At 65.9% G+C, this 127636-nt stretch overlaps 3 protein-coding genes across 5 annotated transcripts; 2 read left to right on the top strand and 1 right to left on the bottom strand.

Moving 5' to 3' along the window:
- Positions 1 to 720: 720 nt before the first annotated feature.
- On the top strand, positions 721 to 5412 carry EIF4E1B (eukaryotic translation initiation factor 4E family member 1B). 2 transcript variants are annotated; one of them, XM_039485409.1, is made up of 7 exons: positions 721 to 779; positions 1670 to 1767; positions 3379 to 3474; positions 3899 to 3962; positions 4214 to 4327; positions 4734 to 4873; positions 5147 to 5412. In XM_039485409.1, exons 1-7 carry the CDS (start codon positions 762 to 764, stop codon positions 5259 to 5261), a joined length of 645 nt encoding a protein of 214 aa, XP_039341343.1. In that variant the 5' UTR covers positions 721 to 761; the 3' UTR covers positions 5262 to 5412. The 2 variants fall into 2 exon arrangements, with proteins under 2 accessions (XP_039341343.1, XP_039341341.1); XM_039485407.1 differs by having other exon boundaries at positions 750 to 779; positions 1619 to 1767.
- Positions 5413 to 65462: 60050 nt separating this feature from the next.
- Positions 65463 to 102707, top strand: UNC5A (unc-5 netrin receptor A). 2 transcript variants are annotated; one of them, XM_039484890.1, is made up of 16 exons: positions 65463 to 65470; positions 73360 to 73581; positions 78812 to 78955; positions 79254 to 79357; positions 82612 to 82792; positions 83111 to 83278; positions 84140 to 84304; positions 90988 to 91176; positions 91379 to 91678; positions 91922 to 92009; positions 92137 to 92305; positions 92902 to 93135; positions 98365 to 98514; positions 98843 to 99007; positions 101084 to 101262; positions 102542 to 102707. In XM_039484890.1, exons 2-16 carry the CDS (start codon positions 73392 to 73394, stop codon positions 102705 to 102707), a joined length of 2592 nt encoding a protein of 863 aa, XP_039340824.1. In that variant the 5' UTR covers positions 65463 to 65470; positions 73360 to 73391. The 2 variants fall into 2 exon arrangements, with proteins under 2 accessions (XP_039340824.1, XP_039340823.1); XM_039484889.1 differs by lacking the exon at positions 65463 to 65470 and adding an exon at positions 72360 to 72768.
- A 750-nt stretch (positions 102708 to 103457) lies between these two features.
- HK3 (hexokinase 3) lies at positions 103458 to 124350 on the bottom strand. Its single transcript, XM_039484888.1, has 19 exons — positions 124252 to 124350; positions 114103 to 114247; positions 113858 to 114020; positions 113166 to 113314; positions 112793 to 112912; positions 112319 to 112414; positions 111665 to 111764; positions 111383 to 111566; positions 109967 to 110104; positions 109087 to 109320; positions 108374 to 108675; positions 107921 to 108069; positions 107609 to 107728; positions 106961 to 107056; positions 106390 to 106489; positions 105940 to 106123; positions 104714 to 104869; positions 104321 to 104554; positions 103458 to 103793 (listed from the first exon to the last, which is right to left on the bottom strand). The coding sequence occupies exons 2-19, from the start codon at positions 114238 to 114240 to the stop codon at positions 103649 to 103651; spliced, it is 2808 nt and encodes a 935-aa protein (XP_039340822.1). The 5' UTR covers positions 114241 to 114247; positions 124252 to 124350; the 3' UTR covers positions 103458 to 103648.
- Positions 124351 to 127636: the final 3286 nt, after the last annotated feature.

The following is a 127636-nucleotide window of genomic DNA, read 5'->3' as shown; positions in this document are numbered from 1 at the left end:
GAGCGCAGTGGGGCAGGGCTGGGGAGATGCAGGGAGTGCAGTGGGGCAGGGAGTGCAGTGGGGCAGGGCTGGGGAGATGCAGGGCGCGCAGTGGGGCAGGGCGGGGGAGATGCAGGGAGTGCAGTGGGGCAGGGAGTGCAGTGGGGCAGGGCTGGGGAGATGCAGGGAGTGCAGTGGGGCAGGGCTGGGGGAATGCAGGGAGCGCAGTGGGGCAGGTGTGCAGTGGGGCAGGGCTGGGGGGATGCAGGGAGTGCAGTGGGGCAGGGCTGGGGGAATGCAGGGAGTGCAGTGGGGCAGGGAGTGCAGTGGGGCAGGGCTGGGGAGATGCAGGGAGTGCAGTGGGACAGTGCTGGGGGAATGCAGGGAGCGCAGTGGGGCAGGGATAACCCACAGGCTTGGCTCTTGTGCAGCCCCCCGCGGCCCCAGGGTGTGACTCAGATGGGGAGCCAGGGGCCCCTGGTGCCCGCAGCCCCAGATGGAGGCAGGGCCAGGGCAGCATGTCCCTCTGCCCCCCACGTCCATTCTGCTTGGGGCTGTGGGGCTGCTCGGGAAATCAGAGCCCGGGTCCCACAATGCACAGCCCTGGGGCAGGAGAGACCCCACTGCCCCCTCGTGAGTGCCCATGAACTGCGGCCAGGGCTCTGGGACCTCCAGCGGCTGGGGTCAGAGGTCAGCGTCGCAAGGTGATTACAGCTGGGCCTTTAAGAGTCTGGGTTCCAGATAAAAGGAGCTGTGCAGGGGGTGGGCCCCACTCAGGGAAGATGGCTGCAGCTGAGATGGTGAGTTGCACCATGGGTACCTGCCTGCTCCCACTGGGAGCTCCTCCTCCAGCCTGAGGTGCCAGGCCCTGGGCATGTGTGTGGAGCCAGGGCCTGGCTCTGCAGTGTTCATGGGAGACCCCCAGCAGCCAGTTTAAAGTGCCCTGCTGTGGGGGTGGCAGGGAGGGGGCAGGATCTGGGGTGGGCTGGTGTTCCCCTGCCACTAACCCACACGTTCCTGCCCTGTGCTGGGAGGGTCCCAGCTGCTGCAGTGGCTCCTGGGGCCTGGGCAGGATGCTCCCTGCCGTGTGCTCTGCCCAGGGCTGTGCCAGCCCCTGGGTTAAATGGGCTCAGGTGGCTGCAGGCAGGTCCATGGCACCAGTGTGGCTGGGCAGGCTTGGCCCTACATGGCTTGACACAGCAGCCCTGGGGCAGGCTCTGCCTGGGGGCATGTCCCAGCCCTGCAGCGGCAGTGCTGGGGGGGCAGCGGAGGGAGGTGGGGGGCTGAGGGTGTGGAGGAGACAGCAAGCAGCAACCTTGGCAGCACTGCCAAAGTGACAGTCCCTGTGCCCCCCCGGCATGCCAGTGTGTGGGGCAGGCTGGGTCCCGGGGCGGCTGCTGAACAGCTCTGGAGCCTGGTTCCTGCCCTGGGGCCTCTGTGGGCAGGTCCTGAGCCAGGGAGTCCCTGTCTCGGGGCATGTGGGGCTCCGGCAGCCATGTTGTTAGTCTCTGGCCATGGGGCTGGAGCGCTCTGCACCCAGTGCTTGTGGGGCTGGAGCTGGGGTGAGGCTGGCTTGGTTACTCAGGGGCTCTGCTCGCCCACCCTCTGGGGTCCCCTTGAAGCCCTCCCTGCCCTGCAGAGTCTGCAGGGCCGAGTGTCCCGCCACGCGCCTTACGCCGGTGTGTGGCAGGGGGGCGCTCTGCACAGGCGAGAGGAGCAGAGGCGGCGAAAGGCACGAAGGGAGGCACTCGCTGCCGAGATCTTGGACAAGCATCCCCTGCAGAACAGGTACCGGCTGGGCCGGGGGGGGAGGGGGGGGGCTGCAGCTTGTGGGGGGGGAGGGCCTCTGGCACCCCCTGTTTATTCCTGCCTGTCGCTCCCCACCCCGCATGGGTCCCTCCTCCAGCGCTCTGTGCTGCTCGCCCGGGTGCTGCCGTGAAACACCCACCCTGGGGCTAGGCTGGTGAGGTGCCCTGGGGGTACCCTGCCCCCCAGAGGTGCTGTGGGCCTGTGGTGCTTGGCCGTAGCCGCAGGGCAGAGCAGGAGGTAGAGGTGGCTCTGATTGCCAGATGGGAGCCCCCCTTGGAGACCCCCAGCTTTGGGGAAAGGCCACGTGGGGTCCTGGACTTCAGAGGGGTCACAGAGTCTGATCATCCAGTCTGACCCCATGTGTCACCGGCCCCCAGTGTCTCTTCCCACCCCCCCCCCCCGCCCTCAACAATTGACAGGAGACCAGAATCTCCCAGCCCACAGCAGGCTGGACAGGGACAGATGGGGGGCATGGATGGACAAGGGGCACCGGGGGCTGAGCCCTGCAGTGGCAGGGAGAGGGTTAAGTGAAACACCCCCAGATAATCCTGGTGAGTGACCCGCACCCTGTGCTGCAGAGGGAGGTGACCCCCCCCCCCCCCAAGGGCACTGCCAGTCTGATCTGGGGAAACTCCTTCCTAACCCCACCCCAGTGACCAGTCAGAGCCTGGGCGTGTCAGTGCAGCCAGCCAAGCAGAGCCCTTGTGATGGGGGGTGGGGGGGACGCAGACCTGTCAGTGCAGGGGGGGGATTTGGGTTTGGTTATATTGGCTAGGGGAGCTGGTAGAGTGGGGGTGGGGTGGGGTGGCAGAGGCCTGCCTCGCTGGGTCGCCACACATGGTGTGTGGCCGGGGGCTGGGGGGGGGTGTGGCTGGGCTGGGAGGGCACAGGGTGTGTGGGGTGAGGGGGTGGCAGCTGGCGGGCTGATTGGGAGCTGGATGGCCAGAGGGGGTGTTGTGGCTGGGTGGGCACAAGGGCCTGTGTGGGGGTGTTTGGTCACCCAGCCCCTATTGGCCCATGCAGCTGAGAGGGTGCGTGGCAGGGGCTGGGTGGCCGGCGGGGGAATATCTGCTCTCGGCTGTGTGGGCCCGGAGGCTGGGTGAGCGTGGCAGGGGCGGGGGTGATGTCTGCTCTTGGCTGTGTGGGGCTGGGTGGCCGACGGGGCGGGGGTGATGTCTGCTCGGCTGTGTGGGGCTGGGTGAGCGTGGCAGGGGCTGGGGGTGATGTCTGCTCTCGGCTGTGTGGGGCTGGGTGAGCATGACAGGGGCTGGGTGGCCAGCGGGGGAATATCTGCTCTCGGCTGTGTGGGCCCGGAGGGGCTGGGTGAGCGTGGCAGGGGCGGGGGGGGGTGATGTCTGCTCTCGGCTGTGTGGGGCTGGGTGGCTGGCGGAGAGGGGGGGTGATGTCTGCTCTCACTGTGTGGGGCTGGGTGAGCGTGGCAGGGGCTGGGTGGGGGGGTGATGTCTGCTCTCGGCTGTGTGGGCCCGGAGGGGCTGGGTGAGCGTGGCAGGGGCTGGGTGGCTGGCGGAGAGGGGGGGATGATGTCTGCTCTCACTGTGTGGCTCTAACCTGCCCTGCCCCTCCCTCCAGGTGGGCTCTTTGGTTCTTCAAAAATGACAAGAGCAAGACGTGGCAGGCGAACCTGCGCCTGGTGACCAAGTTCAGCACCGCGGAGGATTTCTGGGCGTGAGTTCCCCTCGGGTCCCTGCTGCCGGGGGCGGGGTCGCTTCAACTTGTGCAGAGGGATCTTGGGGGCTCCCCTGTCCGAGGGGGGCGACGTCCCTCGTAGGCAGGAGGGACTGGCTGCAGGCCCGGTGGTGGGGCAGCTGGCGCGTGCCCCTTGGGGGGCTAGCCCGGGAGTCGGGGCTGGCCTCGCCCCTGGTGTCTGCATGGGGACTGTGCCCAGGCCCCGGGGCTTGGCAGAGGGGAGTTGGGGTTCAGTGTCTGACCCACAGGGGAGGGTGTTCACCCTGCTGGGCCCCAGGTGGTGGTGTGGGGGGGGCAGGTGGGCCCCAGGTGGTGGTGGGGGGGGGCAGGGGCTTTGGGGGGCTGCTGCACCAGATTCTTCTGTCAGCCACTAACCCGCTCTCTCCGTGCCGGCGCCGGGCAGGCTGTACAGCCATATCCAGCTGGCCAGCAAGCTGACGTCGGGCTGCGACTACTCCCTCTTCAAGGTAGGGTCCCCCCGCCCCTGGCAGTGCCCGTCCTCGGGGGCACCCAGGGGTGCCGAGGAGCTTGCTGGCCCCAGGGGGTGGGAGCTCGCTGGGTCCGTCTGTGTGCCAGGGCCTGGCCTGAGGGATCCCGCCCACGGCGTGTGAGACGAGCCGAGGGGCAGCGCGACGCTGGGGGAAGGAGAGGCTGGGGGTGACTTTGGGGGAGGCTGGCTGCTGCCTGCGCCCCTTGACTCGCCACCTCCCTGGCCCAGGACGGGATCGAGCCCATGTGGGAAGACAACCGGAACAAGCGGGGCGGGCGCTGGCTCATCACACTGGCCAAGCAGCAGAGGCACACGGAGCTGGACCGCTTCTGGCTGGAGACGGTGAGTGAGAGTTGCACCCCTGCGCCCCGAGCTCCCCTTGTGCCCCGTCCCGCAGCCGGGCTGGGCGGGTTCTACGCCCCCAGGCTCTGTCATGCCCCCGGCCCCGCTGCCCCTCTGAAAGGTCCCAGCGAGGACCCCTCTGCGCAAGGCGGGCTGGATACCAGACACAGCTTCCCCGGTGGGGCAGGAATCCTCGGCAGCTCCTCACCATCAACCCTTCAGGGCCTCTCGGGTCCGGCGCGCCCGGCTTCTCCCAGGGGGCCTAGGGGGCTGCTGGGTTGAGCCAGCAGCTCCCTCCTTGCCGTGGGGCAGAGTAGCGGTTCCTCAAGGGCACCGCGCTGCCCCCCTGGGGGATGGGTGCTGGCCTGGCCGCCTGGGTGACCCAGGGACCTTCCCCCCAATGCAGCTGCTGTGTCTGATTGGCGAGACGTTCGGCCCGTACAGCGAGGACGTCTGCGGGGCCGTCATCAACATCCGGGCCAAGGGAGACAAGATCGCCGTCTGGACCCGAGAGGCGGAGAACCGGGACGGGGTCACCCACATTGGGTAACGTGGCTCCGATGGCTCTGCCTGGGGGGGGCGGGTCTGGGCCGGGCACGGGACTCTGCAGGCCTGGCGCCGAGCTGGGCTCGGGCCCTGTTGCAGTGACTGCCGGGAGCTCCCCACTGGTGCTGGGCAGGTGCTGTTCTGCATCGGTGCCTCTGGCTCCCCGCAGCAGGGCCCATGGCTGGTAGGTCTCCCGAGGCTGAGGGGGAGTGCCGGGGGCTGTGGGGGTGGGGAGGGCAGAACCCAAGAACGCTCTCTCTCTCTCTCCCCCAGGCGGGTGTATAAGGAGCGCCTGGGGCTGTCCCACAAGGTGGTGATCGGGTACCAGGCCCACGCGGACACGGCCACCAAGAGCGGCTCCCTCACCAAGAACAAGTTTGTGGTGTGAGCGCCGGGCTGGACTCCTGGGACTGTGACGGCAGCGCCCTGCCGGGGTGTGGGGGCTGGGGCCTTCCCCTGACTGGGCTGGGCTGGGGGAGGACTCTGCCTGCTGTGGCAAGCAAGATGTAAATTCCCACAATGCAAGTGCTGCATCCAAACACTGACTCTGTGTCTGCCTGCAGGGGGAGGGGGCTGGGCCTCGCGCCCCCGCCTGCCAGCTCCAGCAGAGGAGGCTCTGGGAACGCGGGGCGGGAGGGTGCATGTGGGCTCCAGCACTGAAGACGCCTGGGCAGATGCCCGCTGGTGCAGGTGCACAGAGGGGAGGCTGGGCCCACCTGACATGGAGAGTGATGTGCCCCCCAGCTCTGTCTGTGGGACTGCGGTCCAGCCCCCCTGCTGTTACCAGCTAGGTACCCCTTGCTGCAGCCCTGCCCTGGGGACCGCAGTGCCCACCCCTGCTCCTGAGCAGCCTGGCGCAGGGGGAGCTGCCCCATAGGGCTCCCCTCTCTCGGTTTCCCCTGCAGCAGGAGCATGTGTGGGGTAGGGGGCCCTACTCTGCATGGCCGGGACTGGAATCACGCCAGGCTCCTGCTCCTTCAGGCCGCGGGAGGGGACAGAGCGACAGGGCCACGTTCCCGGTGCCTGGCCCCAGCCTAGCCTGGTGGTTCCTGTGGGGTGCCTGCTGCTGGGCTTCCCTGGGTGGGACGGGGGGGTTCGCAGAGCACCCAGCTCCACTCACACTCTGCTACGGGGGCACCTTGCTTGGCTCTGGACGGGCCCAGCCCGGCAGCCTGTCCCAAGCCGCCTCTGGGCAGTGCTGACCCAGCAGCGGAGTGGGCTGCCGGGGGGGGCATGTGACACAGAGCTGCTGCCCTCCCCCATTCCCCAGAACGAGGCCTTGATGCCTGGCAGGGGTCGAGTGTGCACAGGCATTCTCAAGGAGCCCAGCAGGCAAAGGCGCGAGCCCCCCGCTGGACCCCTGCCCCAGGCTCTGGAGCCCTGGCTGCCTGGTGCAGCTCCTCGGCGTGGGCTGTGGGGAGCAGTGTCAGGAGCTCCCTGCCCCAGGGGCTGCTGTGGGGCCCAACCAGGGCGTGGCCCCACAGAGGAGGTGAGATGCTGCTCGGGGTTCTTGTGATCATGGAGCTGGCCAGGCTCTGGCTCCCTGTGCCGGGGCTCTGGGTGCTGATGGGCCAGTGCACAGGGGGGGGGCTGTTGTTCTGCAGGCAGCTGCCCGGGGAACAGCGGGGCTGAGCCGTCCAGGCGGCGCTTTCCCAGGTCCGAGAGACCTGCCCCCAGCTGCCCTTCGGGCCGGGCCAGGCCAGGCTCAGCAGCCTGGAGCCAGCCCGCAGCAGGGGCAGCGCTGACCTGCCTTGCGGCTTCTGGCTTCATTAAAACCGTCCGTGAAGGGGACGTCCCAGCCTAAGGCCTGCTCGGGTCTTTGCTCCTGGCCCTGCTGCAGCTCGTTGGCTGGTGCCACTGGGCCTAGGCAGCTCCGGCAGCAGCCACGGTGCAGCGCTGTTTAAGGACCTTTCCCGAGGGCTTTTCACAGCCCGTGCTGGGAGGGACGGATCCATACGGAGCCACACGAGCTCCCCGTATCTACTGGGCAGCAGGGCCAGAGTCCCTGCACTGCTCAGCTGCCAGAGCGGCCTCCGGCAAAGGCAGCCGAGGGGTTGTGGGTGAGGAGCAGCAGCAAAGGGGGGAGAAGCTTCGGCTGGGCTAAAAGGGGCTGTGGGTCAGGATGGGGGAGGAGAAAAGCAGCCGAGGCTGGTCTAGAAAGGGGGGCTGGGGGGTGGGAGACCTCGGGGGGGGGGCAGATTATCCCCCTCTGCCCCTCACAGGGTTCATACATCTTCCTCTGCAGCGTCTGCTTCACCGGGAGATGGGACGAGCTGCGCCTTGGCTCTAAACCCAGCTGGCAATGCCTCCGTCCCTTCCCGTCCACCTCAAACCCTCCCAAGCCCCGTTCCCTGAGGGGCAGGGGAGGATGGGGAAACTGAGGCCCTGAGCAGGTAACCTCGCCCGGCAGTGGGGCTGACTGGCCTCTCGTGCACTAATGAAAGTGAGATTGGTAGAGTTGTCACGGATCCCAGGAGCGGTGCTACGCCCCAGTGTGTGAACATACTCCTGGCCGAGCCCCTGCAGGGAGCCAACCCCCAGGGGTCCCACTCCTGCCTTGGGGTCCCCATGGCCTCACTGCCTCCTGCTTCCCCCAGCAGCTCTGCTCAGTGCATCTAGCTGAGACAGACCCTGGGACAGCCGTGTCCCCTCCACAGGGGCTTGTGTCCCTGGCCCCCTCCCCCAGCGCTGGCACAGAACAGGGTTTAGCAGGCAGCTGGCTGCAGCACCAGCTCTGATGTTAGCCCAGAGCCATGACCCAGCTGGTCAAACTGCAATTCACCAGCCCACCTGGAGCAAGCCAGTTCTGGGCTCTTGCTTCTTCCAGAGCCTCCCCCTTCTCCTCCCAGCCTAGGCCTTTGTTCTGGAGCTGGGGTCTCCACTCAGCGGCTGCAGTTGTCTCTCCAGGTGACTTGTTGACCTGGGTCAGTTGCAGCCAGTTCTTTAATGACTCTATTCATTCCACCCAGCCGAGGGGGTGACATAAACACACCCTGTCTTTCAGGCTGCCCTGACAGCAGCCTTAATCCTCCTGCCCCCCAGTCATGCACAGTAGTGGGGAAACTGAGGCATGTGCCAGATTCATAAACATATTACAAAAAATTCCTGCTTTGTCACACCAGGTAACCTGTAGATGTAACTGCTGTCTGACTTAGCTGCCTGTGTAGCAGAGCACTGGCCTGTGGCCTGGGACGCACTCCCAGGGGGAGGCTGGGTGATCCTTGGATGAGTAATAGGGGCGCAGGGTCAGAAAGCCTTTTTCCCCCTCTGTACGTGGCCTGACTGAGAGCGATGCTGGACGCTGCGTCCAGCTCTGGTGGCCCTGATCTCAAAAGGCTGTTGAAAGATTGGAGAGGGAGCAGAGAAGAGCCACAAAAATTGTTAGGGCTGGAAACTGCCTGGGGAGTGAGTTACAGAGCGTGGGCTGGCAGGGACCAGCGCAGGGAGAAATGGCCGGGTGCTAAAGGGCTCTGACCGAGCGGAGGACGGCAGAACAGGCCCCAGTGGCTGGAAGAAGCAGCCAGCCAAATTCCAATGACGAAGTTTTTCACATGTGGGTGATCAACCATTGGGCCAAAGTCCCCGGGAAGTGTGTGTGTGTGGGGGGGGGTGTCTCCATCTCGCTGGCTTCGGGTCCAGACTGGCTGCCCTGCTGGAGTGGGCACCTCAGCCGAAGCACGAGGGACTGGGTCATAGCTGGGGGGCCTGAGCTATACTGTGCTGACCACAGCCAGGAGTTCCCTCTGGTCCCAAATCCATAAAGCTACGAAAAAACCCAACCCCCCTTCTGCTCTGCCCGCGGCAGAGTTCCCAGGGCTTTGCAAGCAGGGGTTAAGCTCTGTCATTAGCTTCCCTCCCTTCCTGAGGGGCAGGGGCTGGGCTCTCCTGGGCCATGTGACCCCTTGGGCAGGGGGGCAGGCCCTGGCGAGTGGAGGTCAGGCCAGATGCTGCTTGGAAGGGAATTTCCTCTGGGTTGTGGGCAGGTTTAAGATTGACCCTCTGGTGATCAGCCCAGGAAATGCACCCGCCTGGCAGCACTTTGGGACCTGGAGGGCCCTGCTCAGCTCTGTATTGTCCCTGAGCCACGTGCCCTGCCCTGGGGAGCTTGCGGGGGGACACCTGGCCAGCCGCAGACTGAGCAAACGTCTCTGGGCAGGGGGCTGGAAAGGGCCTGGCCTGAAATCCCCTCTCTGGGCTGAAGGGAGGGCTGGGGCAGCCTGGACCTGGGGCTTGAAGGGCAAAAGCGCAGCCTCTGCGGGACACCGCGGGTCGGGCGTTTAAGTAACTTCCCGGGAGAGCCCCCTCGGCCCAGCCATTCGGCACGTGGCCATGGGTGCACTGCCCGCCGGGGGCAGGCTGGGATACAGGGGCAGCTCTGCCAGGCACTGCCCAGGAAATCGAGATGCTGCTGGTGGCTCATGCAATGTCCAAACATGAGCATGCAGCTCCCTAGGCTGCTGTCCTGGGGCCCGTCTGGGCTCCGGGAGCTGCACACCCCCCCCCCCCCCCCCGTGAGACTCATATTCCTCCTGCTGGGCTCCTGGGCCTCAGATCCTTTCTTACACCCTGGGATGAGCGGGGAAGAGCCGATACTTTCCAGCTCAGCCTCCTTCTCACAGGGATCAGTGTAGGGGGAGGGGTAGATACGCTGGAGGGGAGGGACAGGGTCCAGAGGGACCTAGACAAATTAGAGGATTGGGCCAAAAGAAACCTGATGAGGTTCAACAAGGACAAGTGCAGAGTCCTGCCCTTCGGACAGAAGAATCCCATGCACTGCTACAGACTAGGGACCGAATGGCTAGGAAGCAGTTCTGCAGAAAAGGACCTGGGGATTAGAGTGGACGAGAAGCTGGATATGAGTCGGCAGTGTGCCCTTGGTGCCAAGAAGGCCAATGGCATATTGGGCTGCATTAGTAGGAGGATTGCCAGCAGATCGAGGGATGTGATTATTCCCCTCTATTCGGCACTGGTGAGGCTTCATCTGGAGTATTACGTTCAGTTTTGGGCCCCACACTACAAGGAGGATGTGGACAAATTGGAAAGAATCCAGCGGAGGGCAATGAAAATGATTAGGGGGCTGGAGCACATGACTTATGAGGAGAGGCTGAGGGAACTGGGATTATTTAGTCTGCAGAAGAGAAGAATGAGGGGGGATTTGATAGCTGCTTTCAACTACCTGAAGGGGGGATTCCAAAGAGGATGGAGCTCGGCAGTTCTCGGTGGTAGCAGATGACAGAACAAGGAGTAACGGGCTCAAGTTGCAGTGGGGGAGGCTTAGGTTGGACATTAGAAAAAACTTTTTCCCTAGTAGGGTGGTGAAGCACTGGGATGGGTTCCCTAGGGAGGTGGTGGAATCTCCTTCCTTAGAGGTTTTTAAGGCCCGGCTTGACAAAGCCCTGGCTGGGATGATTTAGTTGGGTCTGGTCCTGCTTTGAGCAGGGGGTGGGACTAGAACCTCCTGAGGTCCCTTCCAGCCTTGAGATTCGATGATTCTCTGACCTCAGCTGGGAGCTGTCCTGGTGCATCAGACACAGACCTCGCTGCACTGGTTCCCTGCAGCTCCCGGCTCCCTGCTAGAGCCTCCCTGCTAGAGCCTGGCTCCTTTTCATGCAGGGCTGGGGCTCTGGCACCCATGAAGGGGGGCTGGGGCAGGGAACTGCCACGTACCCGCCGAGCGGGGGCCTACTGCCCACACACGATGCGCTGAGCCCTGCTCTGGCCTGCGAAGCACAATGGTTGTGCTCTGCCCGGCAGCGCTTGCGTCTCGGTGTCCAGGATGGGGCGCAGCCGGGTGCCTGAGGCCTGCTCTGCGTGTGGGTGGGAGGGGACCCAGTGACTGGCTCTAGCAATGGTCTCTCCAGGGAGCTGGCCCAGGCGGCAGTGCCCAGGGGAGTGGAGGGGGCTAATGGGCACAGAACTTCGGGCATCCTGCAGTGCAGCCTGCGCCCTCTCCCCGGGCCTGGCTCGCTCTGGGAAGGAGCCAGGGAGAACTAGGAGGGCCTGATCCTGCTGGGCACGCAGGGCTGAGCATGGGGCGGCTCCCGCCAGGGAGGGGGGTGCGAAGCGCTGCCCCGAGCCAGTGGAGGGAGGTGGGCAGCAGTGGTCAGGCCCCGCCATGCCTGGCAAGGAGCCGCCCTTGCCAGGGCCCCAGGTCAGCTGCTGCACCAAGTACCTGCTCTTCGGCTCCAACGTCCTCTGCTGGGTTGTCATGGAGTGTGGGGGTGTCAGGGCCCGGCACCCCCCTTCCTGCGATTCACCGGGACTCTCAGCCAGGGTGTCACGGAGTGTGGGGGAGTCAGGGCCCGGCACCCCCCTTCCTGCGATTCACTGGGACTCTCAGCCAGGGTGTCACGGAGTGTGGGGGTGTCAGGGCCCGGCACCCCTCTTCCTGCGATTCACCGGGACTCTCAGCCAGGGTGTCACGGAGTGTGGGGGTGTCAGGGCCCGGCACCCCTCTTCCTGCAAGTCACCGGGACTCTCAGCCAGCCAGTGACACAGGAGGTTTATTAGCCGACAGGACACAGTCCCAAGCAGGGCTTGTGGGTACAGCCAGGACCCCTCAGCCAGGTCCCTCTGGGGGGCAAGGAGCTTAGACCCCAGACTTGGGGTTCCTGCCTCTTCCCAGCCAGCCCAGAACTGAAACCAAAACCCTCCAGCCGGCTCTGCCCCCTCCTCCTCTCCCCCTCTCCCTTTGTCCAGCTTCCCGGCCCCCCACCCGGCTCAGGTTACAGGCTCAGGTCCTGTCCCTCCCCTAAAGTCACCCCCTGCTGTCCCCTCCCCCATGCAGACAGCCCCAGTAAAACTGAAGGACATTCCCAGGTCAATCCACCCCGCTCCCTATTGCATCACAGGGGTGAGCCAGGCCGGGGGCTTGTGCGCACCGCGATCCCGCCGGCTGCAGCCTCCGGCTGGCCTGGCTGTGCTCCGGGCCGGGGGCAGCCGCTGGCACCACGCTGGGCAGGGGCAGGCCGGACCCTGGCACTGGGCTGGGCTGGGGCAGGCCGGACCCTGGCACCGGGCTGGGCTGGGCTGGGGGGGTCGAACTCTAGCACTGGGCTGGGCTGGGGCTGGCCGGACCCGGGCACCGGGCTGGGCTCGGGGGGTCAAACCCTGGCATAGGGCTGGGCTGGGGCAGGCCGGACCCTGGCACCGGGCTGGGCTGGGGGGGTCGAACCCTGGCACAGGGCTGGGGTGGGGTGGGCTGGGGGTCGAACCCTGGCACAGGGCTGGGGTGGGGTGGGGCAGGCCGGACCCTGGCACCGGGCTGGGCTGGGCTGGGGGGGGTCGAACCCTGGCACAGGGCTGGGGTGGGGTGGGGCAGGCAGGACCCTGGCACCGGGCTGGGCTGGGCTGTGGGGGTCGAACCCTGGCACTGGGCTGGGCTGGGGGGGTCGAACCCTAGCACAGGGCTGGGGTGGGGTGGGGCAGGCCGGACCCTGGCACCGGGCTGGGCTGGGGGGGTCGAACCCTGGCACAGGGGTGGGGTGGGGCAGGCTGGACCCTGGCACCGAGCTGGGCTGGGGCAGGCTGGACCCTGGCACAGGGCTGGGGTGGGGTGGGGCAGGCCGGACCCTGGCGCCGGGCTGGACCTGGGAGGGGGGTCGGTCTGAGTGGGGCTTAGGAGGGAGCTGTCCTGTGGGCGGAGGCAGGATACCGGGCTAGATGGGCCCCTGGGCTGAGCTGCTCGGGCCAGTCTCAGAGCTTGCTCTGTGCTGCAGCCTTGTCAGGGAGCTGCTGGCGCCTGGGAGCAAGTCCCTCAGATCCATTGCTGCCCCCCACTCCTCCAGTGGGGCCCCTCTCCCCTCTGAGCTGGGGGCTGCTGCTGCCTGCTCTCAGCCCTGCACCACCTGGCACTGGGGCGCTCGTACCAAGTGGGTTTTGCTGCCGCTTACTGGGATCCTTCTGTCCCAATTGCTGGGCCAGGGGGCACCAAGGGGGATAAGTGGGGTATCTGGGACCTTGGTACCCCTTTGGCAAGGGAGCCCTAGACCTGTTCTCCGGGCCCTGATCCCAGATCTCAGTGCCGAGAAGGTGAAGGCAGCTGCTCGGGTGGGCAGGGAGGTCTGGACCTGGCTCCTGGGGGGAGGGGACGGGACGTCCAGCAGGAGCTGGCGATCCTGGGTCAGGCCTCAGCTCCGAGCCAGGAGCCTGGGCCCCAGTGAGACCCTGCCTGGCTCTGACGGGCGGGGAGCTGCCGTTGCCCCCTCCCCAGGTCTGTCTGGAGTGCAGAGCAGGGGGACCCTGGCCCCCATGGGGCTGGCTGGGGTCTGAGCTGTGGGGGCTTGGGCCCCCTGGCCCCCTAGTTCTGTGTCCGTCACTGAGCTGGATTCCCCCCCCCCCCCCAGCACGTCCTGGCCAGCGGGGGCTGTGCCCAGGGCTAGGGGCGATGCTGGGGAAAGGGCCAGCGAGCCTTGCTGGGGCGTAGGAGCCGGGTGGTGCCGTTATCTCCCTGCTGAGAGCGCGGCAGGATCGCTGCGCCCAGCTCTGGGGCCGCACTTCAGGGAGGAGGTGAAGGCCTGGAGAGCCAGACGGGACTGGAGGTGGAGACAGGCTGCCAGCGAAGGGCCCGAGCGGGTTAGCTAGGCCAGGAGAGGGCTCTGCAGCCCTGTGGGCAGCTGCTCCTGCCTCCGTGCTCACGTCCCGCCCCCCCCCCCCGGCAGTTCTCGGTGTCCCTGGGGCTCATCTTCTCCCCGGAGCTGGCGGCTGGGTCCGGGCCTTCGTCTTCAAGGACTGGCTCCAGCTCTGCAGCCGCAGCAGCACTGGGCAGGCTGCCGGGACGACATCGACCTGCAGAGCCTCATTGACTTCGCTCAGGGATACGTGAGTTGGGGGGGCCGGCCCGCTGCTCCCCCGCCCGGCAGCCAGGACTCGGGGGGGGGGGCACTGTCCTGCGCCGAGCTCTGAATGAGTCTGGGGGCATCTGGCTTCCCCTCTTGTGGGCCCTGGTGGGTGGCCCCAGCTTGATGGGCAGCAGCGCCCCTCGCTGCCCCCGTCTATCACAGCCCTGGCACCTGGCTCCAGCTGCTGCCTGCAGGGGGCGCCCCGGAGCCTCCTGAGCCCTGCGACTGGCCTGGGATCACACGGGGCCGTCACCCGTTTCTCCCGCCTCTTCCCTGACCCAGCCAGCTCAGGGTCCTGGCCTCAGCCCCCTGGGGTCCCTGCCCAGTGTGAGCAATGGAGCAATGCCCAGTCCTCTGCACCCCTCCCCGGTGCTGGCAGCCGGCTGCAATTCCCTGGGCTGGGGGCCGTGTCCAGAGGAGGGGAGGGCAAACGTGCAGGGGGGGAAGCCGGGGAATTACAGACCCGTCAGCTTCCCCTCGGTACCGGGAAAGACCATGGAGCAGATAGTGAAGCAATGACACCTGGGCAGAGCCTGGTGAGCGAGGTCAGGCCGTGAAGGCGAATTGGTGACGCTGGCGCCGAGGAGCAGTCGGGGCCGTGATGCCACCTGCGCCATCCCCACCCCGGTGCCCCTCGCAGGGCTGTGACTGCCTGGCCTCGAGGGTGAGGGCGTGATTCCAGCCACGGCCACCAGGTGTCCCTGTGGGCCTGCGGCCGGCTCCCTAGGGTGCTACCCAGGCTGGGTCTGGGGGTCCCGGGCATGGGGCAGGAGAAGCCGCGTGAGAGGAGTGCATGGGGCTGGTTCGGGGCCTCGTGGGCTCAGCACGGTTGGGGGGCGAGGGCACGTGCTTCGGGGCCAGCTCACGGACGCAGAGCGGGTGCCCCCCGCTCCCCCACAGCTTGGCTGCAGCGACGGAGCCCAGCCAGGCCTGCATGGGGCCACTCCTCTGGCTGGAGATCCAGGCCCAGGCCCAGCCCCGGCCCCACATGTAACTGACTGTGGGGTGCCCCTGCTGCTCCTGCCCCTGGGCAGCCACCTCCCCACCCCGGAGCATTTCCCTGATGATGCAAAGCTGAGGTCTGGGATGGGGCAGGGAACCACCTCCCCCCACCATTAGCCCTAAGCTCTTAGTGTACAGGAGACCCCCTCCCCCATTCCCCGGGGCCCCCTCTTCTTACCTGCTGTGGAGGGGGGCTGGGGCCTGTCTCATATACTCAGGTCTCCCCTTCGGGTGGCGGAGCAGTGGGGCCTCCAATCTAGGGCATCCCCCCTCCCCCCACCCCCGATCACCAGGACTTCTGCACAATGGGACGGTGCAGCCCCAGCTCTGGCATTGCCCCAGGGCATGGCACTGCAGGCGCCAGGAACCAGCCTCCTGGGGCGCTGGAGGGGCAGGCGGGGGGTGGGCTGGGGGCCCTGAGCTCCCTGAGCCAGGCAGGACACTGCTCGTTTGCCTCTGCCCCCAGTGCCCTGGTGCGAGGATCATTCTGGAAAGGGGGCTCCATGGGCTGAGAGCCCCCCCCCCCCACCGACAGCTGTTACCATAGTAACCTTCCTCGCTTGGAGGGCAGGCTCCCTTTCTCTTGGGCTGGGGGGTCTCAGAGTCTGTGCCCCCCGCCCCCCGAGCTCCAGCCCCACCATGGCCCTGCTGCTCTGTGGGGTGGGGGCATGTCACCCCACGCAGGGCCTGGGGCCAGGAGTGCTGGGAAGCAGCCGGGTTGCAGCAGGGCTGGCAGGCGAACGGCTGGGGCCAGGACACGGCCCTGGGAGCAGGCGGGTCTCAGGGGGTCGCTCTGGTCTCAAGTAATGGCTCTGCTTTGCCTAGGCAGCCTGCTGGGCACTGCCCCCTCCTCGGGCTGTGGGCGGCGGATGGAGCCCGGGAGAGACCCGGTGCCTGGCGATGGGGCCGCCCAGGCAGGAGCGGTGCCAGGGTTTCTGGCGCCCTAGGCAGAATTCGGGGGGCGGCATTTTGTGCGCTCCCCACGGGGCGCGCGGGAGCTTCCGGTTCCGCTCCCATCGCGCCGCCGAAGAAGGACCCTCCGCTGAAATGCCGCAGGCGACAGCGGCCGTCATTGAGCTGCTCAATTGCCTGCTGCTGTTTTCCGCGGCACGTCGGCAGAAGTTCCTTCTTCAGCGGCACGATGGGAGCGGAACCGGAAGCTCCCGTGCGCCCCGTGGGGAGCGCACAAAATGCCACCCCCTGAATCCTGGCGCCCTAGCGACCGCCTAGAGTCACCTAATGGAAGCGCCCAGGCCTCTGTCCAGCCCACTGTAAGACAGTGACTGGCTGTGCCCGGGGGTCGCCGTGCCCATCCCCTACTGCGCTCTGCTCGCAATAAGCTAGTGAGCGGCCGCCAGGGATTTCCTGAGCCAGGGCGGCTACTCCCCCCCCCGCCACCAGGGCTCGCTGGGCTGGGCCAGGCTAGGGGCAGGGCTGGCTAGGCTGGGAGAGCCAAACTGGGCTGGCCCAGGCCAGGCTGGGCTGGGCTCAGCGGGGGGAGGCCGGGCTGGGCTGGGCTGAGCGGGGGGAGGGCTGGGCTGGGCTGAGTGCGGGGGGAGGCCGGGCTGGGGGGAGGGTTGGGCTGAGCGGGGTGGGGGGGAGGCCGGGCTGTGCTGGGTGTGGGGAGGGCTGGGCTGAGTGGGGTGGCCGGGCTGGGCTGGGTGGGGAGGGGAGGCTGGGATGGGATCGGGGGAGGCCTGGGCTGGGGGGGGGAGGCCGGGCTGGGCCGAGATGGGCCAGGGAGAGGGAGGGTTCCCAGCGGATGGTGCATCCTGCCCAGAGGAAAAATCAAATGCAATTGTAGGTTGCATGACAGAGCATGCAAGTCACGGGAGGTGACAGTACCGCTCTCCTCCGTGCTGGTTAGGCCTCAGCTGGAGAACTGGGTCCAGTTGTGGTCACCACTGTATAGAAAGGCTGTAGAGAAACTGGAAAGGCTCCAGAGGGGAGCGATGATCAAAGGGCTGGAATGCAGCCGTCTGAGCAAAGGCTGAAGGGCCTGGTCCGTGTCGTTTGGAACAGAGGCGCTAAGGGGGATATGACAGCAGGCTGCAGATACTGGAACGGCTGCAGCAGAAAAGCTGGAGAAGAATTGTCCCCTGTTGCCACCGAGGGCAGGACAAGGGGCAATGGGGTCAAACTCCAGCAGAGCAGAGTTAGAGTCAATCCCAGGAATAATTTCCTCACTGTAAGCCCAGCAGGCCACTGGAACAGACGCCGAGGAGGTCGTAGAAGCTCCTTCACTGGAGGTTTCCGAGAGGAGGCTGGAGCTGGGTCAGACCCAACAAATCCTGCCCTGTGGTGGGGGGACCCTTACGGTCCCTTCTGACCCCGTGGGGCTGCTGGATGCACACTGCTGCAGTGACGGCTTCGCCCCACACGAGGGCGCCCCTGACCAGCTTTTGGCCGTGCCCGGCTGCCTTGGTGCCAGGCCCAGGGTCCCCTCCATCCCGGGTGCCCCTGGCAGCTGCCCCCAGAGGCGCAGAGCAGGGAGGGAGCTGGTGGCAGAGCAGGGCTCCTGCTGCACCCCTGCCTGGGGACAGACCCCGCCAGCCCTCTCCAGCGGTGCCGATCCCTCTGCCCACCAGCCCTGGGCACTGCCCTGGCAGGCTGCAGCCCGGCCCCTCCTGCTACAGCTCCCCTGAGCCAGGCTCGGCACAGGCGCCCCCAGCACTGGGCCGGCTGGGGATGGGGGCACTGGTGGGGGCTGGGCTCAGGGGAGGCCTGGAAAGAGAGAAGCCCCCTTTGCAAAGAGGTAACCTGCCCTGCCACACCCATGCCCTGTAGCCTGCAGCTCCTGGCTCCCCACTCCCTCCCCACTGTCCCTGCCATGCAGGACCTCTGCCCAGCCTGGGGGGCACAGGGAACGTGGGGCTCTCCCACTCCCCAGCTGGCCCAGGCAAGGACCCACCCCAGAGCCTGGAGACTGGCCAGTGCCTATGGGGGTCCCAGAACACTGGGCAGAAGATGGGGGGCTCGATCTCCCCTCTCCCCCAGGCCTGGCAGGACCCGCCAGCTCCAGCCCTCGTGGTGCTGCCTGAGATCCAGGAGCTGACCCGCCGTGGGGAGCGGAGCCAGGGGGCTGAGCAGGGGAGACGTTCTCCTCTCTACCCCTAGCACTTCGTGCCTCCGTGATCCCCAGCAGCCCGGAGCAACCTCTGCCCCCCACCCGCGGTAACCAGCTGGGCGGGAGAGGAGATGCTGGGCAATGACCCAGGCTCCCCTGGGGACCTGCTCTGGGCCATCCCGGCACAGTCTGGCCAGCTGGACCCAGGCTGGGCCTGACCGGCCCTGGGCTGTCCGAGGGGCCCTGCCAGTCCCATCCAGGCACCAGCAGCCTCGTGACGCTGCCAGCTCCTCTGAATGGGAGCGTATTGGGCTGCGCTGGCAGCTCGGCAGGGTGGAGCACCAGGCCCATCCTCGCACTGTCTTCACGGCCCAGTCAGTCCTGGGTGCCTCTGGTTGTGGGCGGTAACCCACCCCCGGCCTGGCCTTGGCCCCCTTCCCGGCAGCAGCTCAGCACTAACGCTGAAGAGGGAGCGGCAGACGGCACCGTGTGTGGAGCGGAGCCGAGGCAGCACGTGCAGCCGGCTCTGGATGGCAGGCACGGCCCGGTGCCAGCTGCACGGCTAACGAGTCCAGAGCACACGGGGACTGGCACCTCGCACGCTCACGTGTGTCCCCGCACACTCAGCAATGGGGACAGAGCACCCTGGAGGAAAGAGCCGGTCTCCTGGAGATGAGCAGGGATGGGCGCGGAGTGAGCGGGCGGGGGGAGGCCAGGAGCCTGGGTTCTACTAGTGACGGCCACTAACCCCCCCGGTGCCCCATCCCCCTTTTCCGAGCGAGGAGTCGGGCTGCCCGTGGGGCAGGCCGCTGGCCAGGGCTGGGCGTGACGAGGTGGGTGAAGGCTCTGGACGGGACGGGCGCTGCTGGCCGGCGGGTCGCGCTGCCCTCTCCGGCTCTGCAGCAGCTCACGCTGGGCTGGCTCTGGGGAAGTGCCCGGCCCCGAGAGGGCCTGATTCCGGCTCTCCCTGCAACGCCAAGCCCGGCCCTGGGGCCCCCGCCTGCCTGTGGGCTCCCCGCCTGCCCATGGGCCCCCGCCTGCCCGTGGGGCTCCTGGACACCTTCTCTCAGCTGCAGCCTGTGCCGCCGTCTGTCCCTCGCCACTGAGCAGCCGTCCGCTCCGCCAGGGTCACCTTGGCCGCCGCGCTGGCAGTGCTGGAGCCAGCCAAGGCTGGGAGCTCCCCGTCCCCTCCCCCAGCCCCGCTGCCCCCCACACTGCGCTGGCTGGCTGCCTGCCAGCCCCCCGCAGCCGTCACATGCTGTTTGTTCTCCCTCTGCCGCTGTGATTGATGGGTTGAGGATTAGAATAAAGGACAGCTCCCCCCACGCGCCTTGCTGCCACGCTCGGCACGCGCCACCAGCCAGACGCAGCCTCCCTCGGCTTGGCCGTGGGGACGACGGGCAGCACCGTGCCCGCAGAACCCGCATGGGCAGGGGGTGCAGCGCAGACCCCGGCGAGGCGCCAGGGGGTTGTGCCGCTGGGGGTCTGTGGTTGAGATGAGAACAGACCCAGGTGCTCGGTGACAGGACTCCGGCCCGTTCCACAGGGTGCTCAGCTCAGCACCTGGGATGGGGACCTGCCGCTCAAATCCTGCCCTGCAGGGGGCTCAACTGGGGCTTGGCCTGGTGCAGGGCCGCTGTGCTGGGACGTGGCTGCTACGCTCCGCCCCAGAGGTGGCTGCAGCGCTGCAAAAAGCAACACTGCATCCGGCAGGGTGAGCCGGGTGCTCTAGAAATGGAAGAGACGAGGGGGTCCCCCCGCCCCAGGGGCTGGGAGTGCCAATGGCTGGTTGCTGTGCCCAGAGCAATCAATGTAGCAGCTCTGGCACCTGGTGAACAGCCCCCCCGCTTTGAATCCCCCCCCAAAGGCCAGAGCCACAGTCAGACCCAGCGCTCAGCACCCTGCCTGCGTTCAGCCACTCCCAGCCCGGCTCACTAGCCGCGTGGCTGCTAGCCCAGGGCACCCTGCATGGCACCCTGCCCCTGCCCCAGCCACGCACTAACTGGGCTCACCTCAAATGCCAGTAGCTCACCACACGGGCCCAGCGCGTCCCCTCACCCCCAGCCCCCTGCACAGACCCCTCCAGCCTACTGAGCTCTCTGCATTTGCAGTTAAAGCAACGAGCCCCCCCCACGCACAGCTCGGCCCCAGCCTCCACTTGCCTCCCTGCCGCCAAACTGCTGCAGAGCCCAGGGGGATCCTGCCAGGCCAGTCCCCTGCTCCTAGAGACGCCCCTTTCCTTGCCAACTAGCCACCTGGCAGGTCCCTCTGCCCCTCGGCCGTGCCCCACGGCCTGCGAGCTCCAAGGGCCTGAGGAGAGTGCACCTCAGGAGCTGGGCTGGCTCTGGGGGTCATCCGGTCCCAGTCCCTCTGCCCAGTGCGGGCAGATCTGCAAACAGTGCCCCTGAATTGCTGGGAAGTGGGACCCTGAGTTCTGGGACCCAGCCACCAGCTCCCCAAGGTGTGTGGGGTTTGCCCCGCACACGCTGGGGAGGGGGTAACGTGGGCCTGGGAACCTGCTAACTGCCGGGGATTCTGGGGCAGGCCGTGCCTGGGGAGAAATCCAGCCCCCCTGGGCCAGGAAAGAGCTGAGTGGGCAGCTGGAGCAGCTCTGGAGCATGGTGGGCTGGAGAGCCAGAGGAGCAGCCAGCCCGCCCAGAAGGGAGCCAGGCAGGAGCCGCTGGAGGATGATGGTGTCATAGACCGTTGGGGAGTCAGGGCCCTGCACCCCACTTCCCGGGACTCACCGGGACTCTCAGCCAGCCAGTAACACAGGTGGTTTATTGGACAATAGGAACGCAGGCTACAGCAGAGCGTGTAGGTACAACCAGGACCTCTCAATCGAGTCCTTCTGGGGGTTCAGGGAGCTTAGACCCCAGCTTGGGGTTCCCTGCGCTGCACCCCCCAGCCCAAACTGAAACTAAAAATCCCTCCTGCAGCTCTCTGCCCCCGCCCCTTTGTTCCGGCTCCCAGCAGGTGTGAATTCTCCCACCCCCCTTCTGGCTCAGGTTACAGCTCAGGTAGATTTACTCTCATCTCCACTGTGACCTCCCTGCAACATTCCCAGGTCAAATGCGCCCTGCTCCCTGCTCTGTCACAGATGGCTGCCCGGAGAGGAGGCAGGACAGGGCCAGCCCTGGCAGTGCCCCACAGGTCGGTGGGTGGGTGTGAAGGGGGTGTGGGAGCCGGGAGCAGGGGAATTTGTTAACGGACCCTGTGGCCCCAGCAGGGCCCGACCGGAAGTTGTCCTGGCTGCAGGATCAGGTCACTTGTGGCTGAAACAGGCCAAGCAGGTGGGGAAGGGTCCTGGGGGAACTTGGCTAGGACAGAGAAGAGCTGCTAATGGGTGTGTGCCCATCCCGTCTATCCGCCTCTGGGCCGGGGCTGCAGGGGAGCTCATGTGACGGCTCCAGAGGTGATCCCGGCAGTTACAGGCCGGTGCGCTGAACCCGGCACACTGCGGGAAACGCTGGTGAAGAACAGAATGTCAGGCACAGGATTCCCCGTGTGTTGGGGAAGAGTCAACAGGGCTTTTGTAAAGGGAAATCAGGCCTCACCAGTCTACTAGGATTCTTTGAGGGGCCAACCAGCATGTGGACAAGGGGGATCCAGTGGATCTAGCGCACTTAGATTTTCAGAAAGTCTCTGACAAGGTCCCTCACCAAAGGCTCTTAGGCAAAGTGAGCTGCCCTGGGCTAGGAGGGAAGCTGCTCTCATGGCTCAGTAACTGGTTAAAAGACAGGAAACAAAGGGGGGGGGGCGGAATAAATGGTCAGTTTCCCAATGCCGAGGGGGCGCTGCACCCCCCCTCTGCTGCGTGAGCTCCGGCCCCCTGGCAGGGGCCCTGCTTCTCTGAAGCTCCACGTATGGTTTTTGGGCCCCCTCTAACCCCCCGGGCAGCAGCGGCTCACTACCAGCTCCAGCCTCCAGAGCCGCCTGCAGTGCCAGGCATGGGCCTCGGCCTGGGCGCTGGTGTGTTCTCTGGCTGTCCCCTGCCCGCACCTGTCTGCAGCCACCTCCTGCTCTGCACCTGCGCCCACCCCCAGGCATCTCAGCCACTGAGCACCAGCAACAGGGGCGGCTCTAGGGATTTTGCCGCCCCAAGCACGGCAGGCAGGCTGCCTTCGGCGGTGCCTGCGGGAGGTCCCCGGTCCCACGGATTCGGCGGCGCCTGCGGGAGGTCCCCGGTCCCGCGGATTCGTCGGCGCGTGCGGGAGGTCCCCAGTCCCGCGGATTCGGCGGCAGCCTGCGGGAGGTCCCCGGTCCCGCGGATTCGTCGGCGCCTGCGGGAGGTCCCCGGTCCCGCGGATTCGTCGGCGCCTGCGGGAGGTCCCCGGTCCCGCGGATTCGGCGGCGCCTGTGGGAGGTCCCCGGTCCCGCGGATTCGGCGGCGCCTGTGGGAGGTCCCCGGTCCCGCGGATTCGGCGGCGCCTGCGGGAGGTCCCCGGTCCCGCGGATTTGGCGGCGCCTGCGGGAGGTCCATCGAAGCCGCGGGACCAGTGGACCTTCCGCAGGCTGCCGCCCTTGCGGCGACCGGCAGAGCGCCCCCCTCGGCTTGCCGCCCCAGGCATGTGCTTAGCGTGCTGGTGCCTGGAGCCACCCCTGACCAGCAAGACATGGAAAATGCCTCCTTGGTGTGGCCCCCACAGCCCTGCGTGCAACACCCTCACCCCACATGAGGCCAAACCCCCGGCCCTCAGCACCAGCTACAGGGGGGCACTATGCACATCCCCCCAGCGGGGTCAGGTGCACAGAGCCCTGGGCAGTGGGGCTGGCACTGGCTGCTCTGCAGATGGGGGGACGGGGCAGTGGGCTGTGCCACTCTCAGCCCCATGTGTGCAGTGTCAGCGCAGGGCACTGATGGGGCGATGGCTGTGTCCCCCCCCATGTGGGAGCACAGAGTGCCAGCCAGGATCAGAGTGACGGAGCTGCCATCACACCCCCGCCCCCGGCAGGTCCCCGCCCGCGGCCCCAGCCTGCCCACAGAGAGCTGCCAACATCTGCCACACCCAGGGCCTGGCAGGCCAGATGGTGCCAATGCACAAAGCACTGAGTGGTCACCCCCCCCCCCGCCCCCGGGGGCCAGGGCAGAGCCAGAGAGTTTCGTGAGGGTGGGGATGGGTTCAGGCTGCCCCGGGACTCAGGCAGGGCTGAACCGGTGCCCGAGCGAGCAGGGCCGGCTCCAGGCCCCAGCGCGCCAAGCGCGTGCTTGGGGCGGCATGCCGCGGGGGGGCGCTCTGCCGGTCGCCGGGAGGGCGGCAGGCAGCTCCGGTGGACCTCCCGCAGATGCTCCACCAGAGCCGTGGGACCAGCGGACCCTCCGCAGGCACGTCTGCAGGAGATCCACCGGAGCCGTGGGACCGGCGACCGCCAGAGCGCCTCCCGCGGTGTGCCGCTGTGCTTGGGGCGGCGAAATTGCTAGAGCCGCCCCTGCGAGCGAGAAGGCTCCGGCCCCAGGCAGGACCAGGCATGCGGCACTAAGGGAGGGTCCCTGGGGCCGCCAGTGGCTGTTCTGCCATCCGGCCCCGCTGCAGGGAGCGTCTCAGCCGTGCTGGCTCTGCTCTGCTGCTCTCGGGGTCACCAGTGAGGGGTTGGGTGGGCTCAGCTTGGTCCGTGCCGGGGCCTTGGCTGCATCACCGAATGCTGAGCTGTTCTGGCAGCGCGGTGCCTGTGCTGGATACCGGGGGGGGCTCTGTGGGGCAGGAGGCAGTGGCTCCCCGGGGGCTGGGGTGACTCTTGCAGGTGACTCAGCCGATGACTCCTGATCGCTCAGTGGCCCGGGAACCCACGTGCTCATTACCGGAGCAGCAGGGAGAGTCACCCGGCGTCAGTCATGCCCCGTCGGTCTGTGCCGGGAGGCTGCGGATGCCTAGTGCTGCCTGGAGGACCCGAGTGCTCTGCTCATAGTGGGGGGTCCTGTGCCCCCAGTGCACAGGCCTGGCACCTCTGCTCGGCGGGTGAAGGCACCGGGCTGGCGCGGGCGGCGCAGGCGCTGGCGTGGCCTCGTTACTGTCGGCGGGTGGTGCAGGGAGGGGCCAGGCAGAGTCTGGTGCCCAAGCCCCGGGACGTGGCAGAGACACCGTGTGCCCTGGACAGCGGCACTGACCGCTCGCCGCTCCCCTCTGCCTGTCCATCCTGCAGCGCCAGGCTCTGTGCCTGCCTGGGGGCTCCTGGCGGGCAGCAGGTGCCCTGGAGCCAGTGCCCAGGTCAGGGGGTCAGCCAGGCCTGTGCTGACCTGTTCTACCCAGCCTGGTGCTCAGCCCTGCCCCTCCATGGGGCTAGAGAGCATTAGCAGCCCCCTGCCCCTCCCGCCCCATAGCGTGTGCAGCACTGGTGCACAGAAGGGGAGGCTGGGTTGCTCCGTGGGGCCACGCTGGGGGCTCCGTCGGTGACCAGCTAACGCTGTGCGGGGAGCAGGGGAGGGAGCAGGGCCACTCGGCTCCTCTGCGGCTGTAGGTCCCCCAGCCACGGTGCCACGGACATGGCCCTGCGGCGTTCATGCAGGCGGCTGGTTCAGTAACGAGACCTCGCCGTGAAGTGCCAGGGCCGGCTCAGTGGGAGGGGGCAGCTGGAGAAAGGGGAAGATTGTTATGACCCCGATGCGTGCCTCAGTTTCCCCGCGATGGTGCACTGCTATGAGGGAGGGGGGCTGAGTTCCCCCCGGTCTAGGCTTTGACAGGCTCACTAAGGAACTGGCTGAAACTGACCCAGCTCAGCAAGGGCCCGAGCGACAAGGCCGGCTCCAGGGAGAGCTGGAGCGAGGCCCCCAGCCTGGGAGGTGCGGGGCTCCGGGCTGGCTCGGCAGGGCCGGCAAAGGGACGGACTCTCGCCAGCTCGGCTTGGGGGCTGGCCAGGCTGGGCCAGGCTTTGACCTTCCTTTTCGGGGCTCTCCTCAGGAGTCCTGCTCTGGGCCCTGCCCGCGCTGCCGGCAGGGCCGACTTTCCTTTGCCGTCGTGCCGCGGGTCGGTGTTTACTCCAGCCGGGCAGGCCCTGCCGGCGCGGGCACTGGCGGTGCAGCGCCATGCACAGGCCGATGTGGCGCCTCCTGCCGCGCTGCGGGACGGGGTGCGGGGCAGGGGCAGGCAGGCAGCCCAGCCGGCGCCTAGCGAGGCTCCAGCCCGCGGTGCGGTTAATCCCGCCTGCAGGGAGTGTTTCCGCAGCTCTTTTCAGTGCCACGTGTCAGCACGGCTGCACGGGCACCGGCCCCAGGACTCGCCCTGCCCCAGGCTCCCCTGATACGGAGCCCCCTTGGCCAGGGCCCAGGGCCCTCCCCACCCAGGGCCATTCTAGGCTAAGCGGCCCCTGGAGAGAGCCCCCGGGCTGCTGCTCCAGGGACAGGCCCAGCGACGTGGTCGGAGTCCAGCTGGGGGCTGCAAAGTGCCTTGCGGTGGCTGGTCGGGGGGTTAAGGAGACGTTGCGATAACCCCCCTGGCTGGCAGCGCAGCGTTCCTGCCTGCCGGAGCCACCGGGCGGCTCTCACGGGGCTCTGCTTGGGGTGCTGGCATGGCAGGGCGGGCATGGGCACTCGCTGGGCTCCTCTCGTCACCTGCCCACCAGCCCCGTGGAGCTGCCGTCCAGGAGCAAGGGGTCCCCAGCTCTGGGCACTGCCCTGGTGGGTGACTCCCACTGGGCCTGTCTCGCCTGCAGCCCCTGGCTCTGGGGCTGGGCACTGGACCCCGGGGGGAGCTGGAACAGGGTGAGCTCGGTCCCCCAGGACTGAGCACCGGGGCCTGGCTGCCCCCTCGTGCTGGGCTTAAGATAGGTGAGCCCCCAGCCCAGCCCCACTCAGCCCAGCAGGGCCCCGTCCAGTGTGGGGAGCAGGGCTGCCCCACGCCCCGTCCCTGGGGAGCAGACGGAGCCAGTGCAGGGCACCCAGCGAGACAGCAGCAGGGCTGGCCAGAGAGCATGGGGTCCTGCCCCCTGGCCTGGCCCTTCCCTGCCCGCCAGTGATGTGCTGGCGGTGGGTGAGCCGTGGCAGAGCCGGCTCTGGGCCGTGGCAGTGCCGGAGAGTGCCGCAGCTGAGAACCCTGCGCAGGCTGCGATGCAGCGGGCACCGAGCCACAGGCTGCCTGTGGGACTCGGCACTGCTCCCCCCAGCTGCTGGCTGCCCAGCGCCCTCCCCACGCTGCCACGCCCCTCCTGTGAGAGCGGGAGGGCTCTGCCTGCCCCCACGGCCTTCCCCAGCCTGGCACAGCCACGTCTCAGCACATCCCCTGGCCTGGAGCCTGCATGGCAGGGGGGAGGGGCTGGGGAATCCCGCCTGGCATGCAGGGGTTAGTGGGCTGCGGCCCCTGCCCCATGGGGTCTGGCTCCCTGAGCTGGAGATGGCTGAAGGGAGCCCAGGGGAGGGGTTATTCGCTGCTGCCAGAGCCCAACGAGGCACCTTGTCGCTGTAGGGCCAGAGACACCACCAGGGCCTGGTGCCCTCGGCCAGTGATGCCTACGTGCAGCCCGGAGTGATGCCCACACACACAAGCCCTAAGGCCACATTTCCTCTTCCTCTAATTGTTGCTCCTGGATGTGGGTTGGCGCCGGATGCTGCGTCAGGGAGAGCGGGCGCCTGGGGAGGGGCGGGCGTGGTGCCCGGGCCAGGGTGGGCAGTGGAGCCGTGTGTGCGGACGTGAAGGGGGCACGCAGAGCGCGGGCTCAAGGGAGGGGTGGGAGGCCTGTGGCTGTCCCCGCGCCTCCTCCCCCATGGCCGTGCTGGGGAAGGGAGGGACGTGCTGGGGTGGGCTCTGTCCCAGGGGCAATGTGCCATCTAGGAGTCCTCCTGTGCCCAGCCTGTCCCTGCTGCAGAGGTAAGCGGGTGTCACGTACTCCTGCCCCAGGGCTGCTTTACACACGAGCTGCGTTCACCACGAGGCCCCAGGTCTGGCCGAGGGACGTTACGCACCCTGGGTATGGTACAGCTCGGCGTCCCAGTCCCTCGCCCCTTTCCGCTCTGCATTCCTGCCAGGGGCAGGATTTACACTCACGCCGGCTTGGACACTCCCTGCGGATCAATCTGGTCAGTGTCTCTGAATCACGCTGGGTCTCTGGGTATGCGACCCAGATGCGTAACGTGGGCATCGGGCTGGGGCCGGTCTAGGACCCTGGAGTCTTCTTCTGCACCTGTAGAGCTTGCTCCAGTGATTGACAAAGTCCTGCTGAACTCTCCACTGTCGGTGTCCATCACAGCTGATCTGGGCGCTGGATTCTTTGTACAACAGCCGGCGTCTCTGTCCAATTGGATAGGAACATGGTCACCAGGCCCTGAGTGATGTTTGGCAGCTCCTCTCGCCTTTTGATCCGATTGGGCTGCTCTCGTCACGTCTGGCCATGCTGGAGATTGTTCCAACCTGTCGCTCTGAGTTGTCTTCCCATCAGGAGCTCTGTGGGCCTGTCTCCCGGAGCTGCTATTGGTGTTGATCTATATCTCGGAAGAGCAAGGAATGGATCTTCCTCCTGCAGGATTTTCTTGGCTGCCTGTCCAGCTCTCTCAGCCTCTCCATTTGCTTGGGAGTAATGTGGGCTGCTAGTAATAAGATCAAAGTCATATTTCCTACAGAATGACTCAAATTCTGCTGCCGTGAGATGGGGTCCGTCATCCGTCACTAGTTGTTCTGGAATACGGAAATGAGCAAAGTGCACTGCGATTGCTCTGTCTCTCAAGCACATGCCTTCTATATACCCAGAACCAGTCCGCAATGGCCAGGTAATGCTGGCCCCTGAATTCACATCAATCTGCAGCTCGTTTCTCCCAATGTCTGTCCCGTGGGGGTTTGGGCAACGTCTGCTTCAGCAGGGTCTAGTCCGATATCATCAAATCCTCGGCCGAGTTCTTCCACCGTTCCCACGAGGCCCATCCTGGCAGCCACGCTGCGGCTGAGACGGTTCTTGGGCCTTGCTCCTTCAATCACATGGACTATGAATGAAAAGCTTTTGCCTTTGTGAAGTGTTTCTGCAGAGAACTGGCCCTTGTAGTTCAGAGTAACTCCAGGGCTAGTCAGAGCTTTGCCAGGTGACTTCTGTTCTGGGAGGGGCTCCAGGGGATTGTAAATCCCTCGAGCTGACTCCGACCTCAGCTCCCCCTCCCCCCCCCCCAATAGTCTAGCTATGAATATTCAGCTTTGCTGGCCTGGCAGGCTCTGTGTCATCACAAGTGAGACATTCCACAGACAATGGCTCTTGATTGTCTGTGAGGAGTCCACCCCTGAGCGCTTTGGGGTGGCAAACAGCTGCAAAAGTCCCTATTTTGTGCATTTATTACACTGTGTGTCTCTGGCTGGACAAGCATCATCTCTTGGGATAGGGCTTTTTCCACCCCTTGTCACTCAGCCTGGGCGGTCTCTGGCCTTGCCTCAGGGGTTTTCTGACAAGGACTTTTAACTCTCAAGTATCTGTTTATAGCTTCAAGCTAGTTTCAGGTTTTTGAGGTTGCTCCTGCCTTTTGTTCTGGAATGTGACTAATTCTGGGTGCTTTGCTAGCTGGGGTTAAATCTCTCTTCAACTGTAGCTGCTGTGAGAGGTTTTTATCTGTTAACCCAATAACCCACATGTCTATTTTTGTGTTTTGCATCCCCAAACTCATAGTTTTCAGCCAATGCATGCAGAGCTCTTATAAAACATCCAACGTTCCCCTGGTTCTTGGACTCTCTGCTGAAAACCTGCTCTTTGGGAAACCACATTTCTCTGGGGTATAATGTAGGCATCAAACATAACCAGAACCCTTTCCTAGTCCTCTTTGTGACTGTCTTCAGAACAGTCAAAGGTGCTGAAGATACCCCACGCTCCGCCTGCTTCCCCATAGCATCGGTTACGGACGATACCTGTATATCTCCAGTGTCTCTGTGGAGTTTGTTTGCAATTGGAAATCCTGGGAGGGCTGGTCAGTGCTGAAGTTCTCTGGGGCATTGACGAGACCCTGCAGCCTCTCGTGCTTTGTTCTTTCTGTCTCCCGACTCCATGTCATGTTCTGGTCTGGCCTGGTCACAGAGCTCACCCGCACCCACCGTGTTCATCACAAGGGCCTGCCATGCTCCCCCAGGGTGGTCTAAAGAAGGTATTTCTCACAGTGCCCCCTAGGGGTGGAGCAGGATGAAACAGCTTAGCACTGCATTATGGGGTGTCCCGGGGTTCCCTGTCCTCCCCCACACCACAGACAGGCCCCCGGCCTTGTTCTTCTCCCTGGTTAATTCCACCTGCTAAAAGGAATCAACCTGCTTTCTCCCCTTGATGTAGACTAGTCTGAAGGGCGGGGGCAGGGGTGGGCAGGGGAGCCAGGAGCACTCGCACTCGGCTCTCTCTCCCAGGGCGCGGGCTGCAGGTGGCCCCCTGAGCTGGCAGTGAGCCAGAGGGGCAGAGCGGGCCGTGCGGTGGGGAGGGTGGGAGTAGGTGCATGGGCAGCACTGTCTGGCATGGCTGGGGCAGGAGGGGAGCCCCCCTGCGGTGAGTACGCTGTGTCCGGAGCTGCACCAGCACTGTCACCAGGCCAAGGCCTGGGGGGCTCTGTCCTCTGCCGGCTCCCGCACAGCCCGAGGGCCTGGCCCTGCAGACGGAGCCAGCTCCCGGGGAGGGCTGCAAGCTGGGTCTGGTGTCTGACCGAGGGCCCAAAGCATCGTGGCATCCTGCCGCCTCTCGAGGTGCCAACCCTGTCCCTTTAGCATCGTTAGACGGTAATTAGCCAGCAGCAAATCCCAGCCCTGGCAGTTCTGAGCTGATTGTGCTTCCCCATGAGGCAACTTGGGGCTGGCGCCAGTGGCAGAACCTGACGCTCGCTGGCGCCTAACGTCTGCACTGGGCCAGGACGAACGTGCAGCCGCCTCCCCCTGGTCAGGGGAGCGCCAGGCCCAGGACGAACGCGCAGCCATCCCCCCCCCCCCCCAGGTCAGGGGAGCGCCAGGCCCAGGACGAACGCGCAGCCATCCCCCCCCCCCCAGGTCAGGGGAGCGCCAGGCCCAGGACGAACACCCAGCCATCGCCCCAGGTCAGGGGAGCGCCAGGCCCAGGACGAACGTGCAGCCGCCTCCCCCCCTGGTCAGGGGAGCGCCAGGCCCAGGATGAACGCGCAGCCGCCTCCCCCTGGTCAGGGGAGCGCCAGGCCCAGGACGAACGCGCAGCCGCCTCCCCCTGGTCAGGGGAGCGCCAGGCCCAGGACGAACGCGCAGCCATCCCCAGGTCAGGGAGCGCCAGGCCCAGGACGAACGCGCAGCCATCCCCCCCCCCCCAGTTCTGGGGTGCGCCAGGCCCAGTACTAACACCCAGCCATCGCCCCCCCCCCCCCAGGTCAGGGGAGCGCCAGGCCCAGGACGAACGTGCAGCCGCCTCCCCCCCTGGTCAGGGGAGCGCCAGGCCCAGGATGAACGCGCAGCCGCCTCCCCCCCAGGTCAGGGGAGCGCCAGGCCCAGGACGAACGTGCAGCCGCCTCCCCTGGTCAGGAGCGCCAGGCCCAGGACGAACGCGCAGCCATCCCCAGGTCAGGGAGCGCCAGGCCCAGGACGAACGCGCAGCCATCCCCAGGTCAGGGAGCGCCAGGCCCAGGACGAACGCCCAGCCATCGCCCCAGGTCAGGGGAGCGCCAGGCCCAGGACGTGCAGCCGCCTCCCCCCCAGGTCAGGGGAGCGCCAGGCCCAGGATGAACGTGCAGCCGTCTCCCCCCCCAGGTCAGGGGAGCGCCAGGCCCAGGACGAACGTGCAGCCATCTCCCCCTGGTCAGGGGAGCGCCAGGCCCAGGACGAACGCGCAGCCGCCTCCCCCCCAGGTCAGGGGAGCGCCAGGCCCAGGATGAACGTGCAGCCGTCTCCCCCGCAGGTCAGGAGAGCGCCAGGCCCAGGACGAACGTGCAGCCGTCTCCCCCCCAAGTCAGGGGAGCGCCAGGCCCAGGACGAACGCCCAGCTGTTCCCCCCCCCCCCCAGGTCAGGGGAGCGCCAGGCCCAGGACGAACGCCCAGCTGGCTCCCCGCACCCCTAGGGGCTGGAATCCGGGTGCCAGGACCATGGGGTGTGAATTCTGCAGCACTTGCAGGCTGGGACCCTGGTAGCTCTGTACCCAATGAGCCACAGCAGGCTCTGGCTGATTAGAACAGTGCATGGGGGGGGGGGCATGAGGCGGGGGGGGGGCGGAAGGGGTGTGTGTGCGGTGGTTGCATGGGGGGGACATGCCTGGAGTCCATGGGGGCCACTGCTACACAGTCTCCCCCCACCCTCAAACCCCCGCCCCACAGTGCTACCTCCTGCGGTGTCAAAGCCGGACCTCCCCTGCGACGCTCTCCCCCCCCGCGGCACCGTGCCCAGCCCGCCATGGCTCCCAGCATGTGGTGGGGCTGCCCCCTCCCAGGCTGCTCTGCCTCTCCCAGCTCCCCCCTCACTGGAGGCTCCTGGGGCCGTGGGCTCCCCCACATGCTGCTCCCCCTCTGCAGCAAGCTCCATGGCCCCCCCAGCAAGGACCCTCTGGAAAGAGCCCCTCCCCACTTTGTCCTGGGCCTGCAGCAGTCCCCAGCTCTGCCCCACATTCCCTGGAGACCCTGGGCTGGTCCCCTGGCCTCCCTGGGCCCTAGCTCCACCATGTGCAGTGGGGCTGAGAGCCAGGGCTCCTTCGCACTCGGCTCCCCCGCTGCGGGGCCGGGGCGGGACTGTGCATAGAAACTCATCGGGATTGCAAGGGCAGCACTGCACCGGGGCAGCACGGCCGAGCGGTTCCCCCCGGGCCCGAGCGGTTCCCCCCGGGCCCGAGCGGTTCTCCCCGGGCCCGAGCGGTTCTCCCTGGGCCCGAGCGGTTCCCCCGGGCCCGAGCGGTTCTCCCAGGCCCGAGCGGTTCTCCCAGGCCCGAGCGGTTCCCCCCGGGCCCGAGCGGTTCCCCGGCCCGAGCAGCCTCCCGGCCCGCGCGGTTCCCCCCGGGGCCGAGCGGGTCCCCCCGGGCCCGAGCGGTGCCCCCCGGGCCCGAGCGGTTCTCCCCGGGCCCGAGCGGTTCTCCCCGGGCCCGAGCGGTTCTCCCAGGGCCCGAGCGGTACCCCCGGGCCCGAGCGGTTCTCCCCGGCCCGAGCGGTTCTCCCAGGGCCCGAGCGGTTCCCCCCGGGCCCGAGCGGTTCCCCCCGGGCCCGAGCGGTTCTCCCAGGGCCCGAGCGGTTCTCCCCGGGCCCGAGCGGTTCCCCCCGGGCCCGAGCGGTTCCCCCCGGGCCCGAGCGGTTCTCCCCGGGCCCGAGCGGTTCTCCCAGGCCCGAGCGGTTCTCCCCGGGCCCAAGCGGTTCTCCCCGGGCCCGAGCGGTTCCCCCTGGGCCCGAGCGGTTCTCCCCGGGCCCGAGCGGTTCCCCCGGGCCCGAGCGGTTCTCCCAGGCCCGAGCGGTTCTCCCCGGGCCCGAGCGGTTCTCCCCGGGCCCGAGCGGTTCTCCCCGGACTCGGGGGCCCTCGTCCCTGGCTCCTTTACGCGCTGGGTGGCTGCTTATGCCCCTGAACTCCTCCCCTGCCACTCTCCACCTGCACCAGCCCCTCCCTCCCTCCTACCAGCCCTGCGCTCCGGGGACCAGCCTTTGTGCTCAGCTGTAATGAGATTTCTGCTTGGCTGGCCGGGGAGAAAATCCAAGGCAGAAGCTCGAAAAGACTCAGAGACCTTGTGACGGAGCTGTTCTGGCGGGACCCAACTGAGAGTGCCAAATCAGGACCAATTGCTTAAACAGGGCAGTTACAGCCCTAGGCTGGGGTTTTTCCACCTCTAAGGCAAACCAAACCAGCCAGACAAAAGGGACTTTGGTCTCACCCCACTGGCTAACCACAAGTCACACAAGCAATTTCCTTAGACACTCCAGTCTCCCAGTATCACCACCAGTGCACTCGTCCTGGGGATAAATGGTTATGAAAACCAACACCCCAATAAAAGAAAAAGGTTCCCTCGATCCCAAAGGACCAAGCCCCAGACCCAGGTCAATATACACATCAGATCTTACCCACAAATCACGCTGTTGCCAATCCTTTAGAATCTAAAATCTAAAGGTTTATTTACAAAGGGAAAAAGGTAGAGAAGAGAGGTAGAATTGGTTAAATGCAATCAATTACATACAGTAATGGCAAAGTTCTTAGTTCAGGCTTGCAGCAGTGCTGAAGTAAACTGCAGGTTTAGATTAAGTCTCTGGAGAGCATCCCCCACTGGGATGGGTCCTTCAGTCCCTTGTGTAAAGCTTCAGTTTGTAGCAAAGTCCCTCCAGAGGTCAGAAGCAGGATTGAAGACAAGATGGAGATGAGGCATTAGGCTTATATAGACTTTTCCAGGTGTAAGAATCCCTTTGTCTTCACTGTGGAATTTTACAGCAAAATGGAGCCTTGAGTCACATGAGCCAGTCCCTGCATACTTTGCTGAGTCACAAGGCGTGTCTGCCTTCTCTCCATGGGTCCATTGTGTCCTTAATGGTCCTTAATGGGCCATCAAACAGGCTAGGCAGAGCTAACACCAGCTTGTCTGGGAGGCTTCCCCCAGAAGCACAGCACAAACTTGAAATATTGACAGCATAGAGCCAACATTCATAACTTCAACTAAAAATGATACAGACATACAGACAGCATAATTATAACCAGCAACCCGGAACCTGGTCTTAGACACCTTATATGACCCCCTTTACTTAGGATTTGGTGCCACTACAGGACCTTGGTTGCAACCCATGTTCTATATGGTCCCCATTTATATCAATAACGTCACAGACCTCATGGCTGGGGCCCCTTCCTGCTCCTGCCACGTGTTCCCAGCCAGCGTGTTGGGCCCCCACCACGCCCCCAGCACCTGCAAGTCCGGCCCCCCAGCCCCTGTCACACGCCCAGCCCCCAGCCTCTACCATGAACCTGGCCCCTGCCCTGCGCCTGGCTCCTGCCACACCCTCGGCCCCTGCCACGCATCCCAGCTCCAAAGGGGCCAGCGTGGCACAGCTGAGCTGGGGGGTTAGGGGCTGGCAAAGACCTGGGCTGCAGGCCCAAGTGGCACCGGTTTAGCTTCAGCTGTCTAAGTGGCTGGCGCTGCCCACGTGGACGTGCCAGTCGGTGTCAGCGGGGGGAGGGGGGAGGCTGTGGTTGTTGTCTGGCTGGTGGCAGTGCCCAGTAGCCCCGGGGCCAATGGGGAGAGTCCTGCCCACTCCGGGCTTAGCTCCTGGGCGTGCCCCGCACCCTATGGTGGCAGGAGGACCCGGCCTGCGCCCTGCCCTGCCCTGCGCTGCATGCCTGGTGCCAGCCCGGCTCTGGGCTCACCGTGTGCAGCGGGGCAGGGGGAGATGCCGATCTGATGGAAGGCTGCCAAGGCCCGTGCTGCAAAGCATTCTGGGACACAGCCCTGCCACGCAGCATCCAGATGGCTGGGACGTGTCAGCAGGAACGAGCGAGAGACGACGCCAACGCACTGCTCGCTGCTCTCGCTCTGGGGCTGGCGTCCTCCCCGGCCCCATGGCACTGACCCCTCCCTGCCGCTGCCTGGCTTGGGGGAGGAGCCCTGGGGACTCTCCCAACCACATCCCATCCCGGGTGCAGCCCGTTGGAGCCTCTCCCCAGCACAGAGGAGAATTAAATCCAAAATTGCAGCCCGTCTTCTTGGAGCCCCTGGTGCAGCATGCGCCAGGTCTGAGCAGCTGGCCTGGGTGCATGGGGGTTTCACCTCCCCTTGAAGCACCCGGGCCAGCCCCTGGCGGGGGGCAGGACACGGCGTGGGGGGCTCACAGTCTGAACTGCTGCTGCCAAGGCAGGGGGGACATGGGAGCTGGCGATCCTCTCTAGAGTGTCCGGATGCTCCCTGCCTCCTGCCTCCGGGGCACAGGCTGATGGTACTGGGGAGAGCACAGGCAGCTGGCGAGGGGCTGCAGGGGGCACATGGTGAGGGGCTGGAGGGGCGAGGGGCTGGGCTGGTTCAGCGAGGCAGCTGTGCGAGACTGGGGGTGTGCCCCTGTCTCTGCTGGCGTCCATCATCGCAGGTCTGCATGTCCATCTCCCTCTGCCACACCCGGACGAGCCAGGCCCCACCCTCCTCCCGCCTGCCTGCAGTGTGGGCAGAGGCAGCTCAGTGTGTGCCAGGGCAGCTGCGGTAGCAGCCCAGTGGCTGGACAGAGCCCTGCCAAGGATTGCTAATGCCACAGGGAGAACATGTCCTCTGTGCCCGCTCAAGCGCCCTGAGCGGGTCCCCCTGGCCCCCGGGCCCTGGGAGGGAGGAAGAATCCGAGCTGGATTCCTGCTCCCTCCTGAAGGGTCTAGTCCTGGAGCAGGGGGGCTGCAAATGCGCCAGGCCGAGACCCTCGCACGTTGAACAAGGATGGGCCCCGTCAAAGCGAGACATCTCAGTCCCTGCTCATTCCTCCTGCCCGGCGCTTCACAGCCCGTTAATCCGCCTCCCCCTCCGTCCCAATCCAATTTAATTCACACAAAGGCTGCAACATGCGGCTTAGCCCTGCGCTGCAATCGCTCTGGAGAAAAGAATTAATTTTTAATTCCATCTTAATTACTCCCAGCAATAATCCCTGGACAGCCCGCCGCGGTCAGCCGCACTTGTGACATCACCACGGCGGGGCTGCTGCCGCGGTCACATGATGAACGCCCTTGTCAGCTGACTAGCTGGGTGATCAATCACAGGGGCTGATTGTGCCGAGGGTCCTCGGAGGGCACTGAGCCCATCGATCAGTGCACTGGGCCGTGCATGCGCTTCCCACTTTCCCCATTTAGTCCGTCGTCCTTTCAGCACAAAGAACTGCGCGAGTGAAACGCCAGCGGCCCTGCCGCCCCGGCCCGGGGCCTCTTTGGAGGGCGTGGGGATTGGGGCCAATATGGAGCAGCCCCCGGGATCCAAGCCCTGGATCCCCATTACACACAGCTCTGGGTGCCCAAGGTCCTGACCTACACCGCCTTGCTATCCCAGCCTTGAGCAGACCTTGCCATGCAGCCCAGTGCCTTGGGTGGTGACCTACTATTTCTAGCTATCACATCATAAAGGCACTTAATTGCTCCTTCCATTCACCCTGACTGAAGGCGGCTCAGCACAGCCAGCAGCTTTAGCCAGGTCTGTGACTGGCTTGTTGGCAGCCATTAGCCCCTTACAGATTAACCACCGCACCCCACCCCCTCCCCCCCCCCCCCTGCCTGGTGCAGACAGAGCGTCTGCAGTGGGACAAGGCTGGTCACTCATTACCAGGGGTGGGAATCAGCAGGGAGGCACTACACTTGCCCAGCAATCTGACCTATGCCCTTTAACCATCAGCGGCCAGGGGTCCTTCCAGCCTCTCCCAAGTGAGCCCCCCACGCCGGCCCAGCTGCTCCCAGGGACACTGTCCTGGGGCTGACCTATGTGTGCAGCCCCAGGTCATGTGGGGGAGCCAGTGCCCCTAGTTCCAGGCCCCAGCGATTCACCCACCTGCAGCCCAGCAGCTCCAGGACTGCGTGTGCCCATCAGCTTCCCACCGTCCCAGCCAGCGGGCTGCAGCCTAGGGAGGCTGTGCTGAAGTGGAGGTGGGGGTGGTTCAATGGTTTGCATGCAGAGGGGGTGGGACTCAGTTTCCCTGGGTGTTACTGGTTTCAGGAGGTGGTGAGAGGGCCGGCCACAGCCTGGAGAATGGACACTCCAGCGACTGGTGACCCAGAGACCCAGCTCAGGAGCCGCAGCCGGTTCTGGCCAGTGGGAGGACAACGGGCTGCGGGGAGAGGACCCTGTGACCTGAGCAGCCGGTTCCAGCCGGAGGGAGGAGAGGCTGAGAAGAGAGGAGGCCCAGGCAGCTTGTTTACCTGGAACACAAGACAAAGGACAGAGGTGGGACTTGGGGGCTGGTGATATCAGATGCCCAGCTGCATTAGGGTCTATAGACTATGTAGTGCCCAGCATGATGGGGGCCCGATCTGTGTCGGGGTCTGGGCAGCGTCTGGCACGACAGGGCTGTGATCTGCATTGGGGTCTGGGCGGCGCCCGGCCCGACGGGGCCCTGATCTCGGCCGGGGTCTGGGCAGCGCCAGATGCGACGGGGCCCTGATCTCGGCCGGGGTCTGGGCAGCGCCAGATGCGACGGGGCCCTGATCTCGGCCGGGGTCTGGGCAGCGCCCGGCGCGACGGGGCCCTGATCTCGGCCAGGGTCTGGGCAGCGCCCGGCGCGACGGGGCCCTGATCTCGGCCAGGGTCTGGGCAGCGCCCGCGCCGGCGGGCCCTGATCTCGCCGGGTCTGGGCAGCGCCGCGCCGGCGGGCCCTGATCTCGGCCGGGTCTGGGCGGCGCCGCCCGACGGAGCCCTGATCTCGGCCGGGTCTGGGCAGCGCCAGATGCGACGGGCCCTGATCTCGGCCGGGTCTGGGCGGCGCCGCATGACGGGCCCTGATCTTGGCCGGGTCTGGGCGGCGCCGCCCGACGGGCCCTGATCTCGCCGGGTCTGGGCGGCTCCCGCCCGACGGGCCCTGATCTCGCCGGGTCTGGGCGGCGCCTGGCACGACGGGCCCTGATCTCGGCCGGGATCTGGGTGGCGCCCGGCGCGACAGGGCCCTGATCTCGGCCGGGGTCTGGGCAGCGCCCGGCGCGACAGGGCCCTGATCTCGGCCGGGGTCTGGGTGGCGCCCGGCCCGACGGGGCCCTGATCTCGGCTGGGGTCTGGGCGGCGCCCGGCCCGACGGGGCCCTGATCTCGGCCTGGGTCTGGCCGGTGCCCGGCACGACGGGGCTGTGATCCGGTTGGGGCTCGGGCGCTGCCAGGATCCACTAGCTAAGCACTAACACCAGCTCGCAGCGTGTGGCGCTTGGCAGGACTCAGGGGGGATCAGGCGGCTCTTGGTGCTGGGTGGTGAGAACATCCAGGCTGACACAGCGAGCGGATCAGACTAATCCGGCCTGTAAGCCTGCTGCTGCGCGGCGCGCCTGGCGCTGCCTGGGGCCTCCCTCTGCCGGCCCCGTTCGGAGACAGCCCCAGGCCGACCCCTTCTTCCTCTGCACAGGATCAGCCATGGCGAGGCTCAGGGTCTTGTTCAGCCCAGGCCCTGGGGTCCCCTGGGCCGGTGGGGTGCAAGGGGGCAAAGAGCCCAGGCGGGGCGCCAGTGCCGGCTTGCTAAGCCCTGGGAGCAGCCTGGGCACCTAGAAAGGGGCAGGGCAGGCGGCCGGGCGAGGGCCCGCAGGGAGGCACCAAGCCCTGCGACATGAGGGCCGGTGCCAGGCCTGGGGGCTGCTCTGGGCCCAGGGACATTTGTGGGTATTGAGGGCCCATGGCTGGTGCCCCTGGGAGGGGCAGGAGCCGCCACGCCGTCCCGCCTAGAGGGAATGCTACACGGGCCCTTCCCCCCCAGCCCATGGGCAGGCCAGGAGCGGGCCCTGCCCTGGGGAGGGACCTGGCATCACTGAGCTGCTCTCCGGTCCCCGGCCGGGTGTGCCTAGTGCTGGCGGGAGCCTGGCAGTGCCCGTGGAGCCATGCGCCAGCTGCTGCAGGAGTGGAGCCAGCTCCCCCTCCCCCGCGGCTCCGCAGCAAGAGGGAGAGGGAGCGAAATGGAAAGTGATCTCCCCAATCTGTATTAATTAGGCTCCATTAACTCGTCGGCGCGCGGCTGTGCCAGGGGCCAGCGCGGGGCTGCAGGGCACAGCGAGCGGGGTGGGCACGCTGCTGCGCTGGCTGGGGGATGCGGCCCCTCGGAAAGCGCCCCCGGCCCCGCCTGGGCCTGGCATCGCGGCATGCAGGGCTTGGCAGCTCCCCTCAGGGACACAGAGCTGGGGGCCGTGAGGGGGAGCAGCAGTGAGCCTGGCACAGAGGTTGGGGGGCAGAAGCTGCTCCTTGGGGCTGCGGGTCAGAGCCTGGGCTGGGGGCTGTGCAGACCAGAGAGCAGGAGGGGCCGCTTGGCCCTTTCTGCCCAAGTGGTGCTGGCGCTTGGCAGGGGCCTGCCCAGACAGCTGCCCTGACAGTGGGGCACGGCCCTGCTCCCGCTGACTGGGCTCCCCCCTTCCCTCCCAGCAGCTGCACTTGGACCCCGTGTGCCCAGGCTGAGCTGGACACGGGCACCACCCACCCCTGTGCCCTCTGTTCTCGGGGAGCCGGGGGCCCGGCTGCTCCCCATCCCCTCCCCCAGCCCGGTGCCGCCCGCTGCCTGGCAAATAGCAAACGCTCCCAAGGCGCCAGCTCCGTCCTCTGCAGCACTGAGCGCCTGGTGGGGTCTGGGCAGTGCCACCGAGTGGGGGTAGTGCCATGGGGAATCAGCCAGCCCCCTAGAGAGGAAAGGCCCCATGGCCCATTCCCTGCCCCCTGAGCCAGCCAGCACCTGCCTTGGGGCCAGTTCAGAGCCAGGGTACCCTGGAAGGGAAAAGCCCTGTCCCATTCCCCACCCCCATGCCCCCCTCAGAGCCAGCCAGCCCCCCATGCAGGGGCTGGATCGAAGGCTCGTTCCCCAGCCCGAGCCAGCCAGTCCCCGCCCTGGTGGTCCTGGTACCAAGGCCGGGCTGAGGGCGGCCTGGCCTCCCTGTGACTCCTGCTTGGCTGGGCTGCTCAGGGGGCAGGGTCTGTGGGCAGAGGGCAGGGCGGGGGCCTGGCTCAGAGGGACAGGAAGGTCCTAGGGGCCCTGTGGGGGGCATTGAGGGACCCGGTGCCAGTGCCTGGTGCCAGCCCAGCGGCTGGGGTGTCTCGGGGGGGGGCACTATTCCGGGGGCCAGCAGCATCCCAGCTCCCCTGCCCGGCACCAGGCCAGCGGGTGGGTTTTTGCTGGTATTGGAATCACAGCAGCAGAAGCTGGCGCTGGAATCCGTCCCTGGAGAAGAGAAAATAACAACAGCGCAGGGAGCAGATGGAGTGTGCAAAGCACCGGCCCCTCGTGCCAGCGTCGCTCTGCAGGGCACGTGTGCGTGCAGGGCTGAGTGTGCGCTGGGCCGCGTGCTCTCCCCAGCAGGGCTGGGGCCACGGGGGAGGCTGGGACCACCTCCCACCGGGCTCTTTGGCTGGGAGGAGACGGGATGTGGATTCTAAGAGGCTTCACTCCACCCCACCCCTGGCTTTGCCGTATGAGCCAGGCGGGCCCCCCAAGGGGCAGAGCCCTGAGCAGGAATGGGATGTCTGGGCACTGGGACCCAGTGGAGAGTGAGTGGGCTGGGGGAGCAGGACCGTCCCGCCCCCCCCCCCAGTGCCCCCATTCTCCCACTAGGGCGGCTCCGTGGGCAGGGAGTGGGAGGGGAAGGGGGCACGGGCCAGGTCCCCCTTTGTCACTAAGCCAAGCAGGAGGGAAGCAAGCATGGGGGGGTGCCTGAGAGAGCAGGAGCAGAGCAGGCTCGGTGGGGCAGCAAGGTCCCCAGAACGCTCCTGCAGAGGAGTGAGGGTACGTGTGTGAGCCCCTGGTGCAACCCGGCCCCCACGTGCACTGCTTGTGGGCCTGGCCATGGGGGGGTGCACAGGCATGCCCGCCTGTGCTCACGTCTGCCTGCACCGGCCCTGCCAGGCTCGCCCGCCCCCCAGGGCTGTCCTGGCCTCTCCAGGCACCACAGATCATGTCGTGTGATGAAACCTCCAGGAATACGGCCAGCCCAAACTGGCAGCTGTCTCCCTGGCACCCCGGCTCCTGAATCCCAGCCCCGCACGCCCGGCGTGCTGCCCACAGGGACCAGGCAGCCACCAGACTCCCCCCCCCCCCCCCGGGCCTGAGGGCCCTGTGCAGCTTTTCTCTGCCTGCGCATCCCCGGGGGCGGGCGAGGGGGCACCACAGGGCCAGGGCAGAGGCGAACTCTGCTGGGGGGAGGCTGGGGAGGGTAGAGCCCCCCTGCCCCACGGCGCAGGGGGCTCTGGGTCATTTCCCCTGAGGGAAGGTGGGTCTGCCCGTCCTGGCCTGGTCTCCAGCCCCTTGGCTGGCCCTCTCCAGCCAGGCTAGATGCAGAGGGAGCAGGCCCGGGGCTAGGGCCAGGCTGCAGCTGTTGGCTCCTGGGCCGGGAGAGGCTGGTGAATGATGCATGGGCTGGGGAGCTGGGTGGCTGGGAGCAGCTTTGTCTTGTGGCAGCCTGTGCAAACGCTGCACGGCTGGGCACCCCAGCCGCCGTGCCAGGCTCCCCTGGCTGCCAGGGACAGGCCTGGACACAGGCTCTCGGTGGCTCCGCCATGAGGTCAGACTCCTCACCAGTGAGCTCACCGGTGTCTCCACGGCAACCCCGGTGAGCTCATGCACGGCGCTGGTGACTTCAGCAGGAGCAGATGGAGCCGAGAGAAGCAAAAACATCCTGTTTTTGTGCGAATGCTGATACGGAAGGCTGGGAACCCGCAGGGGGACATGGGGGTGCCAGCCTGGTGGCACTGGGTGCTGCTGCCCATGCAGGGACTGGAGACTGAACTGCTCCCCATGCTCAGCGATGTCCTGACCTCCAGCGCAGGGCCAGGGCTTTGCGCCCGGAGTGGCTGTGATCCCGGGGCTCCTGGTGGTGTGGGGCAGCGGGAGGGCACTGCCCAGGGCACAGGGGTCGCAGCTCCAGGCCAGGGTCCAGTGCCCGGCTCCGCCACGCACCCGGCGCCTCATTTGCTTTTGAAGGCTCGCGGCAGCTGAGACGCTGGCTGGTTCCGTGAGATTTCAGTCAGATCCCGATTTTATTCCAGTCAGATGCAAAGAGCCTCATCGGTTGCAGCCTGCCCGGCTCCCACAGCACCCGCAGGCCCCGGCAGCATCCCAGCGGCTCCAGCGAGTGCCAGCGGGCAAAGGGGACGTAACCCCCTGCCCAGGCTGCCCCGGCGATGCTGCTGCTTTCAGCGCGGCTGGAGCAGAGCCAGCGCGTCTCTCCACTGGCGCTGGGAAGCATGGGCCCAGCCGCCGGGCAGACGTACCCTGGCGGGGGCGGGGAAGGTCCCGCTGCAGCTGGGGGTTTCCCTGCTCTCCTGGGAGCTGGGCTGGGCCATGCCGTGCCTCCCTGCCCGGTGCCATATTGCCAGCCCTGGCAGCTGTCTCCCAGGCAGGTGTTGGGAGCAGAGCTGGGAGCAGGCCTCGCGCTCAGGCTGCACCTGCCCCGGCTGGCAGCCTGGGCCCAGGCCACGTCTGGCCTTGGCTGGGAGGGGACCCGAGGGTGGTGGGCCAGGCTCCATCTCCCGGGCCCGTCACCAGGATCAGAGCCAGGCCAGTAGCCAAAGGCTGGTGCTGCCTGAGCCCCGGGCCCGGCTGGGCCTGGAGGGGGCTGCGCAGGGCATCTCTGGGGCCCGGCTGGGGACAGGGAGGGGGGCAGCTGGCAGCGCCCCAAGCAGCAGAGTTTACTTCTCCCACTTAAGCTCTTCAAGGCATCAGAGCAGCTCGTTAATTGTTCATCCCTCAGCGCCACTAATGAAATTAACTCTGCCCAGCGCACAGCGGGCTCTGCTGGGAGCACGCCACAGCCCCGCCCCTCCGCCACGGTGCCCCCCCTCGTGCCCCCTCCCCTGCCCCACGGTGCCCCTCCCACTCCCACCTCGTCCACCCCTCCCACCCACAGTGCCCCTCCCACTCCCACCTCGTCCACCCCTCCCCCCACAGTGCCCTCCCACTCCCACCTCGTCCACCCCTCCCCACAGTGCCCTCCCACTCCCACCTCGTCCACCCCTCCCCACAGTGCCCCTCCCGCTCCCACCTCGTCCACCCTCCCCACAGTGCCCCTCCCACTCCCACCTCGTCCACCCCTCCCCACAGTGCCCCTCCCACTCCCACTCATCCACTCCTCCCCTGTGCCCCCTTCCCGCCCCCCTCGTCCACCCCGCCCACCACAGTGCCCTCCCACTCCCACCTCGTCCCCCTCACCCCACAGTGCCCCTCCCACTCCCACCTCGTCCCCTCCCCACAGTGCCCCCTCCCGCTCCCACCTCTTCCCCTCAGTGCCCCTCCCACTCCCACCTCGTCCACCCCTCCCCCAGTGCCCGCTCCCATCTCGTCCCCCTCCCCTCACAGTGCCCTCCCACTCCCACCTCGTCCACCCCTCCCACCCACAGTGCCCTCCCACTCCCAACTCGTCCACCCCTCCCCGCACAGTGCCACCTCCCGCTCCCCCCTCGTCCACTCCTCCCGCCACAGTGCCCCTCCCGCTCCCCCCTCGTCCACTCCTCCCCACAGTGCCCCTCCCGCTCCCTCGTCCACTCCTCCCCCACAGTGCCCCTCCCGCCCCCTCGTCCACTCCTCCCCACAGTGCCCCTCCCGCTCCCCCTCGTCCACTCCTCCCCCACAGTGCCCCTCCCGCTCCCCCTCGTCCACTCCTCCCCCACAGTGCCCCTTCCGCTCCCCTCGTCCACTCCTCCCCACAGTGCCCCTCCCGCTCCCCTCATCCACTCCTCCCCACAGTGCCCTCCCGCTCCCCCTCGTCCACCCCTCCCCCACAGTGCCCCTCCCGCTCCCACCTGATCCACCCCTCCCCCGCAGCGCCCCTCCCACCTCGTCCACCCTCCCCTCCCCCAGAGTGCCCCCACGCGCCCCCTCCCCTCCCCCGGCAGAGTTGGGGCACAGGGCGAGGGGCCCTTTGCTGACTCTGGCTGTTTACGGTCTTTGCCCTCCTGATTGCCACCCTCCCGCTCCTCTTGCTGGGCCCTGGGGAGCTGCTGGAGGGGCCCAAGATCGGGGGGCTGGCAGGGCGTTTGTGGGTGGTGTTTCCATAGGGGCCGGGGCAGGAACTGCACCACTGCCCAGCCCCCCACCTGCTGCTGGGCCCGCAGCACAGAGCCCAACGGGGGCGGGGGGGACAAGGCTGCAGCTTGCTGGGGCCCCTTGGCTGCACGGCGCCTGCCTCTGCCGTGGGGCCCACAGGGGCAGCTCGGGTAGCCGCGGGGCTGGGCCAGGGAGGGGCCGCGCCAGGTGTGGGGAGCGGAGGGGGCCGTTCCTCAGCTCCACGCTCGGTGGCTGCGGCAGAACCGCTGGGGGGCCCCTTGTTCCTGCTGCCCAGGGCCAGCGCCAGTGATGAGCTCGGGGGGGCTGCCCGCCCGCCCGCCCGCCTGCCCCCCCTCCTGGGGTTGGGAGATGCTCCTCCCCGTGGCCAATGGGATCCCTGGACGGAGCCGCCCCCTCGGCCTGCCCCTGCACTGGCCACCACAGCTGAGTGTGGGGGGCGGAGAGGGGAGCCTGGCTCAGCGCTGGCAGGTGCCCAGGGAGGTCCCGACCTTCTCCTGTGTCAGATGCTGGGGGGGGGTGGCCCTTGGTCTGGGACCCCAGCAGAGAACGTACTTCAGCCCAGCGCTGCCCACATGCTCAGCCCAGCCGGGGGCTGCAGGGCTCTGTGCCTGCCCCGGCCATTGTCCATCTCACAGCGCAGGCTGGAGCTCCCCGCGAGCCAGTGCCAGGTCGCGGGGGTCCCATCCCAGCAGGCACTAGCACCGCACAAGGCACAGCCGGGGGGCACCCCGCTGCTGCTGGGCTGCCCCTGCTCCAGCGCCCACCCCAGCGAGTCGCGAGCTGAGATGGTGCCCACCTGCCTACGGGGCATAGTCGGCCTTGGCCGCACTGTCCCAGTTCTGGTGCATCCCTTCCTGCTTGGGGGGGGGGAGGGGCCCTCCCCCCCGTCAGGTGACCCGTGCAAGCAGCTCAGGTCAGCGTGCTTTGGAACACGCGGGCCAGAAAATGGGGGTTTCTATGGAAACCCCGACTCAGCCTGGCGTCAGCGCTGCCCGACGGCGTGCTGTCAGCCGGGAGAGGCAGCCTGTGGGGGGCAGGAGACGGGCTGGAGGGGAGTGCGGGTCCCTTCCACACAACGGCCCAGTTTCCATGACATTTGAAGTGCAACACGCTGCAACGTTTGCTCTTTAACGCTGCTCCAGTAGGGCAGCGAGGCGCCCGCCGGAGGCCGGCTCCCTGCCCAGCTGCCTGGCTCACAGGAGAGCTGCAGCAGGGCGACATCCTGGCCACGCTGCAGGTGTCCCCAGCCCTGGGGACTGTGCGCTCAGCCACCACTGCCCAGTGTGGCCTGGCCCGGGGCCACGAGGTGTGTCCTGGGGGGCTCCCCGAGCAGCAGTGCCTGCAGCCCAAAGGCCAGAGTCCAGAGAGAGCAGGGCCCCCAGGCCAGGGGAGGGGCATACTTGGGTGGGTCTGTGTGTGTGGCCTCTGGGGGGGGGCTCTACAGGCGACATGGGGGGCTCTGCACCCATCTGTGAGCGCCCCCCGCTGGAGCCCCTCATCGCCTGTGCCGTTAGCCATGGAGAGCAGCCCTTGGGTGCCCGGTGGGTTTATTATCAAGCTCCCCCCCAGCGTGTGTCTGGGGTGCCCCGGCTGCTCCTTTGCAGAGGAGATTGGCAGCCTCTGCTCCAGAAAAGCCCAGCCCTGGAGCCGAGACCCCATGGCCGGGACGGGGGGATGGCCGGGCGGGAAGCTCCAGCTCTGTCACTCCCAGGCCGGAGAACTCAGCTCCATGGCCCCATGCTCCCTCCCCGCCCGGACTGGCTGGCACTGCGCCCGTAGCCGATCCCAGTGCAAATCCCCATGGCGGGTCTCCGCTGTCCCTCTGGCCCCGGGCTCTGGGCACAGGCCGGGAGCCAGGCACCCAGATCAGACCTTGCTCTGACATCCCCTTGCACTATGGCCCTGGGATCATTGCCTCGCTTTCCCCATCTCCACAATGGGTGCAAGGGGCGTGACAGCCCGCGGGGCGGCGGGGCAGGGCAGCCTGTGAAACAGGAGAGAGGAGCAAAGGGCTATTGGCTCCTCGGTGTTGCTGGGAACGAGTCTGGATGGGCCCAGTGCCCGATCCGGGCGGTACGGGGGGGCGGTACCGGGGGGACGGGCCGGTTGCCCCGATCCGGGCGGTACGGGGCGGTTACCCGATCCGGGCGGTACGGGGCGGTACCGGGGATGGGCCGGTTGCCCTGATCCGGGGATGGGCCAGTTACCCGATCCGGGGGCGGGGATGGGCCTGTTTCCCGTGGGGCTCGCCCCGCACCAGCTGTTGCTCGCTCCGCTCCGCGGCGGATCCAGTCCGCGTTTTGCAGCCCTGCCGGGCTCGCCCGCTCCGCAGCGCCGGCACCGGGCTGGGCCAGTCGCTCCCCGGCAGCTGCGGGCTCGGGACCCGCCGCCCGCTCCCCGCGAGCCCGGCCATGCGCGCCTGCCGCGCGCCGCGAGCCCCGGGGCGCTGAGCCGGGCGGGGATGGCCGCGGCCGCGGCGCTGTGGCGGGTCCTGCTGGCCGGATCCCTGCTCGCCGCCCGCCCGCCCGCCGGTGAGTGGGGCCGGGGGCGGGGACCCGAACCCGAACGGTGCAGCCCCCCCCGCGCAGCCCGCGCACCGGAGTGCGCAGCCCCCCCCCGCGCAGCCCCCACACCGGAGTGCGCAGCCCCCCCGTGCAGCCCCCGGCCAGGTCCCTCCCGCGCAGCCCCGCACCGGAGTGCGCAGCCCCCGCGCAGCCCCGGCCAGATCTGCGCTCCCGCCCCGCGCAGCCCCCACACCGGAGTGTGCAGCCCCCGCGCAGCCTCCGGCCAGGTCCCCGCACCGGAGAGCGCAGCCCTCCGCGCATCCCCGGCCAGGTCTCCTCCGCGCAGCCCGCACCGGAGAGCGCAGCCCCGCGCAGCCCCGGCCAGCTCTGCGCGCCCGCCTCCCCTCCGCGCAGCCCCGGCCAGGTCCCCGCGCAGTCCCGGCCAGCGCTGCGCGCCCTCCACCCGCGCAGCCCCCGGCCAGGTCCCCTCTGGCGCCCCCGCCCAGGTCTGCGCTCCCACTCCAGGCAGCCTCGCGCAGACCCCCCCCTCCCAGTGCAGCCCCCGGCCACATCTGCTCCCCCTCACTGCAGCCCCCAGCCAGCTCCTCCTGTGGCCCCCCCAGCCGTGCAGGGGCTCTGGACTCTCCCTGGGCCGCGCAGGCTGGCAGTTGTACTGGGGTTTGGGGGCAGTTGTGCCCGGTTCTGGGTCGGGCACAGGCTGTGTCCTTGGGTGCTGCACCCTGTAGCTCTGCCCATGGCTGGCGTAGGCAGCAGGACCCTGTACCCTGAGAACCCGGAGCCACGTGCCTGGCAGGGGCCGCAGCCCCTGTGGCGCTGGGTCTGTGGAGCAGCGAGGTCTGCGGGTGGCCGCTGGGTGCAGACGGCTCGTGCCAGGCCCTGGGATAGGATCCTGCTGGTGCCGCTGCTGGTCTGGGGGTGCAGGGCCTTGGCTGGGGTGTGTCTGTCCTGGGGTCCCAGGTCTGGGGGCGCTAGTGGGTAGCTGAACCCAGGGGCTGGGTGTTGGCTCCTGGCCCCGCACCTGACACTGGCTCCGGCTGGGCACAGAGCTGGGCAGCGCTGAGGCTGTTTGACTTGCAGGCTTTGCCCTGGGCCCCCCGGCGGGTCCCTCGTGGGGCAGGGCAGGCTCAGCTCCTGGGGGGTCACGGGGCCCGTGCCACGGCAGTATTAACCCCCATCCCTGGAGCCCCAGAGCCCCATACAGGGCTCCACACGGTGAGATTCCCGCGGCAGAGCCCTCGGGGACCCCAGCTCCTCCGGCACACGGCCCAGCCCCTCGCCTGCCTGGCACCATCGCTGGCACGAGGGAGGCCCCGGCTCGCAGCCCCATAGCCTGCCCTGGAGCCCAGCGCTGGCAGGACCCTGGGGGCTGAGCCCCATCCAGCCGCCTCCCTGCTCCCCACCCGCCGCAGCTCACTCAGGCTCCTGGGATCTTTGGGAGGGAGGGAGACGGAGACACTGTTGGCAGCAGGGGCGGCTCCAGGCCCCAGCGTGCCAAGCGCGTGCTTGGGGCGACTGCCGCGGGGGGCACTCTGCCGGTCGCCGGGAGGGTGGCAGGCGGCTCTGGTGGACCTCCCGCAGGCGTCCCTGCGGAGAGTCCGCTGGTCCCGTGGCTTCAGTGGAGCATCTGCAGGCACGTCTGCGAGAGGTCCACCGGAGCCGCGGGACCGGCGACCGGCAGAGCGCCCCCCGCGGCGTGCCACCGTGCTTGGGGCGGCGAAATGGCTAGAGCCGCCCCTGGTTGGCAGCAAAGCCCAGCGCGGGCAGAGCCTGGGCAAGCTTCCCCCAAAGAGCTCTGCCAGTGCCCCTCGCTCCCGACCCACAGCCCCCTGCTAGCCCAGCCCTGGGCTCCCCCCACTGCTCTGCCGGTGCCCCTCACTCCTGACCCGCAGCCCCCTGCTAGCCCAGCCCTGGGCTCCCCCCCACTGCTCTGCCAGTGCCCCTCACTCCCGACCCGCAGCCCCCTGCTAGCCCAGCCCTGGGCTCCCCCCCACTGCTCTGCCGGTGCCCCTCACTCCCAACCCGCAGCCCCCTGCTAGCCCAGCCCTGGGCTCCCCACACTGCTCTGCCGGTGCCCCTCACTCCCGACCCGCAGCCCCCTGCTAGCCCAGCCTTGGGCTCCCCCCCACTGCTCTGCCGGTGCCCCTCACTCCCAACCCGCAGCCCCCCTGCTAGCCCAGCCCTGGGCTCCTCCCACTGCTCTGCTGGTGCCCCTCACTTCCGACCCACAGCCCCTGCTGGCCCAGCGCTGGTCCGGCCACGCCCCCATACATGCACAGGTGCCCAGAGCTTTGCTGGTGGTCCCATGGAGCAGGGGGTCATTGGGCCGGGGTCCGTGTCACTGGCGGGTGCTGGGCGCCTCTTGCAGTGCAGAGCTGGGTGATCTGGGCAGGGCTGGGCTGGGGAGGGGGCCCCGGGTGGGTCCTGGTGGCTGCAGACAAAGGACTGAGGTGCCTGTGCCTGGCGGGGGAAGGGAGGCGCTGCGTGTTCATTCCCATTGCGAGCTCCGGGTCGTGTCCCTGCTGCCTGCATCCCCCACGTGCCCCACGGGCAGGGGGCGTTCTCCCTCTGCCTGTCCACTGGCAGCCAGGCTGGGTGAGGGGACAGGGTTGCCCCAGGACCCTAAGTGGCTGCTGCCCTGAGCCTGGGGGGAAGGGATCTGACGCAGGGCCCTGCTGAACCCCGCAGGTGCCCCATCCTCCCTAGGTTCACCGCTGGGCGGGAGCCCTGCCCGTGGCTCCCTGGACACCCAGAGGGGGTGCTGCAGAGCGGGGCCTTTTCCCTTCTTTCTGGAGCCCATGGCCAGGGCGATCCCCAAGTTCCTCTTCTGCAGCTGGCACCAGTGGGCATTGCTGGGGCACCCTGGAGTGCCCAGTGTGGGGTGATGGCAGCAGGGCACCCTGGGGGCATTGGGCAAGGGGCCGGGGAGAGCATTGGTGCTTTGGTGAGATGGGGCTTGCACCCAGAGGTGAGGGGAGTGGCCCGCAGCCTAGAGCGTGGGGCCTCCTGAATCCCCCTTGCTCATCCTTGGGGGGCGCGGCTGGCCCTGGGAATGGAGGCTGCAGGTGCCTTTGCTTGGTCTGATCCGGTTCTGCCGGGTCTGTGTGTGGTGAGCGGGTCCCTGGCTGCGACTGATCCGTTCACAGACACGGAGCTGGAGGCTGCGGCTCCGCTCCGGCTCCGCAGCCCCTGCCCTGGTGGGCCGCAGCGATGGAGGTGCCCGAGGGGGGAGCTGGGTGTAAGGATTCCTCCGCCGTGCGGCTGCACCGCAAGTGGGCTCGGCACAGGGGCGCGCTCGGGTCGAGTTCCCCCACCCTGGGCACCACAGTGACGTCGACCTAAGTGAAGTGTCGTCCGGGCCATAGGCAGGGCCCTGTGCCCAGCACCTGGCACACAGCCCTCAGTTCTCCCAGCCTGACTGCAGCCCCTCGGCCGGAGGGGAAACTGAGGCACTGACCAGCCTTGCCAAGGCCACCCAGCTGGTCAATGGGACCAGAATCCAGGAGTCCTGGCTCCCAGAGCCCTCCGCAGCCTTTCCAGCCGAAGCTCCTTGGTGGCTCAGGCTGGCCTAGCTGGCACGGCCCCAGGAGCGCTCAGACCAGCAGCCAGCCTGGGTCAGTCCTGCCTGCCGACAGCGGGCGGTGCCAGGTGCTTCCAAGGGAGTGAGCAGAGCAGGCAGATGCGAGTGATCCGTCCTCGGTGCCCAGCCCCGGCCGCCGGCTGTCGGAGGTTCAGGGCCACCCGGAGCGTGGGGCGCCAGGTTGGACGGGCCGCTCGGAGCAGGCTCTGATCTTGGCACTGCTGCAGGGCTCTGGGCAGAGCTGGGGCAGGCAGGGGCTGGTTACAGGCTTGGAGGGAGGGATCCTGCCCCGTGGGCAGCAGCTGGGGCACAGGGCAGGGATCGGATCTGGAGGCAGAGGCAGAGTCTGGCTCCCCATGGCAGCTCCTGTGTCGGGGGGGCCTGTGGGCACGTCCAGGTTGGTTGCTGGGGAGGGGGCCAGGGAATAGGCTGGGAACAAAGCAGCAGCCCCCCAGCCCCTCCTGCCCGTCCCCAGCGCTCTGCCCGTCTGCACCGGCCGGGACTGCAGAGCCCGGGCACTGCCCACTGACCCTTCTGCTCCCTGGGCCTCCGTGGCTCCATGGGCCAGGCCTGCCCGGCACGCAGGGCTCAGCCCCGGGTCTGTGTTACTCTGCCCTGGCGGGATGCGAGCCCAGCACCCATGTGCCACCTCCTCCAGCTGCTGGTGCCACTTGACTGGCTGAAGGTGCCTTGCCTGGGTGGCCTCTTGCAGGGGGGTCTCCATGCCCCCCTGGGTGTGGTCCTGGGGCAGACACAACCCTGCAGAGGCTGAGCTGTCCTGGAAGTGCCAGGGGGGCTCAGATCCCAGGAGATCTGCCAGTTACTCCCAGTCTGGGTGCTCTGCAGGGTGCAGGCTGGGCAGGCACTGGAGCCTGTCCGGGAGCCAGGGCGCAGCTATTCCAGGAGGTGGTGCTAGAGCAGCTGCAGGCAGCGGGCAGGGGGGCAGGCAGCGGCGGGCAGGGGGCCAGGCAGCTGCGGGCAGGCAGCGGGCACAGGGCCGGCAGCAGCGGGCAGGGGGGCAGGCAGCGGTGGGTACAGGGCAGGCAGCAGCGGGCAGGGGGCAGGCAGCGGCGGGCAGGGGGCAGGCAGCAGCGGGCAGGGGGCAGGCAGCAGGTACAGGGCAGGCAGCGGCGGGCAGGGGGGCAGGCAGCGGGCACGGGGCAGGCAGCGGGTACAGGGCAGGCAGCAGGGGGCACGGGGCAGGCAGCGGCGGGCATGGGTGCAGGCAGCGGCGGGCACGGGGGCAGGCAGCGGCGGCACGGGGGCAGGCAGTGGGTACAGGGCCGGCAGCGGCCGGCACGGGGGCAGGCAGCGGGCACAGGGCAGGCAGCAGCGGGCAGGGGGGCAGGCAGCGGGCACGGGGGCAGGCAGCAGCGGGCAGGGGGGCAGGCAGCGGGCACGGGGCAGGCAGCAGCGTGCAGGGGGCAGGCAGCGCGGCAGGGGGCAGGCTGCGGCGGGCACGGGGGCAGGCAGCGGGTACAGGGCAGGCAGCAGGGGGCACGGGGGCAGGCAGCGGCGGGCAGGGGGGCAGGCAGCGGGCATGGGGGCATGGTCTCTGCCTGGGGGCGGCCGGCTCCCACGGCCGGTCTCCCGCTGACTCGCAGAGCAGGCCTGGCGGCTGCGTGCAGGGGGGCAGGCAGCGGGCACGGGGGCAGGCAGCAGCGGGCGGGGGGCAGGCAGCGGGTACAGGGCAGGCAGCAGGGGGCACGGGGGCAGGCAGCGGCGGGCACGGGGCAGGCAGCGGCGGGCACGGGGCCGGCAGCAGTGGGCAGGGGGGCTGGCAGCAGCGGGCACAGGGGCAGGCAGCGGGCACCGGGCAGGCAGCAGCGGGCACGGGGGCAGGCAGCGGGCAGGGGGGCATGGGGGCATGGGCTCTGCCTGTGGGCGGCCGGCTCCCACGGCCGGTCTCCCGCTGACTCGCAGAGCAGGGCCTGGCGGCTGCGTGGGGGGGCTCAGCCGGGCGCCGTGGCAGGTGATTGCTGCTGCCCGGGCAGCGTGGCTCTGCCAGGCAGGGAAGCTGCTGCGCCAGGGCTGTCGGCGCGTGGTAGACACAGGCTGCCCAGGGGCTGTTTGTTCTGGCTCCGGGCCACGTGGGGCTGGCTCTGAATCAAACGTCCCTGAGCCTGGCAGGTGTTTGTGGGGGCGGGGGGAGCTGGACTCTGGTAACTGCCTCAGCCACTCCCAGGGCCGGGCTGCTCTGGGCACAGCCACGCCCGCCCCGTGCCCAGTCCGGTGGCTCCTTGGCGCTGCTGTCCCAGGAGCGGGCTTGGTCCATCTGACACCCCCTTACTCAGCCCCCAGCCGCTGGGGTTGGGCCATGCCTGGCCCTTCGCTCCGGGGGGATCTGTGCCCGGCCCCCTGGCTGCACCTCAGCCACCCAGAGTGGAGCCGCCCGCCCGTCTCTGGGCTCAGCGCTGGGGGCCCCGTTGGCTGTGGGGCGAGAGCTCCCCTGGCCCCGCTGCGCTGAGCTGCAGATCCAGCCTGGAGTCTTCGAAGTGCTAAGTCCTGTCTCTGTCTGAGCTTTACCTTCAGCCCCCCCCGCGCCCCCCGGGTCCCCGGCTGGCAGCGCCTGGGCCGGGCACAGCGGGAGGGGGGCATTGGGCCGTCCTACGGGCACGGTGCTGCCGGGGGTCCCTGCCACTCTCTGCGGGGGTTGCCGAGGGGGCGGTGCTGGGGCTGGAATGGGGGTGAAGGGGAGGGGGTGGTTGGGGGGAGAGGCCCTGAGCTCTCCCCTCCCCTCTTCTCCCTGAGCCCTGCGGGGCCCTTGTGTAAGGGGACCATTCCCCCTTACCAACATTGGGGGGGGGGGGTTGCTAGCTCCCAGTGCCAAAAGGGGAGGGGTCGAGGGGAAATCAGGACCCTGAGACTGACAGTCCCCAGGAACAATGGGGAGAAGCCAACGCTCCAGGTCAGCCTGATTGACAGGGCAGGCCGGCTAATGAGGGAGACTGGAGGCCAGGGTGGTCCCCTCCTCCGTGTGAGCTGGAATTGCCTGGGTCAGACAGAGTGGGGCTGAGCTGGGGAGCAGGGGCCCAAGCTGAGCTGGGAGCAGAGCCGGGCCGGCCAGAGGGGCCAGAGCTGCAGCCACAGAGCCAGAGACACGGCCCAGGGGGAGCAGATCCTGTGCTGGGAGCTGGGCTGGGAGCAGAGCCAAAGACACGGCCCAGGGGGAGCAGATCCTGTGCAGGGACCAGAGCTGGGCCAGCCAGAGACACGGCCCCATTTTCCTTATTCTTTTTAAAAATTAATTGTTAATTAAACAACTTGTATTTGCTTTAAACTGTATGGAGTGATCAGTGGGTCAGGGGTCAGGGAGGTGCCCAGTGCAGAGCGAGCACCCCGGAGTGGGGACACCCTAGCCCCTGTCCTGGGTGAGCACAGCAGGATGGGGGGTCGAGCCCCCCAGGAATCCTGGGCCCAGCCTTGTCGGGGTTTCGAGGACCCTGCCAGACAGGAGAGTGCAAGGGGAGTCCTTGGGGGCAGGGAGGCCTCTGGGTAAAGGAAGTGGGAGCGAGGACTCAGATCCTTTCGCTAGCCCACTTCACCGGGGTAGCGCAGAAGCCAGGAAAGTTCCCCACAATAGCGGGACCATCCCCCGCTTACACTTGCAAAGGAGGCTGTTAACAGGTGCTTCCCCCTCCCCAGAGGTGGCTGCATTTTGGTGGCAGGGCGCTGGTGCTGCTCGGGTGGCACCATGGGTCTATGTGAGCGCGGCTCCCGCTCCCCAGAGCTACGCTGGGGGGGCCCAGCCCCTGCACCATCACATCTGCCCCCTCTGGGTTTCAGCAGCGAAGCCTCCGGCTTGGCGCTGCCCCCACTGCCACTGCCGGGCTCCCAGCTTATTGGGGGCCCCATCCAAGGTAGCTGTGCGGGGGAAGGGCAGTTTTGTTTCTCCCTTTTGTCCGTTAAAGTAGAACTCCAGGAAATCCTCCCCAGGGCTTTGGGGGCCTGGCCCGGCCCGGCTGGGTTCCGGCAGCCTCCCTGGTGCCGTTCTCTGGGTGACGGAGGGGGCAGCGGCCCGGCCCGGCCCGGCTGGGTTCCGGCAGCCTCCCTGGTGCCGTTCTCTGGGTGGCTGAGGGGGCAGCGGCCTGGCCCGGCCCGGCTGGGTTCCGGCAGCCTCCCTGGTGCCGTTCTCTGGGTGGCTGAGGGGGCAGCGGCCTGGCACGGCCCGGCTGGGTTCCGGCAGCCTCCCTGGTGCCGTTCTCTGGGTGGCTGAGGGGGCAGCGGCCTGGCCCGGCCCGGCTGGGTTCCGGCAGGCTCCCTGGTGCCGTTCTCTGGGTGACGGAGGAGGCAGCGGCCCGGCCTGGTTGGGTTCTGGCAGGCTCCCTGGTGCCGTTCTCTGGGTGGCCGAGGGGGCAGCGGCCTGGTCCGGCATGGCTGGGTTCCGGCAGGCTCCCCGGTGCCATTCTCTGGGTGGCCGAGGGGGCAGCGGCCCGGCCCGGCTGGGTTCTGGCAGGCTCCCTGGTGCTGTTCTCTGGGTGGCCGAGGGGTCAGCGGCCTGGCCCGGCCCGGCTGGGTTCTGGCAGGCTCCCTGGTGCCGTTCTCTGGGTGACGGAGGGGGCAGCGGCCTGGCCCGGCCCGGCTGGGTTCCGGCAGGCTCCCCGGTGCTGTTCTCTGGGTGACGGAGGGGGCAGCGGCCTGGCCCGGCCTGGCTGGGTTCCGGCAGGCTCCCCGGTGCCGTTCTCTGGGTGACGGAGGGGGCAGCGGCCTGGCCCGGCTGGGTTCCAGCAGGCTCCCTGGTGCCGTTCTCTGGGTGGCTGAGGGGGCAGCGGCCTGGCCTGGCCCGTTTCCAGCAGGCTCCCCGGTGCCGTTCTCTGGGTGACGGAGGGGGCAGCGGCCTGGCCCGGCTGGGTTCCAGCAGGCTCCCTGGTGCCGTTCTCTGGGTGGCCGAGGGGGCAGCGGCCTGGCCTGGCCCGTTTCCGGCAGGCTCCCTGGTGCCGTTCTCTGGGTGGCCGAGGGGGCAGCGGCCCGGCCTGGCTGGGTTCCAGCAGGCTCCCTGGTGCCGTTCTCTGGGTGGCCGAGGGGGCAGTGGCCTGGCCCGGCCCGGCTGGGTTCTGGCAGGCTCCCTGGTGCTGTTCTCTGGGTGGCTGAGGGGGCAGCGGCCTGGCCCGGCCTGGCTGGGTTCCAGCAGGCTCCCTGGTGCCGTTCTCTGGGTGGCCGAGGGGGCAGCGGCCTGGCCCGGCCCGGCTGGGTTCCGGCAGGCTCCCTGGTGCCGTTCTCTGGGTGGCCGAGGGGGCAGCGGCCTGGCCCGGCCTGGCTGGGTTCCAGCAGGCTCCCTGGTGCCGTTCTCTGGGTGGCTGAGGGGGCAGCGGCCTGGCCCGGCCCGGCTGGGTTCCAGCAGGCTCCCTGGTGCCGTTCTCTGGGTGGCCGAGGGGGCAGCGGCCTGGCCTGGCCCGTTTCCGGCAGGCTCCCTGGTGCTGTTCTCTGGGTGGCCGAGGGGGCAGCGGCCTGGCCCGGCCCGGCCCGTTTCCGGCAGGCTCCCTGGTGCCGTTCTCTGGGTGGCCGAGGGGGCAGCAGCCTGGCCCGGCCTGGCTGGGTTCCGGCAGGCTCCCTGGTGCCGTTCTCTGGGTGACGGAGGGGGCAGCGGCCTGGCCCGGCCCGGCTGGGTTCCAGCAGGCTCCCTGGTGCCGTTCTCTGGGTGGCCGAGGGGGCAGCGGCCTGGCCCGGCCTGGCTGGGTTCCAGCAGGGTCCCCGGTGCCATTCTCTGGGTGGCCGAGGGGGCAGCGGCCTGGCCCGGCCCGGCTGGGTTCCAGCAGGCTCCCTGGTGCCGTTCTCTGGGTGGCCAAGGGGGGGGCAGCGGCCTGGCCCGGCCCGTTTCCGGCAGGCTCCCTGGTGCCGTTCTCTGGGTGGCCGAGGGGGCAGTGGCCTGGCCCGGCCCGGCTGGGTTCTGGCAGGCTCCCTGGTGCCGTTCTCTGGGTGGCCGAGGGGGCAGCGGCCTGGCCCGGCCTGGCTGGGTTCCGGCAGGCTCCCTGGTGCCGTTCTCTGGGTGGCCAAGGGGGCAGCGGCCTGGCCCGGCCCGGCTGGGTTCCCGCAGGCTCCCTGGTGCCGTTCTCTGGGTGGCCAAGGGGGGCAGCGCCCGGACACAGGCCAGGGAGAGCCACAGGCACGTCTGCCAGGCCAGGTCTGGGGCCGGCTGTGCCCAGCGGAGTCGGGCGCTGACAGCTGCAGGCTGGAGGGGATGGGCCTGGCCCAGGGACCGGAGCCCCCCACCCCTGGCACGAAGGAGTCACCCCCAGTGTGGCCAGCCCCAGGACGGAGGGGCAGAGGGGGTCCCCAGCTGGGCTGCCTGCCTGCCCCACGGGTCTCCTTGCAGCAGCTCCCACCGGCTCCCCTGCCCCACGGCTCCTCCCCGCTCCGCAGCCAAACCCCTGGGGCTCAGGGTGACCTTGAGGCTCCTGGCAGGAGCGGAGCCGACGTGAGAGCTCGATCTTTGCTGTCAGTTACAGGAGCCAGAGAATTTGCTCTGCTTCCCAAAGAGCCACAGCCAAGTGCTGGGCCTGGGATCGCAGGGGCTGCGGGTCAGGACTGAGGGACACCGGCTGCATGGGGGGGGGGTGACCTGCGCTGGGATCACAGGGGCTGCGGGTCAGGACTGAGGGGCACCGGCTGCGTGTGGGGGGGGGTGCCCTGTGCTGGGATCGCAGGGGCTGCGGGTCGGGACTGAGGGGCACCAGCTGTGTGAGGGGGCTGCCCTGCGCTGGGATCGCAGGGGCTGCGGGTCGGGACTGAGGGGCACCGGTTGTGTGTGGGGGGTGCCCTGCGCTGGGATCGCAGGGGCTGCGGGTCGGGACTGAGGGGCACCGGTTGTGTGTGGGGGGTGCCCTGCGCTGGGATCGCAGGGGCTGCGGGTCGGGACTGAGGGGCACCGGCTGTGTGTGTGGGGGCGAGGGGGTGCCCTGGTCGGGACTGAGGGGCACCGGTTGTGTGTGTTGGGAGGGGTGCCCTGCGCTGGGATCGCAGGGGCTGCGGGTCGGGACTGAGGGGCACCGGTTGTGGGTGGTGGGGGGGTGCTCTGCGCTGGGATTGCAGGGGCTGCGGGTCGGGACTGAGGGGCACCGGTTGTGTGTGGTGGGGGGGTGCTCTGCGCTGGGATTGCAGGGGCTGCGGGTCGGGACTGAGGGGCACCGGTTGTGTGTGGTGGGGGGGGTGCCCTGCGCTGGGATCGCAGGGGCTGTGGGTCGGGACGGAGGGGCACCGGTGGGAGGTGGCACCTGCCCACGTTCTCTGTGGCTTTGGTCTCTCTGCTCCCTGTGGGGGGAGGGGTTAGCTGGCTCCACGCCAGGCGATGGGGGGAGCCCCATGTGGCCAGGCCCAGGGGATGCCGGGGCCAGCCGGGCGGGCCAGGACGGTGCAGCTGGCGGGCCGAGCTCTGGGGGGTGCGCGGCTGGTTGGCGCGTGGGGGCAGTGGTTGGCAATTAGCAGGTGCAGCCTCCCGCTAACGAACCCAAGTCTATTAAGGAGGCCTGGGCGGAGGTGGCTTGTGGGGGGCACAGTGGGGCTGGCAGCGAGTCCCCTGCCCCATAGGGAACGTGGTTCACAGTGCGCTGCCAGCTCAGGGGCCCGGGTGCAGTGCCGATGCTCTGGCCTGGCGCTGCCCGGCTGGGGGAGCCCCGTGTCTGCCCCCCCCCCCCCGGTTCTCCCCTCAGAGCCTGCTCTGCCCCTCGACGCCCCCATTGTCGCCGTTCTCAGGTTGTGGGGCCCGGGGCCCCTCGGCAGCCGCCCCTGGGAGCCCAGACGCGCTGGGGGCTTGGGACCAGCCTGGCCCAGCGCCCTGCAGGGGGGGCTGCTCCGGCCCCCCATGGAGAGGGAGCCCTGCCAGCACATGCTAATTGGGTGTAATGCGGAAGTGTTATCAGCTGAAATACTTAATTAGAGCCGCTCCATTGTGATGCAAAACCACCGGGGACTAATTCATTCATCGCAGTCCCTGACTCAATCAGCACCCAGGCTGCGGCTGCCCCTCCCGCCTCGGCCAGCAGGGGGCGCTGTGGGGAGAGAGGGGAGCTGGGGGGACTGGGGGGTGCTGGCTGTCAGGGAGCTGTCGGGGGTGCTGGCTGTGTGGGGAGGGGTGCTGGCTGTGGGGGTAGTGGGGTGCTGGCTGTGGGGAGGGGGTGCTGGCTGCGTCGTGGAGCTGTGGGGAGTGGGGGTGCTGGCTGTGTGGGGGAGGGGGGTGCTGGCTGTCAGGGAGCTGTGGGGGGTTCTGGCTGTGTGGGGGAGGGGGGTGCTGGCTGTGTGGGGGTAGTGGGGGGTGCTGGCTGTGGGGGGGAGGGGGGTGCTGTGTCAGGGAGCTGTGGGGACCGGGGGGTGCTGGCTCTGGGGGGGAAGTGGGAGGTGCTGGCTGTGTGGGGGAGGGGGGTGCTGGCTGTGGGGATTGTTTGCGGGTTCATTGCAGTGCCAGGGTACGGTGCCATGGGGCACGAGAGAGGAGCCCATCCCCCAGCCTCACATCCTTACGTGGGACTGGTATGGCCCCCGTGTTTCCTTGGCCCGACGCTGCCCCTTGGCCCAGCCTCCCCCTGCCCCCCGGCTCATGAATCCAGCCTGTGCCCCCTGCCGTGCATATTCCCTGCTGAGCAGCCCTCTTCTGCGCTTCTGTAGGGGAGGGGGCAGGGGGGCTGGGAGCCAGGCTCCTGGGTTCTCTCCCCAGCTTGGGAGGGGAGCGGGGGCTGGTGGTTAGAGCAGGGGGGCTGGGAGCCAGGACTCCTGGGTTCTATCCCCAGCTCTGGGAGGGGAGTGGGGTCTGGTGGTTAGAGCGGGGGGGCTGGGAGCAAGGACTCCTGGGTTCTCTCCCTGGCTTGGGAGGGGAGTGGGGTCGAGTGGTTAGAGCGGGGGGGGGGGGGCGGGGAGCCAGGACTCCGGGGTTCTCTCCCCAGCTCTGGGGGGGGAGTGGGGTCCAATGGTTCGAGCAGAGGGGCGGGGGCTGGGAGCCAGGACTCCTGGGTTCTCTCCCTGGCTCTGGGAGGGGAGTGGGGGCTGGTGGTTAGAGCAGGGGGGGCTGGGAGCCAGGACTCCTGGGTTCTCTCCCCAGCTCTGGGAGGGGAGTGGGGTCGAGTGGTTAGAGCAGGGGGGACTGGGAGACAGGACTCCTGGGTTCTCTCCCTGGCTTGGGAGTGGAGTGGGGTCGAGTGGTTAGAGCAGGGCGGGCTGGGAGCCAGGACTCCTGGGTTCTATCCCCGGCTTGGGAGGGGAGTGGGGTCGAGTGGTTAGAGCAGGGGGGGGAGGGAGCCAGGACTCCTGGGTTCTGGATGGGGTGATCTTGTGCGCCTGGCCTGTGCTAATGTCCGGTCCCCGCTGGGCCGCCGCTCTGTGATGTGCAGCCCCCTGGAGAGCTGCCCTCCCGCCCCGTGTGTGGGGCCCATGCTCCTGCCGGCGCCCTGCCCCCATTTGCTGCCAGCCCCTGAGCAGCGCAGCCGGGCAGCTCGCAGAGCCAGGTGGGGGCAGTGCGGTTGGGGAGCTGCCTTGGCACAAGCCCTGTTGGAGCTGGGCCAGCTGGCCAGGGGAGCTCCCTGCTCCCTGCTCCCCTGGCCCTGCGAGACGCCCACCTGCCAAGCCCTGGCTCGCCTGGGCCCACGACGTGCCCACCTCGGCCTGGCAGCCCCCTCACAAGGCTGCCCCTGGCGGCTGCCTGTCTTGGAGCTCTGCCTGGCTGGGATTGGCACTGGGCAGCTCAGCCTGGCATGTCCCAGCCCTGTCGTGTGGCACCCGAGTGCCAAGCTGAGTGCCAGCCTCCCTGGCCTGCTGCTTGCGTGCCGAGTGCCCGCACCTGGAGCACAGAACGGGCCCTGTCGCGGCCTGGCAGATGCTGCCTGAGATGCCGGGGGGCGCAGGGTGTGTGGGGGGGTGTGGGCTGCACCATGTGGCTGTTTCCAAGGGTTGCCTCTGATCCGTCTGCGGGGGGACATTGGGGGCACCGTGGTGCCCCTGGGCTGCAGCAGGTCACTGCCCGGCCCTCGCCCCCAGCCTGCCCTGTGCCCAGCTGGCTCCAGGCGGCCCCCCGCACGTGCCCGGCAGGCTGCTGGGCGCAGGTGCTGGGAGGCGGCAGGAGCAGTGTAGCTCCGTGCGCCAGAGGGAGGCGCTGTGGGGCGGGAAGGAGGCGGCAGGGCGAGAGCTGGGAGGTGCCAGGCAGCAGTGCCCTGAGCGGGCTGGCCCAGGAGGGCGGGTGGGGCCCTGCAGAGATGGGCAGGACGGGGAGGTGGAGACGCACCTCAGGCGAGGGCAGAGGAGGGGCCTCTGTGGTACCCGCTTGCTGGGAAGAGGGGAGGGTCCACATGTGCCCACCAGGCGGCTTGGCCTTGGCGGGTGGATCCTGGAGCAGGGGCACTGGGAGGGTGGGGGGCAAAGGCGCTGGCTATGGGGGAGGGGCCTCCCTGCCCGCGGCGGGTGCTGTGCCCCATCTGGACAGTGTCTGTGCCCGGCGGGTGCCAGCCAGGGGGTGGCAACTGGGAGGAGGCAGTGGTGGCACGAGGTGAGGCTCCTGGACCTGGAGATGGAGACCCCCGGGGTTACTGGGATGTCAGGGGGCCCGTGGCAGCTGCTGGGTGGGGCTGGAGGGGCCCCCTGTGCTGTGGCTGGCACTGGCTGCTCTGTGCTCTCCTGGGGGGTGGGAACCAGGGCACAGCCCCCCCCCCCGGTTAGAATGGTGCCGTCAGCAGTAATTAGTGCTTTAATGTCCGGCTGGCGGGGCACGGGCCGCATGCTGGTAAAGTGTCACCCCGTCGGTCCTTGTAATGCAGTGCCAGGCGGGCGCTGCCCGATGCTTCCTTCGCCCGCTGGAAAACCCGCTGGGTCTGTGGGGAGCTGGCTGCGTCCCTCCCCGTGGCCCCAGTGCCCTCTGGCTCCCAGCTCTGCATCCCGCCCACAGCTGGGCCGGAGCTCAGGGAGCCCCTCCTGGGCGGGTCCCTGTCCCTGTGACGGGGGGGCAGGGGCAGAGTGCCAGGCCGTGCCCCGACCCCGGGACAGAGTTGTTCAGAGGTTGGTGCTGGAGGGGCCCCATGCTGGGGTCAGACCCAGCTCAGCCTGGCATTGGCCCGATTGCTCCCGGGGGCCCATGAGCCAGGCCCCTCTCTGCTCCCAGGCGTGTGCTGCAGCAAAGGGAGCCTTGTTTGCCGAGGGGATTCTCCGCTTCCTGCCCCAAGGTGCTCGGTGGCACGCAGGGCTGGACAGCTGCTACTCTGCGGCCCAGAGGTGGCTGCCCTGCTCGGCGAGGGGGGGAGGCACTGAGCCATGGGAGGGGCCAGTTCTTGTTGGTTACTAGTATGAGAGTGTCTGGCTGGATCAGCAGGTTGGCGCTAGACTTTGCTGTCTGCACTCCCCTCCCTGCACAGCTCACGCGCCGTCTGTGCAACCCTGTACGTGCTGTGTAATGCTCACGCACCGGCTGTGCAACCCAGCACACACACGCTGTGTAACGCACATGCGCCGTCTGTGCAACCCTGCACGCGCTGTGCAACCCTGTACACGCTGTGTAATGCTCACGCACCGGCCGTGCAACCCAGCACACATGCTGTGTAACGCACATGCGCCGTCTGTGCAACCCTGTACGTGCTGTGTAATGCTCACGCACCGGCCGTGCAACTCTGTACACACACGCTGTGTAACGCACATGCGCCGTCTGTGCAACCCTGCACACGCTGTGTAATGCTCACGCACCGGCCGTGCAACTCTGTACACACACGCTGTGTAATGCACATGTGCCGTCTGTGCAACCCTGTACACGCTGTGTAATGCTCACGCACCGGCCGTGCAACTCTGTACACACAGTGTAACGCACGTGTCATCTGTGCAACCCTGCGTACGCTGTGTAATGCATACGCCGTCTGTGCAACCCAGCACACACACACGCTGTGTAACGCACACGCGCCGTCTGTGCAAGCCTGCGTATGCTGTGTAATGCATACGCTGTATGTGCAACCCGGCGCACACACACGCTGTGTAACACTCACGTGCCATCTGTGCAACCCTGTACATGCTGTGTAATGGTCACGCACCGTCCATGCAACTCTGTACACACGCTGTGTAATGCACACGCACCATCTGTGCAACCCGGCACACACATGCGCTGTGTAATGCACACGCATCATCTGTGCAACCCTGTGCACACTGTGTAATGCACACGTGTAATCTATGCAACCCTGCGTACATGGTGTAATGCACACACACCATCTGTGCAACCCGGCACACACACACACTGCGTAACGTGCTGCGCTCTGTGCAGCTCTGTGTCACGGTGCCAGGCTGGGTGCTCTGGAACCGCTAGTCAGGCGGGACTCTGGTGCAGGGTCTCCTGGGTCTGACCTCGGAGCGGTCAGCGCCCTGTTCACCCCGTGAGCCCCCTGGCTGGGACCCCTGGGGGAGCCTCACGCTGCCCCTCACTCCACAGCCAGCGTGCGACAGAGCCGGGCTGTTACCGTGCACAGCACAGCACTGAAATCAGGAACTTTCAGCAAAGTCCACTTGCGGGGAGGAATCCAGACCCCAGGCCCCTGCCCCTGCCCCTCCCCCTCCCCCCCAAACCAGGAGAGTGACTCCCGCCCAGGGGCCTGGCCTGCCCCTCCTCTGTCCTTTGTCTCTTTGCTGGGCAAACAGGTCACCTGGTCCCTTTGTTCTCCAACACCTTCCCCGGCTCCATGCAGAGGATGGGCCTGGCTTCAGTTGCCAGGATACAGAGTGTCGGCCATTGTCTGGGCCCAGGCGGCCCCTCGGCATCACACCTGCCCTCTGGGGTCTCTGCAGCGATCACACACTCTTGTCCCACACCGAGATACTTGTGCGACACATGGGGGAAATTGAGGCACACACACAGTATTCAGAGAAAACATTCAGAACATTCCCACTGTGTCACACCCTGCACACACGCTCTGTGCAACTCCGGGTACACGGTTTGTAATGCACACATGCCGTCTGTGCAACCCTGCACTCACACTGTGTAACACACACACTCTGCATAATGCACCAGCATGCACACACACATGCATGGACACACACACGGACTCTCTGTATAAGCCTGTGTGCATGAGGAGACACCCCCCCTCCCTGTGGCAACACCCCCCCCCCCCGCTGTGCATTGTGCAGCGCTGCATGTGCGTCACAGTCCCTGCCCTGGGGAGCTAATCACCCCGTCCGGGCTCCCCGGGTGCCCGCTGTGCGCCTGGCGCTGACCCCCTGTGTCTGCCCCCCCCCCACTCCTGCCCCTCGGGCTAGCTTGTTTTCTACAGGAAGTGGCCTTGTGAGCCAGGGTGGGGGCTGCCCCCACACATAGCCCCTCCCCTGTCTGTCTGTCTGTCTGTCTGACTACGTGCATCTGTCTGCTCTGGCCACGTCCTTCCCTGACCCCTCTGCACACCCCCACCCGTCTCTGCTCTCCGTCCCGAGAGCCCTGCTGAGCTGGGCGGGGGGTGAAGCTGGCCCGGCCCGCGCACAGCCACGCCCTTGGCCACGGCTGGTAGGGATGCTGGGGGAGCCTGGGAAGGGCTGGGCTGGGGGCTGGGCTCTCTGCCCTGCCTGTGGCCCCCGGGGTTCCCTCTGGGCTGGGGTGCCCCCCCCCCCAGCCTGGATCCCACAAGGAGCAGCTCCCACCGGTGCTGCCCTCTCCCACGGCCCTGGCCTGAGTCCAGCTGTCGAGCGGTGCCTCACCCAGGGCCTGCTCCCCCAGCCCCTCCCTACCTGCTGCCCCGCCGGCCTCTGCCTGTCCCCGGGGCTTGCGCAGGGAGCGTGTGGGGACCCTGCCCCACCGGGGGTTCGGAGATGAGCGGCAGAGCCGGGGAGACCCTGGGCCAGAGCCCGGGGCAGCCCCATTGTGCCAGCCCCGCTGTCTGCCACTCGGCCCTGGAGCCCCGGCGTGTGGGAGCCTGGGGGCTGCGTGGTGCCAGCAGCCAGGCAGAGGAGACGCGCTCGCCGCCCGGCACGGCTGCCTCCAACGGGCCCCGGGGGCCTGCAGCTGGCGCTGCTCCAGCCCCAGCCCGGCTCTCCCCTTGGCTCTGGGCGTGTGCCCACCTCCAGCTGGCTGGAACGGGCCGGGTCTGGCAGCTCCCAGGGCTCCTTCCCCCCAGCCTCAGCACCATGGACAGCGCCCGGCCCTCGCTGCCATCCCGCAGAGCCATGCTGGGCTGAGTCCTGCCGCCCAGAGCTCGGCACTCGCTGTCCGGGCACCACGCAGAACCCAGGCTGGGGGGCAGGTGGGAGCAGCGCCCTGGCCAGCTCTGGCACCAGGAGCTACGTGGGCTCCCAGAAGTGACCTGCCCCCGTGGGCATCCCCTTCCCTTGGCGCCGTGTGTAGCTGTCCCTCCTCCTGGGGGGTGGGGGGCACTGGCCGTGGCTCCCGTGTCAGCCAGCAGGGGGCCTCCTCCCCCGCCCATGCTGCCTGCCCCATGGCGCAGCCTGGCCGTGCGTGACGCTGACCCCCGCAGCACTAGCCTGTCACCCGTCTGCTTTGCTGCCGGCACGTCTCCCGCAGCCCCGTTCCCAGGGGCAGGAGGGGCAGGGTGGGGCCAGCGGCGGCCAGCCCCGCAAAGGGAAATGGCAGAGCCGAGCTCCGGGGCCTGTCTGTGCAGGGGGGCGTGGGGAGATCCCCTCGCCGGGGCCCAGGCAGGCAGCGCTGCTCTCTCTGCTCCAGGTCCTGGCCGAGGCGTGCGGGGGAGGCCATGGGGGTTGCAGGCAGCGCTGTGCCAGCTCCGTGACAGCTGCTCACCAGGGAGGTGGCCAAGACCTTGCATCTGCTGAAAACACGCAGCCAGCAGCCACGTGCACGCCGGCGCTAGCCACTAGGCAGCCTGGCGGGAGCACGAGTGGCTGAACGATGCGCCGGCGGGGGCCAGCCTGCCACGGCCACACGCTGGGGGCAGAGGGACGGGCTGGGGGGCAGGAGCAGGCCGGGACTGGGGCAGCCTGGCGGGAGCACGAGTGGCTGAACGATGCGCCGGCGGGGGGCCAGCCTGCCATGGCCACACGCTGGGGGCAGAGGGACGGGCTGGGGGGCAGGAGCAGGCCGGGACTGGGGCAGGCTGGTCTGGGATCTCCCAGCGTGTGAGCCAGGGGGTGATGCAGGCTGGAGCGAGACGCAGACGCGAGAGCGCGGCACTGGACGGGGTGGCTGGAGCTGGCCCTGTGCTGCCGGCTTCAGGCCCTGCTGGGGGCTGACTGTCTCCCCCACGGGGCTGCAGCCCCAGGCTCCTCCCCTCACAGTGGGACCCTGGCCACCAGACGGCCTCTGCCTGGCCCCTACTGCGGGCGCAAAGGAGGGCAGAGCGGCAGGGGCAGGGGAGGGGAGGGGGCAGTGCCTTGGCAGGGGGAGCAGGGTCTGGTTTCCCATCCCCCTCCTGCCCTCAGGCTGCCTGGCCCCTGGAGAGGGTAGTGGAGCTGGGCCGGCTCTAGGCTGGCAGGTGCCCGGTCCCAGGCCAAGGGAGAAGTAGGTTCCTGTGCAATGTGGTGCACAGGGGAGCCCCCCTCCCGGTGAGCCGCTGGCGCTGTGTGTGGCTGGGCGCTCACCACAGGCCGGGGCAGGGCGTGGCGGGAAACGGGAGCTGGTGGCTCCAGTCCAGCACCACGGGCCCTGCCTTGTGCCTCTGGGCAGCAGTGCCAGCTCGGTGCAGCAGTTCCGGGTGGGGGCGCATGGAGAGCCTGGGGGGCAGCAAGGGGGCAGGGCTGGGGGAGCGACCAGGGCAAGCTTGGGAGGGGTCTTTCCCTGTACTGGGGAGGGCAGATCCTCACAGACTGGCATGCACTGGTCCCTCCCGCCCCATCTGGCTCCCACGCCCAGTGGGTAGGGAGCTGGGCTCTGGGGGTGCTGTCGTCCCCTCGCTTCGTCAAGCTGGAGCTGCCTTCGTTAGCCCTGGCAGGGGCTGAGAGTGGCTCCCGCCCCCAGTTACCCATCTAGCTGCCGGTGCCAGGCTGCTCTGCCAGCCTGGGCCTGGCACGGATGCCCTGCGGCCCAACAGAAGTGAGCAGCGCTGGAGCCAGCCCCGCCGCCCGCTCCAGCCCCACGCTCGGCCGGCGGGAACCTGGCTCAGATCTATTGCCAAGGTGACATCATGAGCATCTAGCCAGTTCCCATGGCAACTCAGAGGCAGGTGAGCTGGGAGCACGAGCCAATCAGAGCTGGGGCCCAACGCCAGGGGGAGCGCGGCCCCGTGAGGGCAGTGCCCAGCATGGGGCGCCCTCCCTGCCCCCCACAGCAGGGGCAGCGGCGTTACCTCGCGGGGCCCTGGAGTTTGGCGTTAGCCGCCCTGGTTAGGGCCACCTGCGCTGGGCAGCCTCCGCTCTGGGGGCAGGTGCCGCCGGGATGTGGCCTGTGCACCAGGCAGGGCCAGCTGAGACCCACCCGCCGAGGACGCTGTGTGGCTAGCAGGAGTTTAGCCCTGGTGGGGTTGTTGTATGTTCTGGTCATGTCTGGTATGCCAGCAGCTGGAGACCCCCCCGAGACTGGGCGTGGCACAGACCCCGACCGAGTCAGGGCCCCGTCGGGCCGGGCGCGGCACAGACCCCGACCGAGTCAGGGCCCCGTCGGGCCGGGCGCGGCACAGACCCCGACCGAGTCAGGGCCCTGTCGGGCCGGGCGCGGCGCAGACCCCGACCGAGTCAGGGCCCCGTCGGGCCGGGCGCGGCGCAGACCCCGACCGAGTCAGGGCCCCGTCGGGCCGGGCGCGGCGCAGACCCCGACCGAGTCAGGGCCCCGTCGGGCCGGGCGCGGCGCAGACCCCGACCGAGTCAGGGCCCCGTCGGGCCGGGCGCGGCACAGACCCCAACCGAACAGACCCCGACCGAGTCAGGGCCCCGCTGGCCGGCGCGCGCAGACCCCGACCGAGTCAGGGCCCCCTCGGGCCGGGCGCGGCACAGACCCCAACCGAACAGACCCCGACCGAGTCAGGGCCCCGTCGGGCCGGGCGCGGCACAGACCCCAACCGAACAGACCCCGACCGAGTCAGGGCCCCGTCGGGCCGGGCGCGGCACAGACCCCAACCGAACAGACCCCGACCGAGTCAGGGCCCGCTGGCCGGGCGCGCACAGACCCCAACCGAACAGACCCGACCGAGTCAGGGCCCCGCTGGCCGGGCGCGGCACAGACCCCAACCGACCAGACCCCGACCGAGACAGGGCCCCGTCGGGCCGGGAGCGGCGCAGACCCCGACCGAGTCAGGGCCCCGTCGGGCCGGGCGCGGCGCAGACCCCGACCGAGTCAGGGCCCCGTCGGGCCGGGCGCGGCGCAGACCCCGACCGAGTCAGGGCCCCGTCGGGCCGGGCGCGGCACAGACCCCCACCCAACAGACCCCGACCGAGTCAGGGCCCCGCTGGCCAGGCGCGCACAGACCCGACCCAACAGACCCGACCGAGTCAGGCCCCGCCGGGCCGGGCGCGGCACAGACCCCGACCGAGTCAGGGCCCCGTCGGGCCGGGCGCGGCGCAGACCCCGACCGAGTCAGGGCCCCGTCGGGCCGGGCGCGGCACAGACCCCGACCGAGTCAGGGCCCCGTCGGGCCGGGCGCGGCACAGACCCCGACCGAGTCAGGGCCCCGTCGGGCCGGGCGTGGCACAGACCCCGACCGAGTCAGGGCCCCGTCGGGCCGAGCGCGGCGCAGATTCCAACCGAACAGACCCCGACCGAGTCAGGGCCCCGTCGGGCCGGGCGCGGCTGGAGGTTTCTTGCAGTGAATAGACTTGTTTGCAGGGTGGTCCCAGGGCGGAAGGGCAGGTGAGGGACTATCCGTTCCACCTGGCCACTAGCTGGCACGCAGGGAGTACCTGGCCCAGTCCTGAGGAGAGCTCTGTGGCCCCAAAGCTTGGCTGTCCCCAGCAGAAGTTGGTCTCTGGACCGGAATGGGGGGCCGGGGGTGGGGAGCCGGAGCGCTGCTGGAGAATGGCACAGGATGTTGCAGGGATCTTGCAGCGCGCCTGGGATTTGGGCTTGTTCTGCAGCAAGGTGCCACTGGCTGCCACCAGATGTGTTGGCTCCAGAGACAATCCCAGGCCTCAGCCCCCTCCTGCAGGCTCAGGGAAGGCACGATCGAGCTCCTTTCTGTAGTAAGAACAGCTCGGGGAGGGGTTCCCTGGGTGCCAGGGCAGGCGCCAGGAGCTGGGCTGCAGCTGGGCGGGGTGCGAGTGAGCAGCTCTTTGGGCACAGAGCCTGCCGGAGGGGCAGGTGTGGGTTAGTGAGGGGCGGCTGTTTGGTCCCAGGGAACGGGGACTGAGTGCCTGTTCCTCGTGGCTCCACGGCTGACTCCTCGCCCTGCCGTGTTCCTTCGGGAACAGCCCCGCCAGCCTGGCACTCTGGCTAAGCGCGAGGGCCGCAGGGGCAGTGTGGGAGGGTTGTTACTGGAGGGTCTCTTGGGAGCACTGGGCCGCTGGTGCAGCCATTCATCTCCCCTGCAGGGGCCAGCCGCCCGTGAGCCCGGAACCCCGCGCGGGGGATGGCGGCTCTGGCCTGCTGCACATCCTGAGACTGGAGCCTCCCCCGCTGGGCGCGTGTCCCACCTGAGTCCATCCCCCGGGCAGCAACCAGGTGCCCCCAGCGCCCCTCCCCCCACATGGGGCTGCTGCCGGCAGCCGTGTCTCCCGGGAGCAGCAAGGACAGAGCCGGGGAGATGCCGGCAAGCTGGTCTGGGAGCCATGGGGCTCCCCGGAGTGGCACTTCCCACAGGAGTGGGTGTGGGCCCGGGAGCCCTGCGTGGGTGGGGGCACAGCTGCCCTGGCACGGGTAGCTGAGCCCAGGCCCCCGGCAGCTCCTGGCCGTGAGAAGGCAGCTGTGGAAGCCCAGCACCAGCCAGCGAGAGACACCCATTACTGGCTTATCGCCATGGGAGCCTCCATCGCTGGCAATCTGCACATCCAACCCGGAGGTTTTCTGGCAGGTTGGCTCTGGGAGGGATTTGGGGCAATTCCCCGGCTTGGGCCCTGCCCCGCCCCCCCCGCCCCAGCTCCACCGGTGCCCCTCAGTCCTGACCTGCAGCCCCCTGCCAGCCCAGCCTGGGTTTCTCCTGAGCTCCATTGGGGGACTGGTCTATGTGATGTGGCTGGATGCCCAGTGTGGACTTAGAGCAGAGACCGTTAAACTCATTTCACATGTGAGCAGAGCCCAGGGCCCTAGAGAGCCAGGTGCAGAGCCCGGCAGGGCTGCGGTTCTTTACTGCTGTGCTGAATGAAACCTTGGGCGACTGGGTTTGCACCTGGCTGTAACTTCCCAGCTGCTTGGCCTGAGCAGGAGCACGTCTGGGGTTCGTGCTGGGCGCATGGGTGTGCACGCGTGTTTGATGTGTAGCGTGTGCTTTGCAACAGGTGGCTGCAGGGTGCGTGTTTTCTGGTGACTTGATGTGCACTGCGGCCTGGGCACAGTGTGCATGGGTGAGACCACAGTGTGTGTGCACATGGGTGAGACTGCAGTGTGCGTACATTCGTGCAGGTAAGACCACAGTGTGTGTGAGACCATAGCGTGTGCACGTGGGTGAGACCGCAGTGCGGTTGCATATGTATGAGACTGCAACATGCATACGTGTAAGACAGCAGTGTGCGTGCATATGGGTGAGACCGCAGTGTGTGTGCATTCGTGCAGGTGATATTGCAGTGCATGTGCGTGTGAGACCACAGTGTGTGTCCGCGTGTGAGACCACAGTGTGTGCGTATGAGACCACAGTGTGTGTGTGTGCGTGCGTGTGAGACCGCAGTGTGTGTGTGTGCGTACGTGGGTGGGTGAGACCGCAGTGTGTGTACATTTGTGCGTGTGTGAGACCGCAGTGTTTGTGCGTGCACGTGAGACTGCAGTGTGTGTGCGTGTGTGCGTGCGCGCGTGAGACCGCAGTGTGTGTGTGCGTGTGAGATCGCAGTGTGTGCGTGTGCGTGTGCGTGTGAGACCGCAGCGTGTGTGTGCGTGTGAGACCGCAGCGTGTGTGTGCGTGTGAGATCGCAGTGTGTGTGTGTGCGTGTGAGACCGCAGCGTGTGTGCGTGTGTGCGGGTGAGACCGCAGCGTGTGTGCGTGTGTGCGTGTGAGACCGCAGCGTGTGTGCGTGTGAGATCGCAGTGCGTTTGCGTGTGAGACCGCAGTGTGTGTGCGTGTGAGATCGCAGTGCGTGTGCGTGTGAGACTGCAGTGTGTGTGTGCGTGAGATCACAGTGTGTGTGTGTGCGTGTGAGACCGCAGCGTGTGCGTGTGAGACCGCAGTGTGTGTGTGCGTGTGAGATCGCAGTGTGTGCGTGTGCGTGTGCGTGTGAGACCGCAGCGTGTGTGTGTGCGTGTGAGATCGCAGTGTGTGTGTGTGCGTGTGCGTGTGAGACCGCAGCGTGTGTGCGTGTGTGCATGCGGGTGAGTCTGCGGCTGGACCAAGCAGCCGCTGGGGGTCGTTAAATCTGTGAAACAGGAAATGCCTTTCTCCCCAGGACAGGGGGTTAATTGAATTAATTGCCAGCGAGGCTGTAAAAGTGCTGATGGGGGATTAACGGCGCGTTATGGCTGCTGTTTATCTTCCCCATGGAAATTAGCTGCAGCACCTTGCCTCAGCTGGTGGCAGACGTGAGCGGGAGGCTGCGGCGGGCGCAGCTGGGCCGGGTGGCAGGGCCGACGCTCGCAGCTGGGAGCGGGGAGCTGCTGGCTATGCTCCAGCAGCGTCCCCTCCCCGGTGGGCAGGCAGGCAGGCAGCCCCGTCGGTGCCTGGCAGAGCGGGCAGGGCAGCGGGCAGCAGGCTCAGCACAGGCCTCCCCCGGCTGGTTCGGGAGCAGCACGGCAGGCTCTGAGGAGAGCTCGCCTGCAGGGCCGGATGCCCGGCTCACCCAGCTCCCCACCCGCCCGCCTGCCCAGGCTGCTGCAGCCACGCCCATTCCAGAGGGAAGAGAAATCCCAGTGCGCTGGGTGTCCCTGTGGGGCTTGGGGATGTCCCCTGGCTGCCCCTGCTGGGCCTGGCTGCGGGAGCCACCCCCTCGGCCCGAACTGGAGCAGGGTCCTTGGGCCACAGGACTCATCTGGACTCGCCTCTGCCCCTGATGGGCCGACCCCTCGGGCCGGGCCGCTGTTGGCTCAGGCTTAGCCTGGGAGCTGAGTGTTCCCACCACGCACAGCTGGCCCTGGCACTGCCCGTGCTGCCTCCCCCCCCCCCAGCCAGCACAGACTGTTCTGGGGGCCAGGGGCTCCAGGCGGCATCAGCATGGATAACAGGCTTGCCCTTCCCAGAGAGGTGCTGCCCCCAGCCAAGGCACCCTGCCCCACCCTGGCTCTCTGTGCACCCTCCTGCGGTCCAGAATCTAGGCCCCCGTCGTCTGTGTGCGCAGCCCCCAGGCCTCTCTGAGCCCCATGGGACTGCACGTGATTTGGGAAAACTGGGGACGCCGGATCCGGAAAACGCAGGATCGGGGGACTGTGCGAGGAGACACTTAATTACTGCCCTGCACTCCATGTAATTGCTGATTAAATCCTTACCAGCCAATTAGCAGCAGCAATTACAGCTCGGAGAGCCACAATTGCTAGTTTATCTTTTGTTAATCAACCACTTAGTTAGGGCCATTTTAGTAACTCTTTTTGGTGGGGGCGCTGGAGGGGAAGCAGCCAGACGGGGGGGGGGGGGTCCTGGCTACTGGATTCCACCACCCCCGTCACCCATTGAACCCCGTGGTGGAGCCCAGCTCCGCTCTCCCTGCAGGGATCCCCGGCCCAGGCATTGCTTTCAGGGTGAGGCAAATCGCTTCCCCTCACGAGGGACAGACGGCGCTGTCTGCCCCACAGGCACCCGCCGTCCTCTGTGCCCAGCCTGCCCCCTGCCCATGCCCCAGGCTGCTGAGAGCCCCTCCCCGGACGGGAGCCCGCGGGGTGGCAGTGCCCGGCTCCAGGCAGGTGGCTGTGTGGGTCCCTGTGCCCCCCGCACCACCCACGCTGGCTATGCTGGCTGGGGCATTTTCTCCTGCCCCTGGCACCGGAGGGAAGGGCTCTGTCCCCATGGCACCCGGCTCCCCGCAGGCCTGCCCGCAGCGGGGCTGTTTCCAGGGAGTCTGAGTCGGGGCCTGGCGCTGCCGGTCAGCGGGAACAGCCATGGGCCCTGGCTGGGGCCAGGCCGGTGCAGGGCGGGCTGGGCTGCAGGGACAGATGGACGGATGCCTGGCTGGCTGGGGCAGCAGCGGACCCCTGTTCCTGGGGGTCAGGCCAAGGGGGGCAGGTCGTGTGCTGTGCAGAGAGGGGTGGGAGGGGTCCAGGTGCAGGCGTGGGCTGACTGGGGGGTCCAGGAACAGATGTTTGCTGTCTGAGGGTCGGGGGAGGGGCCAGGTGCAGGTCTCCTAGCAATGGGCACCCCGTGCCCCGCTCCAGCCCCGTCATCCACCCGGGGTCTCTCAGACATTCCTGCCCCCTGCCCAGGCTGGTGGGGCCAGGGTGCTGCAGGGGAGGGGGCTGGAAGGGGCTGCCCAGTGAAGGAATAGCTCCTCCCATGTGAGGGTCCCAGATGCTGCTCCAGGCTCCCCCCTGGCTCCAGAGCCCCAGCGCCCAGGGGTGGGCATTGCCCCCTCCCTGCGGTGGTGCCAGCGGGTGGCTGCCCAGCCCAGGCTGCGGGCGCCGGAGAAGTGACTCGCGGCCCTGGCAGCTCACACATTTCTTTTTCATTAGCCGTTAAGTGCGGCCTGGGGGGTCGCGCCAGGTTCAGTGGGCTTAGCGCTGGGCTTAGCGCTGACGAATTAGCCAGGGTGGGGGCGGCTGGTGGAGCCGGGTGACCCCCCCACGCCGGCTGGGGCAGCAGGTTGGGTGGGATTGGCACTGGCAGAGACTCTCGGGGCAGGGCAGATGGCATTCCACGGGAGGGGCTGGTGGAGTGAGGGAACGTAATGAATGCAAATCAGCAGGCGGTTAGGGAAACCAGACCCTGCCAAACTCCCTTCGTGTCTTTTCTCAGGCGATTACAGGGGTGGGTGCTGGGGGGGGGGTCGTGTTGACATCACAGACTTGGTGCCACATGACGTCCTGATTGGAAAACAACAACGATAGAAAATGAACGTGGCCCATGTTAGGTGGCTTAAAACCTGGCTGAGGGATGGGTCTCCGAATGTAACCGAGCGGGGGATTGTCACGGCGCGGGTGCGTGCTAGTGGGGTCCTGCGGGATCGGTTCTTGGCCCTGCCCGTTGCACGTCTTTATCAGTGACCTGGGCGAAAACATAAAACCACCCCTGAAAGAGCTGGCAGCTGGCGTCAGACCTGGGCGTGGGAAGCAGTGAAGAGCCTAGGTCAGTGATAGAGCCCTGGATCACTGGTGACCAGGGTGCAGGCAAACCCTGCACGTCAGATGGTGGAACGTAACTGCACCAGAGGCCAGGCATGGCGGCCATACATGCGAGGGGCCATGGTGGAGAATCACCTGAACGTGAGCGCCCAGAACGACGCTGGGGACGGGATTGCGAGTGGCACAGAGGTGATTTTCCCGCTGTATTTGGCACTGGTGCGACCGCGGCTGGAATCCGGTGCCCACAGTTCAAGAAGGACGTTGGTAAAGTGGGGAGGGGTCAGAGATGAGCCCCGGGAATGATGAAGGGGTTAGCGGGACAGACTCCAGGGGCTCCCTCGGTCGAGTTGACCAAAGAGAGAATTAGGGGGTGAGTTGGTCCCAGTCTGTCAGTACCTACACGGGGAACAGAGACTCGCTAACGGGCCCTTGCGTCCCACAGGAAAGGTCTGAGCCCACCCAGGGGCTGGAAGCTGGAGGCAGATGAATTCAGACTGGGAGTAGGGGCCCCTTTTTAACAGGGGATTTACCGGGGGTCCTGGTGGATTCCCTGTCACTGGCCATTTGAGGAGGTTTTCTAGGGGTGAGTCTGGGCTTTCCCTGGAGTCAGACGGGGTGAGCCCAGGGTCCCTGCTGGCTCTGGACAAGGTGACTCCAAAGGCTGGAGCTGGCTGGGTGCTCCCTAGGCTGTTCTCCTTGGGGCTACCCCAGGGCACAGCCTGGCTCCCTACCCCACCTCCATGGCCCTGGGGGCTCTGAGCCTCTCCCCTTTCCTGCCAGGTGCCCAGCAGAGCGCCACAGTGGCCAACCCCATGCCAGGGGCCTCTTCGGACCTGCTGCCCCACTTCCTGCTGGAGCCCCAGGATGTCTACATCGTCAAGAACAAGCCCGTGAGCCTGGCCTGCAGGGCGACGCCCGCCACCCAGATCTACTTCAAGTGCAACGGGGAGTGGGTGCACCAGGGCGAGCACGTCACGCAGCGCAGCACGGACCAGGGCACCGGTAAGGGCAGCGCCGGCCGGGCTGGGCCTGGGCATCAGGGCAGGGGCAGCAAAACCCCTTGGGCTGCTGGTGCCCATGGCCGGAAGCAGGGAGAGCTGGTGCCCTGCACACCTTGTGCCCAGCTGGAGACCTCGCGAGCCGGCCAGGCCTGGGCTGCTCTGACACTGGCTCCAGGCACCCCCAGGCCTGGGGCGAATCTGGACACCAGTGAGGCGGGTTTGCTGGTCCCTGCGGGACGTGTGCCCTCAGCACAGGGTGGCCAGGCTGCAACATGGGGACCTGCCTCAGGTCATGCGGGAGGGGCAGTGGGGGGCGGGTGAGAGATTGGGGGTGACTGAGCTGGGGTTGGAAGGAGGAGCCTGGGGGAGAGGCCTGCTCCCTACCACCCCCACTCCCGCTCTCCTGGTGACCCCGTGGCCAGGTCCTGCTGTCCCAGTGTCACGGACTCACAGATCGTGCCCACTCGTGGCCCCGTTTGGTCCGTGGGGGGTGCCCCTTCCAGTGCGACAGCCCCTCTCGGGGGTTGTCACGGGGCCCCCGGGCGCTGCTCTGGAGCTGCTCCCCACCAAGCCAGGCAGGACTCTGGGGAGCCTCCTCTCCCTCGGAGCAGCCTGTCTGCAGGGCAAGGAGCTCCCACGGCTTCACCTCCTGGGTCTCTCCTTGGAGCATTCAGCATCCTCTGCCCCTCCGTGCGCTTCCCACAGCGAGTCCACCCAGCAGGGTCCTGGGGAAGCCACAGGGTCCTGCCCCCCCACTGCGCAGTCAGACGTGACTCTCAGCCAGCCAGTAACACAGAAGGTTTATTAGCCGACAGGAACACAGTCCAAGACAGGTCTTGCCAGTACAGACAACAGGACCTCCCTTTAGTTAGGTTCATCTGGGGCCCCAGGGAGGCCACAGCCCCGTTGAGAGGCCTGAGCCCCGTCGGGTGCCCATATGAGGAAAGATTAAGAGGGTCCCATATGAGGAAAGATTAAAGAGGCTAGGACTCTTCAGTTTGGAAAAGAGAAGACTAAGGGGGGACATGATAGAGGTATATAAAATCATGAGTGATGTTGAGAAAGTGGATAAGGAAAAGTTATTTACTTATTCCCATAATACAAGAACTAGGGGTCACCAAATGAAATTAATAGGCAGCAGGTTTAAAACAAATAAAAGGAAGTTCTTCTTCACGCAGCGCACAGTCAACTTGTGGAACTCCTTACCTGAGGAGGTTGTGAAGGCTAGGACTATAACAATGTTTAAAAGGGGACTGGATAAATTCATGGTGGCTAAGTCCATAAATGGCTATTAGCCAGGATGGGTAAGAATGGTGTCCCTAGCCTCTGTTCGTCAGAGGATGGAGATGGATGGCAGGAGAGAGATCACTTGATCATTGCCTGTTAGGTTCACTCCCTCAGGGGCACCTGGCATTGGCCACTGTCGGTAGACAGATGCTGGGCTGGATGGACCTTTGGTCTGACCCGGTACGGCCTTTCTTATGTTCTTATGTTCTTCTCCATTTCCCAGCCAGCTCCAAACTGAAAAACTCCCCCCAGCCTTTATTCAGCTTCCTGGGCAGAGGTGTCCCCTGGCCTCTAACCCCTTCCTGGGTTCTCCCGTTACACACTCAGGTATCCTCCCTCCGGCCAGTCTCCCATCCCCCAGTGCAGACCGTCCTCCCAGGCCCACACCCCCCATTCAGCATTCACAGAGCACAGTAAGAACAGCCCCAGTTCGTCACAGGGGGCCACTCTCTCTCGGGGTCAGGCCCCTCCACCTCCTGGAGCCGCACCTCTCTGAGCCTCAGCGCGTCTGTCTGTGCCATGGGCCCCCCCAGGGAGTCCCCTCGCTCTGCCCCCCCCCCGGGCCTCCACCCCCAAAGGGGTTGATGCCCCCTGTTCTCTAGCCCGGAGCGACTCTCAGCCAGCGTAACACAGGAGGTTTATTGAGAGTTGAACCCAGCACAGGAAACTCTCAGGGCCTCAGGCCTGGCCTCCCTCAGCCCAGCACATCCCAGTCCCCCTGCAGCCAGGGGGGCTCTGCCTGCTCCCCCCCTCCAGCCCAGAGCCCCCCTGCTCCCATCTGGGCCTCCGATACCCCCGGCCCCAAGCCCCCTCTGTCCATTGGCTTCTCTCCAGGGAAACAGGGTCACTGGGTCTCCTCTCCTCTCAGCCCCCCTCTGGCCCCTCTGGCTGGAACCGGCTGGTCAGGTCACCGGGGTCCTCTCCCCGCAGCCCATTGTCCTCCCACTGGCCAGAACCGGCTGCGACTCCTGAGCTGGGTCTCTGGGTCACCAGGTCACCAGTCGCTGGGGTCTCCATCCTCAGGGCCATCGGCCGGGGTCCCGGGTCCCTCTCCGGTCCTGTGTCCCGACAAACTCCCTCTCCCCTCCCCTCGTTAAACCAGTAACACGCAGGGACACTGAGCCCCACCCCCTGTGCATGCAGCCCCCTGGGAAACACAGAAACCCCCCAAAACCCCCACTTCGTCACACCCAGGAGTTGCTGTGCCAGAGCCGTGTGCCCACCATGTCGTGAGGGGGCTGGGCTGGGAGCACGGCATGCGTGGGTGTCTGGGCCCATCCCAGGCCATGGCTACATGGGGAAGGCAGCAGGTGGAGCCCATGCTCCTGCTCTGGGCCCGACACGGCCGGACCCCACGTTCGCTGGCAGAGCCCTGGCCAGAGACGAGGCCCATCCCGTGGCACAGGCCCCGCAGCCAGGCCAGGCCCCAGCTCCTCAGAGCACTGGGAGGCGTCACACCCTGGCCCAGAGCCTGCCGTCGGCTCATTGGCCTGACGCTGCCCGGGCCTGGAGGATGGCACAGATGGGAGGGCTTGGTCCCCCCGCCCCTATCACTGCACTGCCAGGCCAGCAGAGAGCCCTGGGGGGCGCTGTGTCCTGGCATGCAGGGCTGGGCTGGTGGGAGGGGGGATTGGAGCTGGCGAGTGCCCAGGAGTGGGGCAGCCCCACGGGGCAGCGAGTCAGAGGGTCTCCTTGAATTGCAGCCCGTGCTTCTCCCCGCCGCACCGGGCCGTGGCAGCCCGGCTGGTCCCACTCAGAGCTGCCTTGGGGAAAAGGCCCCTCCCCAGCCACGGCATCTCTCAGTGCCCACGATCCCCTGCCCAACGGGCTGGGCCTGGGAACCGGGAAATCAGCCTTTCCGCACCAAAGTGCCGCGCTGCCCCCTGCTGGCGCCGGGCTGCCTGGGGAGCACGGGGGTCCCTGGAGTGGTAGGGCTGGTTGTCACGGAGTGTGGGGGAGACACGGCCCTGCACCCCCGGCTCCCTGCGATTCACCAGGGCTCTCAGCCAGCCAGTAACAGAAGGTTTGTTAGACGACAGGAACACAGTCCAGGACAGGCCTGGCCAGTACAGACAACAGGACTCCTCAGTCAGGTCCATCTGGGGGGGCCAGGGGAGGCCCCTCCATTTTCCCAGCCAGCCCATAGTGAAACTCTCCAGCCCCTCCGCACCCCCCCCCACTTTGTCCCTTTCCCAGGCCAGGTGGTCACCTGATCTCTTTGTTCTCCAACACCTTCAGCCCGCACCTTTGCAGAGGAAGGGCCCAGGCCGTCAGTTGCCAGGAGACAGAGTGTCGGCCATTCTCTGTCCAGACAGCATCACACTGGCCCCCTAGGGCTCTGCAACAATCCCACCCCCTCGACACTCGAGAAAGGCAGAGGGGAAACTGAGGCACCCACACAGCACTCAGGAAAAACATTAAGAACATTCCCACTTCGTCACATGTGTGTGTGCAGAGCTGTGCCATGCACGGTCCCTCACATGCAAACCACTGGGCTCCCATCTGCACCCCCCCCCCCCGCTCCCTCTTCCAGGTCCGTGGGGGTGGCCAGACTGTGCCCACTCCAGGGGGTGGATGGCTTGTTCGGGAGCCCCCTGCTCAGGGGTGTCCTTGTGCCGCCCTCCCGCACAGTCTCCTGGGGGGCCGTGCCCAGTCCAGGCCGTGCAGGGCAGCTGGGGGCGCGCCCTGCCCCACGTGTCCTTGCACCGACCTCCAGTGCTCGTCCCTCCTCCCCGCTGGAGGCTCCTTCTGCTCCTGCAGCTGCTGGCTCTCCTGGGGCAGAGGGCAGGTGTCTCCGCAGCCTGGCGGGGACAGCAGCTGTCAGCGAGGCCGTGCGTGACGGGAGGGGTCCCGGGGGGGCTGCAGCCCCAGCCAGCCTGTGTCAGAGGGAGCCGGGGAGTGGGCTGTGTGTGCAGAGCTCTGCGAGGGGGGAGCGCTCTGAGCGTCGCTCAGTGTGCCCGGGGCTGGGGTAGCAGGGGCTGCAGGCCGGGCCTGAGGGGCACTGACAGAGCTGGGGGGGGGGGTGTCAGGGCTGCACGGGCTGGGTGCTACGCCCCAGCTTTGGAACAGCCTCTGGAGGACCCCTCCAGTGGGCCAGACCCCCGAGGGGGCCCCGCAGCCTCACCGCCTCCTCGGACTGAACCTCTGGGCTCCAGCCCCCCGTCCCACCGTGAGCTCTGCCAGCGAGTCCAGCTGAGCCAGACGCCGCCGTGCCCCCTCCGCAGGGGGCGATGCCCCTCGCCCAGCGTTCGCAGCGACACTTGGGCACAGCACAGGGAGTCCTTAGGGGAGCCCAGAGAGAGGCAGCCCAGCCCCCAGGGAACCCCAGTGTCAGGGGCTGTGTCTCTCCGTGAGAGCCCCGGCTCCTCCCAGCAGCCAGCTCTTATCCCCCTGCCCCGGCCTTTGTTCCCCAGCTGGGGTCTGTGCCCAGCTTCCCTGCTGGGGCGGCCCACCTCCCTCTGGGCCGCGGGGCGCGAGGGGTCAGTGTCCTGGAGATTGGAGCTGCCATTGGCCTCTCAGATTCTCCGCTGAGATGGAGTCAGACTCAGCCAGGTTTTTTTCAGTGCCCCACCCTGGCTCAGACAGCGGGCGACATGTCCGCCTGTGTCTCTTAGCCTCCCTGAGAGCAAACTGTCCTTTCCCCCCACCCCCGGAGCCATGCATAATATAGGGGAAACTGAGGCACACACAGGACTCATAAAACATTACAGACAGCTCTCCTTGGTCTTGGGGGCCCAGCTTGGAGAGGGGATGGCAGCTCTTCACCCACCCCCCCCGCCATGAGCGCCGCAGATCTGGGGAGCCCCTGGGCCGAGCTGTCTTGGGACCTGAGGGGCCCGTCTGGGCATGCGCTCTGCAATGGGCTGCCCCTGCGAGGCCTGGGGGCAGGGGCAGTCCCACCCCAGCGTGTCACCCTCCTGCCCTGACGCACTGCTCTCTCCCAGGGCTGCCCCTCATGGACGTCCGGATCGATATCTCCCGGCAGCAGGTGGAGCGGATCTTTGGGCTGGAGGAGTACTGGTGCCAGTGCGTCGCCTGGAGCTCCTCAGGGACCAGCAAGAGCCAGAAGGCCTATGTGCGCATTGCCTGTGAGTGCACCTGCCACCCCCCTCCGCTGGCACCGCAGCTGCTGCCCCCGGGCAAGGGGCACGGAGCTCCCTGGCTCGAGATCCAGGGAGGGCTGAGCCGCAGCTGGGCCGGCCCCGTGGGAGCCGGGCCAGCATCTGTCTGGCATCCCCGAGCCCAGGCAGGCGTCCCAGCTGTGCAGGGTTACTGAGTCCTGTGCCAGCCTCGGGGGTCCGGGGGTTCCATGCCGGAGGTCAGAACCACCTGGCTTGGGGGCACGTCTCTTTTCAGCCGGCTCTGCTCTCTCGCCCTTTTCTCCAGATCTGAGGAAGAACTTTGAGGAGGAGCCGGTGGGCAGGGAGGTCTCCATTGAGCAGGAGATCGTGCTGGTGTGCCGCCCCCCGGAGGGGATCCCGCCGGCCGAGGTGAGTCCAGGGACCACACCTCCCATGGCTGGCAAGGGCCAGGCCTCGCTCTGTAACTCAGTGGGAATGAGCCGCGGTCGGGGGCCCCCAGTGGGGTCCGTAACAGCGTCACTGATCACCTGCAAGGACATTGAATCCCCCCAGATCCAGCTGGCAGCTGGCACAAAGGCGGTGGGAGTGGGGAGCGGCGGGGAGCCAGGTCCTGACCCAGGGCGACCTGGGTCACTGGGTAAGCCGGGCGCAAGCAGGCGTTGTAACCTGCATGTGTGGAGCGCGCTAGCCTGGGCCCAGGGCATGCAGGGCGGGCGGACAGGGCAGGGACTGGCCTGGGAAGTCCCTCTGCTGCAGCATCCTGTGTCCCCCCTTCCCTGCCTGCCCCAGCACCCCTGGGTCCTCCCATCCCACGCCTCCCCCAGCGCCCCTATGTCCTCCACTCCCCCGCCTCCCCCAGCGCCCCTGTGGCCTGCCCTCCCCTGTCCAGGGCCGCCCGGTGGGGGGCAAGTGGGGCAATTTGCCCCAGGCTCCGCAGGGCCCCCCCACGAGAATGGCTGAGGCTCCCTCCCCAGCTCGACCCAACCCCGCTTCCGCCCCTCACCCGGAGCCTCAGCGCATCCAGGAGCATCCCTGGACAGCTGCAGCATGGCTCCGGCGGGACAGGGAACAGAGAGGGGGTGTTGGATCGTGGGCGTTCCGGGGGTCTGTCGGCACTCAGCGGGGAGTGGGGGTGGATAGGGGTCGGGGCAGTCAGGGGACAGGGAGGGGGCAGAGGTTGGGGACAGGGAATGGGGGAGGTTGGATTGTGGGTATTCCGAGGGTCTGTCAGGACTCAGCGGGGAGGGGGGTGGATAGGGGTCGGGGCAGTCAGGGGACAGGGAGCAGGGGTGGGATCCCAGGGTGGTGGTTGGGGGGGTCTCTGGGGGATGGTGAGGGGACAAGGAGCAGGATGGGTCGGGGATTCTGAGGGGGGTGGGCAGTCGGGGGGCAGGAAGTGGGTGGGGGTCGGATGGGGGCAGGGCCAGGCTGTTTGGGAGGCACAGTCTTCCCTACCCTAAAGCTCATTCAGCAGTTTGAGGCTTGCAGAAGAGCCGAGCTGTTAGCTTCTCCATTAGGGCTCCCACCCCTTTCACTTCTCAAATGCCAAATTCTAGTCTGTATTTAATTTCAGTGCCATAGGGAGATTCATGTCAGGGGAGGGGAGCTTCATTTCAAATTAGCCACTGGGGGAGGGATCACATGAGAAGAGCAATATCCTACACCACCTACCTCCTTCCCAACCCTACCAAGGGAGACCCCCCTCCCCCGCATTCCCTGAGGCTCCAGAGGGGTTAATTCAGTGGTTCTCAAACTTTTGTCCTGGTGACCCCTTTCACATAGCAAACCTCTGAGTGTGACCCCTCCCCCCTTATAAATTAAAAACACTTTTTTATATATTTAACACTATTATAAATGCTGGAGGCAAAGCAGGGTTTGAGGTGGAGGCTGACAGCTCGCGACCCCCAGTAATAACCTCGTGATCCCCTGAGGGGTCCCAACCCCCAGTTTGAGAACCCCTGGGTTAATTTAATTTTAGCACCCTGTGTCCATTCACATGCATGTGCTATTTTGAGCATTTCAGTTTTCACAACATAGGCTCATCCCAGATTCTGGAACAAGCTCAAATGCCCAGTTTGTGGAGTATGTACATAGTCTATTCTAAAGACAAACCCACAGTAACCGTCTCCAGTTTGTGAGGGACCCCATGGAGCCAGTCTCTAGGAAACAAATGCATGGAGGTTAAGTCCATTAATGGCTATTAGCCAGGATGGGTAAGGAATGGTGTCCCTAGCCTCTGTTTGTCAGAGGTTGGAGATGGATGGCAGGGGAGCGATCACTTGATCATTGCCTGTTAGGTTCACTCCCTCTGGGGCACCTGGCATTGGCCCAGGCGTGGAACTAGCTTTTTTGCTGCCCCAAGCACGGCAGTCAGGCTGCCTTCGGCGGCGCGCCTGCGGGAGGTCCACCGGTCCCATGGCTTCGGCGTACCCGCCGCCGAATCTGCGGGACCAGCAGACCTCCCGCAGGCAAGCCACCGAAGGCAGCCTGACTGCCATCCTCGCAGGGACCGGCAGGCTGCCTCCCGCGGCTTGCCGCCTCAGGCATGCGCTGGTGCCTGGAGCTGCCGCTGCATTGGTTATTGTCGGTAGACAGGATACTGGGCTGGATGGACCTTTGGTGTGACCCAGTACGGCTGTTCTTGTGTTCTAACCTAAATGAACCCAAAGTTATGGAGACAGATACGAGTCAAGGAAGCCAGCAGAGTATCAGAAACCTGGAAAAATCTCTGCCTGGATGGGCTCAGGCGTTTGGTCACCAGCTGAGGTGGTTCAAAAGTTTTGGATTTTTTCTAAGCAGAATTTTGTTATTGTTTCTTTAAACAAATACAGCAAGCAGCAAATATTTGGCCCCACACTTCTGAAACCCCAAACCATGTTCAGGTTTTGGCAGACTAATTTCAGCTTTTCAATTTAAAAAAAACCACAACAAATGTTGAAGGAAAGCAGACATTGTCCGTGATTTTTTCCTGCTTTTTAAAACCCCCTAGTTTTCAATCCAGAAAAAGTTTTGACGGAAAATATTTGTCCAACCCTTTTAATGAGCTTTAGAGCCTTTTAGCACTAGCTGATGCTGAGAACCAGTGATACCTTGTAAAGAAGTTTTTTCAAAACTGGGTTTGTGCTGAGATGCGGAAGGTTTATTTTTCCCAGGGCCGCCCGTGGTGGGGGAGCAAGTGGGGCAATTTGTGCTGGGCCCCAGAGGGCCCCCCACGAGAATATAGTTTTGTATAGAATTGCAATATTTTTATGGAAGGGGCCCCCGAAATTGCTTTGCCCCAGGCCCCCCGAATCCTCTGGGCGGCCCTGCCCCTGTCTGCTGCTGCACCCCGTGTCCTCCCCTCCGCCTCCTGCCCCAAGGCCTCCATTTCCTCCCCTCCCCCGCCTGCCCCAGCACCCTGTGTCCTCCCCTCCGCCTCCTGCCCCAACGCCTCCATTTCCTCCCCTCCCCCCCGCCCCAGCACCCTGTGCCTCCTCCTCCCCGCCTGCCCCAGCACCCCGTGTCCTCCCCTCCCCGCCTGCCCCAGCACCCCGTGTCCTCCTCCTCCCTTCTGCCCTAACGCCCCATTTCCTCCCTCCCCCACCCCAGCACCCCGTGTCCTCCCCTCCCCCGCTTGCCCCAGCGCCCCGTGTCTGCCCCTGCCTGACGCCCGCTGCCCGCAGGTGGAGTGGCTGCGTAATGAGGAGCTGGTGGACCCGGCGCTGGATACCAGCGTGTACGTGACGCCGGAGCACAGCCTGGTGGTGCCGCGGGCGCGCCTGGCCGATACGGCCAACTATACCTGTGTGGCCAAGAACATGGTGGCCCGTCGCCGCAGCTCCTCCGCCGCCGTCACCGTGTACGGTAAGGAGCTGGGGGTGGGGCAGCTCGGGGCGGGGGCTGCAGCCAGCTGTGACGCAGGGAAACCCCAGCAAAGCAGGACCCCCCAGCTGTGTCCCCTGCCCCCGTGTCTCCCTGTCTATCTCCCTGCAGCCCAGAAGCTTCCCCTGGAGCCAGCGAATCCCCCCGGAGCAGGGCACCCCGGGCGGCACCTTCCCCAGCGTGGGCAGCCCCCCGCCAGGTGCCCAACCCGCCGTTCCAGGGAGCCCAGCTGGGAGTCTCCCAGTGCTGCCCTGCCCGGCGCCAGGGGCTCGCGCTGACTCTGTCCCTTTCCCACCCCAGTGAACGGCGGCTGGTCGACTTGGACAGACTGGTCGGCCTGCAGCACCAGCTGTGGACGGGGCTGGCAGAAGCGGAGCCGGAGCTGCACCAACCCAGCGCCCCTCAATGGGGGAACATTCTGTGAGGGCCAGAACGTGCAGAAAAACGCCTGCACCACCCTGTGCCCAGGTACCCGCTCGGCCACCGCCATGCCCCCGCGCCCATCGCTCTGCCAGCCCCAGGCACCTGCACACGGCACCAGGGGAGAGCCAGGCTCCGAAACGCACGGGGGATGGGGCAACCGCCCTCCCCAGCTCTGCCGGTGCCCCTCAGTCCCGACCCGCAGCCCCCACTGTCCCAGCCCTGTGCCCCCTCCCCCAGCTCTGCTGGTGCCCCTCAGTCCCGACCCGCAGCCCCCACTGTCCCAGGCCTGGGCCGTCCCGGAGCAGTGCCGGACAAGCTGCTGCGTGGTGTGACTGGAGGGAGGTCACCCGCTCCCTGAGCCGGGGTTGCAGGCTGAGCAGCAGGTTCCTTTCCTTTGTGAGTCCCCCCACTCTGTGCCCAGCCCCCCCTCCCAGCTGTGTCATCTTCACCCCCCCGTGTCCGTGTTGTTCCGTCCCATGTCCGTGGTCCCGACCCCATTAGAAACCTGGGCAAGGAGCCAAGGGCAATGGGGGGCAGTGGGACACAGTGGGAGGGGGGGTGCAGTGACGTGCAGTGAGGCCAGGCAGTGGAGTGTGGATGGTGCAGTGGCATGCAGTGGGTAGGGGCAGTGACGTGCAGTGAGGCCAGGCAGTGGAGTGTGGGGAGGTGCATTGGGGATGGTTCAGTGAAGTGCAGTGTGCAGTAGGGAGGGTGCAGTGGGGACGGTGCAGTGGCATGCAGTGGGTAGGGGCAGTGAGGTGCAGTGGGTAGGGTGCAGTGGGATGCAGTGGGGACGGTGCAGTGACGTGCAGTGGGGAGGGTGCAGTGATGTGCAGTGGGGTGGCGGGGGCAGTGGGGCAGAGGTCTGGCCGAGGTTCCCATGCGCTCACTGGCTGCTGTGTGCAGTGGACGGCGGCTGGTCAGGCTGGAGCCGGTGGTCGCTGTGCGCTCTGGACTGCACGCACTGGCGGAGCCGCGAGTGTTCGGAGCCAGCGCCTCGCAACGGGGGCCAGGACTGCCAAGGAGCCGAGCTGGAGACCCGCAACTGCACCACCGAGCTCTGCAGCCACGGTGAGTGTCTCCTCCCTGGGGCCCTGCCCGTCCCCAGCGCTGCCCCCCCCCCCGCCACAGAGCCCCGGGGGCTGGACTCCCCTGACCCCCCTCAGCCACAGAGCCCCTGTGGCACAGACAGGTTATTAGTCGCCTGGAGCGCAGCGTAGGACAGACCATGTGAGCGCAGGAAGATTCAATGAAGTCCAAACCCCAGGAGACTGAGCAGCCTCCAGCAACCCAGCCTCAGTCACGCCCACTCCCCCTCCTCTGGCCCCTGGCCTCCAGCTCCTCTGGCTGGCTCCGTGCAGAGGCAGGGCCAGGATACAGAGTGTCGGCCATTGTCTGGGCCCAGGCGGCCCGTCGGCATCACACCTGCCCTCTGGGGTCTCTGCAGCGATCACACACCCTTGTCCCGCACCAAGATACTTGTGCGACACAGAGGGGAAACTGAGGCACACACTGTGTTCATACAAAACTTCCCCTTTGCCACAGCTTCTGGTGCCATGGCCCTGGGGGGTGGCACATGCCAGCTGCCAGGCCAGCGAGTGGGGCTGGGCCCGTCAGTCCTGGCTCATCAGTTAGCAGGATTGGCAGCGTCTGCGCCCCATAAGACCCCCTGGCTGACCCCTTGGCCACCCCACACCATTCCCTGCAGCCTCTGCACCCCCAGCCCATGTCTGACAGAGGGTGTATCACCAGGTGTATCTGATCCTGGCCCTCTGAGAGCCCAGCCCGGGGGCTCAGGTGGGTCCAGGGCTGGTGCCCCTGTGCATGCGGCGGGTGGGGAGCACTGCCCGAGGCTCTGCAGAGGGAGCTCCAAGGCAGCCCCCGGGGCCTGAGCAGCAGGGCCCGTCAGTGCGCAGCTCGTTAGCTTTGCCAGGCCCTCGCTTTGCCATTTACATCAAATCACAAGTTCTCACAGTGCTGACCCATCCCCCGCAGCCAGCTGGTGGGGGGGGGGGGGGCGGGCAGGCGACCGGGGAGAGCCAGGAGGTGCCCTGCAAATGCGTGCACACACACGCGTGTACACACACGCATGCACCCGCACACACGCCCTGGCAGCCTGGCGTGCAATCACCAGGCCCGTTGGCATGCACACTGCACTCTCAGGGGCACGCTCCCATGGTCCCCGCCCCGGGTAAGGGGAAAAACAGCTGAAGACCGTCGGCAGTGTTTCAAAGAGACGTTATTAAGGGCACAAGCGCAAACTACCCCCGTGTAGGAAAGATGGGAAGTCTGGCAAGAGACCAGCCTGGCTTACCCAGGAGATGTTCAGTGACCTGAACTTCAAAAAGGGTCCTACAGAAAGTGGAAACTTGGTCAAATGACGAAGGATGAATATAAACAAATAACAGAAGTATGTAGGGACATATTAGAAAGGCCAAGGCACAAAACGAGATCAAACTAGCCAGAGACATTAAGGGTAACAAGAAAACATTCTACAAATACATTAGAAGCGAGAGGAAGCCCAAGGACAGAGTAGACCCTTTACTCAATGAGGGGGAAAGACAGTAACAGAAAATGCGGAAATGGCAGAGGTGCTTAATGACGTCTTTGTCTCGGTTTTCACCAAGAAGGTTGGTGGCGATTGGACGTCTAACGTAGTGAATGCCAGTGAAAATGAGGTAGGATCAGAGGCTAAAATAGGGGAAAGAACACGTTAAAGATCACTTAGACAAGTTAGATGTCTTCCAGTCCCCAGGGAAATACATCCTAGAGTGCTCAAGGAGCTGACGGAGGAGATATCTGAGCCATTAGCAGTTATCTTCGGAAAGTCATGGAAGACGGGCGAGATTCCAGCGTACTGGAAAATGGCAAATCTAGTGTCAATCTATAAAAAGGGAAATAAGGACAACCCAGGGAATTACAGACCAGTCAGCTTAACTTCATTACCTGGAAAGACAATGGAGCAAATAATGAAGCAACCAATTTGCAAACACCTAGAAGATGATAAATAACAGTTAGCCGTGTGAAACCAACCTGAGAGCTTTCTGTGACAGGGGAACAAGCCTTGTGGATGGGGGGAAGCGGTAGACGTGGTATATCTTGACTTTAGTAAGGCTTTTGATACTGTCTCGCATGACCGGCTCATAAACAAACTAGGGAAATACAACCTATGGAGCTACTATAAGCAGGGGTGGGTCTAGGTATTTTGCCGCCCCAAGCACGGCAGGCAGGCTGCCTTCGGCAGTGCCTGTGGGAGGTCCCCGGTCCCGTGGATTCGGCGGCAGCCTGTGGGAGGTCCCCAGTCCCACGGATTCGGCGGCAGCCTGCGGGAGGTCCCCGGTCCTGCGGATCCGGCGGCAGCCTGCGGGAGGTCCGCACCCTGCCTGCCTGCCACCCTCACGGTGACCAGCAGAGCGCCCCCCCGTGGCCTGCCGCCCCAGGCACGTGCTTGGCGTGCTGATGCCTGGAGCCGCCCCTGACTATAAGGTGGGTGCAAAACTGGTCGGAAAACTTCCCAGAGAGTAGTTATCAGTGGCCCACAGTCATGCTGGAAGGACATAACGAGTGGGGTCCCGCAGGGATCAGTTCTGAGTCCGTTTCTGTTCAATATCTTCATCAGTGAGTTAGGTAAGGGCATAGAGAGTCCACTTATGAAGTTTGCAGACCATACCAAGCTGGGAGGGGTTGCGAGTGCTTTGGAGAACAGGATGAAAATACAAAATGATCTGGACAAACTGGAGAAATGGTCTGAAGTAAATAGGATGAAATTCAATAAGGACAAATGCAAAGTGCTTCACTTAGGAAGGAACAATCAGTTGCACACATACAAAATGGGCAATGACTGCCTAGGAAGGAGCACTGTGGAAAGGGATCGGGGGGATCGTAGTGGATCACAAGCTAAATATGAGTCAACAGTGTAACGCTGTTGCAATAAAAGTGAACATCATTCTGGGCTGTATTAGCAGGAGTGTTGTAAGCAAGACACGAGAACATAAGAACGGCCAGACTGGGTCAGACCAAAAGTCCATCTAGCCCAATATCCTGTTTTCTGACAGTGGCCAGTGCCAGGTGCCCCAGAGGGAATGAACAGAGCGGGGAATCATCAAGTGATCCATCCCCTGTCGCCCATTCCCAGCTTCTGGCATCCCTGCCCAGCCTGGCTAATAGCCATTGATGGACCTACCCTCCATGAATTTATCTAGTTCTTTTTTGAACCCTGTTATAATCTTGGCCATCACAACAACATCTGGCAAGGAGTTCCACAGGTTGACTGTGCGTTGTGTGAAGAAATACTTCCTTTTGTTTGTTTTAAACCTGCTGCCTATTAATTTAATTTGGTGCCCCCTAGTTCTTGTGTTATGAGAAGGAGAAAATAACACTTCCTTAGTTACTTTCTCCACACCAGTCAGGATTTTATAGCCCTCTATCATATCCCCCCAGCCGTCTCTTTTCCAAGATGAAAAGTCCCAGTCTTATTAATCTCTCCTCATACAGCAGCCGTTCCATCCCCTTAATCATTTTTGTTGCCCTTTCCTGAACCTTTTCCAATTCCAATATATCTTTTTTTGAGGTGGGGCAACCACATCTGCACGCAGTATTCAAGGGGTGGGCGTATCATGGATTTACATAGAGGCAATCTGATATTTTCTGTTTTACCATTTATCCCTTTCCTAATGACTCCCAATATTCTGTTCACTTTTTTGACTGCTGCTGCACAGCGAGGGGATGTTTTCAGAGAACCGTCCACGATGACTCCAAGGTCTCTTTCTTGAGTGGTAACAGCTAATTTAGACCCCCCAGAAATGTATAGGTATAGTTGGGATGATGGTTTCCAATGTGCATCACTTTGCATTTATCAACATTGAATTTCATCTGCCATTTTGTTGCCCAGTTTTGTGAGATCCTTTTGTAGCTCTTCGCAATCTGCCTGGGACTTTAGTACTATCTTGAGTAGTTTTGGATCATCTGCAGATTTTGCCACCTCCCTGTTGACCCCTTTCTCCAGATCATTTATGAATATGTTGAATAGGACTGGTCCCAGAACAGACCCCTTGGGAACACCACTACAGTAACTCCTCGCTTAACGTTGTAGTTCTGTTCCTGAAAAATGCAACTTTAAGCGAAACGATGTTAAGCAAATCCAATTTCCTCATAAGAATTAATGTAAATAGGGGGGGTTAGGGTCCAGGGAAATTTTTTTCACCAGACAAAAAACTATATCTTATATAGATGTACACACAGTAATTGTTTTAAACAAACAATTTATTACTGTTCACAGCTATGATGACTGTGAAACTTGGTTGAGGTGGTGGAGTCAGAGGGAGGGATATTTCCCAGGGAGCCTTGCTGCTAAATGATGAACTAGCACTCGCTGAGCCCTCAAGGGTTAACGCGTTGTTACTGTAGCCTCTCACACAAGCAGCAGGAACACGAGGGAGGGGAGCCAGACCCACACCAGAGATGCGCACTGCCCCTTTAAGGAAGCTGACCCACTCTTCAGTGCATTGTCTTTTGAAGTGGATCAGGAAGTTGAGACAGCAGCTGCTGCCCCAGGCTCTCTCTCTCTCTCCATCCGTGTCCCCTCCCTGCTCTATATGGAGAAGGGGTAAGCGGGGTGCAGGAGCAGGGGGGAGGGGGACACCCTGACATTAGCCCCCCCCCCAGCAAGCAGGAGGCTCGGGGAGCAGCTCCAAGGCAGAGGGCAGGAGCAGCACACGGCAGTGGGGGGAGGGACAGCTGAGCTGCCTTGATAGCCTGCTGGGCGGCTGCTGCACAGGGAACTTCGGGGAGCGGGGAGCTGATGGTCCACCCTGGTTCCAAGCCCCCACCAGCCAGCTGCAATGGGCTGCTCTTAAAATTAATGGAGATAGACCTGTCTCCTAGAACTGGCAGGAACCCCAAAGGGTCATTGAGTCCAGCCCCCTGCCTTCGCTAGCAGGACCAAATACTGATTTTGCTCCAGAGCCCTAAGTGGCCCCCTCAAGGATTGAGCTCACAACCCTGGATTTAGCAGGCCAATGCTCTAACCACTGAGCTATCCCTTCCTACAAGCAGTAAACAAAGCAGGAGGCTGCCAAATGACGTTAGACGGGAGCATTACACAACTTTAAACGAGCATGTTCCCTAATTGATCAGCAACGTAACAACAAAACAACGTTAACTGAAATGATTTTAAGTGAGGAGTTACTGTATTTACCTCTCTCCATTCTGAAAACTGACCGTTTATACTTCCCCTTTGTTTCCTCTCTTTTAACCAGTTACTGACCCATGAGAGGACCTTCCCTTTCATCCCATGGGCAGCTCACTTTGCTTAAGAGCCTTTGGTGAGGGACCTTGTCAAAGGCTTTCTGGAAATCTAAGTGCACTAGGTCCACTGGATCCCCCTTCGCCGCATGCTTGTTGACCCCCTCAAAGAATTCTAGTAGATTGCTGAGGCATGATTTCCCTTTACAGACACCATGGTGACTCTTCCCCAGCACATTATGTTTATCTACATGCCTGACAATGTTCATCTCTGTCTCTGACAATTCTGTTCTTTACTATAGTTTCAACCAGTTTGCCCAGTACTGAAGTCAGGCTTATCGGCCTGTAATTGCCGGGATCACCTCTCAAGCCCTTTTAAAAAATTGGCATCACATTAGGTATCCTCCAGTCATCTGGTACAGAAGCTGATTTAAATGACAGGTTACAGACGACAGTTAGTAGTCCTGCAATTTCACATCTGAGTTCGAGAAGTAATTCTTCCGCTCTACTGATTAGGCCTCCACTGAAGTGTTGTGTCCAGTTCTGGGTGCCGCATGTCAGGAAGGATGTGGACAAATTGGAGAGAGTCCAGAGAAGAGTGACAAAAATGATGAAAGGGCTAGAAACCATGACCCATGAGGGAAGATTGGAAAAACTGGGTTTGTTTAGTCTGGAGAAGAGAAGCCTGAGAGGGGACGTGGTAACAGTTTTCAAGTACAGAAAAGGTTGTTACAAGGAGGAGGGAGAAAAATTCTTCTTCTTAACCTCTGAGGGCAGGACAAGCAGCAATGGGCTTAACTTGCAGCAAGGGAGGTTTAGGTTGGACATTAGGAAAAACTTCCTAACTGTCAGGGTGGTTAAGCACTGGAATGAATTGCCCAGGGAGGCTGTGGAATCTTCATCATTGGGGATTTTTAAAAGCAGGTTGGACAAACACCTGTCAGGGGTGGTCTAGATAATACACCTCTCCCCTGATATAACGCCACCCGATATAACACGAATTCGGATATAACGCGGTAAAGCAGCGCTCCGGGGGGGGGGGGCTGCACACTCCGGTGGATCAAAGCAAGTTCAATATGACACGGTTTCACCTATAACGCAGTAAGACTTTTTGGGGCCCGAGGACAGCGTTATATGGGGTGTATAGAGGTGTACTTAGTCCTGCCAGGAGGGCAGGGGACTGGACTAGGTGACCTCTCGCGGTCCCTGCCAGTCCTGTGATTCTATGTCAGGCCACAGGTACTCACATGCCCTCAGCTGCGTTTCCCATGGGGACAGAGACGCTTTGCGAATGCAGGTGCCAGGAGTGGGGCCCAGTGGGGAGCCTGGCCCTGGCACAAGCCCCACAGAAGGCCTCAGCCCCAATCTGGCCCATGCCCAGGGAGAAACCCTCGTGCCGAGCCCCAGGCTGCCTGGGTGCCTGCCCATCCCCTCCTGTGGGGGGCGCTGCAGCACAGGACCCCGCGGCTCTGGCCGGAGCAAAGCCCGGCTCAGCGTGGTTCTCCCCCCAGCCGCCTCTGGCCCCGAGGACGTGGCACTGTACGTGGGGCTCATGGCCGTGGCCGTCTGCCTGGTGCTGCTGCTGCTCGTGGTGGTCCTGGTGTGCTGCCGCAAGAAGGGGGGCCTGGACCCCGACGTGGCCGACTCGTCCATCCTCACCGCCGGCTTCCAGCCCGTCAGCAGCAAGCCAGCCAAGGCAGGTGCGTGCGGCATGGGGACGCGGGCAGCACTGGGCGGGGTGCAGCTCCATGGGCTCGGGCAGCGCAGTCCTGGAGGGCTCGTCACTGCCAGCCTGCTGGCACAGAGCCGGGCCCAGGCTCCAGGACCCTTCCCATCGGCCTGGGCAAGGGGCGGGACCGTGGGGGGGCAGCACTGACTGGCTCACCCTCTGCCCGCTCACAGGGACGTCCCACCTGCTCACCATCCAGCCCGACCTCAGCACCACCACCATGACCTACCAGGGCTCCCTGTGCTCACGCCAGGACGGGCACAGCAAGTTCCAGCTCAGCAACGGGCACCTGCTGAGCCCCCTGGGCGCCGGGCGCCACACCCTGCACCACAGCTCGCCCGCCGCCGAGGGCGTGGATTTCGTCTCGCGCTTCGCCGCCCAGAGCTGCTTCCGCTCCCTGCCCCGGGGCGCTGCCAACATGGCCTACGGCACCTTCAATTTCCTGGGGGGGCGGCTCCTGATCCCCAACACAGGTACGGCTGGCGCGGGAGTGGGGCGGCACCCTGGGGCCCCGGCCTGCGAGCCAGCGTGAGAATCCATCCCCCTGCCCACCGGGCAGTGGGTGCCGTGGGGCACCTGGGCTTGCCATGCTGGGCCTGCACTCCAGCCGGGGGGGGGCACGGGGCAGGGCTGGAGCCAGAAAGGCCGGTGGGCCCCGTGGGCGGGGCTGGGATCAGGGCAGCCCCCGCTGACCTGTGCCATCTGCCCTGCTGCAGGGATCAGCCTGCTCATCCCGCCCGATGCCATCCCGCGGGGGAAGATCTACGAGGTCTACCTGACGCTGCACAAGCAGGAGGACGTGAGGTAGGTGCTGGGCCTGCAGCCCTGCCAGCCCCGGGCCACCAGCGTGGAGCTCCCTGCAGCTGGTGCCAGCTCCGTGCCCTGGCAGTGCCCCGTCTCACCCCTCACCCTCTCTCCTCTCCCTGTGGAGGTTGCCCCTCGCCGGCTGCCAGACCCTGCTGAGCCCCATCGTCAGCTGCGGGCCGCCGGGGGTGCTGCTCACGCGTCCCGCCATCCTGGCCCTGGGGCACTGCGTGGAGGCCAACGCCGCCGACTGGAGCATCCGCCTGAAGAAGCAGTCGTGTGAGGGCACCTGGGAGGTGAGTGCCTGGGCCAGGGGCCCATAACGGGGGCTGGGAGTGGGAGTGCTGAGGGGACCCCAAAGGCACTCACAGGGGGTGCACGTCCCCTCCCCCAACATGGCCTGGGAAAGAAAACAGCTAAGACTGGGGTCCCCACTCGGAGCCCCCCAGGGCAGGGGCAGGTCCCCGCTCGGAGCCCCCCAGGGCAGGGGGAGGAGGAGGGGGAGGGTCCCCACTCGGAGCCCCCCAGGGCAGGGGCAGGTCCCCGCCCGGCGCCCCCCAGGGAAGGGGCAGGTCCCCGCTCAGAGCCCCCCAGGGCAGGAGCAGGTCCCCGCTCGGCGCCCCCCAGGGCAGGGGCAGGTCCCTGCCCGGCGCCCCCAGGGCAGGGGCAGGTCCCCGCTCGGCGCCCCCCAGGCAGGGGCAGGTCCCGCCCGGCGCCCCAGGCAGGGGCAGGTCCCCGCTCGGCGACCCCCAGGGCAGGGGGAGGAGGAGGGGGAGGGTCCCCGCTCGGCGCCCCCCAGGCGGGCTCCCCGCGCAGGGCGCTGGCTCGCGGTGGCAGGCAGGGCTGAGGGGGGCCGGGGGCCGCGTGCCCAGCTCTGGGGTCTCTGCTGCAGGACGTGCTGCAGGTCGGGGAGGAGGCGGCCTCAGGGCTCTATTACTGCCAGCTGGAGGCCCAGGCCGCCTACGTCTTCACGGAGCAGCTGGGGCGCTTCGCCCTGGTGGGGGAGTCGCTCAGCATGGCGGCCGCCAAGCGCCTCAAGCTCCTGCTCTTCGCGCCGGCCTCCTGCAGCTCCCTGGAGTACAGCGTCCGCGTGTACTGCCTCCGCGACACCCCGGACATGCTCCAGGTACCGCCCCACGGCCTGCCCCACGGCCTGCCCCATGGCCTGCCCCCCGCCCGGCCTCCTGCAGCTCCCTGGAGTACAGCGTCCGCGTGTACTGCCTCCGCGACACCCTGGACGTGCTCCAGGTACCGCCTCACGGCCTGCCCCACGCCGTGCCCCACGGCCTGCCCCCCCGCCCAGCCCCATGGCCTGACCCCAGCCCCACCCTGACCCGAGCACCTCCGCCCCACCCTTACCCCAGTTCTGACCCCCAGCTCTGCCATGATCCTGACCCCAACCCCACCCTGCTCCTCAGCCCTGCCCTGCCCCATGCCCTGCCCCATGGCCTGCCCCCCCCCCGGCCGCCGGCAGCTCCCAGGAGTAACGCCTCCAACGGTACTGCCTCCGCGACACCCCGGCCCGGCGCCCGGTACCGCCCCACGGCCTGCCCCACCCCCTGCCTCCTGCCCTGCCCCGCCCCTGCCTCCTGCAGCTCCCTGGCCTGCCCCCCGCCCTGCCTCCTGCAGTCCGCGTGTACTGCCTCCGCGACACCCCGGACGTGCTCCAGGTACTGCCCCACGGCCTGCCCCACGGCCTGCCCCATAGCCTGCCCCCCGCCCTGCCTCTTAGCCTGACCTCCGCCCAGCCCCATGGCCTGACCCCAGCCCCACCCTGACCCGAGCACCTCCGCCCCACCCTTACCCCAGTCCTGACCCCCAGCTCTGCCATGATCCTGACCCCAACCCCACCCTGCTCCTCAGCCCTGCCCTGACCCATGCCCTGCCTCCCAGGCCCTGCCTCCCCTTTGCAAAGAGCCCAGCTGAGAGAGGCCTGGACCAAGCACACTCTGTGCCAGACCTGGGGGGCACATGGAGAGCAGCGGGGAGCTCTGGCACTGGGGGGACTCCCAGCCTCTCCCAGCAGGGGGTGCTGTAGGGAGCAGGGTGGGAGTGCGGTCGTGGGGGGAGCTCCCTGCTACTCCAGTCCTGGCAGGGTTCTGGCCCTCAGTCATGTTCCTAGCCCGCCAGCCGGTTCCTTTCCCATCTACATGAGAACAGCCTGCCTGGGTCAGCCCAAGGGCCCGTCCAGCCCAGTGTCCCGTCTGCCGCCAGCGGCCAGTGCCAGGTGCCCCAGAGGGAGTGACCAGAACAGGGCGAGTGCGAGTGATCCGTCCCCTGGCATCCAGCCCCGGCTGCTGGCCCTCACAGGCTTAGGCACACCTGGAGCGTGGGCTGCATCCCTGCCCAGCCTGGCTAGCAGCCACTGAGGGACCTGTCCTCCAGGAACTTACCTCCTTTTTTTTGTACCCACTTATACTTCTGGCCTTCACACCATCCCCTGGCAAGGAGTTCCACAGGTCGACTATGCGCTGTGTGAAGTACTTCCTTCTGTTTGTTTTAAACCTGCTGCCTGTTCATTTCCTTGGCTGACCCCTGGTTCTTGTGTTATGGGAAGGGGTAAATAACACGTCCCTCGTCACTTTCTCCACACCCGCCATGATAGTGCATTTTGTTGCCCAGTCACCCAGTTTTGTGAGATCCCTTTGTAGCTCTTCGCCGTCTGCCTGGGACTTAACTTCTTCAGTAGCTTTGTATCAGCTGCAAACTTTGCTGCCTCCCTGTTTACCGCTTTGCCAGATCATTTATGAGCCTGTTGAACAGCCCTGGGCCCAGTACAGACCCCTGGGGGACCCCACTATTGACCTCTCTCCAGTCTGAAAACTGACCAGTTATTCCTCCCCTTTGTTTCCTGGCTTTTAACCAGTTACCGACCCCTGAGAGCAGCTTCCCTCCTAGCCCAGGGCTGCTCACTTTGCCTAAGAGCCTTTGGTGAGGGACCTTGTGTGACGAACTGGGACTGTTCTTGCTGTGGTCTGTGAATGCTGAGTGGGGAGTGTTGGCCTGGGAAGGTGGCAGGGGAGTTTGGCTGGGACTGTCTGCATGGGGGAAGGGAGGATACCTGAACATGTAACCTGAGAACCCAAGAGGGGGGTTGGGGGCCAGGTGACACCTCTGCCCCCAAAACTGGACAAAGGGTGGGGGAGGAGCCGGGGGAGGGGGGGACTGAGTGAGAGGCTGGAGGGGGTTTCAGTTTGGAGCTGGCTGGGAAATGGACGGGAGCCCAGACAGGGCTCTGGCCTCCCTGGCCCCCCAGATGGGCCTAACTGAGGAGTCCTGTTGTCTGTACCTATAAGGCCTGTCATGGACTGTTCCTGTTGTCTAAATAAACCTGCTGTGTTACTGGCTGGCTGAGAGTCCAGGTGAATCGCAGGAAGCCGGGGGTGCAGGGCCGTGTCTCCCCCACACTCCATGACACCTTGTCAAAGGCTTTCTAAAAGTCCAAGTTCACTATAGCTACTGGATCCCCCTTGTTGACCCCCCCAAAGAATTCTAGTAGATTGGTGAGGTGTGATTTCCTTTTCCAAAAGCCCTGTTGACTCTTCCCCAACAAACTGTGTTCATCTGTGTGTCTGACAGTTCTGTTCTTTACTATCCTTTCAACCAGTTTGCCCGATTCTGGAGTCAGGCTTATTGGCCTGTAATTGCCGGGATCACCTCTGGACCTTTTTAAAAATTGGTGTCACATTAGCTCTCCTCTGGTACAGAGGCTGGGGGTGGGTTCCTGCTCAGAGCCCCCCAGGGAGGATGCAGGGATTTAAGCCATAGGTTACACGCCACAGTTAGTAGTCCTGCAATTTCACATTTGAGTTCCTTCAGAGCTCTTGGTGATACCATCAGTCCTGGTGACTTATTACTGTTTATCAGTTTGTTCCAAAACCTCCTCTATTAACACCTCGAGCTAGAACAGGTCTTCAGCTTTGTCACCTAAAAAGAATGGCTCAGGTGTGGGAAACTCCCTCACATCCTCAGCCGTGAAGACCGATGCAAATAATTCACTTAGTTTCTCCGCAATGGCCTTGTCTTTGAGTGGTCCTTTAGCACCTCGATGTCCAGTGGCCCCACTGATCGTTCACCAGGCTTTCTGCTTCTGATTAACTTAAAAATGGTGCTGTTCGTTTTTTGCTAGCTGCTCTTCAAATTCTTTTTTGGCCTCCTGTGGAAGAAACGAACTCAACTCTCAGGTTGGAAGCAACAAAATCAGAGACAGCTTTATTCAGGACATGCGATTGCAAGGGAAGAACACAGCTGGCAGAGAGCATCTCTGCCTCAGTTTCTCCAAAGTGCAAGCAAAATCACACAAGTATTTATGCCTCTTTGTGACGTGCATTAATTAAAACCATCTGCAGTTTATTTAGGCTATTTGCTAGCTACTCGGGTATTTTCTCACAGACATCGTTATCTCCAGGCTGGGTCACACTGACTATCCTGCTGTTTTCCACTCGCTTCTGACGTGGGCCCTGCTTCTACGGGTCTCGCGATACTAGGCTAAGACTTGTATCTGTCTCTGACACTTAAATGGCTGCACTTAAACCCTCTTTCTTTCCCCGCTTCCACAATCCCAAATTACACGTTTACACTTGACTCGCCAGAGTTTATGCTCTTTCCTATTTTCCCAGCAGGACTTGACTTCCAAGATTTAAAGGCTGCCTTTTTGCTTCCAGCCACCGCTTATACTCTGCTGTTTGCCACGGGGACGTTTTTGGACTTCTTACTGGTGTTTTAGTTGGGGTATGCGTGTAGTAAGCATGTAGCATGTAGTTTGAGCCTCTGTTATGGTCTCCATGCAGCTTGCAGGCGTTTCCCTCTTGTGTTCCTTTCAATTCCTGTTTAACTAACCCCCTTGTGACGTTAAATGCTACTGCGGTGGGTTTCTTTGGTGTCCCCAGCCCCCGGGTGTTGAATGTTATTACATTGTGGTCGCTATTACTGAGCAGTTCAGCTCTAGTCACCTCTTGGACCAGATCCTGTGCTCTACTTAGACTAAATCAAGAACTGCCTCCTCTCTTGTGGGTTCCAGTCATTAATGGTGTCTGGAAATGTTCTCTCTGCATCCCATCCTGAGGTGACGTGCGCAGTCACTACAGGGATAGTCGAAATCCCCCATTATTATTTTCTGTCTTTGTAGCCTCTCTACTCTCCCAGGGCATTTCACAGTCATCACCACCACCCTGGTCAGGTGGGCAGGAGTAGATCCCTGCTGCGATACGCTTATTATTCAAGCATGGAATTTCTATCCCGAGAGATTCGATGGGACAGTTTGAGTCATTGAAGATTTGTACTATATTTGACTCTACGCTTCCTTTCACATACAGTGTCACCTCCCCCACCAGTGCGATCTGCTCCGTCATCCCTATACAGTTCGTACCCTGCTGTCACCGTGCCCCATTGATCATCATCATTCCACCGAGTTTCTGTGATGCCAACTACATCAATATCCTCATTTAATACCAAGCACTCGAGTTCCCCCATCTTCGTCTTTACACTTCTAGCATTTCTATATTTGTCAATATGTAGTTGTCTGCCTTCATGTGAGGTAACTGCTGATACAGACTAACATGGCTACCGCTCTGAGAGCCCTGACTTGACTGTTTCTCCTCAGTTCCTACCTGCACTTTATCAGCTTCGATCCTCTCCCCTTTACTAGGATATAGAGACTCCCCGTTAAAAGATCCTCCCCCAAGGGATGTCTCTGTCCGAACCATGTGCTCTTCCGCACCTGTTGCCTTTTCCCAGCCCTTCGTTTCAAAACTCCTCTACTACCCTTTAGCGTTACACACCAGCAATCCGGTACCAGTTTGGTTTAGGTGGAGCCCAACCTTCCTATATAGGTTCCTCCTTTCCCAATAAACCTAAACCCCTTCTCCCGTCACCATCATCTCATCCACGCATTGAGACCCGGCAGTTCTGCCAGTCTCCCTGGCCCTGCGCGTGGAACTGGAAGCATGTCAGAGAATAGCTGCCAGGGAGGTCCTGGACTTTAATCTCTTACCTAGCAGCCGAGATGTGCCCTCCAGGCGCTCTCTCCTAGCTCCCATGTGACCCAGTACCTGTCTCCCCTCCCTTCCTGGCACCATTACGGCAGCAGGGCCGGGCTGGTCACTGCCCAGATGCCCCCTGACCTGGCAGGGCTGAGCTGAACCCCGCAGGGAAAGGCAACGGGCTCCCCCCCATGCCACGAGGCTCCCAGAGCTGCCTTGCTCAGCCCACTGCTCTCACTGGGGCCAGGGCTGCCCAGGGACAGGCTGGGGGCCCCGAGGGCAGGGGGTCACCGAGGAAGCACCTGAGGGGCGAGGGGATCCAGGGCCCGGGCTGCGTGGGGACTGGCCCGGGCTGAGCGCCCGTCTCCCGGCAGGAGGTGATGCAGCTGGAGAAGCAGCTGGGGGGGCAGCTGATCGGAGCCCCCCGCATCCTGCACTTCAAGGACAGTTACCACAACCTGCGCCTCTCCATCCACGACATGCCCAGCTCGCTGTGGAAGAGCAAACTCCTCGCCAGCTACCAGGTAGGAGAGCCAGCCGTGCCTGCTGCGCCCACCTGCCCCAGCCAGGGCTCCAGCGCCAGGCCCAGCTCTGCCCACAGCAGGACGGGTGAGCCCTGCAGCAGCGCCACGGCCGAGCAGGCACCGAGCCCCAGGGGCTGGCAGGGACGCCCTGCTCTGCCCTGCCCCCCATCCTGCCCCAAGCTCCTGCTGCCCGGGCCCCTGCTCTTGGCCGGGGTGGGGACCGTCCCTGCTGCTTCCTGGGGAGCTGGAGGGATTCCTGCCCCGCCCCTGAAGCCCTGCAGCAGCCCCAGGGCGGGCGGGAGTGACCCTCGGCTTCCCTCCGCCACAGGAGATCCCCTTCTACCACCTGTGGAGCGGGCTGCAGCCCTACCTGCACTGCACCTTCACGCTGGAACGCCTCAGCCCCAGCACCTGCCAGCTGGCCTGCAAGATCTGGGTCTGGCAGGTGGAGGGCGACGGGCAGAGCTTCAACATCAACTTCAACATCGCCAAGGTGAGCGGGCTGGGAGCGGTGAGTGGGGCTGACTGTGTGCATGTGCCAGGCCCCGGAGCCACCTGCCTGAGGAACGGGAACCCTGGGGGGGTGGGGCTGACTGTGTGCATGTGCCAGGCCCCGGAGCCACCTGCCCGAGGAACGGGAACCCTGGGGGGGGGGGGGGGGCGGACTGTGTGCATGTGCCAGGCCCCGGAGCCACCGGCCCGAGGAACGGGAACCCTGGGGGGGGGCTGACTGCGGGCAGGCGCCAGGCCCCGGACCCACCTGCCTGAGGAACGGGAACCCTGGGGGGGGGGGCAGGGTGCGGACTGTGTATATGTGCCAGGCCCCGGAGCCACCTGCCCGAGGAACGGAACCCTGGGGGCTGACTGCGGGCAGGCGCCAGGCCCCGGACCCACCTGCCTGAGGAACGGAACCCTGCGGGGCTGACGGTGTGCATGGGCCAGGCCCCGGAGCCACCTGCCCGAGGAACGGGAACCCTGGGGGGGGGCTGACTGCGGGCGGGCGCCAGGCCCCGGACCCACCTGCCTGAGGAACGGGAACCCTGGGGGGGGGGGCGCTGACTGCGGGCGGGCGCCAGGCCCCGGACCCACCTGCCTGAGGAACGGGAACCCTGCGGGGGCAGGGGGCTGACTGCAGGCGGGCGCCAGGCCCCGGAGCCACCTGCCCGAGGAACAGGAACCCTGGGGGGGGGGGGCTGACTGCGGGGGGGCACCAGCCCCTCCGAATGCCCAGCAGGTGAGAGCCGCAGGGGGGGCTGCCACCCAGTCCCACCCCCAGGCCTGGGGCACTGCCGCTCGGGGCTGTGGGTCCCCTCCCTGGCTCACCACTCTGTGACGGTGCTGCCCGTGGGAGCCAGCTGAGGTCACTCAGGGTGAACTGCAAACAGACCGGGGTGGTTATTCCAATACTTAGATTTACCAACCAGCACAGAACAGCCTCTGTGTTACCTCCCTGGTTACTCAGAAGTCCAAATAGTGCAGGTTCCTTAAAGTGCCCAGCCTCAGGCCTCCGTCCAGGCACACGTCAGATATGATGATGGTTACTGAAAATCTGATCTCATCATATAAAAGAAAAGGTTCTGTCAACCCCAAAGGCTCAGCCACACACCCAGGTTCAATTAGAACTTGGATCTTACCCAAAATACACGCTATGGCCAATTCTTAGTAACTAAGCTAAAATGTATTAAAAAAGAGAGAGTGTTGGGTAAAAGATCACTATACAGACAGACTTGAACTCAGTTCTTGAGGTTCAGACACAGCAGAGATGAGCTTGTAGTTGCCAAAAGTTCTTTTAGAAATCATAGAATCTCAGGCTTGGAAGGGCCCTCAGGAGGGATCTAGTCCAACCTGCTGCTCAAAGCAGGACCAACCCCAGACAGATTTTTGCCCCAGATCCCTAAGTGGCCCCCTCAAGGACTGAACTCACAACCCTGGGTTTAGCAGGCCAATGCTCAAACCATGACGCTCTCCCTCCCCCCATAGGCTGTTGGTCAATGTCCATATTCAGGTGGCTCCAGTCAGGGACTGGGGATCTCAGTCCTTGTGGCTTAAGGTTTTCCCCTCTTGAAGCCCAGAGCAGCTCTGAGATGAAGCAGGATCGTGTCCCAGGGTTTTTATACATTTCCAGCAGCCTTTTGGCCTGAGAAAACAATCGGCTTCACTCTCCTTCTCCCAACCAGCCTGGCAATGAGCACAGGGTCATTTACCCATCAAACAGTTCAGATACAGGTCACCACAACCTTCAAAGAGACACAGAGCCAATGATACTATTTCCCGCAAGTGTCTTCCTAACTGTTAATATTCCCTTTTGGTCTTTGACGCAAAGCTCTAGCACTAGACGGGCTGCACCCAGCTGGCCTCCCTGCGCTGCCATCCCAAGCCCTGAGCAAACCCCTCCCCTTCTCTCTACCAATGCGGCTCGGTTCAGTTACAGCCCTTCCTAACCAGTCTCTAAAGCTGGGCCCTGGGGCAGGGCAGGCTGGGGGGTAATTAACGATTTCTGGCCCTGTCACCGTCCAATGAGATGAGCCCACACTGCTCCCGTCACACCCGCTCCCTGCTGGCCTCCTAGGACACGAGCTTCTCGGACTGGCTGGTGCCCGAGAGCGAGGCCGGCTGCCCAGCCCTGGTGGGCCCCAGTGCCTTCAAGATCCCCTTCCTCATCCGCCAGAAGATCATCAGCAGCCTGGACACGCCCTGCGCCCGCGGGGCTGACTGGAGAACGCTGGCCCAGAAACTCCACCTGGACAGGTACGGGGGCAGGGCGTGTCTCCCCACCAGGGCACCGGGGGCAGCGAGTGAGCCCGGGGGCAGGGAGCGATCCTGGGGGGCAGGGCATTGGGGCAGGGAGCGATCCCGGGGGCAGGGCATTGGGGCAGGGAGCGATCCCGGGGGCAGGGCACTGGGGGGCAGGGAGCGATCCTGGGGGCGGGGCACTGGGGGCAGGGAGCGTCCCCTCACCAGGGCACTGGGGGCAGGGAGCGATCCCAGGGGCAGGGCATGGGGGCAGGGAGCGAGCCGGGGGGCGGGGCACGGGGGGCAGGCCGCGGCCCCTGACCCGGGCCCGGGGGGCAGGGAGCATGCCCGGGGGCAGGGCATTGGGGCAGGAGCGATCCCGGGTAGGGAGCGATCCCGGGGGCAGGTAGCAATCCCGGGGCAGGGAGCGATCCTGGGGGCAGGGCACTGAGGGCAGGGAGCGATCCTGGGGCAGGGAGCGATCCTGGGGGCAGGGCATTGGGGCAGGGAGCGATCCCGGGGGCAGGGCACGGGGGGCAGGGAGAGAGCCTGGGGCAGGGCAGTGGGGGCAGGGAGCGATCCCAGGGCAGGGCACAGAGGGGCAGGGAGCGATCCCGGGGCGGGGCATGGGGCGGGGAGCGATCCTGGGGCGGGCACGGGGCAGGAGCGATTCTGGGGCAGGAGCGATCCCGGGTGGGGCACGGGGCGGGAGCGATCCTGGGGCAGGGCACGGGGGCAGGGAGCGATCCTGGGGGCAGGGCATTGGGGCAGGGAGCGATCCCGGGGGCAGGGCACGGGGGCAGGGAGCGATCCGGGGGGCAGGGCAGTGGGGGCAGGGAGCGATCCCAGGGGCAGGGCACTGAGGGGCAGGGAGCGATCCCGGGGCGGGGCATGGGGGCGGGGAGCGATCCTGGGGCGGGGCACGGGGCAGGGAGTGATCCTGGGGCAGGGAGCGATCCCAGGGGCAGGGAGCGATTCTGGGGGCAGGGCACTGAGGGCAGGGAGCGATCCTGGGGCAGGGAGCGATCCCGGGGTGGGGCACGGGGCGGGAGCGATCCTGGGGCTGGGCACGGGGCAGGGAGCGATCCTGGGGCGGGAGCGATCCTGGGGGCAGGGCACGGGGGGCAGGGAGCGATCCTGGGGGCAGGGAGCGGGGGGCGGGGAGTGATCCGAGCACCAGGCCTCTCGTGCAGCCCCCCATGGCCGACCAGCCCCTGAGGGCAGAGGGTGCCTCGGGCAGGGGCGGGGGTGGCGCTCCCGGCTAACGCCCCCCCTCCTCTCCTCTCCTCTGCAGCCATCTCGGCTTCTTTGCCTCGCAGGCCAGCCCGACTGCCATGCTCCTGAACCTGTGGGAGGCGCGACACTTCCCCAGCGGGAACCTGGCACAGCTGGCCGCCGCCGTGGCCGAGGTGGGCAGACAGGACAGTGCCCTCTTCGCCGTCTCGGAGGCCGAGTGCTGAGGGGCCGGGGTGGGGCGGGGCCCTGCGGAGGGGGGAGCACGGGCCCCGGGGCAGCAGCGTGGGTGCCACTGCCCCAGAGGTGCCAGCGCCGTCCCCCGGGGGCCTGCGCAGGGGGCAGGGAGCTGGCTGGGTGGGGGGGCAGGGGCTCCCCAGTGCTGGCACTGCCTGAGTGCGGGGGGCTGTGCCCCTTGCTAGGACTCCCCTGACCCCCCGCATGCCAAGGGGCTGTGGGCCAGTGCCCCCTTGGGGGTGTCTTGGAGCCAAAGAACAGGCCAGGGCGGGGGCTGCAGGCGGGGGCGCTGGGGGGCGCTGGGCTGGGCCGCCTGGCTCCACCCAGCCCATCCGGGCGCTGTGTGTGCGTCGTGCGTGCTGTAACCGTGTGGGGCCGGGCGGTGCCAGGCCCTGTCCCATGTTGTGTAAAGACCGGTTTTTAATTCTGTATTCAAGTGCATTCGCGTATTTACACTTGGCCTTATGTACATAGCAGGCACCGCGGGGGGGGGGGGCTAGCGGCACCGTGTAAATAAATCGGATCTATATTGCTAGCTGGGGCTCGCGCCTGCACCGGGGCGGGGGGGGGGGTGTTCCAGGCCCCACCCACCCGGCCGCCTGGGGGCAATACCCCTGGGGGAAGGGCAGCGCAGGCCGCAGACGGGAGCCGGTTCCGGGGTCGCCAGGGACTTCCCTGGGCGCCCCAGCTCCTCCCCGCACGGCGCTGGCAGCAAGAGACACGGCACCGCTGAGTGCTGCAAAAAGCTGCTTTATGCGTCACCCCCGAAATGCCAGGTCAGATGGCGCGATGCCCTGGCCCGGGGCAGGGGAGAGCCCATCTCACGGGGGCCTTGGCGTAGGGCCCAGGCTGAGTCCGTGTCCCAGCTGCCGGGGGCGGGGCAGGGCTGCACCCAGCTCTTCTCCCCTCGCTGCAGGACTCCCGGGCAGGCTCAGGCCCGTTGGTGCCGGGCGACACGACAGGCAACAGCTGCGATGAGCGCGGCGCCTTTCCCCGAGCCGTCCTCCGACTGCAGGAAGGTGACACTGCAGCGTGGGGCCAGCTGCCGCACTGTCGCCTGCACGTGCTGCGCAAAGCTGCAGAGGGGGGGGGGGGGTGAGGCCAAGCGCCCTGCAACTCTGCCCACTGGACACTGCAACCAGCCCCCCCCTTCACTGCCTGCAGGACACTGCAACCAGCCCCCCCTTCACTGCCCACTGGACACTGCAACCAGCCCCCCCTTCACTGCCCGCCGGGCCCTGCAACCGGCCCCCCCTTCACTGCCTGCAGGACACTGCAACCAGCCCCCCCTTCACTGCCCACTGGACACTGCAACCAGCCCCCCCTTCACTGCTCACTGGACACTGCAGCCAGCCCCCCCTTCACTGCCCGCCGGGCCCTGCAGCCAGGCATTGCCACTCTCCCTTGCTCACCCACAAGCAAACCCAGTGTCCCGGCCCTCGGCTGCACCTGCTGCAACTCAGCCCTGCCCCGCCCCCGCGCAGGGGCAAGCAGCTCCTCTGCACCCAGGTGCTGGCACAGCCAGGGGGGGCCCCGAGCCCCCTCCTCTCTGTGCTCCCCCACGTGCCAGCAGGGCCCAGCCACCCCTCCCGCCCCCACTCACTGTGGGTGCAGCTTGTAGAGCGTCCCGTCCACGCCCACCGTCACCGCGAGCTGCTCCAGGCCCCGGTTCTCCCGGATCTTCTCCACCACAGCAGCCACGGCTGCCCCGCAGAGCTGGGCCGCGCGCCGGGCCACCACCTGGCACACCTCCCGCACCAGCACGCTGTCCTCGCAGCTGACGTGCAGCCCCAGCTCCTCCAGGATGGCGCACACCTGCCGCAGCGCCAGGCCGTCGCTGTGGGGACACAGGGGCACCGTCAGTGCGGCCCAGGCCTCGGCCTGCCCCCCGCCCCCAAAGGAGCCCCTCGGTGGCGAGGGCTGGAGCCCTTTGCCCTGCCTGGCAGCTGGCGTCCCAGGAGCCATCGGCCCCGACAGCGCCTGCCCCCGCGCTCACCTCTCGATGGACGACAGGAACTTGGTCTGGAAGATGTCCGGGGTCTGGAGCTTGGGGGACGGGCGGCCTCGGAACAGGCACCCCTTGGCCGTGAGCTCCAGCAGGATGCGCCGGACGATCTCGCCCAGATACATGCCACTGATGAGCTTCTCGAACCTGCCCCGGCAGGAGAGACCGACGGGCTGTCAGCACAGCCCCCTGCCCTGCCCCAGGCCCGGCCCGGGCAGCCCCTTCCCCACCCCAGCACAGCCCCTGGCCAGCCCTGCCCTGCCCCAGGACCGGCCCTGGGCAGCCCCTGCCCCACCCCAGTACAGCCCCCTGCCCTGCCCCAGGACGGCCCCTGCCCCAGGCCCGGCCCGGGCAGCCCCTTCCCCACCCCAGCACAGCCCCCTGCCCTGCCCCAGGACGGCCCGGGCAGCCCTGCCCTGCCCCCAGCACAGCCCCCTGCCCTGCCCCAGGACGGTCCCTGCCCCAGGACTGGCCCGGCCAGCCCCTTCCCCACCCCAGTACAGCCCCTGGCCAGCCCTGCCCTGCCCCAGGACGACCCCTGGCCAGGCCTGCCCTGCTCCAGCACAGCCCCTGCCCTGCCCCAGTACAGCCCCTGCCCTGCCCCAGGACGGTCCCTGCCCCAGGACTGGCCCGGCCAGCCCTTCCCCACCCCAGTACAGCCCCTGGCCAGCCCTGCCCTGCCCCAGGACGACCCCAGGCCAGGCCGGCCCGGCACCAGCACAGCCCCCTGCCCTGCCCCAGTACAGCCCCCTGCCCTGCCCCAGGACGGTCCCTGCCCCAGGACTGGCCCGGCCAGCCCCTTCCCCACCCCAGTACAGCCCCTGGCCAGCCCTGCCCTGCCCCAGGACGACCCCTGGCCAGGCCTGCCCTGCTCCAGCACAGCCCCCTGCCCTGCCCCCAGCACAGCCCCCTGCCCTGCCCCAGGACGGTCCCGGCCCCAGGACTGGCCCGGCCAGCCCCTTCCCACCCCAGTACAGCCCCCTGCCCAAGCCTGCCCTGCCCCAGGACGACCCCTGGCCAGCCCCTGCCCTGCTCCAGTACAGCCCCTGGCCAGCCCCTTCCCTGCCCCAGGACGACCCCTGGCCAGGCCTGCCCGGGTGCGGCCTCTACCCAGGCCTGGTGTGGCCCCCTGCCCGGTGTGGTGTGGCCATTGCTCCCCCACCCCAGTACAGCCCCAGCGCAGCCCCTGCTTAGTCCCTCTGCCCCCAGTGCCCCACCTCTGCCTGCCGGGGTTCAGCGAGGCCTCGTCCACCTGTCTGTCGAAGGGCGTGAAGAAGGCGTCCAGGCAGCCGTTGTCGCCGAACGCCCCCCACTCCATGTTGATGCACATCCGCCCCTCCTCCCCTGCCAGGGTGCCCACGTTCCGCAGCTCCTCCATGTAGCAGGCGTTGGTGCCCGTGCCTGGGCGGGACGGAGGGAGGGGGCGTCAGCCAGGCTGGGGCGGCGTCGCCCCCTCCCCTGCTGCACCAGCCCCTGGAGCCGGGCAATGCCAAGGGGGCAGCACTGCTGGGGGGGGGGCACAGGCCATGTGCTGCAGGGGGTGGGGGCCAGGCTGGGGGGTTGAACACTGTCCTGGCTCCTGCACCCCCAAGCTGGGCAGTGCGTGCCCTGGGGCTGGGGGTGCGCCTGCCGCTGGGCACAGGGGGGGTGGGGGGGCTGCCACTTACCCACAATGAGGCCGACCTCGCAGCTGGGGTCATCGTAGCCACACGACATCATGGTTCCCACGGTGTCGTTCACTATGGCAACCACGTCCAGCGCAAAGTGCTAGAAAGAATGAGACCCGTTACCAGGCAACACAATTCACCGTCGCCAGAGCAACGGCACTGGCACACTGCCCTCCCCGTCCCCTGGGAAACGGCCCCTCCCTCTGCGTCCTCCTGGAGGGAGCTGCCAGCCTCAGCCAGGCTGGGCACCCACCTGCCCCCCAGCTGACTCGGGCGAGGGCCACAGGGCTCCGGCCCTGCCCCCGACACGCCAGCATCCTGAGCCTGGGCATCACCGGGGCACCGTCAGGCCGAGACAGCATCACACAGCCCTGAGCCCCCCGGCAACCCAACCCCCTGCCCGATGCGCCTGGCGCGATGCCCGGCCGGGCCCAACACCCCATCCAGGTGCCTAACGCCCCGCCTGGCCCGACGCGCCCAGCACGATGCCTGGCCTGGCCCTACGAGGCCTCACCCCACCCGCCCAGTACAACGCCCCCCCAACCCCCGGCTCAAGGCCCCCGTGTCGTACATTTTTGCGCTTCACAGCGTCCCGGAGCAGCTTCACCACGTCGTGCCCCACGCAGCCCGAGGCGTTGAATCCTTTGGTCCAGCTCAGCAGAATGCCCTGGGGACCAGTCATTAGGGTTCAGAGTCAACAAGCTACAGAACAGTCCACTTAGCAGCAAGCTGGCTAGTAACACCTGTGGCGTCGTAGCACCAGCCTGCGGGCACCCACCCAGCCCGCTGGCGTTAGCATCAACGGGCTCCTGGCACCAGGCAGGCTGCTGAGCACCAACAGCGCTGGGAAGACAGGCCCCAGCTGCAGGCAGGGACGGAAGCGCTGCCTGTCCTGGCCACGGCCCCCAGCCTCCCCCCGGCACGTCCCAGCCTCCTCCTGGGGCCACGGCCGTGCCCCCCCAGCCTCCTCCCAGCACGTCCCAGCATCCCCCTGGGCCATGCCCCCCCCCAGCCTCCCCCCGGCACGTCCCAGCCTCACGGCCGTGCCCCCCCAGCCTCCTCCCGGCACGTCCCAGCCTCCCCCTGGGGCCGCGGCCCGAACGTTTCCCCTGCCTAGCGCCCCAAGGGGGGAGCTCAGGGCAGCGGCTGACCCCCCCGGGCAGGGTGTTTGCGTAACGTGCCCTCAGCCAGCGCAGCGCCGGGCGCCCCGGCCCCTCACCTGGTCCAGGCTGGTCTGCTGGCAGGGGAAGGAGAAGGTGAAGCCGAGCGGCAGCGTCTGGCCCATCATGCCCTGCTTGGTCTGGAAGTCCGCGATGCACTCGACAATGTGGTCAAAGAGCTGCAGAGATTGGGGGAGGGTCAGTGGGGGCTGCAGCCCGCCCAGGGCCCTGGCACCGCCTGGGGGCACCGGGCGTTGGGGGCACAGCCCCAAGCCAGGCCCTGTGTAGGGGCAGCATGGCCAGCCCCTCCGGAGTGGGAGGGGAGCCCCCAGCTGGCGCCCGCACCCCCCGGACCCGTGTGCCCGCGGTACCTGGCTGCCGGGGCCCTGGGCCACGTGGGGCGGGATGGAGTAGATCTCGCTGACGATCTGCACGCCGCCCCGCTCCCGGCTGCCCACCTTCACCAGCAGCACCCGGAAGTTGGTCCCGCCCAGGTCCAGCGCCAAGAAGTCGCCTCTCTCTGCAAAGGGCACGGGGGGGTCAGAGCCAGGCAGGTGGCACCAGGTCCTGCTCCGGGCACCCAGAGCCTGCCGGCCAGCGCACCCCCCGCCCCATGCCTAGCCCTGCAGGGCCCCACCCTTCACCCCCAGCCCTTCCCGCACCCATGGAGGGAGGCCCGGTGTCCCCATCTCCCCGCAGGGACCCCCAGGCTGGGATGAAGCACTGGGAGGCAGCGGGGGGGGGGGGCCCAAGGCAGGAATGACCCCACACAGCGCCCCCCAGCCCGCGCCCCCCCACAGATCCCCAGCCCGCCGGCCCCTCACCCGAACCGTCGGGCGTGGCACAGATGTAGGTGGGCAGCATGCGGACGGAGGAGCTGGCGTGTGTCTCCTTCTTCAGCCCCAGCTCCATCTCCCGTCTCAGCAAGGCCTGCACCGTGCCCAGGGCATCGGGCGAGAGCTGCAGCAGTGCCAGGGTTTGGTTCACCTGGCGGCGCTGGACTGCCAGTCTAGATGCCACGGCAGTCACCATGCCAGTCCCCTTGCCGCTGCCCTCCGCCTGCACCAAGGTGACGTCGCACTCGGGGGCCAGCTGCTTCACCAGCTGCTGCAGCGTCTGCCTGAACCTGGGGAGCCAAGGGAGAGCCTGGCACGGGCTGGCAGAGCAGCCAGCTCCCCACGGGCCCGCCCTGACCCCCGGCAGCCGAGGGGCGAGGCGCCAGGCCCAGCCTCGCCGGAGTGTCTGGAGGTGGCTCGGGGGCCGGGCCAGGCGAGGGACAAGGCCTCGAACAGGGGCAGCAGCGGAGGAGAGTGGGGGAGCCGGGCCCCCAGCTGGCTGGAGCGTAGCCCCCACCGGGGGTGCTGGGCCCACAACTCCCTCCTGTCGCCATGGGGCCCAGCTGGGGTCATGGATCCCAGGGCCCGGCACCAGCCCCACTACCCCATTCCCCACCACTCCGCCCTCGGAGGGGCAGCTGGCATGCCTGGGAGCAGGCCCCGTGTTCCCCGGTGCCCGGCACCGTCCTGGGGGCCCTTACTTGGCATGGGCCCGGAACACGGCGCCGTCCACGGCCACGCTGGTCTTCAGGCGGCTCAGCTCCCGGCTCCTGCACATGTGGCTGAGGATGGCGGCCAGGCCGGCGGCGCAGAGGCCGGCGGCGCGAGTGCAGACGGCGCTGCACACCTGCTGCGTGTTGAAGCAGTCCTGGTCGCTCGCCTCCAGCCCCAGCGCCCGCAGGACACGCCGCGCCGTGGCCAGTCCTACCTGCTCGCTGCGAAGGAGAGCACAGGGGCAGAGCCCGGCCGTCAGCCTCCAGGCCTGGCACCCCCGGGGCGCGGGGCAGAGCCCGGCCATCGGCCTCCAGGCCTGGCACCCCCGGGGCACGGGGAGAGCACAGGGGCAGAGCCCGGCCATCGGCCTCCAGGCCTGGCACCCCCGGGGTGCGGGGCAGAGCCCGGCCATCGGCCTCCAGGCCTGGCACCCCCGGGGCGGGGGCAGAGCCCGGCCATCGGCCTCCAGGCCTGGCACCCCCGGGGCGGGGGCAGAGCCCGGCCATCGGCCTCCAGGCCTGGCACCCCCGTGGCGCGGGGAGGGCACGGGGCAGAGCCCGGCCATCGGCCTCCAGGCCTGGCACCCCCGGGGAGGGGAGGGCACAGGGGTCACAGAGACTCCATCCGGCCGTGTGCCCAGCACCCCTAGGGTGCAGGGAGGGCTCGGGGCAGAGCCCTGCCACTGGGGCGCGGGGACGGGGGCACTTGCTCCCACACCACAGGTGGGTTCCTGTGTCACTCGGTCACAAGTGGAATGAGGTTGCAGGTCTCAGCAGCTATTGGCTGCCAGGCTCTGTGCAGAGGGCAGGCCAGGCCTGGCCAGCAGGGGGTGCTGCTGTGTACCCCACGCCCCGGGGACCCACTTACTCGGTGATCTCCAGGATGTCCTGGGTCTGGACCGACCCCTTGGTCAGGAGGGCAGGGGTCGTGCGCCCGCTGAAGAGCTCGGTCAGACTGTGCCGGACGATCTCGCCCAAGTACAAGCCACCGATCATCTTCTCGAACCTGAGCGGGGGCGAAGGGGCGTGAGCAGCGCGCTGGGCAGGCAGGGCCACGCGCCAGCCACTCGGCACGGCCACAGGGCCACGCGCCAGCCACTCGGCATGGCCACAGGGCCAGCGCTCCCTGGGCACGGCCACCGCCCAGCCCAGCCCTGGGCACGGCCCTGGGCACGGCCACCTCCCAGCCCAGCCCTGGGCACGGCCACCACCCAGCCCAGCCCTGGGCACAGCCCTGGGCACGGCCACCACCCAGCCCAGCCCAGCCCTGGGCACGGCCACCACCCAACCCAGGGCCGCCCAGAGGATTCCGGGGGCCCGGGGTCTTCGGCGGCGGGGCCCTTCCGTTCCGGGACCCACCGCCGAAGTGCCCCAAAGACCCGCGGCGGGGCCCCCCCCGCTGCCAAATTACCGCCGAAGCTGGACCCGCCGCCGAAGTTCAGCTTGGTCTTGATGGTAATTCGGCGGCGAGAGGTCCCGCCAGCGGTCTTCGAGCACTTCGGCGGTGGGTCCCGGAACGGAAGGGCCCCCCGCTGCTGAATTACCGCCGAAGACCGAGCTGAACTTCGGCGGCGGGTCCTGCTCCGTCTTCAGCGGTAATTCGCCAGCGGGGGGTCCTTCTGCCCCGGAGCGGAAGGACCCCCCGCCGGCGAAGACCGGGAGCGAAGAAGCTCCTGCGCCCGGCCCCGCAAGAGTTTTCCGGGCCCCCGGAGCGAGTGAAGGACCCCGCTACAGGGGCCCCGAAAAACTCTCGTGGGGGCCCCTGTGGGGCTCGGGGCCTGGGGCAAATTGCCCCTCTTGCCCCCCCCCCCCCCCGGGCGGCCCTGACCCAGCCCAGCCCAGTCCTGGGCACGGCCACCACCCAGCCCAGCCCAGCACAGAACAGCCCTGGGCACGGACGGCTGTGGAACTGGGCCCGGCACCCCCGGAGAGCCCTGGGCATGGGCGGCCGTGGGGCTGGGGCCCGGCACCCCCGGAGAGCCCTGGGCACGGGCGGCCATGGGGCTGGGCCCGGCACCCCCGGAGAGCCCTGGGCATGGGCGGCCGTGGGGCTGGGGCCCGGCACCCCCGGAGAGCCCTGGGCATGGGCGGCCGGGGGGCTGGGGCCCGGCACCCCCGGAGAGCCCTGGGCATGGGCGGCCGTGGGGCTGGGGCCCGGCACCCCCGGAGAGCCCTGGGCATGGGTGGCCTGGCTCAGGCGCTGGGAAGCAGGTGCCACTGACGGGGAATCGGACGTAGCCAATGCTCCGCACCCCTCCCCTGCCAGGGATGCCCCTGACCCCACCTCTCCCTCCCTGGGTTCAGGGAGGCCTGGTCCAGCTGGTGGTCGTAGGGGCTCAGCACGTCGTTCAAGGCGCCGTTGTCCCCGAAGGAGCCCCATTCGGTGACCACGCCCATCCGGCCCTCGCTCTCCTCCACCACCTCCACGTGCCGCGCCTCCGCCATGAAGCAGCTGTTGGTGCCAGCGTCTGCCGGGTACAGGAGAGCAGTGAGGGGGCTGGGAATGCCAGAGCCACCCCTGTGCCACGCCTCCCCGGCGCCCTGGCCCCAGCCGGGGCCCACTCACCGACAACCAGGCCGACCTCGCACGGCCCTGCACTGGCATCGCAGCTCATCATCGTGCCAGTGGTGTCGTTCACCACGGCGATGACCTTGATACGGTAGCGCTGGCCGGGCAGAGAGAGGGGGCACGATCAGCAGCCACCATCGTAACCCGTCCACGGAGCCTCCGCCCCACCCTGGGGGCCCCGCCCCACTCTGCTCCACCTCCACCCCGCTCTGGCCCGCCCCACCCAGGGAGCCCCCACCCTGCCCATGGAGCCCCCACCCAGGGAGCTCTCAACCTGCCACACACTGCCTCACCCACGGGGCCTGCCCCACCCCTACCCCGGGAGCCCCACCCTGCCCCACCCACTGAGCCCCCCCACCCCACTCAGGGAGCCCCCAGCCTGCCACACACTGCCCCACCCCTACCCCGGGAACCTTCACCCCACCCCACACTGCCCCACTCAGGGGGCCCTGCCCCACACTGCCCCACCAACCCCCCGGGAGCCCCCAACCCGCCCCACACCGCCCCACCCAGGGGGCCCCGCCCCACCCTGCTCCACCTCCACCCTGCCCTGCAGTGCCCCACCCATGGGACCCCCACTCCACACTGCGCCACCCCCACCCAGGGAGCCTCCACCCTGCACTGCCCCCCCCCCCCGTATTCCCCCCTTACATCTTGCTTGTTGATGGCTTCTTGCAGTAACGCCACCACGTCTCGCCCCTCCACGCCGGGGCACTGGAAGCCTTTCGACCAGGAGATCAGGTAGCTCTGCAGGGAAAGAGCCCAGGCACTGGGGTCAGCCAGCCCTGCCCCACACCCCGCAGCACCCCCTGCAGGGAGCCCCCGGCCAACGCGCCCGGGCAACCCCCCTGCAGCGCCCCCTGCAGGGAGCCCCCAGCCAACGTGCCCGGGCAATCCCCCTGCAGCGCCCCCTGCAGGGATCCCCCGGCCAATGCGCCCGGGCAACCCCCCTGCAGCGCCCCCTGCAGGGAGCCCCCAGCCAACGTGCCCGGGCAATCCCCCTGCAGCGCCCCCTGCAGGGATCCCCCGGCCAATGCGCCCGGGCAACCCCCCTGCAGCGCCCCCTGCAGGGAGCCCCCAGCCAACGCATGTGGCCAACCCTCCTGCAGCTCCCCCAGCGCTCACCTGGTCCAGCCGCGTCTGCCTGCAGGCGAAGGGGAAGGAGAAGCCCAGCTCGAAGTCTGTCCGGGGCACGTGGAGCCTGTCCAGGAACTCCCACAGGCACGTCGCCAGGAAGGCAAAGAGCTGGGGAGCGAGGCTGGGAATTAGCAGGGCAGAGGCTGCCCCTCGCCCGGGGCCAAGCCTGCCCCTCTGCCGGCTCCTGGCTCCGGTGTGCGGGCGCAGGGCTCACAGCTCCCACCACCCCCAGGCTGCCCGGCTCCCGGGGACCCTCTGCCCGGCGCCGGCTGTGTGGGGCCGGAGAACTGGCTGGCTTGGAGCCAGCCGCAGTCCCACCTCCTGCCCACCCAGCAGGAGCGAGGGTGCCCTGCCCCCGTACCTTCTCGCCAGGGCCCTGGGCGATTGCGTCTGGCACAGGAAAGTGCTGTTCCTCCATCGTCACCCTCTGGTCTGTGTCCCCCGACAGCTCCATCAGCAGCACCCGCAAATGGTCGTCTCCCAGCTCCAGCACCAGGAATTCGCCTCTCTCTGCCCGACAAGCAGACGTGGTGTCAGGGCCTGGGTGTCCAGCCTGGCATACAGGGGGGCACCCCAGGACGCGGGTGCTCTGTGCCCTGCCTGGCTGGCAGATCCGGGGACCCCGTCGCTCAGCAGTACCATCCCTGATGGGCTCCACTCACCAGCTTGTGCAGCCGTGTCCCCCCCAGCGCTGGCACCGCACCCCTCGCCGGGGTCTCTGGGGTGCAGCTCACTAGCCAGTCTTCAGCGCTGGGCTCGCAGGTCCCAGGGCAGGCCTGACGCCAGGCGACAGGGACAGCGAGCGGGCAGGAGTGCAGGCCCCATGCCGGCTGCACACGATGGGCTGGGCCCTGCCTCTGGGCTGCGGCACCGAGCCCCTGTTCTTAGTGTGGGGCCCAGCCTGGCTCCCCTCCCCCAGCCACAGCCCAGCAGGAACGGGGGGGCGCTGACACCCAGGCTCCGGAGCACCCCAAAGCACTGGCCCTGGAGCGGGAGCCTGGGGCGCGTACCAGGAGGGCCCCCAGCCCCGGGCACCCCCAGCCTGGCCCTTACCAGTGCCGTCCGGGGTGGAGCGGATGAAGGCAGGCAGCATGCGCACCGTGGCTTGGGAGTGCGTCCGGCGGCTCAGGCCCCGCTCCATGGCCTCCAGCATGCGGCCCTTGACCCGATGGAGGGTCTCCAGCGACAGGCACAGGGGCTGCAGGGAGCTCTGCATCTGGGAGGGGAGGCAGGGCTGGTCAGGGGGCGCCCCCAGCAGAGCGCCAGCGCTGGCAGCAGGGCAGCAAGTGGGGGTTTACCTGCGCGGTGAGGTGCCGGCTCTGGGCCTGGGGGCTGCCGCTCTCGCTGACGCCAGCCAGCCCATGGCCAGGGCACGTGGGGCTCAGCTGGCTCGGGAGGGGCTTCCCCACCAAGGGCGTCTCCTGGCCGGAACTCATCTGGGGCCTGCAGGGGCAGAGAGCAGGGTCAGTTCCCTGTGCCAAGGGCAGCTGCAGAGCCAGCCTATGGCCCCCCCAGCCCCTGCCCTGCGGGCCAGGCACCTGCCATGCTCTGGGAGGAGCAGGCGTCTCAGTGGGTGCATCTGCCTTCGAGCCCAGAGCCCTTCCACAACCAGAGGCCAAGGGGGCTCCCCAGCTGCCAGCCTCGCCAGGGCACTGGCACTTCCCAGCGGCAGGAGGCAGAGCCAGCCTCTGCCAGCGCCCCCAGAGCTCAGCAGCTGCAATAATTCATGTGGAGCGGCCCCAGCATGAGCCCCCAACCCCACCCCAGTGCCTCACCCCAGCAGGGTGCGAATCCTGAGCCTCACCCCTGTGAGCGCAGAGAGCGGCGGATCCCTGAGCACTGATTAACCACAAAGCCTGACACACGCCCAGCCCTGGCAGCTGCACAACCACACATGGAGGGGGCTGTGACAGAGTGGGAATTTTTCATATTATTTTGGATGAATAGTGTGTGTGCCTCAGTTTCCCCAACGTGGTCCATGGGTGACTAGGTGAGGGGACAGGGATGTTTGGTCTTTGCAGAAGCCCAGCAATACAGGCTGCCTGGGCCCCAGGCCCATGGCGAGACCCAGAAGACACTGGCCATTTGGCACCTAGCGACACCCAACCCTGGCTGGCCCCATCCTTGAGAAGCCAGCCAGGTGTGACCAGCTGAGGACAGAGGCCTGAGGTGGGGCTGCTGGAGGCAGGGGAGAAACGTCCGGGCTCTGCACTGCCCCAGCCGGACCAGGCTGATACTTTGTCTCTGCTGTGTCCAGACACCTCCTAACCCTCCTGCTGTCCCAGCGCTGGTGGGGAGTCACTCCAGGGTCAGGCAGCCGGGGGTGATGGCTCCCTCGGGCGCCCAACCCAGGTGCACTCGCTGCAGGAAGCTCACAGCGTGACCCGGGGGTGCTGAGGACTCTGGGGGTCAGTCCCAGGAGGTGGGGAAGCCGAGGGGCTGAGCCCAGCGAGAGGGTGACCCTACAGGGGCTGACACTCCGAAAGGGACCCCCCAGGGACTGCTGAGAGCTGTGTGAGAGCGCCGGGCCTGGGGCGCCATGACAGGCTGTGCCGAAGCGGGGGATTGTCTTGTGTTTTCAGTGGGTCGCGTGCAGAGTGCGGGGGACTCGGTTTCCCTGTTCTGCGTGTGTAACGAAGTGAGTGTGATGGTGCTGCCCGTGGGAGCCAGCTGAGGTCACTCAGGGTGAACTGCAAACAGACCGGGGCAGACAAACCCCAGACGCTGGTGGATCTTCCAATACTTAGATTTACCAACCAGCGCAGAACAGCTTCTATAGGACCTCCCTGGTTACTCAGAAGTCCAAATAGTGCAGTTTCCTTAATGTGCCCAGCCTCAGGTCTCCGTCCAGACACACGTCAGATATGATGATGGTTACTGAAAATCTGATCTCATCATATAAAAGAAAAGGTTCTGTCAACCCTTGACAGATGACAGCCAGGTTCAATTAGAACTTAGATCTTACCCAAAATACACGCTATGGTCAATTCTTAACTAAGCTAAAATGTATTAAAAAAGAAAAGAGAGAGAGTGTTGGGTAAAAGATCACTATACAGACAGACTTGAATTCAATTCTTGAGGTTCAGACACAGCAGAGATGAGCTTGTAGTTGCCAAAAGTCCTTTTAGAAATAGTCGCTAGGTTATAGTTCAGTGTCCATATGCAGGTGGCTCCAGTCAGGGACTGGGGATCTTAATCCTTATGGTTTAAGGTTTCCCCCTCTTGAAACCCAGAGCAGATCTGCGATGAAGCAGGATCATGTCCCAGGGTTTTTATACATTTCCAGCAGCCTTTTGGCCTGAGAAAACAATCGGCTTCACTCTCCTTCTCCCAACCATCCTGGCAATGAGCACAGGGTCATTTATCCATCAAACAGTTCAGATACAGGTCACCACAACCTTCAAAGAGACACACAGACAATACTAGGTTTCAGAGTAGCAGCCGGGTTAGTCTGTATCCGCAAAAAGAACAGGAGTCCTTGTGGCACCTTAGAGACTAACAAATGTATTTGAGCATAAGCTTTCGTGGGCTACAGCCCACTTCATCGGATGCATAGAATGGAACATGGAAAGTGAGGAGAGATATACACATACAGAGAGCATGAAAAGGTGGGAGTTGCCCAACCCACTCTAAGAGGCCAATTAAGTAAGGAAAAAAAAACCCCAAAAACCCCAACTCCTTTTGAAGTGATAACCAAGGTAGCCCAGTACAGACAGTTTGATAAGAAGTGTGAGAATACTTACAAGGGGAGATAGACTCAATGTTTGTAATGGCTCAGCCATTCCCAGTCCCTATTCAAACCTAAGTTGATTGTATCTAGTTTGCATATCAATTCCAGCTCAGCAGTTTCTCCTTGGAGTCTGTTTTTGAAGCTTTTCTGTTGCAAAATTGCCACCCGCAGGTCTGTCATTGAGTGACCAGACAGGTTGAAGTGTTCTCCTACTGGTTTTTGAGTGTTATGATTCCTGATGTCAGATTTGGGTCCATTTATTCTTTTGCGTAACGACTGTCCGGTTTGGCCAATGTACATGGCAGAGGGGCGTTACTGGCACATGATGGCATATATCACATTGGTAGATGTGCAGGTGTATGAGCCCCTGATGGTGTGGCTGATGTGATTAGGTCCTATGATGGTGTCCCTTGAATAGATATGTGGAGAGAGTTGGCAACGGGCTTTGTTGTAAGGGTAGATTCCTGGGTTAGTGTTTTTGTTCAGTGATGTGTGGTTGCTGGTGAGTATTTGCTTCAGGTTGGGGGGTTGTCTGTAAGCGAGGACAGGTCTGTCCCCCAAGATCTGTGAGAGTGAGGGATCGTCCTTCAGGATAGGTTGTAGATCTTTGATGATGCGCTGGAGAGATTTTAGTTGGGGGCTGTAGGTGACAGCTAGTGGCATTCTGTTACTTTCTTTGTTGGGCCTGTCTTGTAGGAGGTGACTTCTGGGTACTCGTCTGGCTCTGTCAATCTGCTTTTTCACTTCAGCGGTGGGTATTGTAGTTTTAAGAATGCTTGATACAGATCTTGTAGGTGCTTGTCTCTGTCTGAGGGATTGGAGCAAATGCGGTTGTATCTTAGAGCTTGGCTGCAGACAATGGATCGTGTGGTGTGTCCTGGATGGAAGCTGGAGGCATGTAGGTAAGTATAGCAGTCAGTGGGTTTCCGGTATAGGGTGGTATTTATGTGACCATCGCTTATTAGCACAGTAGTGTCCAGGAAATGCACTGCTTGTGTGGATTGATCTAGGCTGAGGTTGATGGTGGGATGGAAATTATTGAAATCATGGTGGAATTCCTCAAGAGCTTCTTTTCCATAAGTCCAGATGATGAAGATGTCATCAATGTAGCGCAAGTAGAGTAGGGGCGTTAGGGAACGACAGCTAAGGAAGCGTTGTTCTAAGTCAGCCATAAAGATGTTGGCATACCGAGGGGCCATGCGGGTACCCATAGCAGTGCCACTGACTTGAAGATATATATTGTCCCCAAATATGAAATAGTTGTGGGTGAGGACAAAGTCACAAAGTTCAGCCATCAGGTTTGCCGTGACATTATCAGGGGTACTGTTCCTGATGGCTTGTAGTCCATCTTTGTGTGGGATGTTGGTGTAGAGGGCTTCCACATCCACAGTGGCCAGGCTGGTGTTTTCTGGAAGATCACTGATGGATTGTAGTTTCCTCAGGAAGTCAGTGGTGTCTCAAAGATAGCTGGGAGTGCTGGTAATGTAGGGCCTGAGGAGAGAGTCCACATAGCCAGACAATCCTGCTGTTAAGGTGCCAATGCCTGAGATGATGGGGCGTCCAGGATTTCCAGGTTTATGGATCTTGGGTAGCAAATAGAATACACATGGTCAAGGTTCTAGACATGTGTCTGTACAGATTTGTTCCTGTGCTTTGTCAGGGAGTTTTTTTAGCAGATGGTGTCGTTTCTTTAGGTAATCCTCAGTGGGATCAGAGGATCAGAGGATAATGGCCCGTAGAATGTGGTGTTAGAAAGCTGCCTGGCAGCCTCTTGGTCATATTCCAATTTATTCATGATGACGACAGCACCTCCTTTGTCAGCCTTTTTGATTATGATGTCAGAGTTGTTCCTGAGGCTGTGGATGGTTTTGCGTTCAGCATGGTTGAGGTTATGGGGCAAGTGATATTGTTTATCCACAATTTCAGCCTTTGCCCATTGACGGAAGCAGTCTATGTAGAAGTCCAGTCTGTTGTTTCGACCGTCCAGAGGGGTCCACGCAGAATCCCTGTTTTTGTAGAGCTGGTAGGGAGGATTCTGTGGGTTAATAGGCTGTTCAGAGGGATGTTGGAAATATTCTTTGAGTCGGAGACATCGAAAGTAGGATTCTAGGTCACCGCAGAACTGTATCATGTTCGTGGGTCTGGAGGGACAAAGGAGAGGCCCCAAGATAGGACAGACTCTTCTGCCGGGCTAAGAGTGTAGCTGGAAGGGAACTACTGTTGTGGCTCCTTGTGGCATGTAGCAGTTTAGATAGTTTAGTGTCCTTTTTCCTTTGTAGAGAGGCGAAGTTGGTGTTGTAAATGGCTTGTCTAGTTTTTGTAAAGTCCAGCCATGTATCCAAGTATCATCACAAACGTTAATGTCCCTTTTTGATCTTTGAATTAAAGCTCTAGCAATAAACAAGGCTTGTTTGCTTCCATCCCAAGCCCTGAGCAAACACCTCCCCTTCTACCTCTAACACTTCCCGCAGCTGCATGTCAAGGCTCTGCTCATTTACAGCCCTTCCTAACCAGGCTGTATAGCTCGGCCCTGGTTCAAGTCAGTCTGGGAGGTAATTAACTTCCTGGCCCTGTCACCTTCCAATGAGCCATTAGCCCACACTGCTAGCGGCACAGTGGGGGATGGGGACCAGGTGTGACCTCGCCTACCAGCCAGGACCCCGGACAATGGCCTGGAGATTGGGTGCCCAGTGGGGGGACAGTGGGCTGAGGAGGGACGTCGGGGCCAGCTAGTGGGAACAAAGGACGGCGGAAGGAGGGCCCAGGTGACCTGGTTGCCTGGGACGGATACAAAGGACGGAGGAGGGGCTGGTGGGGAACATGATGTAGGATGATCGGCTGGAAGGAGGGGGCTGCTGCTGGACTGGGGACAAAAGGCAGCCTGAGCCACCCGGGGTGTGGGACAGGCCCAGATGGATGGTGCTGAGACTGGCCAGGGCCAGAGTCCCTGGGAACGGCCTGGGCTGGGTTCAGACGTTCAAAAGCCTCCTGTTTTATCCTGGCTGAGAGTCACTTAAGGCTGGAGATCGGGGGCGGGGGGGGGCATTATTCCCTCTGGGTGTGGAGGCCCCGGGGGCCCAGAGCAAGGGGACTCCCTGTGGGGGCCCACAGCAGAGCCAGGCATGCTGGAGGCTCAGAGAGGTGCAGGCCTGGGAGGCGGAAGAGAGAGCGGCCCCCTGAGAAGGGCTGTCGCTCTGAAGGGGGTTCCTCCCAAGGGCCCTACGGAGCCGAGAGCCTGGGCCCTGGGAGGCCATGACACAGGCACACGCTGCCCGGCCGTCACAGAGCCACCCACAGAAACGCAGCCCGTGGCACCGTGCGCCCTCCTGGGCACCGACAGCCGGCCGAGGGACGCCCGCTGCATGGCCACCCCGGCCAGAGCTTTGCCTCGGCAGCCCCCCAAGTCCCACTGAGGAAGGCCTCAGGCCAAGTGACAGGAAATGCCATGAGCCTGGGGAACTGGGGCCTTCAGGACAACTCGCCCCGGGCACTGCCTTGGCACACAGCCCGGCGCTGGGGCCAATCTGCCCCGGGGCAGGAGCCCAGAGCTGAGTATGGCGAGCCGAACGCTGCCGCGTGCTGTCACGGCCTGGCTGCCCCGAAGCGATACCCAGCGTGATGACGCTGCGCCCCCCTGCACCAAGCGATGGACCCACTCCCAGCCTGGGCACAGCACCCCCGGCAGCGCCGCCCCCGGGACACCCGCTGGAGCTGGCCCTGCCAATGCGTGAACAGCGCCAGCTGCCGGCCGCTGGCAGTGCCCAATGCTGGGAGACCAGCTCCCCTGCCACGGCGCAGCCGCTGTGCCCCAGGGCTTAGCTGTGGGGCTGGCACTAGCGTCACCCCACAGCTTCCTCCCCCCACACGCTGCCCAGGGTCAGGCCCAGCCCTTTCTGGGAACAGGGTGAGCTGGCAGGGAACAGGAAACTGCTAGTCAGTTTGTGCTTGTGTAACTGCCTGTTGCCTCACTGTGCCCGTCCCCCCCCCGCCCTGCCCCTTTCCCCCCCTTGCCTGCCCCTTCCCCCGCCCTGCCCATTCCCTCCTTTGCCTGCCCCTTCCCGTCCCCTCACCCAGATCTGATTTCAGCCCTAACCTGACGGCAGCCAGAGCTCAGTCCTCGCCTGGCCACCACCCACCTTGCGCCCCCTCCCCGTCCCTGAAAGCAGCTGCCATCCCCCCCCCCCAGGGTCCCTGCAGGGCGCCCAGCCTGAGCAGAGCCCAGCACGGCCAGCGGGCCGGGGGCGGGGGGGGGGGCAATGCTCTGACAGCAGGCTCCAGTCCCGCCCCAGCGCAGGGCACCGGGGAGAGACAGGCCCTGACTGGGGTCGCCAGAGCCCTCCCGTCCTGGTTCTGCCACGCGGCCCAGGGCCGAGGCAACCCCAGCCCCAGCCCTCCCGCTGCCACGGCCCTGGGGGGCTGCAGGACGGCATGGCCAGGCTGAGCAAGCGGGGGCAGCCTGGGAGTCCTTGCGGCTGGGGGTCCCCAGCTCCTTGCTGGAGGGAGGCACCAGCTGCTGTGCCCTGCCAGGCAGTGTGGGGCTGCCCCACCCCGGCTCTCTGTGCCCCACCCCGGATCTCGGTGCCCAGCCCCGGCTCTCTGTGCCCTGCCAGGCAGTGTGGGGCTGCCCCAGACCCGGCTCTCTGTGCCCCGCCCTGGCTCTCTGTGCCCCACCGGGCGGCATGGGGCTGCCCCACCCCGGCTCTCTGTGCCCCACCGGGTGGCACGGGGCTGCCCCAGACCCGGCTCTCTGTGCCCCACCCTGGCTCTCTGTGCCCTGCCAGGCAGTGTGGAGCTGCTCCACCCCGGCTCTCTGTGCCCCACCGGGCGGCATGGGGCTGCCCCAGACCCGGCTCTCTGTGCCCCACCCTGGCTCTCGGTGCCCTGCCAGGCAGTGTGGGGCTGCCCCACCCCGGCTCTCTGTGCCCCACCGGGCGGCATGGGGCTGCCCCAGACCCAGTTCTCTGTGCCCCACCGGGTGGCATGGGGCTGCCCCAGACCCGGCTCTCTGTGCCCCACCGGGCGGCATGGGGCTGCCCAAGACCTGGCTCTCTGTGCCCCACCCCGGATCTCTGTGCCCTGCCCGGCAGCGTGGGGCTGCCCCACCCTGGCTCTCTGTGCCCTGCCAGGCAGTGTGGGGCTGCCCCAGACCCGGCTCTCTGTGCCCCACCCTGGATCTCTGTGCCCTGCCAGGCAGTGTGGGGCTGCCCCAGACCTGGCTCTCTGTGCCCCACCCCAGATCTCTGTGCCCTGCCAGGCAGTGTGGGGCTGCCCCAGACCCGGCTCTCTGTGCCCCGCCCTGGCTCTCTGTGCCCCACCGGGCGGCATGGGGCTGCCCCGGGTGCCCCCTGAGGCAGGGCTTGACCCCATGATGCTGCCTTTCACGGGGCGGGGCTGGGAGCAGCCCCCCCCCCACCAGAGCCAAACCTGCTGCTTGGCCAGGCTGGGCTCTGGCGCCATGGGGCAGGGCGGGGGGGGGGGGGGGCGAGCAGGTCTCTACCCTGAGCTGCTTGGACCCCCCCAGCACTGACTGAACTGGCGGTGGCGGCCGGCTCAGCCCCAGGAAGTGGGTTGTGTCACAGTCATTGCTGCCCCTGCGGGCGCAGAGCCTGCGGCTGGGCCCAGCCTCTGGGGCTGCCCCTCGCTGGGACATTCACCAGGGAACTCTAGTGCCACTGTGCCAGCTTTGTACCCGCTGCTCTGCCAAGGCCTCTGACCTGCCCCCCCAGCCAGTCCTCCTCCAGCTCCGCCAATGCACCCGGCCCCTGACCTACGGCACCACTGGTGCCCCCTCCTGCTCTGCCAATGCACCCGGCCCCTGACCTACGGCACCAACGGTGCCTCCTCCAGCTCTGCCAATGCACCCGGCCCCTGACCTACGGCACCACTGGTGCCCCCTCCTGCTCTGCCAATGCACCCGGCCCCTGACCTACGGCACCAACGGTGCCTCCTCCAGCTCTGCCAATGCACCCGGCCCCTGACCTACGGCACCACTGGTGCCCCCTCCAGCTCTGCCAATGCACCCGGCCCCTGACCTACGGCACCACTGGTGCCCCCTCCAGCTCTGCCAATGCACCCAGCCCCTGACCTACGGCACCACTGGTGCCCCCTCCAGCTCTGCCAATGCACCCGGCCCCTGACCTACACAGGGGCGGCTCTAGCCATTTCACCGCCCCAAGCACGGCAGCACGCCGTGGGAGGCGCTCTGCCGGTCGCCGGTCCCGCGGCTCCAGAGGATTTCCTGGGAGGTTCACCGGAGCTGCGGGACCAGCAGACCCTCCGCAGGCATGTCTGTGGGAAGTCCACCGGAGCCGCCTGCCGCCCTCGCGGCGACCGGCAGAGCGCCCCCCGCGGCATGCCACCCCAAGCACGCGCTTGGCATGCTGGGGCTGGAGACGCCCCTGGACCTACGGCACCGCTGGTGCTCCCTCCAGCTCTGCCAATGCACCCGGCCCCTGACCTACGGCACCACTGGTGCCCCCTCCCAGGCTGTCACCCTGCTGCCGAGGGGGGGGGGGAATCACTGGGACCCCTAGAGAACAGCCTCATTGTGCCAGGAAAGGCTCCAGACTCTCCTTGGAACCGGCTCTGCCAGGGCGAGTTGCAGACGGGCACCGGGATCCCACCACACTAAGCACCCGGAAGGGGGCGTTTCCTGGGGCCAGGATGTGCCATGCCCCACTGGCACCCTGCATTTCTCTCCAGCTGGCTGGAGCCCAGGAGCCTGCGTCCCCCATTGCAGCGCTCAGGGCTGGAGGGGACTCCCTGGGCCACGTTGGGATCCTTGGGGGAATTGCTTTCGTGTCCAGCCCCAGCTGCTCCAGCCAGGCCTGTCCCCAAGCAGTGGGTGGGGGCAGTGGGGCCAGGGACACTGACGGGACCAGGCGCCCGCAAGCAGCCCGAGCACCCAGTCCTGGCGCCGCTCTCTGAGTGCCCTGGCAGAGGCCGGTCCTGGCAGGTGTTTCTGCCCTGGGGCGAAGGCGGCGGGAGAGCCGTGGCTCCCTGGCGGGGCGTCTCAGACTGCGGGGAGGAGACAGAGTGTGGGGCTGCCCCCCTGCCGAGCCGGGACAGACTATTTCCAGGCCAATTTGCATTTACCTTCAGTTCCAATTAGCACTTGTAGATTTGAGCCCAATGTTTGAATTAGCTCAGCGATTATTTGTGCCATTAATTAGGCAGCCACATTAACGAGCCCTCCCCCTCCCAACTAGCAGCTGGAGCAGCGGGCGGCTCCGCGGGGGAGCAGGGTGTGACCCCAGGGCACTGGGCTTTCGGACCTGACTGTAGTCACATGCCGGGGTCCCAGCGGGTGCTGCCGCCCGAGGCTCAGGGAGCAGCCGGGCTGCCTGGTCCAGGCTCCCCAGGTCGCCCCTTGGTAGAGGAGCCGCCGGGGAAATCGGTGGGTGCTGAGCTGGCTGTACAGGCTGGGAGCATCCCGGCCCCGCCGCTGAGAAACCTGGCACTGCTCACCGGCCTGCCACATGGGCCGACAGCTCCTCAGCCCGGGCCTGTGGGAGGGGTCCCACATGAATTCATCTCCGAGCCGGCACCTCCCCATATGCCAGAGCAGCAGCTGGCACCGTGAGGGTCAGACGTGAAAGCAACCCCCTGACCAAGCCAACACCAGAGCCCAGTACCCCCGTCCACCTCCCCGCCCGCAGCCTGCCCAGGTGACAATCACCAGCCCTGCCACCTTGCTCGGTGCCCAGCCCTCACTCACCGGGGCTGGGGTGGGTGCTGGGGGCTGCTGGGTGCTCCTGGCACTGCTGCGTGTGCTCACTCCACACACACTCCCAGCTTGGCTGAAAACCAAAAGTGAAAGCAGCATTTGACACCCTATAAAGTTTTCCTACACGTACTCCCTTACTGCACGTACTCCACCCTCTCGTCTGCCTGCCAATCTGTGCAGCCTCCGGTGCAAAGCAGGGACCCTGCCCTGCCAGCCACACGCTTCGCTTCCTGGACCTAGGGGCATCACCCTGAGAACAGCCCTGGGCTCATTGAATCCACCAGAGACAGCCGTGCCCAGCCCCTCACCACCTGGAGCACAGGGCTGGACGCCTGGGTTCTCTCCCGGCTCCCATGCTCCGGAAAGACTGCAGCAGCCCAGGGCCCGGGGCCACGCACCGGGCCCCCCTCTGCCGCAGGAACCTGCCCAGCCCAGGTTAATCACAGGTGCCTGCCTGTGTAACCCACACACCTGCTGCGGGTGGGGCTCTGCACTCCACGGACAAGGGGGCACTGCTGTGCCCCACAGAGCGGGAGGGGTCTGCCCCAGGCCAGCCTGCCCCTGGGAACCAGCTGCCTCCCCCGGCAGTGGGAGTGGGGCTGGGGCGGGGCGCTGCTAAGGCAGAGTCAGAGCATCCCTCAGAGCTGGCTCCGGGAGGCGACAGCCCCTGGGGAAAGTGGCCTTTCCGAAACACCGAGTCCCTCCAGGCCCTGTGCTCGGCTCCGGTTCCGTCTGGCCGGGGCTTGTCTGTGCCAGTGATCCAGGCCCGGGGGGGTTAACGGGCGGGGGCACTACCCAGCCATGCAGCCTGCCCCGGCTCTGCCAACACTTGCCATTGGGGGAACCTGCCAACGGGAATCTGTGCACCGGCCCCTTGGGGGCTGTGTGGGGTGAGTCGGGGCAGGGTTGTTCATCTCCCAACGTGCCCCCCACTAGTATCACTGGCCCTTGGTGGCCATCGCAGCCAGTGGCAGATTAGCCTGTGCCCACGGGCCCCAGCCAATTGGGGTGGGTTGGGACCCCCACTTGCTCTGGCCCAGGGCTCCACAAGCCCCTAATCTGCTTCTGGTCACAGCAGAGGGTGGACGAGACCACGAGGCCGAGCTCTCCTCCCCGGCCAGCTGAGACGCACGGGGGGGAGCGGGGAGCCAGCGTGAGGCTGCCCCTGCTCCGGAGTCAATTGCAGCAGCTGGGCGGGCAGGGTGACTCCCCCTGGGCTTAACACGCTATAACCTGCCCCCAGGGAGCCCGTGTAACCACTAGGCAAACTAGGCGGCCGCCTGGGGCACCAAGAGCGGCTGCCGCTCACCTCTCACCCCTGCCCGCTGCTGCTTCCGCTCTGCTCGGCGCGGGGCAGGGGGAGGAGACAGCAGGTTCCTCCCCACGCGGCCAGGCGGGCTGGACTCGGGAGACTAGAGGTGGCTTATCCTGCTGGGGGCTTCTCGGTCCGTGCCCAGGCCAGGCCAGGCCGGGGGGGGCGCTCGCTCGCGCACCGGGAGTCCCAGCGTGGAGTCCCAGCCGCTGGGGCCGGGTTTCGGCAGGGAGCCGGAGGGAAGCGGGGCCGGGGCTTTGGCATTGGGAGATGGAAAGATGCTGCGGGGGGTGAGGTCCCTGCCCCACAGAGCCAGAGGGGGCTGGCTGAGCTCCAAGAGCTCAGGTCGGACTTCGCAGGTGTGGGGGGCGCTGGTGGCATGTCTGGCTCCCCAGCCTGGCTCCCTGGGGTGCGCTGCAGCCGCCATCGCCCTGGCACTGGCTGTGCCCTGGGGTGCTCCTGTTCTGCTGTTTAATTCTCAATATACGGACGAGCCGCTAACGCCCTGATCCTGCAAACGCCTGTGAGACAAACGGGGAATGTTCTTAATGTTCCTCTGAATACTGTGTTGGTGCCTCAGGTTGCCCCATGCAGTTCTTAAGTATCCAGGTGGTGGGATCAGGGTGTGTGGTTGCTGCAGAGCAAAGGGCCAGTGCACCTAAATGCCTGGGACTCTGTCTCCTAGCAACTGACAGCCTGGGCCCCTCCTCTGCAAAGGTGCCAGCTGAAGGTGTTGGAGAACAAAGAGATCAGGTGACCACCTGGCCCAGGAAAGAGACAAAGCCCAGAGGAGGAGGGGCTGGAGGGGGGGTTGCAGTTTGGGGCTGGCTGGGGACGGGAAGTGAGGGCAGACGGGGGTGTCTGGCTCACTGGGCCCCAGAATGGACCCGTCTGAGGGGTCCCGTTCTCTGTACCTACAAGCTCTGTTTTAGCCCGTGTTCCTGTCATCGAATAAACCTCTGTGTTACTGGCTGGCTGAGAGTCACGCCTGACTGCGCAGTGGGGGGGCAGGACCCTGTGGCCCCCCCAGAACCCCGCTGGGGCGGACTCGCTGGGGGAAGCACACGGAGGGGCAGAGGATGCTGAATGCTCCAAGGAGAGACCCAGGAGGTGAAGCCGTGGGAGCTCCTTGCCCTGCAGACAGGCTGCTCCGAGGGAGAGGAGGCTCCCCAGAGCCCTGCCTGGCTTGGTGGGGAGCAGCTCCAGAGCAGCGCCCGGGGACCCCGTGACAGCTTGAGCACCTGCTTTATTTTAGACAGGAGAGCCAATGTCCTGTCCTTGCCGTCCATCACGGCACTGTTGGGCTTTAAGTTAAGCACTTCCCATCCCCAGCCAGCTCCCAACCAAAACCCCCTCCAGCTCCTCCTCTCTGGCCAGTGTCTCTTCCCCGGGCCAGGAGGTCCCCTGATTCCTTTGTTCTCCCCCACCTTTAGCATCCCCTGGCAGGGGGGAAGGGCCCGGCCATTAGTTGCCAGGAGACAGAGGGTGGAGAAATCGCATTGTTCTAAGGCCCCGAGGAGCCAAAGCAACTGACTGGAGTCTCGGCCTGTCGCACAATCCCCAGGTCCTCAGCTCAAGGCTCTTCGCCCCGATTTGTTTTATGTTATTTCTGTTAGTTTTTGACTGTTTATTTCCTTGGATGCTGCCCTCCCCCCCAGGAAATCGGTAACAAACAAAACTCAAGACAAACGACTAGTAAATCTCCCCTTGTGAGATGGTCACTTACTCACAGGTGGGATTTTGGGTCACTCTGAGCAATTCATTATTTCACTTCTTGTTTATAAGATTGGTGCGACCTGGAACTATCACGTCCTGTTCAGTATTCCCCCCCCCCCCCAGGAAAAAACAAAACGGATTTTTTCCTTCTCACTAAAAAGTAATTTAAAAGTAGATGAACTATTTTTTCTGAAACCTTGTTATTAATTTCATGGTCTTTGTATATTTTAAGCTTGCAACATCACTATTGCATTAAATACGATTTTGCATGTTAATTTATGCTCCGGGGGGAGGGGACGGGGGGCACATAATATCCTTGCACTGGCCCTGCCGCCAGCCCCCCACACG

This window comes from Mauremys reevesii, linkage group 8 (assembly GCF_016161935.1).
Source record: "Mauremys reevesii isolate NIE-2019 linkage group 8, ASM1616193v1, whole genome shotgun sequence".
Lineage (NCBI taxonomy): Eukaryota > Metazoa > Chordata > Testudines > Geoemydidae > Mauremys > Mauremys reevesii.
This window is presented reverse-complemented; position numbering and strand designations above follow the sequence as displayed.

Coding starts and splice junctions, on each gene's coding strand:
- HK3 (XM_039484888.1), bottom strand. CDS start 114,240: ATGAGTTCCGGCCAGGAGACGCCCTTGGTGGGGAAGCCCCTCCCGAGC. Junction 111,567..111,664: donor CGAGGTCGGCCTGGTTGTCG/GTGAGTGGGCCC, acceptor TGTACCCGGCAG/ACGCTGGCACCAACAGCTGC. Junction 110,105..111,382: donor CTGAACCCAGGGAGGGAGAG/GTGGGGTCAGGG, acceptor GCCCCCGCTCAG/GTTCGAGAAGATGATCGGTG.
- UNC5A (XM_039484889.1), top strand. CDS start 72,675: ATGGCGGCCATACATGCGAGGGGCCATGGTGGAGAATCACCTGAACGT. Junction 78,956..79,253: donor GGCCTATGTGCGCATTGCCT/GTGAGTGCACCT, acceptor CCTTTTCTCCAG/ATCTGAGGAAGAACTTTGAG. Junction 93,136..98,364: donor ACACCCCGGACATGCTCCAG/GTACCGCCCCAC, acceptor GTCTCCCGGCAG/GAGGTGATGCAGCTGGAGAA.
- EIF4E1B (XM_039485407.1), top strand. Junction 3,963..4,213: donor GCGACTACTCCCTCTTCAAG/GTAGGGTCCCCC, acceptor TCCCTGGCCCAG/GACGGGATCGAGCCCATGTG. Junction 4,874..5,146: donor GACGGGGTCACCCACATTGG/GTAACGTGGCTC, acceptor TCTCTCCCCCAG/GCGGGTGTATAAGGAGCGCC.